Here is a 117460-nt window from a genome sequence, read left to right on the forward strand (position 1 = left end):
ATTTTACAGTCCTTTGGCACAATGCATAAGCAGAGCGTTTCTCCTCTCAGGCATGAGGACCCGGGCTGTTCTGCTTCCATCCTTCTGTTGGCTGTTGGTGCCCAGACCCAGCAGCTTCATCCCCATGTAAATCAGCGTTATTCTGTAGTAATCTTTGCAGTGTTAGTGGCATTCCTGTCTATAGTAGCTCCTCGAGATGGGAGCACGTTAAGCTGGCAGCTTCTTCATAGCAAACCTCCCACATACGCATTTAACGATGTTCTGCTGTGTACTTTAATACATGTTTCTAACAAACCAGAGACCAAGCGTGGTTTTTAGAGGGATTCTGCTAACCAGAGCGCATAAGGCTGTAAGGTGAGAGATGTATTTACTTTGTGTGTGGGAAGGTGGTAACTGATAGAAGGAGCCTTGTCTGCGGAACAGAAGTGGAGGTGTGAAGCAAATCACTTGTTTGCCCAGATCCTTGCCAGTCTTCCTCCCTTACCCCCTCAAATAAACCATTTTACATTGCTCTACAAACCCACTTCCATTCTAAGTCACAGCTACAGCTTTGGGTGTTTATTTGGGTGTTGCTGTGGGCTTGGACTCAGTGATCCTTGTGGGTCTCTTCCAACTTGGGATATTCTGTAATACTATGATCCAAAACTGAAAGGCGCAGTAGGCACTGGCTGGGCTGCAGAGGACAGCAGGGAAACACAGGCGCTTTCTAGCAGCAGTTTGGACCTTTAGCATGGCTGCTTGCTGTAATTATCACTTCCCTGAGGGCAGACAAAGCCTGGCTCCAGCACGATGCTGACTTCAGCTTTCTTCTAACTTGAGCCTAAAAGGATGGCAGCAGCCTTGACCTTGACCCAGTCCTACTTTAACAGTGGGGTGGTCCCGCTGGTGGGTAATCTGTATAAAGCAGTAAATTCAGGAGAGAGCCGGATGGTGAGCACGCTTTGCATCTGCTCTGCTACCTTCTTTTTGTATCCATTTTGCCCTATTTGAGTATAATCATATCAAGCAGGTAGAGACCAGGGTCTAAGAATCGGGTAGCAACACCTAGATGGCAACTTGGGACTCTTTAACTATTAGTATGCATCATGAAACTCGGAGGTTAAGGGGAACTAATCTGCAGCTGAAGGAGGAAGAAAGCAGAAGCTGAAATGAATCTGCTAATTTGAGCGTGTGCACTATCTCCTGTGTGTGTGGTTGGACGTAACATCTGACTGCAGCAGGACAGCCACGCGGGATGTCCTCCAGGATGGTGAGTACATGGAAGAGCTCTTGAGAGTGCTGGGTTGGCAGTGGGGAAAGGGACGCACTTTGTATGTGTGAGAACCTCCAATCATCTGCTGGGGAAGATAGTGTGTACCAAAGCAACCTCATCCTTGTCTTTGAAATCCAAGAAAAGAAATGATGCTCATGGAAACAAGAAATAGCAACAAAAATATCTGGGGAGCTGGGAGAAATCAATGTTGGAACAGTAGTTGCCTGTGTGTGCTGTGCAGGTTGTGGTGCAGAGTTGTGCTCCTGACTGTGGAGCAGCGCTAAGAAGTGCTTGTATTTATTGTTCTTGTAATTGGCAGCTGGTAAAGCCCTGAAAGCTTAGAGGGAGCCATTGTTCATCACTGACCTGCTACAGTGTTATTCTTAAGAATTCTGCCTGTCTGCTCTCTTTTCTTTTGGGAAAATTAAACTCCAAGCAGTGCCCCCCCCCCCCCATGTATTTATTACAGCTCTCACAAGTTCCTCGCAGCAGCTGGGAACACATCCCAGCCAAAACCATCAAGAAAAAGACTCCGTTTAAACCACATGGCAGATGACTTTATTATGGCACATACAAGAGCTGTTCACTGTCATATTTCAAGAGAAATGCTGCTTTTTTTGAGGCCATTTTGTGGCTGTTGCTGAAAAAGAGAACTGAAACAGGTTGTTGCTCAAAGCTCAGCCCTTTTGAAGCCATCACACCTGCATCCTCGCTGGGCTTCCCCTGGCCCGGGCTGAGGGGCTGCTGCCCTTGTTTTGCTGTTATACTTCTGCTCCCCCTTTAAAACCCCTTTGCCTCAGTTTCTTACCAAACTCCTTGGTCTCTTCTACATTAATATCCCCTCATTTAATTCCTGCTAAGTCTCCTGGCTCAGTGATCAATCCAGACTTGTGTTGTTGTCACAGCTTTCTCTGTTTGGTCTACAAGCTCTTTGGAGCAGGGCAGTCTTTCTACTGGGCTTAAAACATGAAATGGGATTTCAAGGTCATGAGGACCTGATGGTCATCGTGTGACCCTCACTGTGTTCCCCAAGTCACTGTTTCACACCCACCTCTTCTGTTTACCAGGACATCCCCCAACCCTTTTATTCACTCTCCCTTGTTCTTCTGAGTTGGCCCCACAAAAAGACTTCAGGGCTATGCCCATGCTGTGTCCAAGATCATAGGATGGCTTGGGTTGGAAGGGACCTCAAGGATCATCAAACTCCAACCCCTTGCTGCAGGCAGGGCTGCCAACCTCCATATATATCATATATATGGATATATATATGATATGTTGGCCAGATATGGATGGGACAAGCCTGGCAAGACAAAAGTAGCTACAACTAACTCAAGTATGACAACCACACAGCTATGGCTATCTCGTATCATCACAGCATACTCATCGTCAGGCTACAAATGCCCAGTGGCTAAGGGATAGGAAGCTCTGCTTTGGGGACCTGACAGGTGGTGGTATCATCTGTCATCACTTCCTGAGATCTACCATATCCCAGGATGTGCTTCTTGCTTCTCAGCATGATAAACAACAGCTGACTGACTCCAGTGGGTAAGTTCACCTCTGGTGTCTTTGCAGTGCTGTCATGCAGGGATCATTCATAAGCACGTGTGAAGGGTTTTGAGAAGGCAGAGCAGGCAGGTGGCTAACAACCCTGCCCTACCACCCACTTTGAGTTAGGACATGGTTTGGGATTTGCTCCTGTGGTTGCTTCTTCTAGTGATAAGACTAGCAGCAATCCTTTCTGTTAACTAATTTCCTTGCCTCATGATTATAGAAGGAAGGAGGAGTAAGGAAGGAGTTTAGATTTTGCCCTATCTGGTTCATGTCCTATTAATAGAATCCCCTCTTTAAAAGACACCAGCATTGAAGACAGCTCACGCGTATAGGAAGAAAATAGCCTGAGAGCTCTAAGTGTCCCTGCTCATTGCAGGGAGTAGGACTAGATGGCCTTTCAAGGTCCCTTCTAACTCAAACGGTTCTATGATTCTGTAATAACAGAGTCACACATGCAATGACACTGATGCTGTACAGCATCACACCCATGGTTTTTGCACTTAGCTATTAATAGTTGGCAAATGTGTTAGCCTACAGCGGGTGTCAGAGGATAACCTGAAGAGGCAGTGATGCAGTTGTTTACACATTAACTACTGCAGAGGTTTCTCTGTGTAGACAGCACAGGGAAAATCTGCAGGGAACTCACTCTCTCTCCCCCTTTGGAATCTGTTAATGTCACTCAAGATCCATAACACAGAGAGAACGTGGCACACAGTCGTACTTTAATCTCAAAGCGCTACATAAAGCAATGGCAGTGACCTGCTTTTTCAGTCTGTAACTGGCTTTCTACACATGCTGCCATAAAGCTTTATTTTCCCCCTTGCATTCATTTCTGTTTTTCAGATTGTGAAAAGAGCATTAAAAGCATCCCCGGTGGTTAATGAGTCCTCCAACGTGAAATTAAGCATGAACAATCAAAGAGATGTCAAAATGGTAATTACTGAGATGCACCACATTTGCTCACAAGAGCTGAGATGACGTTGATGCTTCTGAAAAGACAGAGCTGAAAAAGAAGAATGATTTTATTGCTTGTTGTGGTAATCTTTGTGGGTTTCAATCCTACTTGGAAACAAGTGAGCCACAAACCCCTCATTGATTTATCCAGTACGATGATCAAATCTTGCCAAGCAGGAGTAATGTGGACCCCAGTCCTGCAGCCCTCGCTCATGCAGAAATAGCCCCACTTCCTTCATTAGCACAGATGCTAATGAGAGCCAAGTGTGTAAATAATGTTGGTATCTCTTATCCTGATACAAATAAGCTCTGATTACATGCAGTTCCTTGGAAAGGAATGGTATGGTCTACATAACATGCTGAAATTCATTCTAAGGCCTCACTTACCCCTTTTCACCCTACCTTGTGAAGCCTTGTGCTGTCTGACACTGGGCAGACTGTCCTTCAGGCTTGGTCTCAACATAAGAAGCTTCTGGAATCACTTGATTAATTCAACACGCTTGTAGCACCTGGCGTTCCAGCATCACAGCATGGCGACAGCCAAGATATGATTTCAAAACACACCTCTGGCCTGAGAAATGTCTTCTAAAACCTTTGCCTTCACTGTTCCCAGGGTGAAATTCACAGCCACTAAAAAGTGGTGAGATTCTCTTTGCCGTCAGTGAAAAGGAGAACAAGCAGGAAGGCAAAATCTGAAGCTGACAGTTGGTTTAAAAGCATTTTTCTCTCACTGCCTGTAACTGACGGCACTGCTGTAGATCTTTAAAGAAAAAAAAAAAAGCATAGTAAATGAAAAGTAAGAGACTCTATTCACATAGAAACTGAAACAGATGCCTTCAGAACAAACTGGCTTCCACTCAATTTTCATATGTGCCATTTCAGGAGTTCACATTTATAGCTACAGCCTCTTGACTTCTCCTTCCCAGACTCACTTCTCCTGCCTGGAAGGGTCCACATGCTCAGCTCTGAATGGCACATTGCCTTCCATGGGGTGGGGAATTTTCCCAGCTCTGCTTTTTTCCCCATGACTTGATGATTTTCCTCCTTACAGCTCTGGATCTCGCAGTTAATTCTGTGCTGTAGATTTCCTTGCTTTGTTTTTTGTTTTTTTTTTTTGATGAAGATATTGTTAAACACCCATTTGTCCCACACTAAACTAAAAATAGTCAATGTCAAACTAATCTGAGAGGAAAAGCTCATTTTTTGACGTGTTGGCACACGAAAAATTAAAAGACAACTAAACTCACAGTCCTTACACAAACCAACCCCTATTTAGGTCATGGTCCTCATCTGTAGTGATGCATCTAGGAATGCTTTCTGCCAGCAGCTGAAAGCACTAATGTTCAATGGATTTAATTTACTCACCTGTGCCAGGTGAGGTTATCCATTAGCTGCTGTGTGGGTGAATGAGGTGGGTGCTTTGTTCTTATCCTGTTTGGATTCTCTTCCAGTTTCAAATCTCTGGGGTAATTTTGATGCTTGGCTTTGTTGCCCTGATGGCTCTTCACTTCATGAGAGCAGACAGCACAGTTGATGGTAAGGGAGAAGAAACGGTTGTCAGTGTTCACCAGGAGACAGAGGAGGAAGAACTCTATGGAGATCTCCAGAGAACCGCAGTAATTGAAGAGGACACAAATAGATCCAATGATTCCTGCAGGTAAGCCAGGCCCAATGGCTCATGGAGAAGTAATCACCAGGTGGAGAAATAGCTACAACAGCATTGTTTGTGTGCAGGGTCACTATTAGTAATCTCCTATTGGAGGAGTGGTAGGAATAATAACAGAGCTATGGTCCTGTCTCCAACCATCCTCCCTTTGCAGCAGAATAAGAGGCAATGGGGTGAGCAGCAAGTGCTGTGGCTGGCGCTTGGTTTCCTGCTGGGGTCATGGCTGCTTACTTAACACTGTACAATTGTTGTTGCAGCTTTGAACTTGTGGAAAGTGTTCCATACGACTTAGCTTTTGAGATAAATAGCACTGCAGCCAAACCCTTGTACCGCGCCTGGATGAACCTCCTTGATATAGCCCAGGAAGAAATTCACGTGGCATCTTACTATTGGTCCCTTACTGGGAAAGACATCAGCGTCAACGACTCATCTTCAAAGCAGGTAGGCTGAAATCAGGGATGGAGGCTGTATGTCTCATGTCCATGTGGCAGATGGCAAACAGCAGACTGACTGTACGTGCCACAGGCCTGTTTGCTGCTTTGGGCAGAGCCATTGCCTTCCTCCTGTGGTGTTTCTTCATCATCCTCAGGGCCCATTGCCCGTTCCTCCCAGGTGTCCTGGTGGTGTAGGTTGACTCACATCCTCCACTTGAGAAGCAGCAGATGTAAGGCTGAGCCCTGCCTCCTTTCAAGGAGCAGCCCAGTCCAGCACCGTCTCTGTTAATTATATAATAAAATGCGACAAATAACACACAGTGCATCCTGCAGGGTGAAGAAATTCTGAAGAGATTTGAGAGATTGCTTGCAGAGAATGTCTCTGTGTACATTGCAGCAAGTATGCCGACTTTGGTTATGAATTCAACCGACCTTGAGCTTCTAGAGAGAAAAGGTAATTATCTCACTTGGTGGTGTCCTCTGAACTTCAGTACTGCTATCTCACAGGAGATGCTATCCTTGTCTACAATGGCCTGAAAAATTGTGTTGAGGTGAGGGTCAGCCTCTTCTCTCTAGTAGTAACAATAGGATAAGAGATGGAGGGCTTAAGTGGCAGCAGGGGAGGTTCAGGTTGGATATTAGGGAACATTTCTTCTCAGAGAGTGGTGATGCATTGGCACAGGCTGCCTGGGAGGTGGTGGAGTCACTGTCCCTGGAGGTGTTCAGGAAAAGGGAAGATGTGGTACTGACTGACATGGTCTAGAGTGATAACAGGCATGGGCTGATGGTTGGACTGCATGATCTTATTGGTTTTTCCAACCTTACTTATTTTGTGATTCTATGATTGCATGTTCTGGCTGCCAGGGAGGCAGTACAGTATGCCACCTCCATGCTGTACCTAAACTTACTTCTTCCTTCCCCATCTTTCTTTAGGAGCTCATATAAAAAGAATTGATTTTGGACGTTTGACAGGAGGAGTATTGCACAGTAAATTCTGGATTATAGACATGAAACACATATATATTGGTAGTGCAAATATGGACTGGAGATCTTTATCTCAGGTAAGTTCTGCTGTTGCATATTCAAACACTTGGGGGAAAATTAACATCCAAGAACACAACATAAAATCCTAACAATGTAAAACGTTGACTGAGAGGGACAACCAGCAAAGAACCCACTGAGGGAGGAGGAGGCTCTTCCTGGGGCTGTGACACTGTGCGCTTTCTTTGCAGGTGAAAGAGTTTGGTGCTGTGATATACAACTGCAGCTGCTTAGCCAAAGACCTCTGGAAGACATTTCGAACTTACTGGGATCTTGGACATGCTAGTGCTACCATCCCATCCCCTTGGCCTCAAAACTATTCTACCCGCATTAACAACTCTCGGCCTCTGGAAGTAGAATTTAATGGAACCTTGACAAAAGTCTACTTTTCTGTAAGTATGCTTTAAATAACAGCACAGACTATAAACTACATTTAAGTTTTGACTAGAAAAGTTTTTTTAGTGCTCCCTAGCTACTTCTGCTCTAATGATTAAGTCAACAGGTTACTACTCAAGGAATACAGGTTAACATAGCTTGGGCTATCGGGTTGTCCGGTAAGGACAGGGCGCAGGTCTCCTGTGGGCTTAATATATCAGTGAGTATCTGACCCAATGGGACATGGAAAGCATGAGGAATACTCTGCCTCAAATGCTTTATGGTATTGCAGAGAAAACTGAACAGACTCAAATGTGAATCCATTACAGTCTGACAAAAGAATGAAGTCACTGACCTGCATGTTTTCTTCTAACAGGCTTCTCCTCCTGCATTTTGTCCAGAAGGTCGCACCCATGACCTCTTTGCTATTATCAGTGTTATCAGTGCGGCACATAAATTTGTCTATATTTCTGTTATGGATTATTTCCCTACCAGCCGTTTTGTCCACCCAAAAAGGTACGATTTTAATCCTGACCAAACTGGTTGACAGCCAATCTCGGGCTGTTTCAAGGGAAGATGTATGATTCTCTCCTGAATGCCAACTTGCAATGAAAATAATTCAGCTTTACTTTGAGTAGAAAGAGTGGAGGCTTTGCTTCACATTCATGAATGACTTTGTTGACTGTGCAACTTGTGATGTACAGGATGGATGTTTTACCATACTACCCTTGTGCTTTCTTTGCATTTTGAAGCAGCCTCCTCAAACAGCAAGAAAACTGCAAAATACCAGATTAGGGACAGTTGAGTGTTGTTGAACCTGTGGGTTTCTCATTTCCTACTTTTAATGAAGATTAGGTTCACAGCAACTCTTTTTCCCCCTCTTAGGAATGGAAGTGCTAATACTACTCATACCTCATCTGAAGCCCTAAATCCACCATTTGTGACATCTAGGGCTTGATCTGATGTGAACAGGAGTTTGAAAGGTTTTTGGCTATCTCCACAGCAACCAGCTGCAGTGGGGTGAATGGGGGCTGATTAGTTCAGCTTTGGTCTTTCCAGCAGCTGAGGCAGGGGAATGAAGCTGCTGTCCTAAAGCTTGAGTGTTAATCAACTAGGAACCAATATGCTGGAAAAATGGAAGCTGTTCAAAAACAGCACACTGAAGGGAGCAAGAAGAGATGAGGGGGAAGAGAGACCACACTGACTGATGGCACAGGACTCCTGTGGATCTTAGATGCAGTCTCCAGGAGTCTGAAATGGCCATGTTCTGTGAATGGCTCTTAGGTTGTCCTCTGGATTCTGCCTTGTCATTTCCACTTCATGCCATGTGATCAGGCTCTCCATTGGAGGTGTTGTTATGGTTAGTTCCTAAGGAAATGAGCACAATGGCGTTGTTCTGTGTATGTATGCATGTACATGCTCTTTACTAGGTTCTGTGCTTTTTGATCCATTCCAAATTTGGCAGAGACTGGTGGTCTTAACATACACTGGATATGTGTATAGGATATGGGATACCTGGGTGGGTATGTGTCAGAAATCTCTTGTATACCTCCCAGGGAGGCACAAGCATTCCTTTTACTAGATAATAGAATTCTCATTTGTGCACAATGTCATTTGTGTTCCCAGTTTGTTGTAGGAATTTTTCTAGGCAGTCTTTACAAAAATCCTCCTCTCTCTGCCCACCTGCTTTTCTCTAGATACTGGCCAGCCATTGACAATGCTCTGAGACGTGTGGCTTTCAACTACAGAGTACAAATCCGGCTTCTGGCCAGCTGCTGGACCCACACCGACCCATCCATGCTCCACTACCTGAGGTCCCTGAGTGCTCTCAACAACCCTCACACCCACATGAGTATCAGCGTGGTATGATAATGTGATAGTAACCATCTGAATGAGGACTTGATGGCTTTATGATCCTTGTCTGTGTGGACTATCTCACGTGGCTCTAGTATCATGTCTTTTTGGCAGTTGAGAGTTCTTCTACTTGCCTCTATATATTGAGACTTTTTTTGTTCTACAATTAATATTACATTGTAGGCATTAGAATGGAAAGCACAGAGCGAGGAGAGGGTTCAGGTTGGATGTTAGGAAACACTTATTCTCCAAAAGAGTGATGGTGCATTGACACAGGCCAATGGGGAGAGGTGATGGAGTTGCTGTCCCTGGAGGTGTTCAGGCAAAGGGGCACAAAGGGACATGGTCAGTGGGCAGGTAATGGTAGACAGGGGTTGGAGAAGATGATCTTATTGTTCTTTTCCAACTGTAATGATTCAGTGATATGGGAGCTCCCAACACAGTGCACTTACCAGGACAGAAAGAAATAGCAGGAATAAGGTTTCTACAAAGGGTGGGGGGGGGGGGGGAACCAACCACAAAACAAAAAAAGAACAGAAATGTAGATTTTAGTGTGATTTCACACAAAAAGTTTGGTATTACTGGTATCTGCAGAACTCCCTGTGCCTGAGATCAGCCCATTTTAACACAAAATAAGAGCAGCAATCAGTGGTAAATGCAGATCTATTAAACAGCTGCCTAAAACTGCATTTAATTGTCTGCCCTGTAATGATAATAGCTGTGTCACTAATGGAAAATCGTGAAGCAAACATTATCCTTATCTGATCTCAATTGCTTATCAAATTTTATGTATAGTGGAAATAGTATTTGTTAGTTTTCTTGGATAGGAGTAAAATCTCTTTTATGGTGCATTTAATACCAGTGTGTGGATTACTCTCTTATTTCTCCAGCATTCTATTATATGAAAATGTAGGAAATCTGCACTGGCCTGTTTCTCTTATGATGTTTCTATGTATGTTTTAATTTCTTCCCATCCAGAAACTCTTCATCATTCCAGTTTTGAATCACACAAATATTCCTCATGGCAGAGTGAATCACAACAAATTTATGGTCACAGACAAAGCAGCCTATATTGGTGCGTATCCCCTGATTACAACTGCTTAAAGAATCTGTGGGTCTTGTAGGGCTGAGATTGGGATGGGATGGACTTCAATATCACAAAAAGTGTTCATTTTGCCATAGAAAGTAGATGAACATAACAAAATACGCATCTATGTCAGAATGTCTGCTTTGGGTATAGGAGTAGAGGTGGAAAAGCGAAGAAATATAATGTAGGTTAATTTCAGAGGGAGATTATCTGACGGTGGACTATTAAGAACAGAGTATGCTGAGTCTGAGCATGCAGTTTATAACAAGCACAGTGGGAACTTCACAAACTGTGCGCTCAGAATGATGCAGCGATAGCTGATGCTCTAGTATAGAACATCACTGTGCTTTAATATAAAGCAATTGCTGGGAGGGTTTAATTCCACGCGCTATTTGCTGAACAGAATTCTAGGAATGGAAATGAGGAAACTCTAGTGTCAACTGCTGCTCCATTCCTGAAAATGGGGATGGTGTTATTTTTGTGCTTTTATTGAAATGCCTCTAAAATGGAATGCAGGAGGAATCTATCAGTTCAGTCAGTCCGTGCTCCAAGCAGTGCCAGACAGCCTGACCTTCCAGCAGGCTGAGGACTTGCAGCTCCAATCACCTTTAACAGCACTTGCTTCTTGTTGTTTCTTGAAGACAGGTGCGCAGATAAACTTGAGCTGTGCAGTAACAAAGATCTGACCTGATTTTTGCTGCTTGTTGGCCCTCATGGGATTCGCAGTTGTGCAGCACCTCGGCAAAGCAAGGCAGTGTGCATTCAGCAAGCACAGAGATCAAACAAAACACTGGAAAATGAATGCTTTCTAATTAACCCCCTTGCATTACACAGGGACTTCCAATTGGTCAGAAGATTACTTCACCAACACAGCCGGCGTGGGACTAATTATCAAGCAGAGTTCAACCAACCTGCAGAGAAGGGAACGGCCTGTCCAGGAACAATTAAAAAGCATTTTTGAGCGAGACTGGAATTCTAGATATTCAGTGAATGTGGAGGATGTGCAAGGTCAGAAAGACTGCAACTGGAGGGACAGACTCTGAAGTGAACAGGAGAACACGTTTAAAAGGGAACTTCTCATAGCTGAGTCTCCCTGCCTGCTCATCAGCCAGTGTGTGATGTTTCCTTTGCTGTGTACTATTAGCCCATCTCAGAGTTAATGAAATACATATGGTGTTGTAGCACAGTCTGATATTAAAGAGAACATGGGAAGATGTGATCAGATCTGAATACACTGGAGAAGCATGTCATTATTGCTGTGCTTATCCTGGGAAGCTTTATATTCAACCATAGTGTTCCACTAGCAGTGTTTGCTTACCATGTATTTAAGCATTTTTCAAATAAAGTCCTGATCCCTATAAGACTTGAGCAATGTGAGTAATTATCACTTATAACAGCACGGTTGGTGTTTTTAAAAGCATCTAGGCACTTCTGACACCAGGGATGTGCTTATAAAGGTTGAACCTCATCAGTCTGGATGGGGCTCTGAGCACCTGGTGGAGCTGTAGGTGTCCCTGCTCATTGCAGGGGGTTGAATTAGGTGGCCCGTAACTCAAACGTTTCTGTGACTCCAAATCGCTGCTTTTCCCCAGTTATACTTCACAGGTTTATTATCCTGCACCAACAAGTACATCTGGCCACAAACTGCACGGATACGTGCACACAGGAGCAACAACTGCTCAGATTTGACCCGCTACAAGGAGTACATGTGAACAGTCGGTGATCTTGAGAATCTGAGGCTCCGCAGGTTTCAGCACGACGATTTTCAATAGAGGAGTGTATCCTCTAGATGGCACTCGAAGCAAATTTTGCAGCAGCAGAAAACGAGTTTCTCCTTCCCTTAAGAGCTCAAATCTGACCGTGCTGGGTAAGTTGTGTAGTGAGGCAGTTTCTGGGTAAGTTAAGAAAATGGAATGTTGGGATAAGGCTCAACTTAACAAAGGAAAAACGGATGCTTACTGGAGCGATCTTTATTTTCTTTACTGCCATCACCTGACTTGGTTTTTTGGGGAGGCAAAGTATCCTTCTTTTTAAGGTGTTTACACCTTCCTTTTCATGTGCAGTTTGGCTGGAGGCTGGACACAGATGTTTAGCTGAACAGCCCACTATTCCAGGTGTTAGAAATGAAGTAGCATTAACTAAGGAAACCTAACACAGTTAAAAAACAAAACAAAACGTTCTCACACCAGGTAGGTGGAGCCAGGACCACAGGAGCCTGTTGACAAAGTACGGGTATTTTGAAGCTTTGTCTCTGTGTTCCTTGCACTCTTTTAGGCTCTGTCTTGAGCTATTCCTGTGGTCAGACCCTTAGGTTATGCCTTGTTAACCTGGTTGCTTCTTTTCCTACCTTCTGCTTTCCCTAAAGCTGACAGGAGCCCATTTGGAGAAAGGTTTTATTGCTGCTTTTTTCTCTCCTCTTCCTTCCTCCTCTAGTGCACTCATCTTTTAAAAACAGAGTAGTGAGTCTTGCTGTCTGGTTATTGCTGTCTCAGGCCTCAGTTTTAGCTGACCTCATCCTTTCTGTAAAGATGCAGAAATGGAGAACACCTCAAGCCCTACAACCCAGTATGCTTCCTTTATAACTAAATTTCTAAGCAATTTTGTCTCTTTTCCCTGTTGTCAAGAGAATATGGAGAAAGAAAATACAGGACGAGAAAAGCACCACAAAGCTCAACTGCACACGCAAATCTGCAAAACTCAGAAATGCAATGGGTGAAAAGTCTCAGATTAGTTTGCATCCAACACCATCGTATTTAGAAAACATGCTGCCATTAAGCAGCCATTTCAGCAGACAGTGGGTGATAATCGAATCTTATGCAAATTTAAGCTGGTGTTTCCTGCTGTGGTTTTGAAGATGAGCCAACGGTGGTGGCACTAGCAGTAATTCAGGCTACTCGTGTTACTTTTCATGTAGTGAATTTATTGTGAATTAAGAATATAGTGTTTTAATGATACATATGAAGGCTGTCATATATGCACTCTGTTTTTGGCTGTGCACTTGAGAGAAGCATTAATATAAACAAAGAGGTAAATAACTATATACATCTCCTTTCCCAGAAAATATCTGAAGCAGTTCCACCGAAGTGTGGCAGATCATTCTGTGCATTCAGCTATTCAGTAAATATACACATAAAAATTTATTTATCCACATTTTTATAACAGTTATCACCATTATTTAGGTACCTTAAAAATGTGAAATAATTAAATGTGGGGTGTGTTGGTTTGTTTGGTCTTGAATTTATTTATTTATTAGTCTTTTAAGGCTAAATATGACCCAGCATGATAATAAAAAGAAGAACATATGAAGAGAGGAAGGGGTGAAGCCTCTGTCTGTCTACACTAGTATTTTGTTTTTATTTTCCTTTTTAAAATGATTGTGGAGTATGTGTCTACTTGAGCTGAAATAAAGAAAGATGCTTTAGTAAGAAAACAAAAATAGGTCCGAGAGATCCAAAATCTAAACAGGTAAATATAATTCTCATAGTACTAGTTTATGCTCTGCTCTGCAAATAATATGTCATCTAATCCTAACTGGTGTGTTTTTGAGAAGCATATTTAACAAGACATTTGACTGTAATTGAGTCTTCCAAAGGTTTCATGGTTCAGGTATTTTTTCAGACTTTATTATGAACTCTCCTGTACCTGTAGCAGTTTTTGCCTTTGGAGCAGATTTGGAAAGATCGGTATTTTTATTACTACACAGTATAGCACATTCAAGTACAGGAAGATTTAGATGTGGTAAATTCTCTTCAAGGAACTGTTTTTTATAAATGTCACCTTAAGGTTTTGTTTAATTTTTGGTTACTGGCAAATTAGGAAAACTTTCTTTTTTCTTTTTTTTCTGTTATCTCAGTGTAGATTATTCTGTTTTCACTGGGTGGTTGGCAGGAGACAGTCTTCATTTGGTTGTATCTCCAGGGATATTAAGTTGACGAGCTTTTTCTTCCTCCAACAAGATCAGCTCAGTCCTTGCTGAAGATGTAACGATAGTTTGAGAAACTGGAATGTTAGATGAGGTCCCACCGATTTCTTGTTTTTCACTCTCTCCTACTTCTTTAGGTGATAAGCTTTCTTGTGCATCAAAAAACACATCAGGTTTATCTGAAGGGCTGTCTTCATCTGATATTCTTCTCTCTTTATGACCTGTCTCTTCTTTGTCAACAGTCTTAGCCTTTTTGGAAGGAGATGTGAAACCCAGTTTGGGAAATCTGAACCATCCAGTTTTTTCAGTTTGCTTAGAAGAATCACTAACTGATGTGTCAGCAGGTTTCGTATCTTCTGACCTCGTTTCTTCTGATTTTTTTACTTCTGTTTTTGAATCTGAACTTGTTTCATCACCAGAAGATGAAAAGCCAATACTTGGAAGCCAAAATTTGAATCTTCCAGGAGATCTTTTGCTGTCAGTCTTTTCTTTTTCATTAGTTACATACTTCTCTTCGTCTTCTTGTGCTTCAGCTGTATCCCCATCTTTAGAGGAAGGAGTTACCTTTAGAGATAAGGCAGTTACTTTCTCTGGTGCCTTATCAGGATGATTCTCTTCAGGTTTACTGGAGGGCTTTACTTCAGCAGCAAATGCTGAAGGTAAACCTATCATTCCACTAGATTCTTCAACATTGCTGTATGGTTTGTCAGATGGTTTAAGCTCAGCAGTGTCAGTCCTCTGTGCAGTTACTGCAAAACTTTCATCAGAACGTTCAGATTTGTTCACAGATGTATTTTCCATTGATGGGCTCTGCTGGACTAGCACTTCTAAGTTGCTGTGTGATTCAGGCAACTTCGCCTTGAGCAATGAAAATCCCAAAGTAGCAGTTTTTACTTCTGATGAGAGAATCTCTGATTCCTTCACTATCTGGGTAGAGTAAATTTCACACCTTTCAATAGAAACATGTTCAGGTTCTACTTTCTCTCTTACTTCTTGGCCTTCTATGTATGACCAATGAATGTCTTGCCCCGCATTTGAAAGGCAGGAATCTATGGTAGCAGTCATCTGTGCTGTTTTAATGTCAGGTTCAATCAGCGTTAGAATTTTGCTTTTTGCTTTTTTAATATCGCCTTCCAGAGTCTCTGGTATTTCCTCAGGGGTAGTAGAGCTTGCTTGCAAATGCACCACTTCAATGTCAGCACTAGTTCCTTTTGGATCTGTTACCACTTTTGACAGTGAAACATCAGCTTCACTTGGGAGACCTGTGAAAGTGAATCTTGGTATTCTTAGTTTGGGAATTTTTATATTTACTTCTGGACCATCTTGTGATTTGTCCACTGTTTCCACTGTTATTCTAGTAGATGATTCTGTGTGATCTGAAGTTGGACTTGTCAGGCCAATGGATCCTTCTGATTTTTGAAACTGCATTTCCGCTCTGCCTATTTCAGTTTTAGACACTGAAACAACTCCTGACTTTGGCAAACTGATACCATCTTCAAAACTCTTCACTTCTGAATGCAATACTCCAAACTTTGGAATCTTAAACTTGTATGTTTTAATTTTACTTGTTTCTGCTCTGTCTTCTACTTGCGCTTCCACATTTGCAGACATGTCCTTTTCAACACATTTCACTTGACATTTCATTTCAGTATCTACCCTCTCAATTTCAACATCCATTTTCACTTTAGGAACATCTACCTTTACATCTTCCATCTTAGCTGTAACACGAACAGCATCTTCTGATTCCTTTGCAGTAGCCCACTCACCTGTAGGCCATTTTAACTCACTGTCTTTTCCTGTAAATTTCATCTCACTTGTCCCTGTCTTTACTGTTTTAATCACTTTCCCTTGATTTTGAAGGTCTAATTCTCCCTTTGGAAGACTTGCATCTATTTTTTCCTGTGTTCCATCCAGAGTAATTTCACCTGATGACGCTTTCAATTCTGCACAGAAAGTCTTTAGTTCAGTGGAGCTTTCTACCTTTGAAGTATCAATATCCTGTAATTTAACTTCTTGCTCTTGAAGAGTCAGAGTACCCATAGGGAACTTACGTGGTGAACTGTTATCTTTGTCAATTATTGACGCACTTATTTCTGTTTTAGATAATCCCCCTGAAGACACTGTGAATTCTGAACTGTGTGTTTTTTGTCCTTCAGCACCACGCTTAACTACATCTGCATACGTTTCAGTTTTTGGAATACTTTCTCTGCTATTTCTTCTTTCTGCAGATAATAAAATATCTCCTTCTACCTTTGGCAAGCTAATAACAGAACTCTCCACAGAATCTCCTAATTTTGGAATCTCTTCTTTTCCAGTAGTAATTTTATCTTCAGTTTGTACTTCAGCAGAAGGAATGCCTGCCTGAGGTTTTTCCAGACTTCTTTCAACATCACCATCACCTTTCTTTTCCTTTAAGGATGTGCGGCCAAATCCTGGTATTTTGAATTTTGGCATTTTAAACCATCCCTGATGTTCTTCAGTCCGAGCTTCTTCAGCTTTCATTTCTTCTTCTGATTTGATTTCTTTCTCCTCAAGGCTCTCTGTGTGTCCATCTGTCACTGCTTTAAACTCTGACTGGGGGCTCATGTCTACCTTTGGAGCTTCAGTGACAGCTGTCAGGACTTGAGGTGTTTTTGCCTTTGAAGCATAAACCTCTAGCTCAGGATCTGACATATCAGATGTGAGTTCTGATGCTGGCACTCTCCCCGCAATATCAGCTACTTCTGTTGTCATTTTCAGCTGAGGTAGCTCAGCTTCTGATTTTGGAGAGCTGATCTCTGGCTCTGGGCCTTTCCCTTTTGTCAGGGAGATTCCAAACTTTGGCTTCTGGAATTTGGGCATTTTAATCTGTATGTCGTGACCTTCCAATTTCGTCTTTCTTCCATCCATAACTAATGATCCTTCAGTTGCTATTTTGATGTTTCTTGGTTCAACTGAAGTTTCTCCTTCAGGGAACTCAATGCCTGTTTTTTGAATTGAATCTTTATCAGAACTTGATTTTAGGGCAACCCGTTGGAAACTCTCCTCTGAGGCAGTCATAGCAGCATCAGTCTTGGCTGAGCTGACTCCCAGATCAGCTTGGAAGGCTTCAGTTTTGGAAAGCTCTGAATTGGGGCTCTTAACTGCAGCTGTTTTTATGCTTATTTGTGCCCCTTCTTCTGTCTGTGTGGAATGACTTCTTTCTATATCAGGTATCTGTATTGAATCAACTCCATCTCTTTCTGTTTTAGTTACAGTACTTCCAGCCTCAACTTTTGATGAATGTCCTTGAGATTTGGGAATCTTGATCTTGGAAAGTGAAATTTTAGGCATGACAAACTGAGGCTTTTTAATTGGACTTTTTTGTTGATCTTTTCCAGCAGGTATTTCCAGATCAAGGGCAGGCCCGGCTCCTTGATCATCAGCTACAGTCCCTTCCACTTCTATGTCTATTCCACCTGACACTGCAGCAACTTTATTGTCTTCTAAATTTGCTCCAGAATCCGCCTTAACAGTTGCTTCCTTCTTTGGTGACCAACTGAAGGATGGAAGTTTGAATTTTGGCATTTTGAAATGACCTTCTTTCTCTTCTCCGTCTTCATTCTCACGCTTTGTTTCCTCTTTAATTTTCAGTGCCATGTCTGAATCTTGAACATCACTGTCTGTTTTTAAGACAGAAATCTCACCTGTTGAGAAGTGAGTATCAGCTTCTGGTGCCTTCTTTTCAGCTTTGGTTATTTTCAATTTAGACCTAGAGGATTCTTTTCCTTCACCACATTCCACCTCCAAATTTGGTGCTTCCATGGCAATGTCAGCTATTTCTGTCATTGCTTTTAGTTGGGAAACCTTGGCTTCAGATCTGGTTTGGCTGACCTCCTTTTCTGATCCTTTCCCTTTAGAAAGTGTCATTCCAAACTTGGGCATTTGGAATTTTGACATTTTTGTTTTCCCTTCAGTACCTTCAACTTTTATTTCTACACCACTCATGGTAATTTCACTTGATGATCTTTCAACACTTGTCTCAGGACTCTTCATCTCAAGCGAGGCCTCAGTTGTCATCTTAGTATCTGAGGAAGGAATAACATCAAAAGCTGATTTCAGAGTTAGGTCATCTTGTTCAGAAGCTGTAAGTATGACCTCACCTGCAGGCATGCTAATATCCATTTCTGTTTTGGGTCCTTCAACTTCAGGTTTGGAAAATTCCACAGTGGAAACTCTAATTTTCGGCATCTTTACACTCATTTCTGCTGTTTCTCCACTACTCCCTTTGTCAGATTTCTGTACTGAAGCGTCTCCACTTTTTTCTTGTATGAGATCACAAACATCAGTTTCGAGTATGGGCAGAGAGCCCTGGACTTTTTGACCCTTCACTTTAGTAAGTGAGATCTTTGGCATGATAAATTGAGACTTCTTGGTTTTGCCCTTTACACCATCTTTTCCTGTTGCTATATCTAATTCCACATGAAGGTCTTGATTCTCAGGGGTAATTGGTGCTAATTTAGATTCTGTATCTCCAGGTAAAATAGTGGATTCTCCCATATGTCCTTCAGCCTCAGAAGGAGCAACAGCTTCTTTCTTTGGAGACCAACTAAATGGCAGTAGTTTAAATTTTGACATTTTAAATCTGCTTTCTTTCTCCTCAGTGTCCTTCTCATCAGAAATTAATTCCTGCTCTTTCCTGTACTCTGGGCCACGGATATCCATTTCTAATTTTGGCATAGTAACATCTGGTGATGGGAGATTAACATCCAACTTGGATTCACCTGCAGCAAATTCAGGTGAGGGCTTTTGCAATTTTAGGCCAAACTCAGATTCAGGAATCTGAGATGGATTTTCAACATCAAACATTTCAGATGTCATCTTTTCCTTGGAAAATTCAGTTTCCGTTTTGGAACCAATGTCACTTTCTAACTGTTTTCCTTTTGACCAAGAAATTCCAAACTTAGGTTTTCTGAATTTAGGAATTTTAACAGTGTACTCAGTGTCACCAACAGACACCTCAGCAGGTAGCGTTTTCACAACTCCTGGCTTCATAATTCCTTCCTCACAAGAACCATCTACATTCAAAATCTCAAAATCCGTAAAAGAAATATTCATATCAGCAGAAGATGATAGTTTTAATTCAGATTCTGAAACGTTAGTTTGATATTTGGTAAGAGTTATATCCCCTTTTGATAATGGGGAATCTTGTTCAAATTTAGAACTAATATCAACTTTGGAGAAACCCAAACTAGGAATTCGAAATTTACTACTTTTAGAAGAGACGTCTCCCTTAAAGTCAGGAACAAGTTTACTTGCAACACCACCAGAAATAACTGCAGGAGACTGCTCAGATACAGAATAGCAAATAGATTCTGACTCAGAACATTCAATACTAGACTTACTTTGAAGATCATTCTTTGAACTTTTTGAAAGTGAAACTCTGGGCATACTAAAGAAAGAACTTTTGGATTCCTCCTTCGCAAAAGATAAAATAGAGATAACACCACTGCCAGGTGCTTGGATCTCGGCTCCGGGCAGGGTCACGTCGACTTCGGCGGTTGCCGAGGGTGCCGTCAGCTGGGGCTCCTTGAGGCTCACGTCCACATCGGTGGCTACGGTGCCCTTGGCCTCTCTGCTGCTGGACCAGCCAAAGGAAGGCATGCCAAACTTGGGCATTTTGAACTTGCCGTCTTTTGCCTTCGTGGCCTCCTTCTCTGGGGCTTTTGCTTCTCCTTCGAGGCTGAGCGTCGCCTCGGGCGCCTGCAGGTCGACGGCGGCCTTTGGAAGGGTGATGTCGACGGAGGGCAGGCTGATGTCCACCTTGGGGGCTTTGATGTCAGCTTTGGGCATTTTCAGGGAGGGCTTTTCCAGTTTCCAGCCAGCCCCTTCTGTTTTGGCACCGGCAGTGTCAACCTTGAGGTCCAGGGAGGGGCCTTCCCCTGTGACCGTCACGGTGCCGGAGGGCAGCTCGACCTCTGCGCTGGGCAGGCTGACCTCGCCTTCGGGCAGTTCCGCCTTGGGCACCGACACGCCGAATTTGGGCTTGTCGAACTTGGGCATCTTAAACTTGCCTTTGAGGCCCGGGGCTTCCAGCTCGGCTCCGTCGAGCGAGCCTTCAGCAGAGGGCACCTTCACGTCGACCTTGGGCGCCTGGATGTCGAGGGAGCCCTCCACGGCGGGCGGCTTGATGTCGGTGGCTGAGATGCTGATGTCGACGGCGCCGGCCTTGACCTCTGCCTCAGGGAGGCTGGCGTCCAGCTTGGGCACGCTGACGTCCACCTCGACTTTGGGCGCCTTGACGGTTGGCTTGGAGAAGGCCACGCTGGGCACCTTGACTTTTGGCATGTGTAGTTTCATGCCGCCGCCCTCCGCTTTGCCGGCAGCCACGTCCAGGCTGCCTTCAGCATCGGGGCCCTGCAGGGCGAGCTCGCCCTCGGTGATTTCGCCCTGGGCTTTGGGCAGCGAGATCTCGGCCTTTGGCAGGCTGACCTGCACGTGGGGAGCTTTGACTTTGGGCAGCTTGACGCTGGGCATCTTGACGTCGGGCATTTTGAACCGTCCTTTCTCCGCATCTGCGCCGGCGGCCGCCTCGATGGTCACGTCGACGCCGGGCGCTTGGATCTCGGCCCCGGGCAGGGTCACGTCGACTTCGGCGGTTGCCGAGGGTGCCGTCAGCTGGGGCTCCTTGAGGCTCACGTCCACATCGGCGGCTACGGTGCCTTTGGCCTCTCTGCTGCTGGACCAGCCAAAGGAAGGCATGCCAAACTTGGGCATTTTGAACTTGCCGTCTTTTGCCTTCGTGGCCTCCTTCTCTGGGGCTTTTGCTTCCCCTTCGAGGCTGAGCGTCGCCTCGGGCGCCTGCAGGTCGACGGCGGCCTTTGGAAGGGTGATGTCGACGGAGGGCAGGCTGATGTCCACCTTGGGGGCTTTGATGTCAGCTTTGGGCATTTTCAGGGAGGGCTTTTCCAGTTTCCAGCCAGCCCCTTCTGTTTTGGCACCGGCAGTGTCAACCTTGAGGTCCAGGGAGGGGCCTTCCCCTGTGACCGTCACGGTGCCGGAGGGCAGCTCGACCTCTGCGCTGGGCAGGCTGACCTCGCCTTTGGGCAGTTCCGCCTTGGGCACCAACACGCCGAATTTGGGCTTGTCGAACTTGGGCATCTTAAACTTGCCTTTGAGGCCCGGGGCTTCCAGCTCGGCTCCGTCGAGCGAGCCTTCGGCAGAGGGCACCTTCACGTCGACCTTAGGCGCCTGGATGTCGAGGGAGCCCTCCACGGCAGGCGGCTTGATGTCGGTGGCTGAGATGCTGATGTCGACAGCGCCGGCCTTGACCTCTGCCTCAGGGAGGCTGGCGTCCAGCTTGGGCACGCTGACGTCCACCTCGACTTTGGGCGCCTTGACGGTTGGCTTGGAGAAGGCCACGCTGGGCACCTTGACTTTTGGCATGTGTAGTTTCATGCCGCCGCCCTCCGCTTTGCCGGCAGCCACGTCCAGGCTGCCTTCAGCATCGGGGCCCTGCAGGGCGAGCTCGCCCTCGGTGATTTCGCCCTGGGCTTTGGGCAGCGAGATCTCGGCCTTTGGCAGGCTGACCTGCACGTGGGGAGCTTTGACTTTGGGCAGCTTGACGCTGGGCATCTTGACGTCGGGCATTTTGAACCGTCCTTTCTCCGCATCTGCGCCGGCGGCCGCCTCGATGGTCACGTCGACGCCGGGCGCTTGGATCTCGGCCCCGGGCAGGGTCACGTCGACTTCGGCGGTTGCCGAGGGTGCCGTCAGCTGGGGCTCCTTGAGGCTCACGTCTACATCGGCGGCTACGGTGCCTTTGGCCTCTCTGCTGCTGGACCAGCCAAAGGAAGGCATGCCAAACTTGGGCATTTTGAACTTGCCGTCTTTTGCCTTCGTGGCCTCCTTCTCTGGGGCTTTTGCTTCCCCTTTGAGGCTGAGCGTCGCCTCGGGCGCCTGCAGGTCGACGGCGGCCTTTGGAAGGGTGATGTCGACGGAGGGCAGGCTGATGTCCACCTTGGGGGCTTTGATGTCAGCTTTGGGCATTTTCAGGGAGGGCTTTTCCAGTTTCCAGCCAGCCCCTTCTGTTTTGGCACCGGCAGTGTCAACCTTGAGGTCCAGGGAGGGGCCTTCCCCTGTGACCGTCACGGTGCCGGAGGGCAGCTCGACCTCTGCGCTGGGCAGGCTGACCTCGCCTTTGGGCAGTTCCGCCTTGGGCACCGACACGCCGAATTTGGACTTGTCGAACTTGGGCATCTTAAACTTGCCTTTGAGGCCCGGGGCTTCCAGCTCGGCTCCGTCGAGCGAGCCTTCGGCAGAGGGCACCTTCACGTCGACCTTAGGCGCCTGGATGTCGAGGGAGCCCTCCACGGCGGGTGGCTTGATGTCGGCGGCTGAGATGCTGATGTCGACGGCGCCGGCCTTGACCTCTGCCTCAGGGAGGCTGGCGTCCAGCTTGGGCACGCTGACGTCCACCTCGACTTTGGGCGCCTTGACGGTCGGCTTGGAGAAGGCCACGCTGGGCACCTTGACTTTTGGCATGTGTAGTTTCATGCCGCCGCCCTCCGCTTTGCCGGCAGCCACATCCAGGCTGCCTTCAGCATCGGGGCCCTGCAGGGCGAGCTCGCCCTCGGTGATTTCGCCCTGGGCTTTGGGCAGCGAGATCTCGGCCTTTGGCAGGCTGACCTGCACGTGGGGAGCTTTGACTTTGGGCAGCTTGACGCTGGGCATCTTGACGTCGGGCATTTTGAACCGTCCTTTCTCCGCATCTGCGCCGGCGGCCGCCTCGATGGTCACGTTGACGCCGGGCGCTTGGATCTCGGCCCCGGGCAGGGTCACGTCGACTTCGGCGGTTGCCGAGGGTGCCGTCAGCTGGGGCTCCTTGAGGCTCACGTCCACATCGGCGGCTACGGTGCCCTTGGCCTCTCTGCTGCTGGACCAGCCAAAGGAAGGCATGCCAAACTTGGGCATTTTGAACTTGCCGTCTTTTGCCTTCGTGGCCTCCTTCTCTGGGGCTTTTGCTTCCCCTTCGAGGCTGAGCGTCGCCTCGGGCGCCTGCAGGTCGACGGCGGCCTTTGGAAGGGTGATGTCGACGGAGGGCAGGCTGATGTCCACCTTGGGGGCTTTGATGTCAGCTTTGGGCATTTTCAGGGAGGGCTTTTCCAGTTTCCAGCCAGCCCCTTCTGTTTTGGCACCGGCAGTGTCAACCTTGAGGTCCAGGGAGGGGCCTTCCCCTGTGACCGTCACGGTGCCGGAGGGCAGCTCGACCTCTGCGCTGGGCAGGCTGACCTCGCCTTCGGGCAGTTCCGCCTTGGGCACCGACACGCCGAATTTGGACTTGTCGAACTTGGGCATCTTAAACTTGCCTTTGAGGCCCAGGGCTTCCAGCTCGGCTCCGTCGAGCGAGCCTTCGGCAGAGGGCACCTTCACGTCGACCTTAGGCGCCTGGATGTCGAGGGAGCCCTCCACGGCGGGCAGCTTGATGTCGGCGGCTGAGATGCTGATGTCGACGGCGCCGGCCTTGACCTCTGCCTCAGGGAGGCTGGCGTCCAGCTTGGGCACGCTGACGTCCACCTCGACTTTGGGCGCCTTGACGGTCGGCTTGGAGAAGGCCACGCTGGGCACCTTGACTTTTGGCATGTGTAGTTTCATGCCGCCGCCCTCCGCTTTGCCGGCAGCCACGTCCAGGCTGCCTTCAGCATCGGGGCCCTGCAGGGCGAGCTCGCCCTCGGTGATTTCGCCCTGGGCTTTGGGCAGCGAGATCTCGGCCTTTGGCAGGCTGACCTGCACGTGGGGAGCTTTGACTTTGGGCAGCTTGACGCTGGGCATCTTGACGTCGGGCATTTTGAACCGTCCTTTCTCCGCATCTGCGCCGGCGGCCGCCTCGATGGTCACGTCGACGCCGGGCGCTTGGATCTCGGCCCCGGGCAGGGTCACGTCGACTTCGGCGGTTGCCGAGGGTGCCGTCAGCTGGGGCTCCTTGAGGCTCACGTCCACATCGGCGGCTACGGTGCCATTGGCCTCTCTGCTGCTGGACCAGCCAAAGGAAGGCATGCCAAACTTGGGCATTTTGAACTTGCCGTCTTTTGCCTTCATGGCCTCCTTCTCTGGGGCTTTTGCTTCCCCTTCGAGGCTGAGCGTCGCCTTGGGCGCCTGCAGGTCGACGGCGGCCTTTGGAAGGGTGATGTCGACGGAGGGCAGGCTGATGTCCACCTTGGGGGCTTTGATGTCAGCTTTGGGCATTTTCAGGGAGGGCTTTTCCAGTTTCCAGCCAGCCCCTTCTGTTTTGGCACCGGCAGTGTCAACCTTGAGGTCCAGGGAGGGGCCTTCCCCTGTGACCGTCACGGTGCCGGAGGGCAGCTCGACCTCTACGCTGGGCAGGCTGACCTCACCTTCGGGCAGTTCCGCCTTGGGCACCGACACGCCGAATTTGGGCTTGTCGAACTTGGGCATCTTAAACTTGCCTTTGAGGCCCGGGGCTTCCAGCTCGGCTCCGTTGAGCGAGCCTTCGGCAGAGGGCACCTTCACGTCGACCTTAGGCGCCTGGATGTCGAGGGAGCCCTCCACGGCGGGCGGCTTGATGTCGGCGGCTGAGATGCTGATGTCGACGGCGCCGGCCTTGACCTCTGCCTCAGGGAGGCTGGCGTCCAGCTTGGGCACGCTGACGTCCACCTCGACTTTGGGCGCCTTGACGGTCGGCTTGGAGAAGGCCACGCTGGGCACCTTGACTTTTGGCATGTGTAGTTTCATGCCGCCGCCCTCCGCTTTGCCGGCAGCCACGTCCAGGCTGCCTTCAGCATCGGGGCCCTGCAGGGCGAGCTCGCCCTCGGTGATTTCGCCCTGGGCTTTGGGCAGCGAGATCTCGGCCTTTGGCAGGCTGACCTGCACGTGGGGAGCTTTGACTTTGGGCAGCTTGACGCTGGGCATCTTGACGTTGGGCATTTTGAACCGTCCTTTCTCCGCATCTGCGCCGGCGGCCGCCTCGATGGTCACGTCGACGCCGGGCGCTTGGATCTCGGCCCCGGGCAGGGTCACGTCGACTTCGGCGGTTGCCGAGGGTGCCGTCAGCTGGGGCTCCTTGAGGCTCACGTCCACATCGGCGGCTACGGTGCCCTTGGCCTCTCTGCTGCTGGACCAGCCAAAGGAAGGCATGCCAAACTTGGGCATTTTGAACTTGCCGTCTTTTGCCTTCGTGGCCTCCTTCTCTGGGGCTTTTGCTTCCCCTTCGAGGCTGAGCGTCGCCTCGGGCGCCTGCAGGTCGACGGCGGCCTTTGGAAGGGTGATGTCGACAGAGGGCAGGCTGATGTCCACCTTGGGGGCTTTGATGTCAGCTTTGGGCATTTTCAGGGAGGGCTTTTCCAGTTTCCAGCCAGCCCCTTCTGTTTTGGCACCGGCAGTGTCAACCTTGAGGTCCAGGGAGGGGCCTTCCCCTGTGACCGTCACGGTGCCGGAGGGCAGCTCGACCTCTGCGCTGGGCAGGCTGACCTCACCTTCGGGCAGTTCCGCCTTGGGCACCGACACGCCGAATTTGGGCTTGTCGAACTTGGGCATCTTAAACTTGCCTTTGAGGCCCGGGGCTTCAAGCTCGGCTCTGTCGAGCGAGCCTTCGGCAGAGGGCACCTTCACGTCGACCTTAGGTGCCTGGATGTCGAGGGAGCCCTCCACGGCGGGCGGCTTGATGTCGGCGGCTGAGATGCTGATGTCGACGGCGCCGGCCTTGACCTCTGCCTCAGGGAGGCTGGCGTCCAGCTTGGGCACGCTGACGTCCACCTCGACTTTGGACGCCTTGACGGTCGGCTTGGAGAAGGCCACGCTGGGCACCTTCACTTTTGGCATGTGTAGTTTCATGCCGCCGCCCTCCGCTTTGCCGGCAGCCACATCCAGGCTGCCTTCAGCATCGGGGCCCTGCAGGGCGAGCTCGCCCTCGGTGATTTCGCCCTGGGCTTTGGGCAGCGAGATCTCGGCCTTTGGCAGGCTGACCTGCACGTGGGGAGCTTTGACTTTGGGCAGCTTGACGCTGGGCATCTTGACGTCGGGCATTTTGAACCGTCCTTTCTCCGCATCTGCGCCGGCGGCCGCCTCGATGGTCACGTTGACGCCGGACGCTTGGATCTCGGCCCCGGGCAGGGTCACGTCGACTTCGGCGGTTGCCGAGGGTGCCGTCAGCTGGGGCTCCTTGAGGCTCACGTCCACATCGGCGGCTACGGTGCCCTTGGCCTCTCTGCTGCTGGACCAGCCAAAGGAAGGCATGCCAAACTTGGGCATTTTGAACTTGCCGTCTTTTGCCTTCGTGGCCTCCTTCTCTGGGGCTTTTGCTTCCCCTTCGAGGCTGAGCATCGCCTCGGGCGCCTGCAGGTCGACGGCGGCCTTTGGAAGGGTGATGTCGACGGAGGGCAGGCTGATGTCCACCTTGGGGGCTTTGATGTCAGCTTTGGGCATTTTCAGGGAGGGCTTTTCCAGTTTCCAGCCAGCCCCTTCTGTTTTGGCACCGGCAGTGTCAACCTTGAGGTCCAGGGAGGGGCCTTCCCCTGTGACCGTCACGGTGCCGGAGGGCAGCTCGACCTCTACGCTGGGCAGGCTGACCTCGCCTTTGGGCAGTTCCGCCTTGGGCACCGACACGCCGAATTTGGACTTGTCGAACTTGGGCATCTTAAACTTGCCTTTGAGGCCCGGGGCTTCCAGCTCGGCTCCGTCGAGCGAGCCTTCGGCAGAGGGCACCTTCACGTCGACCTTAGGCGCCTGGATGTCGAGGGAGCCCTCCACGGCGGGCAGCTTGATGTCGGCGGCTGAGATGCTGATGTCGACGGCGCCAGCCTTGACCTCTGCCTCAGGGAGGCTGGCGTCCAGCTTGGGCACGCTGACGTCCACCTCGACTTTGGGCGCCTTGACGGTCGGCTTGGAGAAGGCCACGCTGGGCACCTTGACTTTTGGCATGTGTAGTTTCATGCCGCCGCCCTCCGCTTTGCCGGCAGCCACGTCCAGGCTGCCTTCAGCATCGGGGCCCTGCAGGGCGAGCTCGCCCTCGGTGATTTCGCCCTGGGCTTTGGGCAGCGAGATCTCGGCCTTTGGCAGGCTGACCTGCACGTGGGGAGCTTTGACTTTGGGCAGCTTGACGCTGGGCATCTTGACGTCGGGCATTTTGAACCGTCCTTTCTCCGCATCTGCGCCGGCGGCCGCCTCGATGGTCACGTCGACGCCGGGCGCTTGGATCTCGGCCCCGGGCAGGGTCACGTCGACTTCGGCGGTTGCCGAGGGTGCCGTCAGCTGGGGCTCCTTGAGGCTCACGTCCACATCGGCGGCTACGGTGCCCTTGGCCTCTCTGCTGCTGGACCAGCCAAAGGAAGGCATGCCAAACTTGGGCATTTTGAACTTGCCGTCTTTTGCCTTTGTGGCCTCCTTCTCTGGGGCTTTTGCTTCCCCTTCGAGGCTGAGCGTCGCCTCGGGCGCCTGCAGGTCGACGGCGGCCTTTGGAAGGGTGATGTCGACGGAGGGCAGGCTGATGTCCACCTTGGGGGCTTTGATGTCAGCTTTGGGCATTTTCAGGGAGGGCTTTTCCAGTTTCCAGCCAGCCCCTTCTGTTTTGGCACCGGCAGTGTCAACCTTGAGGTCCAGGGAGGGGCCTTCCCCTGTGACCGTCACGGTGCTGGAGGGCAGCTCGACCTCTACGCTGGGCAGGCTGACCTCGCCTTCGGGCAGTTCCGCCTTGGGCACCGACACGCCGAATTTGGGCTTGTCGAACTTGGGCATCTTAAACTTGCCTTTGAGGCCCGGGGCTTCCAGCTCGGCTCCGTCGAGCGAGCCTTCGGCAGAGGGCACCTTCACGTCGACCTTAGGCGCCTGGATGTCGAGGGAGCCCTCCACGGCGGGCAGCTTGATGTCGGCGGCTGAGATGCTGATGTCGACGGCGCCAGCCTTGACCTCTGCCTCAGGGAGGCTGGCGTCCAGCTTGGGCACGCTGACGTCCACCTCGACTTTGGGCGCCTTGACGGTCGGCTTGGAGAAGGCCACGCTGGGCACCTTGACTTTTGGCATGTGTAGTTTCATGCCGCCGCCCTCCGCTTTGCCGGCAGCCACGTCCAGGCTGCCTTCAGCATCGGGGCCCTGCAGGGCGAGCTCGCCCTCGGTGATTTCGCCCTGGGCTTTGGGCAGCGAGATCTCGGCCTTTGGCAGGCTGACCTGCACGTGGGGAGCTTTGACTTTGGGCAGCTTGACGCTGGGCATCTTGACGTCGGGCATTTTGAACCGTCCTTTCTCCGCATCTGCGCCGGCGGCCGCCTCGATGGTCACGTCGACGCCGGGCGCTTGGATCTCGGCCCCGGGCAGGGTCACGTCGACTTCGGCGGTTGCCGAGGGTGCCGTCAGCTGGGGCTCCTTGAGGCTCACGTCCACATCGGCGGCTACGGTGCCCTTGGCCTCTCTGCTGCTGGACCAGCCAAAGGAAGGCATGCCAAACTTGGGCATTTTGAACTTGCCGTCTTTTGCCTTTGTGGCCACCTTCTCTGGGGCTTTTGCTTCCCCTTCGAGGCTGAGCGTCGCCTCGGGCGCCTGCAGGTCGACGGCGGCCTTTGGAAGGGTGATGTCGACGGAGGGCAGGCTGATGTCCACCTTGGGGGCTTTGATGTCAGCTTTGGGCATTTTCAGGGAGGGCTTTTCCAGTTTCCAGCCAGCCCCTTCTGTTTTGGCACCGGCAGTGTCAACCTTGAGGTCCAGGGAGGGGCCTTCCCCTGTGACCGTCACGGTGCCGGAGGGCAGCTCGACCTCTACGCTGGGCAGGCTGACCTCGCCTTCGGGCAGTTCCGCCTTGGGCACCGACACGCCGAATTTGGGCTTGTCGAACTTGGGCATCTTAAACTTGCCTTTGAGGCCCGGGTCTTCCAGCTCGGCTCCGTCGAGCGAGCCTTCAGCAGAGGGCACCTTCACGTCGATCTTGGGCGCCTGGATGTCGACGGAGCCCTCCACGGCGGGCAGCTTGATGTCGGCGGCTGAGATGCTGATGTCGACGGCGCCGGCCTTGACCTCTGCCTCAGGGAGGCTGGCGTCCAGCTTGGGCACGCTGACGTCCACCTCGACTTTGGGCGCCTTGACGGTCGGCTTGGAGAAGGCCACGCTGGGCACCTTGACTTTTGGCATGTGTAGTTTCATGCCGCCGCCCTCCGCTTTGCCGGCAGCCACGTCCAGGCTGCCTTCAGCATCGGGGCCCTGCAGGGCGAGCTCGCCCTCGGTGATTTCGCCCTGGGCTTTGGGCAGCGAGATCTCGGCCTTTGGCAGGCTGACCTGCACGTGGGGAGCTTTGACTTTGGGCAGCTTGACGCTGGGCATCTTGACGTCGGGCATTTTGAACCGTCCTTTCTCCGCATCTGCGCCGGCGGCCGCCTCGATGGTCACGTCGACGCCAGGCGCTTGGATCTCGGCCCCGGGCAGGGTCACGTCGACTTCGGCGGTTGCCGAGAGTGCCGTCAGCTGGGGCTCCTTGAGGCTCACGTCCACATCGGCGGCTACGGTGCCCTTGGCCTCTCTGCTGCTGGACCAGCCAAAGGAAGGCATGCCAAACTTGGGCATTTTGAACTTGCCGTCTTTTGCCTTCGTGGCCTCCTTCTCTGGGGCTTTTGCTTCTCCTTCGAGGCTGAGCGTCGCCTCGGGCGCCTGCAGGTCGACGGCGGCCTTTGGAAGGGTGATGTCGACGGAGGGCAGGCTGATGTCCACCTTGGGGGCTTTGATGTCAGCTTTGGGCATTTTCAGGGAGGGCTTTTCCAGTTTCCAGCCAGCCCCTTCTGTTTTGGCACCGGCAGTGTCAACCTTGAGGTCCAGGGAGGGGCCTTCCCCTGTGACCGTCACGGTGCCGGAGGGCAGCTCGACCTCTGCGCTGGGCAGGCTGACCTCGCCTTCGGGCAGTCCCGCCTTGGGCAACGACACGCCGAATTTGGGCTTGTCGAACTTGGGCATCTTAAACTTGCCTTTGAGGCCCGGGGCTTCCAGCTCGGCTCCGTCGAGCGAGCCTTCGGCAGAGGGCACCTTCACGTCGACCTTAGGCGCCTGGATGTCGAGGGAGCCCTCCACGGCGGGCAGCTTGATGTCGGCGGCTGAGATGCTGATGTCGACGGCGCCAGCCTTGACCTCTGCCTCAGGGAGGCTGGCGTCCAGCTTGGGCACGCTGACGTCCACCTCGACTTTGGGCGCCTTGACGGTCGGCTTGGAGAAGGCCACGCTGGGCACCTTGACTTTTGGCATGTGTAGTTTCATGCCGCCGCCCTCCGCTTTGCCGGCAGCCACGTCCAGGCTGCCTTCAGCATCGGGGCCCTGCAGGGCGAGCTCGCCCTCGGTGATTTCGCCCTGGGCTTTGGGCAGCGAGATCTCGGCCTTTGGCAGGCTGACCTGCACGTGGGGAGCTTTGACTTTGGGCAGCTTGACGCTGGGCATCTTGACGTCGGGCATTTTGAACCGTCCTTTCTCCGCATCTGCGCCGGCGGCCGCCTCGATGGTCACGTCGACGCCGGGCGCTTGGATCTCGGCCCCGGGCAGGGTCACGTCGACTTCGGCGGTTGCCGAGGGTGCCGTCAGCTGGGGCTCCTTGAGGCTCACGTCCACATCGGCGGCTACGGTGCCCTTGGCCTCTCTGCTGCTGGACCAGCCAAAGGAAGGCATGCCAAACTTGGGCATTTTGAACTTGCCGTCTTTTGCCTTCGTGGCCTCCTTCTCTGGGGCTTTTGCTTCCCCTTCGAGGCTGAGCGTCGCCTCGGGCGCCTGCAGGTCGACGGCGGCCTTTGGAAGGGTGATGTCGACGGAGGGCAGGCTGATGTCCACCTTGGGGGCTTTGATGTCAGCTTTGGGCATTTTCAGGGAGGGCTTTTCCAGTTTCCAGCCAGCCCCTTCTGTTTTGGCACCGGCAGTGTCAACCTTGAGGTCCAGGGAGGGGCCTTCCCCTGTGACCGTCACGGTGCCGGAGGGCAGCTCGACCTCTGCGCTGGGCAGGCTGACCTCACCTTCGGGCAGTTCCGCCTTGGGCACCGACACGCCGAATTTGGGCTTGTCGAACTTGGGCATCTTAAACTTGCCTTTGAGGCCCGGGGCTTCCAGCTCGGCTCCGTCGAGCGAGCCTTCGGCAGAGGGCACCTTCACGTCGACCTTAGGCGCCTGGATGTCGAGGGAGCCCTCCACGGCGGGCAGCTTGATGTCGGCGGCTGAGATGCTGATGTCGACGGCGCCGGCCTTGACCTCTGCCTCAGGGAGGCTGGCGTCCAGCTTGGGCACGCTGACGTCCACCTCGACTTTGGGCGCCTTGACGGTCGGCTTGGAGAAGGCCACGCTGGGCACCTTGACTTTTGGCATGTGTAGTTTCATGCCGCCGCCCTCCGCTTTGCCGGCAGCCACGTCCAGGCTGCCTTCAGCATCGGGGCCCTGCAGGGCGAGCTCGCCCTCGGTGATTTCGCCCTGGGCTTTGGGCAGCGAGATCTCGGCCTTTGGCAGGCTGACCTGCACGTGGGGAGCTTTGACTTTGGGCAGCTTGACGCTGGGCATCTTGACGTCGGGCATTTTGAACCGTCCTTTCTCCGCATCTGCGCCGGCGGCCGCCTCGATGGTCACGTCGACGCCGGGCGCTTGGATCTCGGCCCCGGGCAGGGTCACGTCGACTTCGGCGGTTGCCGAGGGTGCCGTCAGCTGGGGCTCCTTGAGGCTCACGTCCACATCGGCGGCTACGGTGCCCTTGGCCTCTCTGCTGCTGGACCAGCCAAAGGAAGGCATGCCAAACTTGGGCATTTTGAACTTGCCGTCTTTTGCCTTCGTGGCCTCCTTCTCTGGGGCTTTTGCTTCCCCTTCGAGGCTGAGCGTCGCCTCGGGCGCCTGCAGGTCGACGGCGGCCTTTGGAAGGGTGATGTCGACGGAGGGCAGGCTGATGTCCACCTTGGGGGCTTTGATGTCAGCTTTGGGCATTTTCAGGGAGGGCTTTTCCAGTTTCCAGCCAGCCCCTTCTGTTTTGGCACCGGCAGTGTCAACCTTGAGGTCCAGGGAGGGGCCTTCCCCTGTGACCGTCACGGTGCCGGAGGGCAGCTCGACCTCTGCGCTGGGCAGGCTGACCTCACCTTCGGGCAGTTCCGCCTTGGGCACCGACACGCCGAATTTGGGCTTGTCGAACTTGGGCATCTTAAACTTGCCTTTGAGGCCCGGGGCTTCCAGCTCGGCTCCGTCGAGCGAGCCTTCGGCAGAGGGCACCTTCACGTCGACCTTAGGCGCCTGGATGTCGAGGGAGCCCTCCACGGCGGGCAGCTTGATGTCGGCGGCTGAGATGCTGATGTCGACAGCGCCAGCCTTGACCTCTGCCTCAGGGAGGCTGGCGTCCAGCTTGGGCATGCTGACGTCCACCTCGACTTTGGACGCCTTGACGGTCGGCTTGGAGAAGGCCACGCTGGGCACCTTGACTTTTGGCATGTGTAGTTTCATGCCGCCGCCCTCCGCTTTGCCGGCAGCCACGTCCAGGCTGCCTTCAGCATCGGGGCCCTGCAGGGCGAGCTCGCCCTCGGTGATTTCGCCCTGGGCATTGGGCAGCGAGATCTCGGCCTTTGGCAGGCTGACCTGCACGTGGGGAGCTTTGACTTTGGGCAGCTTGACGCTGGGCATCTTGACGTCGGGCATTTTGAACCGTCCTTTCTCCGCATCTGCGCCGGCGGCCGCCTCGATGGTCACGTCGACGCCAGGCGCTTGGATCTCGGCCCCGGGCAGGGTCACGTCGACTTCGGCGGTTGCCGAGAGTGCCGTCAGCTGGGGCTCCTTGAGGCTCACGTCCACATCGGCGGCTACGGTGCCCTTGGCCTCTCTGCTGCTGGACCAGCCAAAGGAAGGCATGCCAAACTTGGGCATTTTGAACTTGCCGTCTTTTGCCTTCGTGGCCTCCTTCTCTGGGGCTTTTGCTTCTCCTTCGAGGCTGAGCGTCGCCTCGGGCGCCTGCAGGTCGACGGCGGCCTTTGGAAGGGTGATGTCGACGGAGGGCAGGCTGATGTCCACCTTGGGGGCTTTGATGTCAGCTTTGGGCATTTTCAGGGAGGGCTTTTCCAGTTTCCAGCCAGCCCCTTCTGTTTTGGCACCGGCAGTGTCAACCTTGAGGTCCAGGGAGGGGCCTTCCCCTGTGACCGTCACGGTGCCGGAGGGCAGCTTGACCTCTGCGCTGGGCAGGCTGACCTCGCCTTCGGGCAGTCCCGCCTTGGGCAACGACACGCCGAATTTGGGCTTGTCGAACTTGGGCATCTTAAACTTGCCTTTGAGGCCCGGGGCTTCCAGCTCGGCTCCGTCGAGCGAGCCTTCGGCAGAGGGCACCTTCACGTCGACCTTAGGCGCCTGGATGTCGAGGGAGCCCTCCACGGCGGGCAGCTTGATGTCGGCGGCTGAGATGCTGATGTCGACGGCGCCGGCCTTGACCTCTGCCTCAGGGAGGCTGGCGTCCAGCTTGGGCACGCTGACGTCCACCTCGACTTTGGGCGCCTTGACGGTCGGCTTGGAGAAGGCCACGCTGGGCACCTTGACTTTTGGCATGTGTAGTTTCATGCCGCCGCCCTCCGCTTTGCCGGCAGCCACGTCCAGGCTGCCTTCAGCATCGGGGCCCTGCAGGGCGAGCTCGCCCTCGGTGATTTCGCCCTGGGCTTTGGGCAGCGAGATCTCGGCCTTTGGCAGGCTGACCTGCACGTGGGGAGCTTTGACTTTGGGCAGCTTGACGCTGGGCATCTTGACGTCGGGCATTTTGAACCGTCCTTTCTCCGCATCTGCGCCGGCGGCCGCCTCGATGGTCACGTCGACGCCGGGCGCTTGGATCTCGGCCCCGGGCAGGGTCACGTCGACTTCGGCGGTTGCCGAGAGTGCCGTCAGCTGGGGCTCCTTGAGGCTCACGTCCACATCGGCGGCTACGGTGCCCTTGGCCTCTCTGCTGCTGGACCAGCCAAAGGAAGGCATGCCAAACTTGGGCATTTTGAACTTGCCGTCTTTTGCCTTCGTGGCCTCCTTCTCTGGGGCTTTTGCTTCTCCTTCGAGGCTGAGCGTCGCCTCGGGCGCCTGCAGGTCGACGGCGGCCTTTGGAAGGGTGATGTCGACGGAGGGCAGGCTGATGTCCACCTTGGGGGCTTTGATGTCAGCTTTGGGCATTTTCAGGGAGGGCTTTTCCAGTTTCCAGCCAGCCCCTTCTGTTTTGGCACCGGCAGTGTCAACCTTGAGGTCCAGGGAGGGGCCTTCCCCTGTGACCGTCACGGTGCCGGAGGGCAGCTTGACCTCTGCGCTGGGCAGGCTGACCTCGCCTTCGGGCAGTCCCGCCTTGGGCAACGACACGCCGAATTTGGGCTTGTCGAACTTGGGCATCTTAAACTTGCCTTTGAGGCCCGGGGCTTCCAGCTCGGCTCCGTCGAGCGAGCCTTCGGCAGAGGGCACCTTCACGTCGACCTTAGGCGCCTGGATGTCGAGGGAGCCCTCCACGGCGGGCAGCTTGATGTCGGCGGCTGAGATGCTGATGTCGACGGCGCCGGCCTTGACCTCTGCCTCAGGGAGGCTGGCGTCCAGCTTGGGCACGCTGACGTCCACCTCGACTTTGGGCGCCTTGACGGTCGGCTTGGAGAAGGCCACGCTGGGCACCTTGACTTTTGGCATGTGTAGTTTCATGCCGCCGCCCTCCGCTTTGCCGGCAGCCACGTCCAGGCTGCCTTCAGCATCGGGGCCCTGCAGGGCGAGCTCGCCCTCGGTGATTTCGCCCTGGGCTTTGGGCAGCGAGATCTCGGCCTTTGGCAGGCTGACCTGCACGTGGGGAGCTTTGACTTTGGGCAGCTTGACGCTGGGCATCTTGACGTCGGGCATTTTGAACCGTCCTTTCTCCGCATCTGCGCCGGCGGCCGCCTCGATGGTCACGTCGACGCCAGGCGCTTGGATCTCGGCCCCGGGCAGGGTCACGTCGACTTCGGCGGTTGCCGAGGGTGCCGTCAGCTGGGGCTCCTTGAGGCTCACGTCCACATCGGCGGCTACGGTGCCCTTGGCCTCTCTGCTGCTGGACCAGCCAAAGGAAGGCATGCCAAACTTGGGCATTTTGAACTTGCCGTCTTTTGCCTTCGTGGCCTCCTTCTCTGGGGCTTTTGCTTCCCCTTCGAGGCTGAGCGTCGCCTCGGGCGCCTGCAGGTCGACGGCGGCCTTTGGAAGGGTGATGTCGACGGAGGGCAGGCTGATGTCCACCTTGGGGGCTTTGATGTCAGCTTTGGGCATTTTCAGGGAGGGCTTTTCCAGTTTCCAGCCAGCCCCTTCTGTTTTGGCACCGGCAGTGTCAACCTTGAGGTCCAGGGAGGGGCCTTCCCCTGTGACCGTCACGGTGCCGGAGGGCAGCTCGACCTCTGCGCTGGGCAGGCTGACCTCGCCTTCGGGCAGTTCCGCCTTGGGCACCGACACGCCGAATTTGGGCTTGTCGAACTTGGGCATCTTAAACTTGCCTTTGAGGCCCGGGGCTTCCAGCTCGGCTCCGTCGAGCGAGCCTTCGGCAGAGGGCACCTTCACGTCGACCTTAGGCGCCTGGATGTCGAGGGAGCCCTCCACGGCGGGCAGCTTGATGTCGGCGGCTGAGATGCTGATGTCGACGGCGCCGGCCTTGACCTCTGCCTCAGGGAGGCTGGCGTCCAGCTTGGGCACGCTGACGTCCACCTCGACTTTGGGCGCCTTGACGGTCGGCTTGGAGAAGGCCACGCTGGGCACCTTCACTTTTGGCATGTGTAGTTTCATGCCGCCGCCCTCCGCTTTGCCGGCAGCCACGTCCAGGCTGCCTTCAGCATCGGGGCCCTGCAGGGCGAGCTCGCCCTCGGTGATTTCGCCCTGGGCTTTGGGCAGCGAGATCTCGGCCTTTGGCAGGCTGACCTGCACGTGGGGAGCTTTGACTTTGGGCAGCTTGACGCTGGGCATCTTGACGTCGGGCATTTTGAACCGTCCTTTCTCCGCATCTGCGCCGGCGGCCGCCTCGATGGTCACGTCGACGCCGGGCGCTTGGATCTCGGCCCCGGGCAGGGTCACGTCGACTTCGGCGGTTGCCGAGGGTGCCGTCAGCTGGGGCTCCTTGAGGCTCACGTCCACATCGGCGGCTACGGTGCCCTTGGCCTCTCTGCTGCTGGACCAGCCAAAGGAAGGCATGCCAAACTTGGGCATTTTGAACTTGCCGTCTTTTGCCTTCGTGGCCTCCTTCTCTGGGGCTTTTGCTTCCCCTTCGAGGCTGAGCGTCGCCTCGGGCGCCTGCAGGTCGACGGCGGCCTTTGGAAGGGTGATGTCGACGGAGGGCAGGCTGATGTCCACCTTGGGGGCTTTGATGTCAGCTTTGGGCATTTTCAGGGAGGGCTTTTCCAGTTTCCAGCCAGCCCCTTCTGTTTTGGCACCGGCAGTGTCAACCTTGAGGTCCAGGGAGGGGCCTTCCCCTGTGACCGTCACGGTGCCGGAGGGCAGCTCGACCTCTGCGCTGGGCAGGCTGACCTCACCTTCGGGCAGTTCCGCCTTGGGCACCGACACGCCGAATTTGGGCTTGTCGAACTTGGGCATCTTAAACTTGCCTTTGAGGCCCGGGGCTTCCAGCTCGGCTCCGTCGAGCGAGCCTTCGGCAGAGGGCACCTTCACGTCGACCTTAGGCGCCTGGATGTCGAGGGAGCCCTCCACGGCGGGCAGCTTGATGTCGGCGGCTGAGATGCTGATGTCAACAGCGCCAGCCTTGACCTCTGCCTCAGGGAGGCTGGCGTCCAGCTTGGGCATGCTGACGTCCACCTCGACTTTGGACGCCTTGACGGTCGGCTTGGAGAAGGCCACGCTGGGCACCTTGACTTTTGGCATGTGTAGTTTCATGCCGCCGCCCTCCGCTTTGCCGGCAGCCACGTCCAGGCTGCCTTCAGCATCGGGGCCCTGCAGGGCGAGCTCGCCCTCGGTGATTTCGCCCTGGGCTTTGGGCAGCGAGATCTCGGCCTTTGGCAGGCTGACCTGCACGTGGGGAGCTTTGACTTTGGGCAGCTTGACGCTGGGCATCTTGACATCAGGCATTTTGAACCGTCCTTTCTCCGCTTCTGCGCCGGCGGCCGCCTCGATGGTCACGTCGACGCCAGGCGCTTGGATCTCGGCCCCGGGCAGGGTCACGTCGACTTCGGCGGTTGCCGAGGGTGCCGTCAGCTGGGGCTCCTTGAGGCTCACGTCCACATCGGCGGCTACGGTGCCCTTGGCCTCTCTGCTGCTGGACCAGCCAAAGGAAGGCATGCCAAACTTGGGCATTTTGAACTTGCCGTCTTTTGCCTTCGTGGCCTCCTTCTCTGGGGCTTTTGCTTCCCCTTCGAGGCTGAGCGTCGCCTCGGGCGCCTGCAGGTCGACGGCGGCCTTTGGAAGGGTGATGTCGACGGAGGGCAGGCTGATGTCCACCTTGGGGGCTTTGATGTCAGCTTTGGGCATTTTCAGGGAGGGCTTTTCCAGTTTCCAGCCAGCCCCTTCTGTTTTGGCACCGGCAGTGTCAACCTTGAGGTCCAGGGAGGGGCCTTCCCCTGTGACCGTCACGGTGCCGGAGGGCAGCTCGACCTCTGCGCTGGGCAGGCTGACCTCGCCTTCGGGCAGTTCCGCCTTGGGCACCGACACGCCGAATTTGGGCTTGTCGAACTTGGGCATCTTAAACTTGCCTTTGAGGCCCGGGTCTTCCAGCTCGGCTCCGTCGAGCGAGCCTTCAGCAGAGGGCACCTTTACGTCGATCTTGGGCGCCTGGATGTCGAGGGAGCCCTCCACGGCGGGCGGCTTGATGTCGGCGGCTGAGATGCTGATGTCGATGGCACCGGCCTTGACCTCTGCCTCAGGCAGGCTGGCGTCCAGCTTGGGCACGCTGACGTCCACCTCGACTTTGGGCGCTTTGGTAGTCATCTTGTCAGTTTTGTGCTTTTCTGTTTTCAGTGATTCATCCTTTGCAGTTCCCCAGGTGAATGTAGGTAGTTTAAACTTTGGTAATCTTTGTTTTATTTCTTTTTCATCAACATCTTTTTCTTCTTTCATTTCTGCAATTTCAATCATTGATGTTTTGTCAGTTCTCTTTATGTTTTTGTCTTCTGTATTTTCTTTTGTTACTGTGAAATTGTTTTCAACTTTGCTGTCTTTTGGTAACTGTTTGTCATCTTCTTCTTGTTTTTGTCTTGTTTCCATTGTCTCGCATGGCTGTAATTCAGCTCTAGCTGTACCTATTTCTAAATCTCTTTCCTCTATGTACACTTTTGCTTTGTGATCCATTATGTCTCCTTTAATTCCATTTTCTCCTTCTGTTTTATCTTCTGTTCCTTTTTGTTTCTTTTTTCGGGATTTTGATGATGTTTTTGGTGCTTGTTTTGTTGGTGTTTCTTTCAGATCTGCTTCTAAACTGGGCTTTGATACTTTTCTTGTTTTATCTTGTACTTCAGGTGCAGTATACTTCAATGTTGATTCATTTTCCTTTTCATTTTTAATGCTTATTTCAACTTCAGGGCACTTTTTTGCGTAAGTGGGAATACCATTTTCCACATATTTTTTGTCTTTTGTTGAAGTTTCATTTAATTCCTCTGTTTCCATTTCAGAAGCTGAAGCAGTATATTCAACAGTCAGTATTTCAGGACCTTCCAGGCTCATATCTTCATTATGTATCTTTTGTTTTTCATATAACAATGTAGTACTTATTTCTTTTTTTTGCTTGTCTTGATTTTCTGTTTTGGATCTGTGCATTCTGAATCCAATACTAGGGAACTTCAGTTTCTTTTGGCTTCCTTTTTTTTGTTTGATATGAATTTCTTGTTGAGACTCTGTATCTGTGCTTGTAGGGGAAATATCCTGTATAGCAGGCTCATATGCATCTGATGTACTGTGAGATCTTCTGTGTCCCAGTATCTTTTTATTTTTAATTGACTGGAATTTTGGCCATGATAATCTGTCTTTTTTAGGTCTTTTGCTTCTTCCTACCCTTTGGTTTACAATTAAGGTTTCTCTGTCTTCTTCTGAAGTAGCTTTTCCTGAAATGTGCAGTGTTTCTTCAGGAATGGTTTCACTGAGTTCTTTATCCTGAAAGAACAAATGGTAGTTACTAAATAAGTTGTAAAATAATATGGAAACAACACAGAGCAAAACAGGTAGTATGAAATATATAGAAAATTGAGCTTCGTATTCACATTATGTACCTGCTACATTAAAAAAAATCCTAAAAATGGAGTAGATAATTAAGTAGATTGTTATTACTATTAAGTAAATAAATTACATGACTGTAATACATAGATTTAAGAAGGCGCGCCTTCTTTGCAAAACACTGCAGTAAATAGAAGTTACAATAATTGTCTGTATTTATTACCTATATTTATAATAATGGTTGTAAAAATATATTCATTTTTGTATGTTATGAAGAGAAAATTTACAGAAAGTATTTTGAAGTGTTCTAGATGCACTGGAAGTGTTCTATCTCATATCCCCTCCTGGATGAGGAGCTACAAGATATGGTTTAGTATCCTGTGGTAGTAATGGTCATGGGAGGGTGGTTGGACTAGATGATCTTGTAGGTCCTTTCCAATCTTGTGATTCTTTGAATGCAGAGAAGATCTGTGAGGAGCTCTTATGTATGTATATATCAGGGGTTATACATATACTTAATAATCATTTCCTCACAGTAATTTTGAATAAAATATTTACTGTTACTTCACATTTTTTAAGAATATAGAATGTTAGTAGTACAGTTTATCTGCACTCATTTTGTCGGTGGACTTGACAACAATACCAGTGCTGACTCACCACTTCACATCAAGACTGTGGTTTTTATGCTAGTAGACATTAATTTTATAAAGTTTAAACACATGGGTATGTCCTCAGAAGACAGGTGAATGTATTTTCTATTCTATTTCCACGTAGCATGTCAGTATAGTGTTATCCAAACTTTGTAAGCAAGAAAAGTAATGACCTGACTCAATCATTACCTTTTTGTACTGAGCTGTAGAGTGGAAATGTTCTAGCTCTTCTTTCCCAGCAATTTTTCTTTTCAGGCTGAATTGGACTTTGTATGGCTCTGAATATTGAAGAATCTTGAGTGCATCTTCATATTTGATATTATCAAAAAATATGGTAGCACTTAGAAGCTGATCACCTGCAAGAGGAATCAGATGGATATCATTTCAGTTAGTTTGAATCTTCCTGTGATTCTTAAAAATCTGTTGTGTGCATGTTCACAAACAAAATAAAAGAATCAACACCTGCCATTCCTTTAAAATTCCAAATTGTGTTCACAGTCACCAAACAGTAAATCATATAGTCAAACTGCTCTGCTTTGGACAGGGTATTACTTTGAGCTTGTCAGGTACTGCATGTTGCTCAGGTCTGTCAGGTTTTGAATACTTCTAAGCATGGTGACTCCACAACTTCTCTGGGCAACCTGCCTCAGGATCTGATCACCCTGACAGTAATGTTATTTTCTTATATTTTTCACTATTTAGAATTTGGAGTTTTGTTCTCAATTAAGTCATGATTTATTGTAGTTTTGTTGCATAGTATTTTGCAGAAGAATCAAAGGCAGGTTCTTTGTGAATGGAATAATAAGTTGATCTTTTCATTTTAATTATGTATATACTATTTTCTGTGTATTCTTTTCACCATTTGAGTAAAAATAAGACTTTTTTTACAGTATATAAAACAATTCACATTGGAGAAACTGATTTTAGAACTATTAATAAGGAAATGTTATATTATTAGCTGGTTTGGCATTTATTATTTCAGTTATCCAAAGAGATAACAGATCTGAAGGCATCCATAGGCAAACACAGCTGCATGCCTCATTATTCTAAGACTGAAAAATATCAGAAAATCAGGCTTTACCTTCTCTCAGGCTAAACACTCTTGAAGCAGGAGATTCCTTAAGTACTTTTTTAATAAATATTCCTTCATTTCCTCCACCAGCCACGCTAAAACCACTAGCACCAGCTTCCGCTTCTGTTTTCAGGGTCACTTCCATTGTCTCCTTGGTGTAGAAAAAGATGTGAATTTAAAAGTATTAATTTGCATCAAAGTGTTTGAGATCATACAATTACTGTCCTCAAGTATATTTTCAGTAGCTCAAGAAAGTATATTTAGAGCAGAGAATGCACGTGTTTGGTGTGGGTGTTCTAAATTAAATTAAGCACTTGTGTTAGGCCGTGCTGCATTGGAGCCACAGGCAAAGTAGATTATAATTTTTAAATGTGAAACATATGGATTTTCTCAGGGCTGAAAGACTGTATTTTCTGTGAAGATGCTAGGCACCTGAACTGAAGTTAATTGGTTAGAATAAGAGCTAGTGCTGTGCTGTACTCAAATCAGAGAAGACTGAAAAGTGTTCAGAAGAGTTACAGAAGGACCCCAAACTAGGAATTAAATGCACATACCTGTGCCAAATCTGAACAACTTGTTAAGTTCTTGGCCAAAACAAGTCTCAAGTTATTCCTTACCCATTTTTTCTTTCTGTTCACCCATCAACATCTGTGAGTTGTAACAGACTTTTTTTTTCAAATCACATACATAAAACAGTTGAGTGCTTATAGACTGACCTGTGGATGACTCTGTTTTGATTTGTCAGTAGTATACTTTTTGTTTTCTTCTTGCAGCTGAAACATAAATTTCAGTTATTTGGTGTTCAAAAGTTGTACTGTCACAACATACAACAAAAGCCCTGCCTCACTTATAAAGCCTGGTTTAGACCAAGAATTGAGGCTGACTAAATTGGCAAAGAGGCAAAACAGGAGTCTACCAGTACATTGTGCAATGTTAATGATTTAACTATATTATCCCCAGCAATAAGTTAGATGCCTTTGAGGGAAATGAATGCTGGAGACCATCTGTATTAAGACACTGAGAGTTCTTCTCATACAACACATTTCTCATGCTTTCACCTTTATGAATATTATGCATGTTTTTCATTTGACTTCCAGCATCAATTTTGAAATGTTGCCTACTTAACATGACTGCAATAATTAAATCTTTACTCTCTAAAGATTAATAGATACATGTAATTCTGAAATATACACTAGATTCAAGCCAGTTGAATATCTTAATTATAGAAAACATTGCAATTTCTTGATGCTTTCTGTCACAGATTCCTTAAAGAACACAGTCAATTGTATTTTTTGCTGAGAAATAAAAATATGACCAACTACAAATCTAGTGCAACATCAGTGAACTTGGCCTGGATTTTGGTGAGGGTAGGAAGACAATACAGCTGCAGCTACATCATGCATATGACATAGGAGTCTGATCTAGCTGTAGGAGCTAAAGCCCTTTGAATTGATTCAATACAGCCATAACTGCATAAAAACTCAGTATCCTTACCTTTAAGTATTCTTCTCCTACGGAATATTCATAAACGGGTGAGGATCCCTGTGGCCTTGGACGTATGTCTTCTACTGCCACGTCATTAACCTGCAGGAAAGAAATGAGGGATGGGAAAGACACATCCACCATTAAACAGTGACACATTTTATTTAGGAGAGATTTTCTCATCTCCTTCTGTGTAAGCGTAACTCTTTGGTCAACAAAATGAGGGATGCCCTGATGCCTCCTGTTTCATTATGTTGGCCCACAACATCAGAGAAGGCATGTCATTGAATTCCTCCATGTGGAAAAAAATGGCACCTATTGACAGAAGAGCTGGTAGAATGTCTTTGATTTTCTTTATGAATTATATGCATCTCTGGGCTGGACAGACTGAAAGTATGAACAGATCAATTAGTAACAATTAAAAAAAGACCATCCTTATGCAAACTTCATTTGCATAGTTAAACTCTGCATCATGTAACTTCAAACTTTATAACCCTCTATAAACAAGGAAACCATATAGGAGTCCCAGAAGGAACTTGGCTGACAAACTCTCAGCATACTTCCTTGTGGAGTCAGTCTATGGGAAATCTAAGCTAGATAAAGCTTTAAAGAAACAGGATTCCAGCAGCCATAATTTGCTAGGTTTGGGGATTAAAAAACCCCAAAAAACTCACAGAATCTTCATCTTCTGCATCAGCATCAGCATCTCCCGGAGGTTCTGCTGGTCTCAGCTGTCGTCCAGAACCTGAAAACAGCACACAGGTTGTTGGAGTTGATATGAGCTGCGCAAAGCAGAGAGCAAAGAGCTGCCAAGCCAACCCCTGAGCAGCACACCTGGAAAACATGCATGGCTGACTGTAGAAAGGGCTGCTTTTGTTCAAATTCGTTATCTCATCAAGCTGATCTTTCCAAAGTGGTTTTCAGGGAGTAAGCATCATGAATTTTTGATTGTTATACAGACTCTTTTCATGGGTATTAAAAGTTTCCAGGGCAGAGAGGGATGGGGTAAAGGAGACAGGCTGTTTGAATGTAGGACTGTTTTGAAATGCCTGAAGTTGTGCAACAAAGAATGAAACTAGAATGGATTTATCATCATTTTTAGCAATTCAAGCTTACCCAGTAGCTGACAGTGTGGCTGAGCTGAACACTCCCTAATGTGCAGGATATTCTACATACATAAAGAAATTCTTGTCCTGATGATTATACCTCCTTTCTGTCCTCGTGATACGTTACTTTCAAGGCATTGGGCTCTCTCTCTCTCGGGTCCAATTCTGCAACTGTCATTATCATACATACTTTCAGCTTGCCTAAACATATCCCCTGGCTTAAAAATATGCTTAAAATCTAGAGAAGACAGCCACAAGAAACACTGCATGACTCTTTCATTGTCTGCTTTAAGCGAAGAATTATTGGGCTGGAAAATAATATTTCTTACTGTGGATATTGCATCCTGTATGTGCAGACAAGCTTGCATGTCTCAAGTACACATGCACTCTACAAGTTGCTAAGCTCTTGTTAAAATGGCCGTGATTTTGATAGCTTGTTTTCATATTTTACTGATATCCTGCATTTATTTTTTCGTTATCTTTTTTGCATATGAAAATTTCTCAGTGTTGGCAAGTTCATAAAGATCTTTGCCGTGTAATCAGTGGTGGACTACTTCATTAAGATGAATATTGTGCTTCCAATGGGAATGTCCCATGTCAGTCTGAGGCCAAGTTTCCAAACATGTCTGAAGTGAGGACACCTTACCCATATGCACATAAATTTAAATCATTATAACTATCTGTCCTGTGATAATTTAGCTACAAAGAACTAGGATCAACTTAGAAAAATGGCCTTACTGTGGGCCACAATTCAGATTAAATACCTCCAGACATTGGATTGATTTTTTCAAAAGCTCTGGTATATGCAGTTTTCATAAGCTGAACAAAATTAGAAGATGACTGTTTAAATGTGTATCCAGAAACCTGCTTTTAGACATTTCTGTTTAAAATTCTGGAATTAATTCATGAAATTCTTCACCACATTAATAAGTATCATGTGGGGAGAAGACCTGGAGGACTGAGGTTTTATTGTTTAATTTGTTTAGTGCTTCTAAAGATTCAGGTGCCAACAGCAAATTTTATGGCTGTTACTAAAATTCCAAGAAATAGTAGGGACTTAGACTTGTGGCATTGCCATATTGTTCACTTGGGAAAATCCCACCCACAAGCTTTGAAGTCCATTAGAATGACTTAACAGAATAGTGGTTGGGTTGCTAGAATATTTGCTCTTCAGTGAAGCACTTTAAGGCTAATTCTGCATCAATCCCTGGTGGCTGCCAACGAGTTTGCTACTGGAAAAATAAAAGGAAAGAATTATCTGGAAGGATTCTTGGACTGGTTCACTGCTGTTTCTCTTGTTTTACTCCAGTGATGTTTTATTTGTTTAAAATTAGGGCACTGCAACTGTGGGGTTCTCCTTACTTGGGATTTGAATGGTCCTGCACAATTTGCACATCTGATTTATCTCACCATCCAGTAGGGTATATCCTACAGGTTCTAACAGAAGTAAAACTTTTAAAACCAGTTAATTTAAACAAAGAATACTCACAATGATTAGGCTGCCAATGGCTTCAAAATCCTCTTGTTGCTAAGAATGGACTACTCATAACCCCAGGATAATTACATCACTTCCCACAGTAAAACTTGAACACTTACTTCCCATCAGGATTACATTTTAAAACAACAAATGACTCTGCCAAGTCTCGTTTAGCATGGATGTGGAAAGGTGGACTTGGCCTAGATGCTATCTCATCTATGCCTAGATCAGGAGAGATGTTTCTTATTTTTCATCAGCCATTTAACAGGCAAAGCAGCACTATGTGAAGCACACGGGTGGCTTCACTTGCTTAGACACTTACTGACAGGTGGTCGTTTTCCTCGTCCTTACTAGGGATCAAGGCTTGACAAAACATCAAATGTCATTAGAAACATCCTGAGCAAATTTGTGAGCGTAAAAGGCCTCTCTCACTCACCCTGTGATTCCACCCGACTCTGCCTTCTTATATATTCATTCTCCCCGCCCACCATTGTCAATCTACATCATACCCAGTAGGCCAATGACTTGCTCCAGACTTTTTTCCTTAAAAGCAGATCTGTAGAAGAGGGGAATTACAGTACATCAATGAATTCCATTTTCAGCAAAGCCTTCTTTCTGTGTATATAAGATTGTGCCAGTAAACTATGATTTATATGCATGTCATTCTCATGCCCCAAATAGTAGTGATGCCAATGTTTTATAGGTTTGAGGGTTGTTTTTTTTTTATAAATCCTGGACAATCAATGCTTTGTTCAGAATGTTTTCGTAAACAAGATGGAATTTACATCAGTGACTGCTTCTAATAGCCAGTGAACTGACTTCAGAACAAGGGAATTTTTTGAAAGCAAGCAGTAGGAGTTACATAGAATGGGACGTTTTCATATCATATGACTGAAAATTGTGTTTGCTTTTTTAAACACATTAAATACATATATATGTATATGTACGTATATATATAATCTAGCAATCCAGCTGGATTGTTTGGGATAAAACCGCATAAATGTAAAACCAGCTCTATTTCTTTTGGTGTATGAATTCTGTGGGTGTTTCCAAAAACACATGCGAGATATTGCTATCAATTTAAAGTATGACAGTGTAATCTAATTCAAGCAAAACTGTGTGTTAATGTATTGCATAAACTAAACAGTAACCTATCCTCAACTGGGATAACGGCATGTGAACTTATCATAATCCGAATGCCTTAAAATCAGATTAACAGTACAACAGCAAATGATAATAACAGATGTGTTGATGAAAAACAAAAAGAAGAAAGAAACTAAACTGTTTTGCTGTTCATTCTGGATTGAATGCTTGCAGATTATATTCCCTTCTCTGCTCTTCTTAAGGTTTCATAATACAGTTATCTTTGCATACAAATTCAGCGAATTGAAGTAGTCTGCTCTTATTTTTAGATATGCAGATTTTCTTTGCATCTACCCCTTTGGCATTAGATTTCCTGCCAAAAGTGGCTTTGTTTTGTTTTACTTTATTTATTTTTGTGGGAAGAAACTAAAATGCTGCTGTTGTCTTGTTTTCCCTGGGATTTTATCATAGGTGGGGGAAATCGGAGAAGATTTGAGCAATCGATGCAGTGCGCACATTTTTAACATAGATTAAGTACTGCTCATTCTCAGGTAAGGTCCTGATCCAGGAGAAGAGGTTTCCTTTTCCTATGTACTGACTGGCATGAATTATCCAACTTTGCTTCAATGCCGGGTTTCTCTTAATAGACAGAAACCTGAGCTGTGGTAAACATACGAGACATGTTTATGCTTTGCTCACTCATTTATTATTCTTTGTTAATATACAAAAGACACAAAACTGTGCCTTTTTTCTACTAGGATATGGTGTATACTAACTACCATTTCTTAGCTGTGGTAAAACACAAACCTTTCCATTTGTCCAGTGTTGACCTGGCTTGTTGGAAATAACAGCCTTGAGTCCAGAGTCAGTTACAGGACTCATTCTTAGACACTGGCAAAGGGCTGTATTAATCCAGAATATCTCCTGTTTTCTAAATGGAATGCTTTTCTCGAAACAAGGACTGTGCCCAAATCTTTTTCCATGGCTCATTCTCTCTCTCTCTCCTTCAGGTATCACAATTGCTTGGATTCCTTTTCTTCCCTCAGAGCCTCACAGCCCCATCTGATTCACTTCTCATATTTGGAATAGAAAATATTTAGAATAATTAGAATATTTAAAATTCTAGCTCCCAGCTCAGAAAAGCACTTGATAACAGGAATGCTATGCACATGCTTGGCATTTAACTTGGCCTCTCAAGAGCACATTTTCTGATAGGTAAGTTCAGCTGACTTCAGTTTGCTAAGAGAAAATCTTCACTTTGAGGTAACAGGCAAAAAGGCAGCATTCAAATATTTCACTTTTTCTTTGGTTTCCTCAGTGTTTTCCATACCCAATTCTACCTTTTATCTATCCCAATCCATAGTCTCAATTGTTTTGATGGGTTACTTAATTAATGCACACATCTTCCACTGGGTTCTTTGGATTTCCAAGGATATCCCAGGAGACTGAAGGCTGATGAATAAATGTAGATCAAACAACTAATCAAAATGTTATTTCAGCTAGGCAACATCATCAAGTATTTAAGCTCACGACTAAAAAAAACAGCCTAAAACTTTTTAAAAGCCTTTACAAGGTTACATCTACTACAAAAAAACATCTTTTCTATCTCGGCTACCATTTTCTGAATACGAAAATGAATTCTTGGCACTTAACAAACTATATTCACTACTTTCCAAACTCAGCTGTACTACAGATCTCTGAACCCACAAGGAGATCTTTGTGTTCTCCAAGCTGCATCAATTGGCTCCATGAGCCATGATTTGAAAGTCCTCCTGCTAAATAATACTCTGCAAATGATAAGTGCAAACACAAAAATAGTTACTGAGTATCAGCAGTGGCCTCAAATGTTTTGCTATTTCTCCTTGTTTCCCCCAGAGCTTTTTTCTACAGCTCAAATTACATATGGAAGTGATGACCTCACGCTACATTAAAGAAGGCTAAAAGCCTTCAAGTGCTGTTGTTAAAAAGAAAACATGGCAGATTTGCTGTCTGCAAGCTGCAAGGCAAAGAGCATCTGCCTTAACACTATGGGCTGGATTCAGCTGCAAATTTCCTTAAATATATGTGCCAAAGTTTAATGTAAAGATCAAAAACAAACAGCAATAAACAACAACAACAACAAACACCCAGCAACTAAGAATATGCAGGGTATGCCAAGCATGAGGGCCTTGGCTATGGCTGTTCATCCCCACCATTAACATCATCCTGGGCAATATATTGGAACAGTCACAGACTTTCAAGCAAACAATGCTGTCTGTGAGACAAACTATCCTGCAGGCAACGCTTGTTGAAGGTAAGAATCTGAAAGGAACTGAAAATAAACCATACACATGCACCATGCTCCTTAGGGAAGCTTCCTCAAGGCATTACCAGTAAGCAGCTCTGACTATGCTGCGGAGAAGCATTAGCTAAAAATGGAGAGGCCCATTTTCTACAGAAACTTGTGAGCACGTTTCAGAGAACTGGTTTTATTTCATTGTCCTGTGAGATCCCATGGGCTGCATTACAGCAACTGCTGGGCAGGGCTGCGGGGCATGGCAGGACCGCAGCTGGAATGCTGCGGCTGTCACCCTATCCGGGTAGCACTGCTGGCAGTGGGGAGGTGCGGGTGCAATGTCACACAGAAGGCTGCCTCTCCCACCCTCTGCCAGGAATGCTATGTTACTTCACTCGAACCACTGACAGCAAGATATCAGGGGTACCCAGTGCTCCACCTCAGTTAACGAACTTGTCAGCTCCCAGATGAACTATTGCCACAGTGGAAAAAGCAGCCATTCTGCCTCAGAAAAAGCAATATAATGAGGAATAGCAACCCCTGTGTTGAGAGAGGGACCCTCCCCACCAAGCCCTGAAATTCTAGGATTCTGTGGGATGAAGACCAAAGGTCTAGCCTGTGGAATGGCAGTAATGATGATGCAAGCAGCTGAAGGGGTTTAACAGGCCTTCCTATCTGCAGGATACTATCAGAACCAGTTTGGTCTGTGTTTGAGCTCTACTCCCAACTTTGTTTTGCATTTGGTCTGGTAAAACCCCCTGGCTGCACTTTGTCACTTAACTGCATACTTGCACCATGATGAATGTAACTGAGCCTTCAAGCTGAAAGCAGGGGCTTGGAGCAGCACTGAAGGAGCGGCTACTCCCAAATAACCAACGTGTGAATAGTTTCCTTCCATTCAAGTCACGGACAAGATGTTTCAAATCAAAGCCTTGGTATGCTAAGCTGCCCTTGTCGATAGTTAGAGTACTTCATTAAAAGCCTTCAAATAGTCTCATCTCAAAACCTTCTGAAATCAGAAAATACACATACTACAATCATCAGTTTCCTTTCCCAGCCAGAGAGCTGTTTGTGAAGTTAGCTCCTATTTAATCAAAGAGAACAGGCCTCTGCTCTGCAAATTAGAGCAGCATTCAGGGTAGTAAGGTTTCTTACAGTCCAGATTGGGCTGTGTAGGATTTTGCAGAGCACTTTCTACAGGTTGACAAATATCGGAGAAGATGTGGAGGAGCACTGGCATCTAAGAACAGATATAAACAATACCATAAAAAGAGAAACTCGCAGCCCCCAGATGAAAAGGGGAGTGAATGGCTTTCCCATGAGTGTGTGTTTATTGATAAGCTCTATCCGCAGATTTAAAACTATTAAAAGCATGCCTGCTTACACTTCACAATGCAAGCAAAACCTTTCATGATAGCAATCAGAAAGGAGCTCTTTATTTTTACAGTCGTACATCTTTCCTCTGATGGTAAAGATAAACTTAATAGAATCCATAGGATATTTCAGACTATCAGAACAGAAGTACCCTGGTAGGGCTCTGCACAGACTCTCAACCTGAGGCGAAAAGCACAGGGGATATTCCACCCCTCCCACCCCCCTCTTTTTTTCTTCTTTCTTTTTTGCTGCTGCCAAATTGAAGTTCCCCAGATCCTGGGTTAGTTTGATCCAGCTATCTCCATTTTCCAGTACTTGGCTGAAAATTACTGCAGCATGATTTCAATAGTTCTTGTGATCAATAAAAGCATTTAGCCAGATCCACACGATTCTTCTGGTGCTAGAATAAAATATTTACTACAATACTTGGATAGTCCAATACTTCACCTAGTACTGAAAAATACTATTTCATAGGAGTGACAGAGTGTTTGAAAAGAAACTCCCTACTCAAGTTTGTTGTGAGAACAGTGCATGAATGATGTCCAAAACAAACAGCAAAAGCAGGCGGTCGTGGCTGATACCTGAATTTTTCTCTCCTGATTTATCCTTTGTCTTGCTGGCTAAAATATGGCTGAAAATGGCGAGGTGAAAAAGGCAGCTGGAAAATGCTCTTGGCATCAACAAAACAACCAGGGTTGTTTCTGATATGCCTCAGAAATAAACTCCTCCATCTATATAACAAACAAGTCTTATGAAAGTGAGTGTGAAACTGCCTTCCCTCCCATGGGCAGAACTCTTGCTGTCCTCTCCACTAGATAGCTGTGAATTCAACTTATCATGGCTTGCCTAGAAGCAGTGGCAGGTGGGTGCCTATTACAGATAAGGTCCATAAAGCTCACACTAATTCACTTTCCCACATTCCTTCTCCTCACTGATTCATCACCCCAAGAATCTAGACTTTTCCCACAGCCGACTGCCTGCTCCATTGCTGTGAAAGACAGAACTGTTTTTCTTTTATTGTCTCAAAGTTTGCTTTCGTGAGGCCTTTCTGATGATAAGACTCTGACAGGCAACTGCTAACTATCCAGGAGGGTGAATGGTGGGTGTTATCGTGCCATCCCTGCTTAGGACTGCAAAGATAAGCAGGAACAAGACAAGCAGTCTTTTCCAGGGGTGCTGCTGGGAGGAGCAGACCCCTGCAGAAGGTGGTAAATCTTGTGTCTGGCAACAGAGACCTCCAACCCTTGCTGGCTTATCTGTGGGGCAGGAATGTCAGAAAAGTTAGTTTTAAATCTTCTTACAAAGAAGCGTTTGTTAAGAAGAAGAAGAACCCCCACCGAAATGGGGGATAAAAGACCCTCGCTAAACTGGGGACTTTGGAGACAAACTCCCAAAGACACCTTTGACGGAGAATTCCCTGAGGGGAAAACTTTGTCGGAAGAACCCCCGGGACCAGCTTGCTGCGGAGCTCCCTGGCTGTCTCCCATCCCCCGCGGCGATCAGACGAGTTCCTGAGATCAACGGACCTACTGTGTACCTCGCTGGACCCACGGTGGTGACTATATCTCTTTTGCTATCTGCAAAGACTCCTTGCTTATATTTCCTACTTTTCCTATCGCCTACCTTCCCTTCCCCGTCTCCCTAAAAAAACACCTAGGTCTTTAATAAACTGGTTGGACCAACATTTGAACCGTTGCTTCTTAATCTCACGCCGGGTATACACATATCAAAGAACCTTGCCTCCCTCCTACAAATTGGAGCGAGACATTTTTATTGGCGTAGTCGGCAGGATGCCCGCCGTGAGAGTGTTGTCCTTCCAAAAACTCCAAAATTTTTCTGTATGTACCTCCTGGAGTTGCAAGGACCGATAATTTTGGTAACTTAGATGTGAGCACCTCTCCAGAAAAACCGCTCCATATTCTGAAACTTTACTGCTTAAGTGTTTACCTCTCGGGGACGTATGAATTAATTTTGACTATTTGCTTTTGTTTTATACGCGTGAGCCTCCTCGGGAAGACTATTTCGCATTTTTGTGGTTTAAGTAACTTGTAACGTATTTTGGAATTCGAAAGTTTTGTGTGTGCGCCTCTTGGGGAAGTGAGGAAGTAATTTTTTGACGTTTGTGCTTCTCCAAGAAGTTTATTCCTTTCTGGGAAACCTAGAAGTGTTTTGAAACTTGTGTGGCTTTAAGCTTGAAGTTTTTCTGGCCTGACAGGGTAGCCAGGAGCGATTTAGGTGTTTACACTTTCTTTGTAAGTGTTGATTGGGCTTCTTTGTCTTTTGTGAAAAGGAGGAATGATTGTAGCATTTGCATTTGTTTGATAGGTACGTGCCTCCCTAGGGAGGGGTAAGGGGTTAAGTGTACTATTTCTTCCCTTAGTGTGTATCTTTTAGGGTATTGAGAAATGAGTGAAAGTATTGCCACTACGAAAAGTGAAAATGTGCTATTTGACCTTTTAGAAAAGCATGGTGCTCGGCCCTCTTTATCAGGGGTGGATTGGGCACGACAAAACTGGCATAACTTGCAGAGTGTTACCGACCGCATTCGCGTTTTACAATATGAGGCTCATACTCGAGCCGGGAAAGGAAAATCGTTTATTTGTGCGGTACTCGGTGCTGCTTTAAAAGCTGCCATGGAGTTCCGAGATGAAAAGCATTCGGCAGAAACCCAAACCATACAAGCATTGCAGGAATCAGTTAAAGTAATGCAAGAATTGGTAAAAACTCTGCAGAATCAAATAGTGAACCTTGAGGAACAATTACAAAGAGAGCAACATAATACAGTTTTGTTGCAAACGGCTTTTAAGGAACTATTAACATATAAGATTACTAGCAATACTGCTGTCCATAATTTGCCTCAAGAAAAAACTTTTCCTCAGAAGGAACTACAAGGAATAAAGGAAGGGCTTGGCAAATTAGAGGACTCGCCAACCCAATTGCGTCCTTTGATAAAAACCGAATATACGTTTGATAACGGTGAGGATCTGAACCCTCAAATGAATGTTAAAGAAATTCCTTTTTCTGCCACTGAATTAGCAAAACTGAAAAAGGATTTTAGCCGCTCTCCAAAGGAATCAGAGACGGAATATGTGTGGAGGGTTAGTCTCACTGGTGGAGACCAAATTATGTTAACCGAAAAGGAAGCTGAAGGTTATTGGGGGCCAGGAGTATTTTTAACTACTGGTAACAACCGTGCTCCCTGGTCCCTAACACAAAGGGCTGCCTATTGGGCAGGTGGTCTTAACCCTTTAGAAAGGGGAGACCCTCTTGCCATTAATGGGACAGCTGATCAATTGGTTGAAAGTGTTCAAAAAGCTGCTTGTCTGCAAATGATGTATGATAGAAAGCTGCAGCCACATCATGAATCACCTATGATGATGCCTGTGGATCCTGAAAGGATGACTCCTTTAATCAGGGGGCTTCCAGAATCACTGAAACCTATAGGTATACAACTACAAGGAAAAATACAAGCTATGCCTCAGGGAGAAAGAACCCTGACAGAATTAGAAGGAACTGGCACCTCAGGCCATTTGCAGTCGGGATATAAAGTATGGACATGGGGGGAGGTTGCCCAAGAGTTGATTAATTATGAAAGGAAATATGGGCCTGTGGCTTCTTCTAGTATATCTGAACCAGAGGAAGTAAGGCTCGCAGCAACCACCCTTGCTCCTAGGCCACCTAGTCCAAAGCACGGTGGAACTGGAAGGGTCTCATTGCCAGTAAGAACGGGTAGGCGAAATATTGATCATAAACGTAATCGTCTCTGGACACTGGGCTGGCAAAAGGGTGTTCCACGAGACCTGATGAATGGATTATCCACAGTCAGGTTAGAGAAATTAGTTAACTGGTGGCCAGAACAAAAGCTCAAGGAAAGCTGATGCTTTCACCCCCCTCCCCCAGATGAGAGGGAGGTGGGGGGGGGGGGAAGGCAGTGAAGGGTGGATGTTTGTTAACACCTTCTGTCCCGATGCCTCACCACTCCTGCCAATGGCCCCTGTGAGTCATGATCCAGTTGTTGATAAGCTAGGCAAACAATTATCTCCCTGGCCAGCCTGTGTCCACTGACTCAGCTAACATGAGGCCAGTTTCCCTAACCTTAATGAAATCCTATAACGAATATCCTTGGAAGGCTAAGGACACCCCGATAAAGAAATGTAAAATTAACTCTCACTGGTTTGTACCATCATTTTTAATTGTATTAACAAAGCCCCAAAAGGGCAAGTTGTTGTCTTGTTTTATTTTTCAGAAAATCCCCGTGGGACCTTTACTGAATACAGAATGACTGATAGCTGACTTTAACCATTTGTGTTTTGTGACAGAAAAATTAAAGATGTGATCTTGCTAGAATACTGATATAACTCGTTGTTACATATTTTGGTTGCAATAGTATTATGTTTTTGTTTGTTGTTGTTGTGGATTGTGATTGATATCAGTCCTTGGATCTGTTAAAACTTCACAATTTGGTTCAGAGTTTTTTCAGATCATCCTGACTTTCTGGTACTTTCTACATAGTGATAACCATTCCTTCTGATCCCTTCCTTTACCCCTTTTTGTCAAACTGATTATGATTTGCATGTAACTCCTCCATAGTGTTTCCAAATTCCTAACAAATTGGAAAATGAGCCAAGGGACCTATCTAATATCTGTTAGATGTGGTAAAAAATGAAATCTATTTTAAAACCCTTTGCACTGATGTTTTTCAGTGTCACATCAGTCAAGGAGTTCCATACAAAACATGGTTGTTGGAAAATGTCTAAGTTTTGATAAGAGATGTGTATGTTTCTGGGATTATCCCTCTTATGGTTTATACTGTGGGGTATCCCACACACTGTTCTGTGAAAAGTTCGGTAAACTATAACAGTACTCTAACTTGCCAAACTAGTATTTATATCTCTCAGTAATTGAACTGCTTTGGAAATGCTCAAGTGGACAGCAGCTGACACAAATACCCCTATTTATTTGTTTTACTTGTTTATTTGATACTATTGGTTATTGTCACTGTCTTTGTGATTTTTAAATGTTTATGGTATATGTAAGTATGGATTGCTAAAGGAAAGTTATATGGTACTAAGGGTGTTGTGAAAACTGAAGGACTGTGTTGTTTGATCTGTGGGTTCTGAAGGGAATGGGACAAACTGCTTTGATGGTATAAGAACTGTTAATGATACAGAAGTATAATTGAGGGTATGTGGATGGAGCTTGGAAATTGTATAGAAAGAGGGATTGTAATGAAAGAATTGGGAAGAATAATAGCAGCTGCACTAGAGCAGGACCTGAAGATCCCAGGATGAGTTTTGCCCCCAGTGGACTGAATGCAACATGCACATAGCAGTGTAAAGATGTTTGTTTTCTGGTAGATACGGGTGCATCTCACTCTGTGCTGCATCAAGAATTACTACCCTTAGATGATTTTTGTAACAATAGTAGGAGTAGGTCAACAAGAAAAAGCTTACCAATTAAATAAAGAAAGGAAGCTATGGGTAAAGCAAGTAACAAACAATAGGAATAAGTAACTGTAGCTCTAAATAACTTTTCTGAGTAGTTTGTATTGTAGAGAGATGTAATATAGTGGTTTGTTACCTTTTAAGAGCAGGTGTTCCACCTGGGCTCTGTATCATGCACTGGCCATGCGGATATGGAGCACATGTGAAAAAAAACTTGCAATCTCTAAGCAAGAATTAAAACAGGAGAGAATCTGTGATGGGTGAGAAAGGCAAAGTGCACTTTGAAGCAGGGGACGCCCTGCAGGCACTGCCTATCACATTCACCGCTATTGTGTTCCTTCTGTCTTCTTTTGGTGGTTTGCCACCTCATAGTTGTTGATAAGTAATAATACATTAGCTTTGAAATTTCCATTTATAGAATTGTCTAAAATGAAAGCTGGAATCAGTGTGTATATGTCAACTCAAAAAATTATGACCTTACATGTAACCTCATGTTTAGTTAGTGCATTATCAATCAAGGTTTTGATTGAATGATGATGATTGTTAACATTTAATTCCCTCATATCACCTATCCCTCTTTTCCCTTATGCTTACTTTTTTTTTTTCTTTCCTCACCACCGTGAATGGTCATTTGCGCATCAATTTCAAGCAACCTTTGAGCCACGGGGTGGTGTGAAAGACAGAACTGTTTTTCTTTTATTGTCTCAAAGTTTGCTTTCGTGAGGCCTTTCTGATGATAAGACTCTGACAGGCAACTGCTAACTATCCAGGAGGGTGAATGGTGGGTGTTATCGTGCCATCCCTGCTTAGGACTGCAAAGATAAGCAGGAACAAGACAAGCAGTCTTTTCCAGGGGTGCTGCTGGGAGGAGCAGACCCCTGCAGAAGGTGGTAAATCTTGTGTCTGGCAACAGAGACCTCCAACCCTTGCTGGCTTATCTGTGGGGCAGGAATGTCAGAAAAGTTAGTTTTAAATCTTCTTACAAAGAAGCGTTTGTTAAGAAGAAGAAGAACCCCCACCGAAATGGGGGATAAAAGACCCTCGCTAAACTGGGGACTTTGGAGACAAACTCCCAAAGACACCTTTGACGGAGAATTCCCTGAGGGGAAAACTTTGTCGGAAGAACCCCCGGGACCAGCTTGCTGCGGAGCTCCCTGGCTGTCTCCCATCCCCCGCGGCGATCAGACGAGTTCCTGAGATCAACGGACCTACTGTGTACCTCGCTGGACCCACGGTGGTGACTATATCTCTTTTGCTATCTGCAAAGACTCCTTGCTTATATTTCCTACTTTTCCTATCGCCTACCTTCCCTTCCCCGTCTCCCTAAAAAAACACCTAGGTCTTTAATAAACTGGTTGGACCAACATTTGAACCGTTGCTTCTTAATCTCACGCCGGGTATACACATATCAAAGAACCTTGCCTCCCTCCTACAAATTGGAGCGAGACAATTGCCAAAACACAGCCCTGTCCAGATTTAGAAATAATCAGACAAACATATTTATTAAAAGCCATAATTCTCCCTGTGTAGTCTTGATTGACAGCCCTGGAAACTAAATTTCTCAGTCTTCAGAGAACGTATTGCTTGAGAAGTAGTGGCCATAGCCCAAGGCTGTCTCATAAAGTAGCCCAGTGGTGATCTAGAGAATCATAGAATCACTAAGATTGGAAAAGACCACCAAGATCATCTATTCCAACCATCAACCCATCCCCACCAGACCACTAAACCATGCCCCTCAAGAAGTAACAGGATAAGCTGACTACTCCCTGCTCTCTCACTGATTAATGAAAGATGCTAATTCTCATTGCTTTTGATAGGATGCTCATTCATCTCCTAAGAATATGTCTGAGGAGGTCTACTAACATGGTGTAAAAAGCCCAAACCAATGGATACAGGCTTTCCATAAATGCCATTTACCACTACAAGTTAGAAACAGATTTTTAAAAGAAATCGCTCCTCAAAACCACTTAAGAAACGTCATAACCAGAATCAACACGTAAAAAAAGATCAGGTTGGACATTAGGAAATCTTTCTTCTCCAAGAGAGTGGTCGGGCACTGGGACAGGCTGCCCAGGGAGGTGGTTGAGTCATCAACCTTGGAGGTGTTCAGGAACTGATTAGAAGCTGTACTGAGGGACATGGTTTAGTGGGCAAATATTGGTGGTAGGTGAATGACTGGAAGATCTTAGAGGTTTCTTCCAACCCTGGTGATTCTGTGATTTTATGCTTATGTTTATATACCGTATATTCATATAGTTTAAGCTAAAGATTTTTGCTGCCTAGGAAGACTTTTATTTATCTTGACTCCACTGATAAAATTCAGTGCAAAATGAAGTACCCAGATGTAGCAGTATTAATGGAGTGATGTTACTGTGCATGTCTCTCTGCTATGCTGAGTATAGCCCCTCTCAAAACAGGAATGCAGGAAAAACCCTGTAGCTTTTCCACAACCTTTTATGGGGGCTTTTATATAAATAACTGCCCTTGGAAGTAGGTGTTCTGTTTGAGAAAGAGTTCCCTGGGCAACTTGTTTGGACGTAAATCACGACAGAAGAAAATATCTTCTAAGCTTTTAAGTTCCTTAATGTATATGTAATGCCAGAGATATGGGGAAAAGGTGACAGAAAATACTTGTGGGAAAATATTTTACATCAAAGATAAAGATAGTCGTTCCCTCACTTTTTTAAGATAAAAATATTTTCTGTCAATAAAAAGCAATGCAGGCAGTATTTGGCAGCACTCAATTTCTCTTGTTTTTGTGTAGTTGTAGGGAAGCCTCCCTAAAAACTAAGAATTTCTGGAAACAGAGAGTTTACAAAAGCACAAAAGTTCATTTTAAGGTAAATTCATGCGCTGAGTCAATTAATAAACTGTGTGATGTGTTCACATCAATGTAGATCAAATCTGAGCTACAGACTGAGTTCTCAGCCCCTAAACAGTCAGTTTTCAAAAAAAATTCAACAGGCGACCTACCAAATTCTATGTAAAATCACTGCTTCTTTGTTTTGGTTCCTTGCTACTCACCTCTTTTTCGGAAGGCTTTCCCTAGCAGAGGTATACCAGAAACCCCTCTTGCCTCAGCATATTCTAGACTTCAGTTTGATAATGGTTCTCACTTACAAATTCAATTTGTGAACTTAATAAGTACTCTTTGAAATTAGAATTAGTTGAAGCTGAAAAGCACTGGATTTATGTATTAATTTATAAAAGCAGAATTATTTGAATAATCTCATTTCCCCCCTCCGCACCATTTAGACAGCCACCGAGGCACCCAAAAATAACAAAGAAGCATGCTTGCCTAACAGATTAGATGAAAGCATAATTTAGTTAAGGAAGTAGATTCACAGTAGAAGTTTCACAGAGGCTACTATAAACAACAGGGGGAAAAAAAAAAGCAAAAAAAAAAAAAGCAGTTTTTAAAGACTCGTTGCTACAATCCTGGATTTCTTTTTGATTAAAGTCTGCAGTAATGAGAAATTAACTGTGCTGCGGTTCATCCATGTAGTAACAAGGGGAACAATTGGGATGGGTGGAGTTGTTTGAAGCACCAAGAAAGCTATTTTTTGGGTTTGATTATCAACCCCAGGGCTGATTCGTAATAGTTGCAAACATTCAGAGCCCCTCTTGTCATGAGAAAATAATGCTATTTTATGGAAATGAGTAACTTTCTTTATCATAATGGTCTGTTCACACATAAGGTAAATATTTTTCAATTCATTTAAAACAGGATGTGCTCCTTTTGAAGGCACATAGTAATATTTTTCTTTATGAACAGCTGTTCTAGATTGGGACTGACAAACAAGAGTTTAAGTTACATTTTGAACATAATTGAAATCAACAGCCTTGCAACAATGTAGAGTTGGTGTAAAGAAAAACTGGGGATTCAGTTACAGTCTTTGAGATCTACTGCAAGTAGAAATCATAGGGTAGAATAATTTTCAATTTAATGTCAAAAAACAAAAGCTTCATCATTATCATACTGCAGTATTTCTGAATTCTGTATTCCCAAAGTTCTCTATGAGCCAGGACAAAAATAACTTTAGCAGTGACTGAACTAATTGCTTTATATAGTGCTATTTGGAGTTGGGTTTGACAGAATTCTGCAACTACACTGAGAGCAGAATTTGTTTTTTCTTTACTACAAGTACTTTGAACACTACTTCAGAGAATCACTTCAGTTGGAAGGGATCCTTAAAGACCATCCAGCTTAACTTCCCTGCGCTGAATAGGGACACTGACAGGTGCTTAGAGCCCTGTTCAGCCTCACCTTTAGACACTCCAGGGATGGGGCATTCACCACCCCTCTAGGCAACCTGTGCCAGTGCCTCGCTACCCTATGGACATTCCTATGGGTAAAGTCTGTCCCTTTTGACAAAGGGAAAAATGGAAACAGAAAAATGTCCAGGCTGATCTTTGAAGAGGACAAGCAAATAGTGTGCTCCTGTTTTGAAAGAAATTGGCATCTTTCGCTACATGGTTTGATGCAATTGGGCATGGATAGGAAATCAACAAATGCAACCCAAGCATTGCCTACAGTCAGTCCTATTTCAGGAGCTGCTATTTGAAAAATAAGTCCTTTTACACTTCTGTGCTCAGCAAATCTGATACAGTAAGATTATCTTAAAAGGTTTTGAAAAGACACTAGTGCTCAGAACTCAGGGCCATTAATGCTAAGCCAAGCACAATGAACAGGGCCAGGGTGAAAATGTAAGGTCAGCTGGGACATGTTCTTCCACCGACTGATTCAGCTAGGGAAAAAGAGTTCTTTGGTTTTCGAAACACAGCTTGCCAACACTTGGTGCTAGGTCTTGTTCCTGATCCCTAGATGTCAAAGGCCCACTTTAAGAGTGCCATGCAAAGTACACATTACTGCAGGCTTATCTGCTGTAGCTGGAACCACCAGTCCATTTAAGAACGTCTTGACTGGTATTAGCATCATGTAGGGATGCAAAGGCTCTGGGAGAGTTGTTTCTTGGACACACATGGATATTATTCATATCTTATTCTGCACACATCTGTGGCAGGGAAGGTCACAAACTGTTCTATAGTTAAATACCTGAAGAGAGGGGTCTGAAAACGTATCTGAACAGTTTCTAGGGAAGTCTAAGCTCTCCTTTCTGAACAATGCCAGCCCAGGGAGACTGGAAAACACATTTCTCATGCATGTGTTTTGCATTAAATACAGCTGTCAAAAACGAGGAGGGCTCACGTTCCTGAAAAGGTGCAGTGGAGACAAACAGTTGGAATAAGGCATTAACAGGAATGTGCCTGCCCTGCCTAAGAAATAATCACCACTTCCACAGACCCTCTGAGGCAACCTTTAAACAAGCTGGCTCAGAGACCGGTAGCTGTGGGATTTCAGCAAATGCTGCACAAACTCAGCCAGCTCCTCAGAGATGCCACTATTTGCTGCACTAGCCACTCCTCTCATCCCCAGAGCCAGATAGACAGCGGCTCTGCACAAACCGCACCTTCCCAATGCTGCATCAATGGATCGGGAGAGAGACTATCTTTAACCAAGCCTCCCTGTCCCTGCCATACTGCAGATAATGCTTTCCAACTGTGTTGGCAATGAATTGAATCCATCTACTGCAATCTGATAATGCTTACCTCCAATCATATTGCTGCAGTAAAATTATGGAGTTGAAACAGCAAAGGCAAAATGCCTTTTTGTTTGCTTGATGTTGATATTCCTCTAATTCAATAGATCCAGGTTGAGGTATTGTCCTCTGACCTAAGTATAGATGATGAAGGAGTTCAATTTGATTTGCACCAGCACAACAGCAGAATTCAGCTTACGATCTTCAAATGACAACATCAATTCACAGCTTTGATTATTTCACTGTAATATATCTTTGTATTTTTATAAAGCTCATATTCTACAATAGTAGTCTAGCTGGGATGCAGTTGTGTGGCAACAGTGTACCACATAAATTAAGCTAACTCTGGGTAATATCACCAAAAAAAATGTGTTTATAGCTTCATGCCAGTTTCTGACTAATGCTTTTGTTTGTTGCTATAGCAAACCACACATGAATCTGATAGCCAAAAGCATGTTTATGACTAACCTTAGCTCTCTGGGGATTGAAAATATGGAGTAAAAAAAAAAAAAAAAGAAAATCCTCACAACACAATGTGAGCAGAACATGATAGGAAACACCTTTTTTGGCACAAGTTACTATGAACATTAAAAGTGAAGAACATCAAGAATGGAAAACATTAGGAAATGGGAACTGTGGGAATAACCGCCTTTAACCCTCAGCAATTCAAGTACAACTTTTATTTCACATTGCAGACTTATCTGCGTAGCACTGGAGTACACTGCAGGAAGTCCTGGCTGGGTGTTAAGGGATGGATTTAAGTCTATGAAGTCTGGAGAAGCTTTGGATCACACTATAAAACATTCAGATCACTCTACTGAAGATCATTTTTACGCTTTGTCTTGACATCTAAGACAGTGGTATTCACTTAATTAATTCCTAGTACGATTTATACCTCAGGAGCTTCCAAGAGCCTGTCCCAAGAGTGACACCTCATTACACTGTACAAACACACAGTGAAAGAACAATGCTATTCCGATGAGCTTTTTCATCCAACTAATGGGGAGAGCCAAAGGGAGAGGATGGTGGGCAGAGCAGAGAAAAGATGAGAAGCAATGTAACTGCACTACTCCCAGACATAAGGATGAGCCCAGGTGTCTCGCACCCCAGCTCACTTGCTGCATCTTTACTCACAGATTCAACCCTGAATAAAGACAGGGTTATCACAATTCATGGCAAGTTTTCCCACTGTCTCTCCCAAAGCCCAACAGAGAGTTCTGTGATTGTATACAGATTGTACACAGGGTTGCAAAGCAATTGCTGATGATATGCAGAAGGCCATACAGGACTTCCTTTCTTTGCTACAGCAACAAACAAAATCATTAGTCACATTTTTTTCACATTATTTTTTTTAGTTCTCAACATTTGGTTGAAAACATAGTTTATGAACAAGTAAGAAGTGCTGTGAGGTTTTCCCCCCACCTTGGGAACCTGAAAAGAGCTTTGGCTACAAGAAGTGCCATATGAAGACCATTTCAAAACAGCCACTCTATTTCCTGCAGCATACCCCAAAAAGCAGCTTCTCTTCCCTAGGACCACCATTGTAAGTGAGATTAGAGATTGTAAGTATAGATGAGAGGCTGCAAACCCAACTCATGCTGTGAATGACTTTCCTATCTGTACTAACAGAAGACACTGGTTACTAGTACCTATGGTGGGTATTTACACTGGTGCAGTGCTACATGGTGAGCACCTTTCACTCTGGGATTTCCAAGGGCATGCTCTGGGGTACAAATCACCCAGCCAGCATTATCTGGTATAACACATGTAGATACACCTCAGCATTTTGTCACGGTCACCTAAAAAGTCCCTGCACTTGCCCAGAGCACCTCGTTAATGCAACCAGCTCTCCCTGCCTCACAGAAAGTGAGGTAGCAAAGCAAAAAAGTGACTTGCACAAAGTCACAAAGCAAGCTGGCAGCAAAACCAGCAATAAATACAACCCAGATGTCCTGGATTCCACCTCCTCACTGTACTATGCTGCCTTCTCTGAGCTCAATGTTGAAAGGAAATGTTTTACATTTACTCATCCCTCCTCTTCCTTTGTCAATAGAAATAAAAGCAGGCATCTGACTGCCTAAGTCTTGAATACTCTGATGGTTTCCAAGGCTTGTGATGAAAGTCAGCCAACATTTCTATTGAATCCAGCCCTTGTGGACAACGAAAACTGATTTCTCTGCCAACTTGCCTATCAGTGCAAAACTTGCCTAAGCACATATTATATGGATATGCATAGCACATATACATATTTCATGGCTTTGAAAAGAACCACTAATTGCAAAAACACTATAGTTGCGACTCAGCCAGCAAATAGACTTATCTACTATTTTAAAAAGAAGCAGCGTCATTATTTGTATAAGTACAGGGTTTAAATCGAGGCCGTGTACCTTTGCATTGTGTTGAAAGGTAGAGGATCTGACAGGACAATTGCTGGACTGAATGTTCTGAATTCTGCTTAAAGACTGGTGGCTCATTAGTATTAATTTTCCATCTGTTTATTTTTTGAACAGAGCGTCCAGTTCTTTAATATGTGGTCACTGAACTGCCCCTGGAGTCTGTGCAGAGGGCCAGATCTATGTGCTTTCTAAAACCAATGTAATCTAATTTTGTGAGAGTAAGTCGTGCCCATCCAGCAGAATATCATTACCTCTTTCAGCCCCAGGTGAGTTCAGGTCTCTGCATAGTTAAAAGCACTCTTGCTATTTATCATCCTCATGGCAAAAGCCACTCAGTTTTTCCTGCCTGTATTTACAAAAGTCTGTCAGGGAGCAATAAGTGTTGTGTTTTGTTGCCATAACTCTGCTGCCACTGAGCTGCTGTGGCTACCGGAAGGGACTTCAGAGAAGCTGGACAGACGTCATGAGGAAATGCAGTGTTACACGTTGTGCCCGTCTCTCCTCCAAACACTCATGGGGAGCAACATGACAGTGGGAAGAAAAGCTTTAGCAGCTGCAGTCTACCTAAAATATTAAGCTTCTTTTTACAGGACTCCCTTTTTCCCCCCCTTATTAGAAAACAAAGCACATTTTCAGAGCAAGATTTTGCATTCTGCTATGCTGTACCAAGTTCACAGCATTCACGCCTGCACCACGAGCACTTTGCATGCACCCACTTGCTGGATTACTGCATCCCCAGCTTTACTCCAACCAGCAGGGATTTATTATGACTGCAAATTTCTCGGATCTTCCAGACAATGAGGCAAACCAAAACACAGCCCAAAAAAAGCCTCTTTTCCTTTCCCTGTAAAACTATTTCCTCATTCCTGTCACCCCTGTTTAGCTCGACTGGCCGGACACAAAGCCTGTAAGTCCTCTGAGGCACATCCAGTAGGTGGCTATTTTTCACTCATCATGGTGGGAACATTAACCTGCCATCAGGCTGCAGCAGCAATAAATGACAAGAAATCTTGAGAAACATGACTGGGTTGTGACTTTTTTGTAAATCAACAGTATTTCTGACAGATTTGACTCTTCCCAGAGGTGTTATATCTGCATATCTTCCGCAGAGCTGAAAAGCATCACTCCTTCTCTCCAATGCATGTGCAGCCAGGTTAAGGACATTGCTCCTTGCTGCAATTGTTCAGTACCAGCTTGGCCAGTCCCAGCTCCTTCCAACTGAGGGTGCAGGCCATAGCACACCTGTATTTTTCAAGTGCATCTAAGAGCCAAAACCATATCACAGTTCATCTCTGTCTCTTCACAAGAACAGAGCTAGTGAGTAGTTAGCAGGTCTGTTTGTGCTGGGGTGACAGCCAGCTCCTGTTTGGGATTAGATGATGATGGTTTTCCTTCCTTCTCCATCTCTTATCAGGTATTTAAAATAAAAGGATTTGTGGGAAGGAGAAAATGCTAATTTTCATGGTTTTTTATGCCTTGAAATGAGTTTTCCTGGCATAATCCAGTACATTTATCCAAACACTTCCCTTTGGTCTCTAAGGAGGTATAACTTTAAAAAGAAATAATTTTTTCCTCCTATCTCTACTCGACGCATTTCATTCACAGATTCCTGTTAGACTGACTGAAATGGTTGTTAAATCCACTGAGGACATTGAATCCAAATATTGACTTGGATTTCTGTGCTATTACTAAATGTGTTCCCTTCATGACAGATCTGCGGGGTTCTGCTTCCATCCAGCTCTGTAAATCACACAATAACTGAAATGTCCTCTTATAAATACCAGTGAGTGAAACACTATTCTAAAGTCTGCTTTACATCAAAGTTGATAATTTTCTAGACCTACACTTTACCCAGAAGTAGTGAGTAATAGCCAGGCCTATGAACACACTGCCCTTCACAACACCTCTGGCACTCTGCTCATAGGAAGAATGACAAATTAGTTATCCTCATAACTGTGCACATTATTTGCATATGTAGTCATCCATCACCATGAGTGCAAACCCTACACGTAGTCATTCTCATGAGGAAATGCCCAGTTTGCCTCCAAAATGGGCTCTGACTAACTAGTTACCTTAATTAGACACTGAGTTGTCCAAGCTATTTGTTGCACAAGTCATTTTTTTCTTCTCACAATCAAGACCATTATGTGAAGAAGGCCAACCTTAAGGAGGGTGAGGACACAGTTTGTATAAAAATCAATGCAACCTTTCACTAGACCATAAATCAGATCCATTCTGGCATACATGAAAATATGTGGGGAATGTTTAAAGACATTTTTGCATTCTTGTAAATGCTTTGGGCTGATTTTAGAGATGGTAACAGGGAAAGCTCAGCTCATACCAAGGAATATCACCAATCAAAGAAACCATTACCTTTCTCATGTTAGTTTCACAGATCTCCAGCTCAGAAGCCTTCTGATAAACAGACATTTCAAGCAAACAAAAAGCCCACAACTTTTTGGATTCCCATCTGACCTGAGGGTCATCTGACCCATTAACCTCTTTGGGGTTCACCAAAAGCTGTTTTCTAACTAATTCTCAAAATCATGCCTAACATCTCTTAGGTATTTTATTCCCCTTTGGAATATAATGCCAACATTGGTTAAAGTAGTTCTTGCTATGCAAGAACATCTTGGAATTCCTTTGAGCTGCTTCTTCAAGCTGAATTTTCCATTTTTCAGTTCACTGCCCCAAATAATTCTGTCAAAGATGGATCTTTGGATGGATTTGGATGTGAGGAAAGGAAAAGTTTTGGCATGTACTTATTTTGAGGGAAAAGGAGAGTTACGACTGGCTGAGAGTCAAAGTCTGGGTGCTGTGGCAAACCACACAGCGAGCAAATGAAGAAGTGACCTGCAGGAGGTGGAATGGCATTAACTTTCTAGTGCTGGAGTGTGAGGATACTTGGGAAAAACAGGGATAATTACACTGGTGAAGTGTGGGAGCTTCAGGGACTCACTGCATGGTGGAGATATACTGTCAGTAGTAGTTCATTGGAGTATTTATCTAGGGCTATGCAGAAATGAGAAGAATTGCATGCAGCTCGAACCTTTCCTTTTAGACGCTGGGAGGCTGAGATGTAAACATACCACTAGTCAAGGGAGGAGAGTCGAGAGGTCAGTGGACAGGTAGAAAGGTATTTAAAATCTGATGGCAGCAGGGATAACAGCTGCTCCCCTGACTCTGCAAATATCAGATACAGTCAACCACTATCAAAATCAAGGGGTGATTGTTCACTTAACTACAGAGGAGAAATGACATTTGCCCAGCAGTGAAGTTACTATGACTTTAGAGTCAAGCATTTATCAGTAGGCTTGGAAATCATATAAATCTTATCTCCTCTTTTAAAAAATAAACTAACAAACAAACAAAAAACCCCCAAACAGACAGATAACTTTGCTCTCTGAAGACACTGCTATCTTTATTGGGCAGATGGAGTGGACAGGATAGGTGCCTGTTCTTCTTCAGGCACTTGCATTCTTGCTTTGTGGAATTTTACAGGGTCTGTTCCTGCAACCTGGCACTCACTCCCTATGGAGCTGCAGTCACTGAGACATGGGAGCAGATGCATCCTCCAGTGGTTACCTTGGCTTATTACATGGGCTGATATTCTGACTGTTTAGAGCTTCTAATTAGAGGAATGCTAGGAAAAAAACTTATGCCCCTTAGTGTTTTAAACACGCATAGAACAGCTTCTATTCCCTAGTAGAAAGTTCAAGGAAAGATAAAACCAAACCTCTATGCACTTTCAGAGGTTGAAACCAAGGCAATATACATTCCTATGGCTTCACAGAAAACACAACACTTCCACATGATCCCAGCACGGTACATCCTACCCCTTCCACAGGCACTGACACCAATAGGAAAAGCATCAGTGATGTTTCTGGTGTTATTCCCCGGAGAAGAGTGGCTCCAGTCCAGCCTCCCTGCATTGAGCATGGGGCACCGAACCCACCAAAGTCAGCAGGAGGTTAACTCAGAGCACAGTGATTCCCTTGACTATGGATTACAGACAGTTGGATTTTGTTTCAGTGATGAGCTTCAAGTACAGCCAAAAGTTAAGAGAGGCACGTTGACCTCATAGCTGTGAATGCAGATTGAGCGTCCAAGACAATTAAAAGCATAAAGCACACACCATCTCTGAATCCCTGGCAAATCAGTGCTAGAAGTTACTGCTGCCCTGTCTGCCTGCGAAGACTTTAACACCCTCTTCATAGAGGTTGGAAGGCAGCCATCCCCAATGAATTACTTACAGGCTCTGACTAGAGGCAGGCTGGCTTCAGCTGGAGATTTACACAAGCCTCGTAATCTAATAGTAGAGTTTACTTTATGAGAGTGCCACACCAAAGATAGTAAAATGCAATTTTCACTAACAAATCTACATGCTTCCACAGAAAAGCTCCAGCCATCAGAGAACGTGTCAGCACTGCACAGGGCCTCAAGCAGATTTATAGTCTTCAGTTTATGGTTGAAGAGTTATTGTTAACTCCATTGTTATAGAGTTACAGCAATTAAAAGCTCCAGTCACACTTATCATTTTAACCATAACTAATAAAACCTAATAAATTCTGAGACACGATGCATTTTCCTGCACCGCTTAAACATCTGCAACCTTTTCACACTGGACTTTTGACCTGCTACGCTTGATTTTGGGAGAGAATTAGCTGTTGTAAGCTTCTTTTTCTTTAATTTGCTTGGACCTGCACAATTCCTTATTAGTTTTTCTTTACTATAGTAAGATGCAGAGCAAGGCAGTGCTTAGAGGTTTTCCCTTATGTATGCAACAGGTGATTGCAATCAAAGTCCTGTATCTCTTTAATTAAAGTCACCTTCCAACTCTCTGTGTTTGCTTTTAAGAACAGTATTTCTGTTGTAGAAGGACAAACCCTTAGTGCTTTCTCTTGAGTAATAGTTCTTTTATTTTCTCTCAAAGCTTTAAGAACATTTTCCAGTTTTTCTATAGGTGTCCCCTGATAAAACTCAGAGCATCTGAAGTCATGTGTTTGGAAACATATTAAGGTGCTGGGTGAGGCAAAAGACCTAGACAGGTGGATAGAAAATTGTTACCCAGCGTATTTCCTAGCACTCTGTCACCTGGCCTCATCAGCCTTGCAATGAAGAAATACAGAATCCCACTTCTATAGACAGTGTCACTTATCTCTGCTATTTACTTCTTCAAGCTTTAAGTCTCAAACACTGCTGGCATACAGAAATTCTAGTTCCAAGTCAATATGTTATCATGATATCTATATATATTGCAAGAGGTATTTCTTGAGATATAATACCCAGACAAATAAATTCCTCTTGCAGAAGCACAGATACTATAAACATCTGAATATATATATTTATTTATATATATGTATAGGGAAAGCACACAAAAAACCCTCACATTCATCAGAAAGCAACCTCACGGTACGTGAACTACAGTCTGCACCTTGCAACAGCTGGAACAATTGGAAATAAGGCTCTGTGTACTACAAAAAGAGCTTTGCTGTGTTTGAGATCATACGATGGGTTAAGTGCACAGGGAGAAGAAGTCAGAAAAACAACGTGCATGATCTGGAATAGAGATTACTGAATGGAGGGGCGTGTATGGCACCGAGAACCAACATCCCTTGGAAAACTTTGGGAGGCTGAGCACTGAAACTAGAAACTCCTGCAGTACCAAAGGAGCTCAGAAACTTCAAGCAGGCTGAAAATATTTGTTCATCCCTGACTGCTTATCTTCCCATATGCAAGAAAGAAGCAAAAACTGTGTGCCAGGTGGGATGCACCTCGGCTGGAGCGCTCACTGTGCCTTCCCCCAGCAGTAACACTTAACATGCAGTGGCTACAGGTTTCACTTAGCCACAGCAGCTGGGAACACTATGGTTTTATAGTCAGAATGCTCACTTTCTGCATCAAAGAACCACACACCCACATCTCCTCACAGTACTAAAAGCCCGTTGTCGGCTACAAACTTGTGCATCAAAGATAAAAAAGAGAGAGAGACTTTCATTTAAAAAAAAGCATCCAAAAACTTACCAAAAATAACTGAAGTTCTCTAAAGTTGCCCTGAAGTTGAAATAGCCCAGAACACCAGTGCAGAGCCTGCCTTAAACTCTCTCTCTTTCTCACTCCCCCCTCTCTCTCCAGCAATTGGAAGGAGGGCTGTGCAGAAATTCAGCAAACAATTTTCCTTCTATGTCGACTGGGGCGTTCCTCTACGGGCAGAAAGGGGATGGCTAAGCCTGGGTGAGGCTTGTTGCTCTCCCCAAGCCAAAGAGCTCTGTCGCAGATTACACAGCCTGTGAAATCCAATCCCTTTCTCTACTAACGCAACAGCTGTACTGCTTCAGCTGGGGCAGGAGTTGTGCACAGACTCAGGGCTTGCTCCCGAGTGAGTTTTCCATGCTGGAGGAGGCAGAGGAACAGGGGTTCCTGTAAGCTCTGTGGGCTCTCCCTGCTTGGTGCCTACAGCTGCAGGAATGAGCATTTGTAGGGTGGAGGTACGGGGCAATTTCCTCGTGACCGAAAGTATATGGGATGTGGGCGCCAGTGCAAAACAAACATCTCTTTTCCTGAAATTCATTCCCAGCCTTGCTTCAGGACATAAGTGGGTAATTAACATTATATGTATTAGTAAACTCTCATGCGAGCATGCACACAGGCAGGATACAGTCTGTCACAAACAGCACAGTGCGAATGGGTTTCAAGGCTGCTCCTCTGTCCTCTTCACGTTTGTTTTGTTTTGCCAGCAGTTTAATTCCTCCCCCAAAATCCTGAACTCTGAGCTGACAGACCTTGCACCACGTTCAGTGATACCATGATTCACAGCTTGGGGTGCCAGCACACTCTGCAGCACCAACACATGCAAAAAACCACTCAGCACAAGCAGAAACTGCTTTACTCAAACTCCCAGCTCTCCTCTCACCTGTTGCTGTTTCCCCACCCCCAGCATGGGCAAGGAATTCATAACACAGCTGATTACTCCCTCCCCCTCTGAGGAATTCTTCCCTCTTCTGATTACACCTCCCTGGAGTTTTGAAAAATCACAGCAAGAATCCTCAGCTGGGGTTTCCTGGGTTTGCAGAAGTATTTGCCTGCTTGTTTGCATGCTGTCACACAGGTGAGAGGTGAATGGGTGCGAAACACAAATAACACATAAGCAGCCCTGGCAGCTTTGCCAGCACATCGAAGCAGGATGTGAACAGATAAAATCCTATACCAACCAAAGGAACTTGTGTTTGCTGACAAGCTGCTTTCATCTTGTGGCAGATATGCTGTGGGTTTTTGTGCTGTCACCTGTGAATAGATTGCAGGATCTCTAGCTCTGTAGGTGCTGTATTTTTGGACCCAGCTTTAGCGTGGATGTGTCCCATTTCTATAGTGGGCATGCTGAAATTGGTCAGTGAAAGCTGAGGGTGCTGCTCAGCTTCCTATGATGAGTGGATGCTTAACACAGACTTTTTGTAAAACCAGGTCTTAATGGAGCTTCAGTGCTTATATTAAAGCTGATTCTGGAAAGAGTTTTGTGTAATTAATGCAGATTATTATATTGAATTATCAGTTATATAAGATTGCATATATAGGAAAATGAATCAATATTATACATAATTTTATTTAATACACAATTTCTCTGCGTATGAACTAGGTAGTGTTTCATGTTATTAATATATAATGTGTATAATTATATAATTAGTTATGATATAGGATACACAATTATATATAGTATACATCATCTTATACAATTAATCTAAATGTCATGTGAGGCACAACCCAGTTCATATGCAAGCAGTATTTTCTCATAAGTGTGACATCTACACTTATGAAACAGAATAACTCATGGGCTGCAGGCAGTGAAGGGATCCTGGAAGCAAAGGAGGGAGAGGAGGTGATGTGAGTGTGCCAGTGCCAGAGACCCAAGGTTCTGCACTGTATCAGGAATCAAGCAAGACCTGCTGCAGCTGCTCCTGGGATGGAGGTGACCAGAGCCTCCTGAGTTTCAAGACCTCTAGAATTCAGCTCATTTTTTGTCCTGCTATTCTGACATCCCCCTTTCTATGCTCACTCATGGGATCATAGTATCATTAAGGTTGAAAAAGACCTCTGAGATCACTTAGTCCAATCACCACCCAATCTCCACCATGCCCGCTAACCATGTCCCTCAGTGCCACATCTACACATTTCATGAGCACCTCCCAGGATGATGATTCCACCACCTCCCTGGGTGATTACAGTCCTTGGAATCATACTGACGTTCAGACTTTCTGAACCATCTTTTGACATAATCCTGACAAACAACAGAAATAGGCATGCAAACAAGGAACCCAGCCTGACATGGTGGTTCCAGGCAGAGACAGGTTGTTTGGATGCAGAAATCTGGCTCCCACCTCTAGAACCAGAGGTGCAATCAGCAGCACCTTAGCTGGCTGCAGACCCATCAGAATTCAGAAGTAGTGTGTTCTGTCCTCAATGTGTGCGTTATTTAAACACATTGCTGAATATAATATATACCTGATAGCAGCATTTCAGTATCTAAAAGGAAGCTACAGGAGGGAAGAGGACAGATTCTTTAGCACCGTCTGCGGTGATAGAACAAGGGGAAATAGTTTCAAGCTTAAAGAGGGTAAGTTTAGTTTGGATATAAAGAAAAAGTCTTTTACAGTGAGGGTGGTGAGGCACAGGCACAGGTTGTCCAGAGAGGAGGTGGATGCCCCAACCCTGGAGACTTTCAAATTGATGCTGGATCAGGCCCTGGGCAATCTGATATAGCTGTGCATGTCCCTGTTCATCGCAGGGGAGTTGGGTAGATGACCTTTAAGGATCCCTTCCAACTCTAAGGATTCTATGATTCTCTATTGATGGATGTTTCTTCAATCTTTCCAGCATTTTTAAAGCCCACATGAGACAAACGAATGGCTAAGTTGACAGAAGCCAACTGTTTTTTCCATAAACGTGGAAGAAATTTTTATGTTCTTTTTTTTTTTTTTTTTTTTTAAAGGTATTGGGAAATCTGCGTTCATTGTCCCTGGCTTTTTTCCAGTTTCAGCTCAGGACTGAATGCATAAGCACTGACATCTGAGCGGTGCCGTGTTGCTATAACTCTACAGAATGCAACTCATATAGTAGAGATTTATCCAAACATAACTCAAAGCCTAAAATCTTCCCTCTTGCCAATCAATATAAGATCCATTTGGTGGAGTTCCAAAGCTATTGAAGTGTTTTATCTTTATCTGACTGACGTGAATACAAAATGCTTGCTTGATTTATCTGTAAAAAAGCAACAGGGTAGCACAATCTTTATCAAACCAATTACTTGCCTTCTGAGCTATTAAAAACATTATATCAAGCTGATCACTTTCAGTTCTCCAAATGATCCTAGCACAATAGAACCAACTAATTCACTGGGCATACTCTAGGTAGCCCTTCTTACATACTCTTTGTGACAGATATCTAAACATTAAGAGAAACTCTCTAAGTTATGCTGAGGCAATACTGAAAGATCCTCTCCACTCTGTTGCCTTGCCAGGGAGTAAAATTGTATCTTGCACTTCTCTATTTCACCTCTAATCCTGCTTTACAGCTCCCCATATTACAAATTTGTTTTTCAAAGGTAAGGCTGAGAATACACAATTGAATGATATAAGCTTGCTTTTATTATTGTTATTCACACCCTGACTTGTGAATGGATTGATAATAAGCCTGCACATAAGGGCGTGATGCATTATTAGTAATTGAGAAAGGAGAGGAAAAACAATGAGATTTCTTTTCTTTGTCCTTTGTTCTAAAGAGAGGGAGACGGGATGTTCACAGAGACTACAGTGAAGCATGTTCTGAAACACAAATTCATGCACTTTTCATGGAGGATGTAAGGATGATCATTTCCATTCTTTTTCCTTTTTTACCAATTTTGACCATTAAGAAATTCAGGAGAAAAATGGGAGGTCATAACTTCCTCAAGGGTAGCAGAGACCAGTTACGTGAAGTGGGCTTGTGAACTCAACTCAGAAATGATTTAAAAAATGGTGGAACCTCAGGCTCAAAGAGAAATAGACTGAGAAGAGGAGGAACCACAGAAGTAAGAAAAGGAAATGGCTCAGAGATCAGTGTCAACAGAAGGTGCAGAAAAAGTAGATGCCAGACAAGCCATGAGAAGAATGAATAGATGTTTGTGGAGGGATTTGGCCACCAACAATCAGACCAAGCCCAGAAGAAGATAAATATCACTGTAGTTACTGACTTGCAGACATCTTTGTCACTCATGACTCTACATATTATTAAGACAAGAGAATTTATGTATTTTATAATCTTGAGTTTGATGTTAAAAGATATGTTAACCAGCCACGCAGATTTCCTCTGAATTTCTTCTCTTTCGCAATACATCAGCCATCAATTTGATTGATTTTCTCCAAAACTTTTTTGCTTAAATCTCATCCAGCTGCAGGTAGGTATACAAACAGAGAGAGAGCCAGGTATGGAAATGAGATTTTATCACAGCTCCCTTTAAGAAGCCTTGGTGTTGAACTCAAAGACCTCATTCTGAAGCAAGGTAATACAAACAAATTCCCACCCCCCCTACTCCAAAACAAATTCACGTATCTTGTAACTTAACTGGAATCTGCCTTTGGAACAGGTTAGTCTTGTGCTCTTTATGATCTTTTCATCTGAGAATTTACCCAAAAGAAGCTCTACACTCTACCTGCTCTCGGTGGGCTCTAACACTGTGTGTTGCACTGACAGCAGGCTGGAAATGCTAGTATTTCATGTAATGACAGGTTTCTCCTCCGTAAAGAAAAACACACATCAACTCCACACTATCAGGAGCAGAGAAACCACAGCTAAAGGAAAACAAACCCAGGGAAGAACTGTGCGTTTTCAGAAAGTCAAATGTTTTCTTCTGGGATTCCTAAATATACACTTATCAATTTAGTGGTTAATATTCTTGCTGATGAGGGGAGGAAAAAAAATTAAGGAAGCTAAAAATGCTGACCTGCAAGTGTAAATAAAAAACTTTACCAGCAACAGAGAAAGCATTATTTAGAAATGAAACAACATTAGACAATTCCAAGAGCAATCGTTTCATGAATAGGAGAAGATGAAAAAGGAGTAGAAAAAGGAAACCAATTCACTCTGGAAAGCTGCTTTTACTTTGTCCTGGGGCGTGTGCTCCATCTCCCTTTGTCCTCTAAATGCAGTTTCACCAGCCCTGACAGTGCTGGCATTGACCTACAGACAAAATGAACCAGAAGAAAGGAGCCAGCCAGACCCAAAGCCAATGCAGCCATAGACCTGGGGGAAAACTGCTGTAATTAGCAGCGCCTGTGAAGGAACTGAAGAAAACCATAGTTCTTGTGGACTTGCTGCCTTCCTGCCCCCATCAGCTGTGGATTAGTGCATACGGAGTTGAGGAGAGTCTGGCTTACGGGCCACCTAAAAGCCAATGTCCTCCTCCTCTCTCATTGGAGACCTGCCTCCAGACTGCGTGTTGCAAAGGGCTTTAATTAAAAGTTAATATTTATTCTGTGTTCTCTCCAACTAGCTCTTTTCATTTTCTCTGCCGCGTTTAATTCCCTTCTCAACCACAGTTCAGAGCTGGCTGGCCCTGGACCTTTATTATTTTAATATTTTAGAACCTGCAGTATTGGACAGAAGGCAGAACCAAGAATGCCCTTGAAAAGTGAAAATCAGTGTCAAACAGCTGACAAGAGAAGAAGTGTGTTTTCAAGCTAGAGAGAAGGGTGTTATTGCCCACCAATAACCCGATTGCTCCAGGTAGCAATGCTCAAGTATCTGAGAAAGGAATGATTTAAAAGAGATTATTTGTTTTTGTGTTTTTTGGTTTTTTTTCTGATGTCATTAGGCTGCCTTAAGCCCTTTTATTACCAGCTCAAATTGGTTATTTTAGTTCAGTTTGGACATCCATAAAGGAAAAATGTCCTAAAACCTGCCAAACTGTAAATACAGCGTTAACAAGTTCTGTATTTTTGAGTGACAGTACACTGAGTTGGGTATTTCTGAGCAGAAAAGTACCATAAAAATTTCTGTGGGACATTTGTTGTATTTTAGCAAGACACATTTTTTCTATCAAATTTGAAGTTACAAGGATGTATCCCTGATGTTTTCAGATCTTATATAAAGAACAGACGCTGATAAAAGTATAGTATAAACATTTCATGCAATAGTTCAGACCCCCACTGGAAGTTTTCAGTTATTGTCATAAAAAAAACCAAAAAACACAACATAAATTGTTTGTTTCACTATGGTGCTCTTGGCTCCTTTCCTTTTTATCAGGCACTCCATAGAGTAGGGGCTTGTATGGTCAGGGTTTATGACAAAGGTGACTCTTCTGAGCAAATCTGTGGACATCAGCTGGCCCTTGGAAGCCCAGGTGAGCAGGAAAATCTTAACTGCGAACAACCCAGCCCCAGCTTCCTTCTTCTTTATCACACAAACTGTCCACCTCCAGGCTGTGAATGTTCACCCTGTTTTGCCCCTCCCTTGCTGGGACTCAACGAGGGTGTTCTGTGGAAAACCAGGGTCATTGCTGCTGCTGTGCCCTGGCTTGGTGAGTGTTGTTGACTAACACAGGGAAGGGACTCAGTGGGTGACACTGGAGACACTGTTTGCTGTTGGAGATCAGCAGCGTGGTGGGATTCATTTCTTGATGAACTGAGCTGCTTGGTCAGTGTCAAGTATCTGTTAAGTCAGGTGATGGGACAGATTCAAGTGTTGGAGGACTTTGTTTTAAATAAACCATGTACCACAGTGACAGAATTCCCTTGTAGGGGAAAAAGCCAGAACTGCTGGAGAAATACAAGATCAGGTAACTTGTAGATTTATCTGACATTGGCACCTCAGCTTTTTCAGCTGAAGCATCTTGCAAGTGCCCCAGAAGGACATTGACATCTTTGCATCTCGGTGCTTTGTAGATCTGGGCTTCCCTCTATGTTTGCTGTTGTGAAGCTATTGAAAAGGTCCCATCTGAAAGGAACCCTCCTCCTGGAGCTGCACGCTACACAAAGCAGCCCTGATGTTCCGAACGTGCTGCAAAAGTCTTTTGCCCTCACTGCACTATTGCCTACGAGTTCAGTTGCAGGTGACCCAAATGACTAAATGAACCTTTGCACGCCATAATTATTTCACCCTAATTTAGTAATAGTGATGACGGTAAGCAAAGTTACTGTTCAGTCTTGCACAAAACATGGGGCCATGCTGGTTCCAGCTCCATTTGTCCATAGATAGGAATCACCAAAATGAGAGCAAATAATTCTCACTGTTTTAAGAGGAGAGATTACATATATGGTGGAGTTTATTCAACAGAAGTGCCCTCAGTTTCTGATGCAAACTCAGTGAACAGGGGATGAAAAGGAAGATGGCAGAGCCCCAGATGGCCTGGGGGCTGGAAGCAGAGCCTTTCTGTGGGAGTACAGCAAACTGGGAGCCACCAGCTGTGAGCTGGGCTCTTCTGTCAGCTGCTAGCTCACGAGTACTTGTTTTCTGGTATATCTGCTCATGCAATGCTCTCTGCTCACTGGCTCTAAGTCCCACAGGCAGCTGCAGCACTGGCCTGGGTTTGTGCATGGGGTGATCAGGAGCCAGTGCATGTGACAGTGGCTTTGTTCCCATTTCATGTTAATAAGCACGTTTCATCACCTCCTGCTGGTGGTATCCTGAATGTGGAGGGTTTTGTTTAAGCTATAGGCTCACCCTATAGATTTCCAAACTCAAAATCCTGGTTTCAGGAAAATATGCCTTTTCCAAATATTGAACAAATTCAGAGAAGAGTGTATGATAAGAAAACAGAAAGGCAAAACTCTGATTAGTACCAGTTCTATGCTTAAGCTTCATCTCTTAGTCCTTAATGAAGATCTTTGGATGCACAGAGAGGAGTGTGCCATCCTTCAAGTAGCATCCACACAAGATAAGGGTGAATGAGCCTGCATCCAGCACAGGGCAAGCAGCAGGGCTCAATTCTCAGGGCTGCCTCTGCACAGAGCCCCACAGCCACTGCAGTGAGCGTAGGAGGAGCAGGCTCAGCCCCTAATGCCAAGCAATAGAGTTCAATGGAATTGCCTTAATTCACATTCAATGAAAGTTTACCCAGGCATTTATTTGCGGCAATAGAAGGGCACAGCTTGCCTGATGATAAACTGCTGCCTGAAGCCCATTTCCATCTGTAATTGTTAGCACAGCTGATGGCTGTCCCTTGGTTCAGAGAATCACCCATTATTATGGGTTCTGCTTCCTGACTCAGCTCCTGAGAGATATTTAGGGTAGCAAAGGGGACAGGCTGCCAGGCTGGCATCCCCTTCTACTGGCTGAGTGGGAGCAGGAGGTGGCTCTGCACGATGGACGTTTATCTGTCCTGACAGAGAAAGCACATTGGTGCTCTGCGAGGTGTCTGAAGGGATTACACTGACTGAGGCTATAAGCGTGTGCTCTGATATTGTTGATGTATTATAAATGGTCCATTATTCATCCACATGAGGAAAGCCAGAGGAATGGAAAATTAAAATGTGAAGCTAGTAAGCACAAAAAAACGAGCAAGTGATTCATGCAGTGTGGAAAATGGGCCTCACTGGGTGTAGGTCGGTGGTGCTGTTAAGTACAGCACTGGGGGCTAATAATTCAGCTCATTCATGGTAACATTTGTCTCCCCCCTCTCAGCCCTGAAAACAGCACAAGGAGCCTTCGTGGGACTTAGTACTCCCAGAAGAGAGGGTGGAGAAGGTTTTGTCCAGCAGGTACAAATAGCAACAGAACAACAGTGATGACCCAGATTCACTCTGCCTGTCTTATGTCCCCTCCTCCTTTCATCTCAGGCTGTGCTGAGACTGCAGACTCTCATTCCTGAGCATCCTCCCTCCTTGCTGAGGGAAGTTCCTCTCATCCCCCTGCTGAGCAGCAGGGAAAAGCAAATGAAACATAGTTTACATCTGGATGCAAAACTGTCACCCAAAATGAAATGGTTATTTTTAATCTGGATAATACACTGACTTTCCTGGAGTTTAAGCTTCGTTCCTGCTGTAAAGATCTTTTAGAAAGAAGTGAAGAACACTTTCCCACCTCCATTTCCAAACTGATCAGGTGCTACAGAAAACCAGAAGCCCTCAGAGGTAATGGAAAGTCCTCAGAAAACTACCTGAAACTTCAAAACTGCAAAAGAACATAGGAGTGAGACATTCCAAATGCCCACTCTGTTTTATTATATACCATGTGTGGTCTCTGTGAAAATCCATCTGTATCTCACAAGCTCTGAGACCTTCAAAAAGATACCGTATGTATACGCTCTGTAATCAAGTTATTAGAAACTTATGAAGCAATTTCTAACATGAGTCATGCCATCCAGGAAGAGATGAGACAGGGCAGCCAAATGACTGCTAAACAGGAGTGTGAGCCTAGTGCAAAATCAGCATATAGCTGTGGATACTGCAAACAGGTTTCAACAGTGCTTTATTTACGGTCTCAGTATGCCTAAATCTCAGAGAAAACTGCAAATCTAACTCCCTGCACTGATCTGAAGGCAGGAGGTGCCAGAAACTGCTTTGAGATTTTATTTTCACCCCATAGCACCTACTGACTTTCCAGTTAACTTGGAGAGAGCAAGGCCAAGGGCAGTGTGATGGAGAAACATGAGCATGGCTGGAAGAGGTGTTGGGTAACTGCAAGGGAGACCTTAAAGACAGCTTTGAAGAGGGATTAGGTTTAGGTACAGCGTTAATTGTTCGTTTTCTTCATTTACACTTTTTTAATCTGATGGAGTTTTTCATTTTTAATAGAAAAACAAGTTACAACAGAGCTGCACTGCAGTACAGCCCTTGGGGTGCCTACAAACCAGAACAAGTTTGGAAATCGGCAGCACGAGGCCCACTGTCATTACCCAGTGATCTGCAAAAAAGAGAAAATCATCCTGCCAGAAGTTACCTGCAGCCTTAATAGCCAAGCAACCTTAAATGTTAAGAAACAAATATTTTATGGAAATTAAACAGAACAGGAGAGTGGTGTTGGAGTAGGCACTCCTGATGAAACCGACATGAAACACACAGCAGCCTGAAGCACTTCTTCCTCCCCAGCTGCTGCTGCAACATTTATTTACCTACCTATATTAATTCAGAGGGCTTTTTATTATTATTTTTTATCTTCCCCCTAATTAAAAATTACCAGCTTCTGGTCAGAACGTGTCCTTGTACTGAGCTCCCATCTCCTGGGGCAGGAGGTGCTGCTAACAAGTCAGCCCCTGCTTGGGACCTGCAGGTTGCAGGGCCAGAGAGGAGAATGGACAAAAGCCATGGTAGGTATTCCTGCAGTATGTCTAGAGGAAATGGGCTTATAGGCTGGACCTAGGCAAGCCTTGGCCAAGAAGAGCATATCTTCACCTGGGCTGAATAAGGAACATAATGGAAACTTCCTGAGCCCTTAGGAGACACCAGCAGTGCAGAGAAGGTGGAATGTATTGTGTGGAGCAAAGAGGAAAGAAGTTTAGGAGAGCTGGGACTAGTGGGAAACTATCAGGTGTGTGGCTAACGTTTTCCCCTCATGCTGTTTCTGCTCATCACAACTGTATTTTCATCAATTGTTTAGCACACAAATTTAGAGAGAAGAGCCTGGAAGAAGGTTGTGAACATATATTATTAGTAAGTGTAGACACTGGACTGTAAGATCTCGCAATAATCAAAGTACAGAATTCTAATTTTAGACTCTAAGTGATCACAGAACAATTAAGACAGACCGTAGTGCAGAGGAGCCACAGCTGGAGATACCAGAACTATTGTTACTTCCCTAGAAAGCATGGAAATCTCTGGCTGCTCATAAAAGCTGCTCGGCAAATAATGTTCTATTATGGGAGCTTTAAACCTTTAGGTGGCACTTTGCCAATACAAAGAAAGGTGCTACGCATCAAAAATATTGTTAATTTTGACTGCACCTGTTGACCCTGACCCTCTGGCAGGTGGACTATGTTATACATTTCATAATGTGTAAATACAGGAGATACTGCAGGACTTTCCAAAGCACAATTCACTGAAAGTCTGTCCCTTCTCCTATACCTACAGGCCCCAAGCATCTGACACAGCAGATGAAAGCTGATTTCAAATCCTCCGCTCAGGATCCCACAGCTTTCATATTCTTTTATCTTTGACTTGAATCAGTGTTTTAATTTGAGAAGAGGGATATCCATCAGATTTAGGTGCGCTCATGAATGTGTACACCTCTGCACATCTCATCAGTGATTGCAAGCAAAGAAGGATGGAGCACAGCTGGCGGAGATAAGGCTTTAGTTACAGGCTTATGCACCAAGTCACAACTTTCCCATAACCTGCAGGCTGAGTGAGCTGTGTGTGCTCTAAGACTGGAGGGTGTCAGACTGTGTGTGTTTACCGAGAGCCAGTATGAACAGATTAAAAAGTTTAGGACTTCTCTGTGGTCCTTCAAAGTACCCATATAAGATACAGCAGCAATAATTACTAAAGAATTGACACCCTCAAGCAAAGAAAGGCTTTCATTCTGGAAAAGAACTACTTAAATTCAATCTGCTGCTGTGTAACGTATATGCCAAAGGGAGAAAATATGGTGTAAATTAAGATCTCAGCAAGCTGAGATCCAGATTACATATTTGGCCTGTTTAATCCAAGGATGAAAATAATTACACAAAGCCAGTCTAAGCAGTCCCAGAAGGATCTGAACATATGAAATACAGTCATCGTGAGGAGCGGAAGGAAGGGAGAGCTACACCAGTTTCAGTTCCCCTTGGCTTCCTTAGACTCATGTGTGAATTTGGCCCAGAAAGCTGTCTGGCATCAGGGATGGTGATCATTCATCCCTCCTATTTGCACAAGAATGTGGGAAGGGCTTAGAAAAGCTCCCCTTCTCCCATCTGGGGCCCTGGGTGGGTGCCAGTTAAGTCCAATGATTCATAGCTGTTTCAAGAAGCTCCTTGCCACTCTCTATTTTGCAGAGAAAGCAAACATACATGCTACAGCAGCACGTAGGTTGCCCCAGCAGGATGGGGGGGATCCTCTTTTTTCATGCTCGTCATGAGAGCAGTGCCAGGAGGAGGAAAATTAAACCAGCTTATCACCTTAGCACACCCAGCTAAGTCCTCAAGCCCCAGCAGCTGGAGAAAAGAGAGAGGTGTAGCACACAGGTGGAAGCGCTGGATGTGCAGCGTGCCCAGAGAAGCAAGAAGCTGCACGTGTGACAGATCCAGAGCCCCTGTGATACCTGGCTGGTGGCCTGGCAGGGGAACATCAGAGCCTACCTGGAAGCAGTGGGCAGCTCTGTCTCGGTCCCCAGTCCAGCAGCTGTCCCTGTGTAATGAATGAGGTGCCTTGGGTCATTCACAGACCCGGGGTGGGGCGGTTGCAGCTCTGAACCCCGCCTTGCATCATGTGTGCTGCTCCATGTGAGCGCTGCCCAAAGCCAACGCCCTTTGCCCATGTTTGTGTCAGCCCTCCTGAGTGAGCTCCTTCGTGTGCTGAGCTCCCACCAGCCTGCCTTGCCTTTCAACATCAGCCAGCGCTTCATTTGTTGATTTTCTTCTCTTTGAAACATTCTTTGTGTCTCCCTGACTTGTTTCATTAGCTCCATTGCTCAGCTTCTCGAGCTTCCCTCATTTTTAAGTGCTACCTGAGCTGGTCAGATGTAGGGAGATCTTAAAGTGTAGGCTGTGGGTATTGCTATGCTGGGAAAAAGAGGTGCCACTGCACCTGTCCCAGTGCTGTGTGACAGATTCATCCAGATGGAGGGATTACAGCAGCAGAGATGAGGTGGTTTGGGGCTAATGACCGTATCAGGGCTGGTGCCTTGGTTTCTGCACTGCCCTGCAACCTACGTGGCCATATCTTCACTCTTAGTCCCTGCAGAGCTCTCTGAATGAAGGTAATATCTGGACAACAGTTGCAGCTGCAGGACACAAAGGAAGGAAGATGCTGCAGGCTCAGTCTGCAAGGGGACAGTTCCAAGGAGTCACTTCCAAGGGGTCTCTGGCAGTGAGGAAAGGTGGGGAGCCTGAGAAAGGGGCAGCTGGGGCATGGGGGGAACCTCTCTGGGACTGTTTGGATGGGAGAAGGAAGATGGAAAGGTTAAGCACAGCCAAGATCAGTAAGGAGAGTGTCCTCGGGTATTTGGAGCTGCCAGATGGGTCTTCGAGGTGTAATTTGGAGCTTTGTCTGATCTGGACTAGTCTCATATTCCCATGACTTGTTTTGTTGATCTTTACCTACTGGGATGCAGTCTGAACAGGGGTTAAAACTGCAGTTTTCAAGGATGTGGCAGGCTGTTGTAATCTGTCTCAATTACATAACCCAGCAAATATTCTGCTAAAGTTCAGTCAAACTACAGGACTGATGAGGGTGAGGTGCAGATTATACTTTACAACATTTTCCCTTTTGGAAATCAGGATAGGGACACACAAATGACAGCTTTCCTCTTCTTGCTTGTTGCAGCAGCCAGGCAAAGTCCCCTCACATCCATCATGTCCTGTTTATGAAAGGGGAAGGTTAGCACTTATCCTTTCCATTTCACTCCCATTGTGAGACAGGGCAGAGATCAGAGCGTAAGAGAAAAGCATGGCAGAATTCGAGTGTAAAAAGGAGGTAAATTATCTTTAAACTGAGTTAGGTGGAGCCCAGCTGTTCTTTGTGCTGTTTTGCTAAGGTCACTCTGGTTTAACAGCGAACACAAAGGGAGGGAGAGAAGAACAGAAGTCTTGTTATTTAACTTTTCACTGAGACAGTTTGTAGGCTGCTCCCAGATAATTTCATGATTTTTCATGGCAAAGGTTTTCTAGGATGTTTTTTTCCTCCTCCCTTTAATGCTACTGCTGCCTTTCTGGTGATGAGGGACCTATGCAGCACTCCAAGTCTCATATTTTCTCCTGCTCCTCCTCATCTTTGTAGGGACTGGAGCCCAGCCCTGCTTTTCTCTTCTCATTAGGATTCCTGGCCATTCTCTCTAATACAGTGAGCAGCTGCTGGAGGCTTAGAAACTGACCTTTGGTCCAGATCACCAATTGTTCTATATTTTAGAACAGCTTAGGTTCTAGTTCCTTCCCACTTAGCTGCTGAGACTTACCTCATCCCTCTTTTTCCATGCCTTCTGTTTTAGTCCTTTTTATTTGTCTAATAATTGCTTCAAATCCCACATACAAAAAGCTTTTTGTGGCTCAACTACATCTTCCAGTTACACTAGTGTGGATCTAGAGTAAATCTGCTGGTGTAATCAGGATTGAAAGATAGGAGAGGACTATGGATTCCATCAGCTGGAGCCAAAACCAATGCCACCATCATCAGCATGTTTCTTGCTGTTGTTCCTAATATCAAAGAGAGACTGTAGCCTGGGAATGGTGATACTGATCATCAGACTTCGAGTTAAGTTGCATAACATCCCTACTATAACCATCTCCAAATGCTTTACAGCCATTAATTAAATATAGGATACCAGTAAAGATGAGGGCTTTCATTTTCAGGGTGAGGCACTAAGAAGGCAGCAATATTCTCAAAGGCACATATCAAGGGTCCAGCCTTTGTGGTGAAATCCCCCACTGATTGTATAAACTCAGAGTCAGCGATATGAGTCAGCAGGAGAGTCCCCATCTCTCATCCCTGTGCTGCCGGAACACTGATCCCACTGGAAAAATGGGTAACATAGAAGAGTCCCCTGTATCGCTCAGATGTATTGAATCTGGGGTCAGTGGAAGGATGCTTTCTTGTACTTACATTAAATAGTGGCAGAGGACAACTTTATACTATGATCTCAGATGTGAATTTCTGAGGCAAACCACCCCACGTAGTAGCACTGGCTTTCATGGGGGTCTATCATCTTTCCTCTACCATTGAGTGGCATCAAGATTTGCATTCCCAAAGGACTCTGGGGGGAGTTTCACCCCTTTCCTGCTGAGTCTCAGTGGGAGTGAGACTGATACTGCAACCAGTACAATGTGAGCACTGCTTCAGTATGGCCAGCCCTTGAAACCAAAGGAGCTGGGAATCAGTTCTGTATTTACACACATTCTTAGGGCCTCTCCTGAGCAAAGTGTGATCCTGCATTAGCTGAAAGTATGCTGCTTCATGCTGCATGTTGTGAACTTTAAAAAAACATAGAGAATGGGTTTGGAAAACTTCCCAGATTATGCAGTGCAACTGCCTTCTGTCAAATATGGTGAAGGATATAAGGCTGTTCCTTCCTTTCTTTCATATGCATAGGTGCATTCTCAGTGAGCTAATCTACCAGTCCATCCCACCTGCGCATTTCTTTACTGAAATTCTATGTAGAGGTGAGATGGAAAGCTTTGTGCTGGTGAAGGAAAAATGAAGCAGTTTTGTCCTTCTCTTTTATGTATTCTATCAATTCAGCACTGAGTGCAGATAGTGTGTGTGCTATGATTTACAATGTATTTACCGGCATAAATTTACTAGCTTTTCACCCAGGATAATTTAATCAAATGGACACAATCTTTTTTTTCCTGCTTGCGCTGACTGAGGAACTCACACCGATAGAAATCTGATGGTGCAATTATACCAAAGAGAACCCTGAAAGCACCACCAGGGCTAATCACTCTAACCTCAGACCTGGCTGCTATCCATACGGCAAGGCTTTGTGCTGGTACATGGGCTGGCAAGGCTCATAGAGAAACAAACCAATGGAGAAACAGGAATGAAAGTCTACGCTTTTATGCAACCATGATGGCCCCAGTGATACTTTGACATGGAATGAAGATGTCATGCCAGTAAGTTTTGGTGTGTAGATGCTACTATTTAATAAGTTCATAGGGTTAAGACTAGAAAAAATCAGGATCTTGGAGCCATTTTAAGAGTCATCTGTATCTTGTAACAAAGTGGAATTATATACTTGCCTATGCTGACATAAAGACAGAGTTGTAACCTGGAGAGATGGTTATTCCTTCAGTGTTTGATAGATTGGTAGCACTCATTTTCCAGAATGAATGGGATCCAGCATAGGCTGGTCAGGGTGGAGGAAGCTCCCTTGTGTGTGGGAACAGCTTTAGGTGCCTTTTCTTTGGCAACAATACTGACAGCTACATCTTTCCCTGCCTCTCCTCAGCACCACCTTGTCCTCAGAGGTGTACTCTGCATTGGAGCTGGGTGACAATAGTCCTTCACCAACCTCACTGTCAACCAAAAATCCATGGGGATGTGCCACTGCAGCCCCAAGCATTCTAGGGATCCAGGCTACCAGAGATGACAGTGCTGGAGTTGGGAGAGTGGTGGGGACAAGTGGATACAAGATCCAAGGCTTCTTTGGCAGCCACTACTCTGCGTGGAGAAACCCAGCCTGACTATTTATTTCATCGTTTATCTTGGCAGTGAGTCCTTGCGTTGAATTGAGAGTATCCTTTGTCTCTGATAGTGGCAGCCCTCACCAGAGTGAACAGCAAAAGACGGTGAGGGCTCTCCTTGGCTTTACATTCCTCCATCTCTTGTTCAGTACCAGGGTCCTGCAAAAAACACCACTGCTTCTTCCTTGTTTTTTCCTCAAAGATTTGAAATGTGGTGTTTAAGAAAAATCACATTTTTCACTTGGTTTTGGTTTGCTTCTAGGGTATGTTTGCTCCTCTTATGAATCAGAAGCAGTGGCAAACACAGTGTACTGTGCCTCTATTGGATACATACCATCCCTATTACTTGCAGTTAGATGGAGAACAGCAGTTCAGCTTATTGCCCCACGGATGGACAAAGAAAACCTTGTTCTCTGTCATGCTGATGTATCTTTTCCACTTAGCACGGGTATGTCACCAAAATGGCTGGTGCGCACCCATTGGAAATAGAAGTGTGAACTTAATAACCAAAAATAAAAACTCGTGAGATGGCTCTAGGGAGGGGGAACAGAAAGAAGCCAGAGGTATGCAATTTACTGAGCCTGATTCACTGTGCTGGCAGGGAGCTCTGCCAGAGCCAAGTGAATCAGATTTCCTTTCAGTCTCTGCTGGCATCACAGTTATTTTGGTGTCACCATGGGTAGAAGGAGTGTATATTTGGGAAGCATGTTTGGACAGACAGTGAGTATAGACTCCCAGACGTGTGCATTGAAACTGAAGTAGCTTGTGTCATTTTAACATTACACTTACTGAAAGGAGTTAAAAATAGAGAAAATGAAATATGATATCATGTCAGGTCAGAGCCTCTCCTAAGAGCCAGGGATGTTGCTCCTTGCCTGCACTGGGAGCCTGGCTCCTGCAGGTTTTGTTTATCTGTCTTGTCATGGGGCTGGAAGAAATGCTGCTGCAGCACGTAGACAAACATCTTCTGAAAATATTTCTATGAAAAAAAAATGCAGCTCAGTGGGTGTTTTCTTTGAGATCTTCTAAATCTCTGGGCCATATTCAGCAGCTCTGAGAACAAAGAGGATGCCCAGCCCTCGCCATGACTGCTACAGACAGTAGCAGAGAAGAAGGGCTACGTTTCAGCTGATGGTGCTTTTGGAATGTCACAGAATCATAGAATCACCAAGGTTGGAAAAGATCTCCAAGATGTTCCAGTCCAACAATTCACCTACCACCAGTATTTCCCCACTAAACCATGTCCCTTAGTACAACATCTAAACCATCAGGAGTCCATCATAGAATCATAGAATCATTAATGTTAAAGATCATCCTAACCTGCTCAAGCATCTCACTGAGCTGAGTCTTATAACGGCTGCCATTAATTTCTGGGGATTTAGCTGAAGCCCCAGAGAAGTTAAAGAATAAATGTTCAAAATATTTGTCCTATAAAGACCTTTACATTTTCAAATTTGGCCAAATGCCACTGTTTGCTGATGGAGACATTCAATTTTCCTGCTTCTTTATTATTCTCACTCAAAAATTATCCATGGAAAACATTGTCTTAGTGTTGATCGACAGCTGCAAAATGCTCCCAGCATCCTCCAAATATCAGGCCTGTGTGCAGGCTTGTGCTTGCCTGACTAATAAGGAAAACTGGCAAAGTTTTGTTTGTCTGTTTCTCACCTCTATCATCATGACAGTCACCTAATGCAAGGGCAGATGAACACAGCCAACAGAGATAGCAACTTACGAAATGAGCCTATTTTTAACAAGCTTTCCTTCCACACTGTGGAGGAAACAAGGGAATTAATATACGCTTCTTGATGTGGGATTCGCTGTGTGGTTTTCCCCACCCTTGCTCGGATGGACCTGCCTGATCGCAATGCTAACAGCCCTTCTCTCTCTGGTACTTGGCAGGCTTTCCCAAGCACATCACATGCTGCAGGCAGCCAGCCAGCCTACCTGTCTGAGAAAAACAGACCTGAGTCTCCCTGCCCCACCCTGACCTCTCGGGATGATAACCCGCTGGCAAGAAACATCAGCAATAACTGTTTGGAAAACAAATGCCTGACAACTTCTGCATGCAACTAACTATCCCTGCTGCCACTCATCCCAACATGACTCTCAGTGGTCACCAAGATGCTCGCCTTGCCCATGACCCACAGCAGCATTCTTTCGTACTGCTGGAAAACTGGTGCTGGAGAGATCCAACCCATGGGAGTATGTTTCTTCCTGAGCAACAAATACTCAAAGCTTTTTGCTAATTGATGGGGAAAACCTGCAGGGTGGCAATGTGCAGCACCCTCCTAGCTTTACGCTTCTGCTTCTCTTAGGTAGCGCCTAGAAATCCCAACAACACATCTCTGATATGGAATATAGTAAAAGCCACGAAACAAGCTTGTTTGCTAAATGGGTAAATCTGCACAGACAGGGAAACAACAGGGAAATGATACCGCTGAAAAGTCACATCTGCAAAAGAAAATGTGTCCCCAAAACTTACGTTGTGTATATTTTGAGAAAATCAAATGGAATCACTGTCTGGGTGTAGCCCTAAATTATTTGCTATAATCTCTCTACACCAATTCAATTACCTAATCCAAGCACCTGGTAAGCGGCACAGGGTTGGAACTTATCTTTTCAATGGGTGGAGGAGAGCAATGACTTATTCTTTGAATTGGCCCCGTGGTTTCAACAAGGCAATCCAAGCAATGAGATGCTGCTTTGCCGGGAGCCTACCAAGCAATCTCTGACTTTCCATTGCTGTGGAAAATATAATCCTCAATTATTTACAGAAGAAAACCTGAAATAATCAGATGTAGTTAAAAAAATATATACTCTCCACTGTTGATCTATCAAAATGTTTACAGATTTTTTTTTGTAGGTTACAACCAGAATAAATAGTGAAGAAATTTATTACAGAATGTAGATAAACACAGATTTTGTCTGTTTTAGGAACAAAAGATCCTGTAGGAAGTTCAGATTCTTGGCATTTTTGTAGCTACAACCTTAAGACTACTAGTTGCTTATTTTAAAACACACTAATCCGTGCATAAACTAAAGAGCAGATTTGTGATTTATTGATATGCTTCTGCCAGCTAAGAACTGCTTTTCATTGCATGTTTGACTCATTCTTGAGATCATCACTGTTCTGTTTCAGCAATATTTTATATTCAAATTTGTATATTTTCCCCTTTAAAAAAGAGGTTAAATTTCTAATTTCCTCCTGCTGTGCAGCAGGGAAGCACAAGGAAAAATAGCCCTTCTTCCAGAGCGCTGTATTGTTCAGCCAACGGATTGAATACAGAGCACAGGACACGTTGGATTTGCAAACATACACTATGCAGTGCAGCTTCTAGCTACTGTAAATGCCAGGTAGATTGTATCATGCACTGTACCCTGCCAGTCACTTCCGAATCGCTATGAGAAATGAAGGGCAAGCATGTGAATTCAGGCATGCAATCTGAATGCAGTTAATTTATACACAATTGAATTTAATTTGTATACAGAGTCAAAGGCTTCCTCACGCTCAGCTTCAACGTAACGCAGACACTGAGGAAAGTTTAGAGGAGGCTTTTCTTAACACTATTTTTTCTTATCTGATTCATGCAGCATCAGAAAAAGCCACACCCTAGAAGCTGCAGGGTTTGCCTCGGCGGTTGATTCGCAGCTAGCAGAGCACAGAAAAGCAGAAGCAGAATACAGAAAAGTATAGAAAATGTAAGCCCACCACTGGCTGGAGATCCTGGCCAGTTAGGAAGAACTAGATGAAAGCAGTCACACATCTTGGTAGATTATGGAGGTACAGCAATAACAAGAGAGGAAAACTTTGTCTTTGCAGAGGATCCCCGTGCAGAATCAGTCCCAATCCAGAGGAGGAGATGGAGACTTTGTGACTCTGTGCTGCAGGAGAAGTGCAGCTAGACTGAAACTAAATGCTAGCACACTCCTTAGACTCCCGGTGAAAATACATCCACGGATGCCAACCAGATTATTCCGGGCTGCTCTGCATTGCATTATGCCTGGCTGATCACTGCTTGCAGAGCCAGAGCTTCAGGTCATTGCAGAGAGAGAAAAGGAGTGATGTGGATGTTCCAAGCAGAGCCTGAAGACACTCAGAGAGACTGATGGAGGATACCCGGGCTGCCCGATTGGCTGCTGCTCTCCCTGAGCTCCAGTTGAGAGGGCAAACTGAGAGTGAGCACAGCAGCCTCAGGGATGGAGAGAGCCAGGGAGCCTCTGGGGGATGGGGCTGAGCACGCTACCCTGGGAGGTGGGGAAGGACCTGATCCAAAGCCCTTCACTGCCTGCAGTAGGGAATCCCACTCATCTGCTACCAGACACAAATCTCACAGTTAATGCCTGGTCTCCCAGCAAAGGAATGGGCTTGAAACCCAGCCTGAGAATGAGCTTCAGTTCATGGTCAGCTAATTACAAGCAAGAATGGGAAGGTGCAAGATGTAAATTACATCAAGATCTGAACATCATACTTGTTAAAATGCTCATTAATGCAAATGCACATCGGGCAAAGAAATCCCTAAGCCCCTCTGTGCTTTTGTGCTGCCCGTTCTGCATGTAACTAGTCTGAAGCCAGAAACAGCTGTTGTGCAAGAATGGATGCTAGCTCTGATCCAGTGCCCACTGAGATCACTGGGACCGATTTCTCTGACATGAGTTGGAGTTAAGGAGAAAATATTGGATATTAGGGATATTAGGAAAAATTGCTTCTGAGAAAGAGTGGCAATGCATTGGCACAGGCTGCCCAGGGACGTGGTGGAGTCATTGTCCCTGGAGGTGTTCAAGAATCATGGCCATGTGGCACTGAGGGACGTGGTAGGAATGGGTCGATGATCGGAGTAAGTTATCTTAGAGGTCTTTACAACCTTACGATTCCACAGAATCAACCAGCATAAGCCAATAGGGGACTGCTGCTAAAGGCAGGGAATGCACCTCTTCTGTCTCCCTTGATTTGTTTTTGACTGCTGCAACTGTACTGGTAAAGAAGATGAGTCAGGGTGGAGCTTCAGAGCTTGCTGCTGGAGATGGATGGCTGGATGGTAGGTGATGCCTCTGTGACTGGCATTTCATTCCCAGGAAGGCACACACAGCTGCACTGCTTCTGGAACCCAGGTTAGCTCATACCCAGCCCTCACATCACCGTAATGGGCATAACCCCCATAAAACAAGTTAGCTGGGAATTCAGTGCTCCAAAGAGCATGGGAGTGCTAACTCCCACCAGAACTGGGATACATGGACTTCTGAGGATAGGGTTCAACTCCTGTGACTTCAGATGTCTACAGAATAAATGCCTGTACCTTGTGTCCCATTGCAGTCACCAAATCATATATTGGTGCATAGAGACTGCTCTTGACTTCAGTGTCTTTATGGATCATGCAGCCCACAGTCTTTACTCCAAGGCTGTAGTACCTTGGCTCATTTGCCTATCCTAGGGGCCCCAGTGCCAAACTAGATGTAGAGACCTATTCTCAGTCAGGTGAGAGGAATTCCACTCCAGTTGTTTGTGGGACTGCAGATTGCTATTGAGGATGTGAGCAGCTGCAGAGGATTGAGAGATGGGACTGAAGTTTATGTTAAATACACCTGCACATCTGAAACAGCTATCACCATGCTGGGCCAGTGCCTATGAACATAGCAGCTTCTGCTGTAGGAAAGGATGGCAAGATCAAAACCACTGTACTTGTATGAGTCCTTCTCACCCACCTGGAGCTCAGAGGGCTTAAGAAGTGAACAGTCACCACCCCAGCATAGCTTATCAAGGCACAACTTAGATTGGAGCAGTAGTAGCAGTTGAGAAATACTTTGTTAGAGTGTCATATTCATAAGCTTTATATTCTGCTACCTGTGTCTGATGGCATAAACCCTTGGATGGCAAAGGTAATCCGAAGCCCCACTGCTTGTCACTGATCAAGTGTGGGGGAGTTGAATCAGAATATAGAGAGGTGACTCAGGGATTTTTTCTTGCACGCATAGAATGTGGTTTCTCTGTATTTACAAAGCCAGCTGAGCAGTAGAGTGGTGTGGGATCTGACATATTAATTTTTCGTAGTGCAGCAGAGTCTTGAAAAATCATGTATTATTTCTACTGTTGGCAACCTTTTACAAATTATGCTTTTTAATATAGTAAAGTATTTAGTGAAGATGACAACAGTTCCAGTAAAAATGCATATGCAAGCACGTGCACTCCCATAACACACAATGCTCAGCTGGAAGATTACCCTTATTTATTCATTTCAGCCTTGAAACTTCACCTACAAAGCCAAAATATTTCTTGGAGTATACATTTTTTTTTTTTGTTAGCTTGATTTTTGCATGTGAATTCCCATAGAACACAGAAACTTTGGAGTAGAAGGAATGTCACAATATGTCACCATCCAGACCAGGAAGCAGCAAGACAGGACCTGGAAGAGATCCATAGTTGGGAGCTAGATTCAAAAGAAGTTTTGGAGCTTGTAGCATGATGTGTGCAGAAATTAATCCAGCACTGTGCTGCTTAACACCCCAACTCTCTACTTGTCTGTTGTCTGATGCTGAGCACCAATACACTCTGGATGCACTTTGTTTTTGTTGCCCACAGCTGTGCAAGCTCAGTCTTTCTGGACTCCAGAGCCTCCTCAGCCCCTGGATCTCTGCTGGATCTCCAGGGAAGTTTGGTGCCCTTGAAGCATGTGTAATCCATGCTGACAGGTTTGGATTTCTCACAGGGTAGTGGTTTAGGGTGTTGCCTCCTTCTAGAATAGCACTCTAGTGTTTGGAGGCTCTCCTGGAATGTCGATGATCCGGGTCCAGCTCCCTCTCTGTTTTGCAAGGGTTTGGATCCATATCTTCCTTATCTCAGAATAACCCGAGACATGAGCTCTAAGTCTGATAAACACTGTCTCTTGAGGCCATTGTGTCAGCTGTGTACAATACTTGCTGAGTTAACTCCTTCAGACAGTCTGACTTTCCTTTGGAAAACCCAAATGTCTCAGGCTCTGAAAATGTCTTCCCTCCACAGTTTATTACATCCAGCCACGTGGAGAGGCCCTTGGGTCTGGCAGCTGAGGCTGGTGGCCTCGGGGCAAGCATGTCATGGAAACACAACAGATGACAGGAGAATGGGAGAAACAATTCCGATGTGCCAGCACTCCCCCTGAGGGGCTGCAGAGGAGGAAGAGATTAAAAAAGGACAATAATAGACCTTTCTCCTGACATTTTGTGCCCAGAATTGTTGTACCAGGGGAAGAGCAGCCTCCAGAGTAAGTGCCCCATGGGCTGTGGGTTGGGAAAACTGTCACTGAATTCCTCTGTGTGGAAAAAAATGGCACCTATTGACATCCCTTGATGATTGCTGAACGTTCATTGAGATGAAATACTGGATGTGAGCACAGTGAGTTGATGGGTGGTGCTCTTCAGCACTGGTGACAGTGAGTCACCCCTACTGGTACAGACTTTTATGAGCACAGCATGTAGGCTCTTGTTCATTGCTGGTGAAAATGTGTACCTAACAGTGGTGACTATGTTGGAAAATGTTGTCTTGTAGCTGAGAATTTGATCTATCGCAGAGGGTAATTATGCTCTTTATATCTGCCATAGTTTGTATGGAAATAAATAGGAAGTATTACTTTCGGAACAGTAATGTGTTTGCAACCCAAGACAATTCCTCTTCACTCAGCACAGTCCAGGCAAGCCAAAAGCTTGGACATCCATGACCTAGCTCAAGTCATGGGTAGGGCTCTCCTAGCATGATTTAATAATCTCACCCAGTGCACCACATCCCTCAGCATGGCTCAAGGCAGGTGGCCATCACAAGAATGCAAAGAGAGGGTGAGAGCAGGGCATGGACCAGCTAGGATGGCTTCATCTGCCTGATCCCCTCCTGCAGCTGATCGACGGGCAGCTGCACAATGAGACTACGCTTTTGCCAGAAATAAAAGTACTAGCAAAGAGTTTGGGCTGGAAATCTACATCCTGGAGGTATCCTGAGCAATTCCTTCAAGTTTTGGCTGGGTCAGCCCTCACCACATCTCTACACAAACGTGCTTGAATGACTTTGCCACTGGTCAGTGATAGTATGTACAGGGGAAGGAATTCCAGCTGTCCTCTTTCTTGGCAGCTCTCATACCACTGAAAGGTTAATGGGGCTGAATACCTCCCTGATCCTCTAAGATGTGGAGAAAACACAGGGAACACAGTCAGTCCTTTGAAATATACAGCTGGAGGAAGGCTGGTTGGCTGTGGCATCTGTTCTTAGTGGGGCTGGCTGTGTGAGACTTGCAGTGACTTCTCTAGCACTCCAGCTGCTCTCCAATGGCATGTTTCTTAAGCGGGAGAAGTTCCTTCATTTCCATGGGACCGGGTGTCACTGTCACTCTGCATTGTAACTCCCCAAGTTGTACAACTGTCTGACAGCCTCTGTTTCAACATTCCTCCCTGTTTTTGCACTCTAGAAGCCAAATATCCTTTTCTTAAAGCTCTGATTCCTCTCTCCTCCTTCATTTCTTCCTTGCTTTCATGGTGCATGCGACCCTCCATTCCTTAGCGCTGCTTCTTAATGACTGCTCAGTGGTCAGATGGGGCTGTCACTGCACATGCAAATACAGAAAATGGCTGATTTGAGTTTATTTCACCAACATCTACTTAGACCAGCAGGTAGCTCTGTTGTCCTGGGAAACATGTCAATGCTGCCATGCCCAGCAGAAGGTCCAGCAAGTCCCATTCCATCCTCCTCTCATCAGTGGCCTCCTGAAGTGCTTCTATTCTTATTTGTTAGGTCTGTTTTGCTTAGACTCATGGTCTGGCCAGCTCAGTTTTATTTGAGATGCTGTGAGATGGCTTCCTGCAACCTCTCCTGAATTACCTGTTGTCTTACTCATCCTATCTGTGCCTCTGTGCATTTTCTAGGATTTTTTTAAATTAACTTTCTATCCTTGGTGTTTTAGTCTATGTGTCATGGACAAGTTCCAGTGACTCTTCCCACCTGACATTTGTGATTTTGGATCTGCTGAGTTGTACAGTCTTCTCTGCTGGTAACATCCAGATATCTGCTTCCCCAGGGTAAAAATCTGCTTAGGGAGCTGCTTTGATCTCTGATGTACAAACTTTTATTGGCACAAACACCATGTGAAAGTAAAGCAACAAAGTTCTCTGGAGCCAAATGAGTGTCATTCATTTCTGTCATCCTGTAGTATTGCTGTTTTAAGCAATATTGCAAGAACAGAACAGGGAATTCAGAAGCAAGTTTAGAAGTTGCCCAGAACTGTTCCTACAGTGCTTCCAGGCATGCAAAGCTTATTGTTCATGGAAAAAATAGATACAAAATATTAAAGTATTATATCTGGGGAAAACAAACAAACAAACAAACAAAAAACCCTGTTCAATTTCCTCCTTCCTGCTCCATCCCTTCCTCTGGACCATCATCAAGCTGTAGTAACACAAAAGAGCAGTACAGACAGTACAGATATTCCTCATAAAATGTGTTCACTTTAAGCCCTCTTTTTGGTATAATCAGATGTAACAGAGCTTTATCCAGGACTCTCCTTGCTTGTGTTCCAGGAACAAAAGCTTTGCAAGGTTCTTTAAAATGTATCTGAATGGTTCTGAGTAACATCTATCAACCCCAAACATGCCAAACCTTTAATTTTTATAAGATTTTATTTGCACACTCATTCACTTAGGAGTACGACTCATTTTTCTCCTTCCGTCTCAGGTGCACCAGACCCAGAAAATCAATGACAGAAATTTCTTCCCTTCTACATGGAGACATTTTTCACTGTTATTTTCCTTGGGTTGTGAAGATGTGCTGTGAGCTTGGAGAAATGTCTGTGGTCATCTAAATCCTGTCAGTTTTCTCTATATCTATATCCCAGTCTCTTCCCAGTTGAAGAGAAAATACCAGCGCAGAAAGACCTCTACTCTGACAGTGGTCAGATCCAATGCTTCTCCATTAACTGGAGTCTAACATGGCTGGAAAAGTGCTTTGTCTGGTGGGTGCCTCTTTTTGTTCAGTGCCAGAGCTGCAGGGCTCGCTGCTTGGAGAATGCCTGCTTTGTGAAGGTCATTATGACTCATTTCTGTGAACTCATCTCCCACGTGAGAAAAACCTTTTAACCTCGGGGTCTCATGTGTTTTACTGGTGCTGAAATCTGCCCAGTCTATTTTTGCTAGCAGATCTTCTTTGCCAGCTTTGGGTGGATGTGTAGTGCTTGCCATGCTGTTAGCCTCTGTGGCACCTGCTCTCTCTTTTCTCTCATCCATGCCAAGATCATTCCTCTGATCTTCCAAGGTTGGCTTTGTAGGGAAAAAAAAAACCTTTTACTTTTATAGAAATGGCTTCATTCAAAGTGTTGACAATCCTGACCATCTCCATTCCCCATCAATGAGATGCCCAAGGGACCACTCAGGAGGTGACAGTGCATTAAGACCCTTTGGAGTGTCAGCAGATACCCTTGCTCTCACCCTGGCTTGGCGAGTGCAGATTTCATGCAGCTGTGATAACTCTGCTGTGACCAGGCAGGGAAAGCAGATGGCTTTGTTCTCCTGTGTTTGCATTTTACACTCAGCCTTTGCCTGTCAGGTGGCAAGAGAAGCACTTGGATGAAAACTATCCTAAAAAGCAAAATGGTGGTGAAAGTTCCTATTTGATTTGGGCTGACACCAAATCCAGGCTGGGATAGGACCTCCTGACAGGGCTGGGAGCTTTGTCTATTGCTCCCTATGCCAGCACCTGATGTGTGGCACAGGCTGGGAGCTTCGTGATTTCCATGCTTCGCATCTGGAAGAGGATCTGACGGCTCTCCAGATGCTGCTGCTTCACAAACAAAAGCATTCGCTCGGTTCCTTTATCATTTCCTGAGCAGGCGCATTCATCTGCGTCCCACTTGCGGCTGCCTGCCAGTGCCTGGATCTATGCAGGAAATCTGCCTTGAACAACACAGGAGAGCTGCCAAGAAATGCATTGCTGTCCCCACAGGCACCAGCGGACAACATTATAATTACTTATCCTAGGGAAATCCACTTGCATGCAATGTTTCTTCTCCAAAAACCCCAGCACTTTCGTATTGCACAGTAGCTCTGGGAGAGGAAGGACAGTGCTCGGGGCTGTTATCAGACCCAGATAGCAGAGGCGTGCTGTGGGATCATTTCAGTGTTGCAACCCTTGTTGTGCCCATGCAGTCCCATCCTGCTTGGGTGGAGACTGGTTGTGGCCACAGGATTTTTGCCCCTCTTGGTCACAAGGGGGGAGACACATAGAAAAGACAGTCCTGCCACCCAACAGCATTTAACCTGATCCCCAGGAAGGTGGGAACCTTTTGGCAGGGCTGCTGGTGTTTATTTATCTCCTGTGTTCTGTACCTCTGCAAAAGGAAGGCGTGAGAGTGACTCAGCCACCGCAGCAAAGGATTTATGGCTCCGGGAGCAGCTGTGCTGCCAACACACACAGACAAAGCATCCGCTGCAGCCACTGCTCATCACTGTACTAAGAGCCTGTGGCTTCAGGCACAGGCTGGACAGGAGGGCTCATGGAGATGGCTGCTCTCCTCCTTGGTTGGCTCAGTGCTACCTTCTGGAGAAAAGAAAGGAAAAAATCAGACATGTGATGTTCTTGTGTTGATCTCCCTGGGAAAACATTCTGTCTGTGTGAGCAAAGTGGTGATTCCAAACACAATAGCAGTCATGTAGCTGAAATATGTGTGTGGCTGGTGGAGGGAGAGGGGAGGTAACTCCTGTAACCTAGAAGATAGCGAAGGACTTTCTGTCTCCCTAAGAAATTATACCCTTCTACTCTGTGAGAAGTGAGGGTGTCTTTGCCCTGTGCTCAGCATAGCACTGTGCCCTGTGGGATCCATCACCCAGCATACTTTTCTGGCAGCACCTGTAGACACAACGTCTCTCACAGAACTCCTCAGGTCTTTTCTTTACAAGGGCCCAGTTTTGGTGAATGAATGGGTTCAAATCCATGCTTGCTCACCAGTTAGTCCTGCTGGCATTTCTCATTACTCCCAATGAAAACTGGTCAGCTGGGCAGCAAAGAATTTCACCTCTGGTCAAGCCAGAGAAGACACCAGAGCAAAAATGGCCATGACTTAGTAGTCAGGGTATGCTAGTGGGTGCCAAACCTTGCTGTGCATTTTGCATTAAATATTTAGCTGATAAAATAAGGAAATGGATTTCTGGAGCAGGGTGCCCCTTCTTGTGGGTGAACAGTTTGTCTGCTAAACCATCCAACTCATTGCTTCCCTTGTGCTTTCCCAGATGCTCTGGGATCTCCTTGCATTCTGGAATGAGAAGGAAAAACTGAAAGTTTGCAGCCAAGAGGCAGCCTGCAAAAGATTACATCTGTGATATCAGAATGCCAATATTGTAACGCTGCTTGTCAGCAAGCTACAGGACTCTGTCCTGACTTCAGCTTGATGCATTTTGAGCTATTCTATGATGGAAAACAAATTAGTGAAATGCTCCTTTTTCTAAGCTGCCCCACCCTCATAGAAAATGAAGTGATAACATGGCTGTTTTCCACTCTGCCTGTCTGCATGGCTTCATTCTGAATCCTGAGCAAAGAGGTTGCACCAGGGGAAGCTCAGGTTGGATATATGGAAAAATTCCTTCTCTGAAAGAGTGGTAATTTATCAGCACAGGCTGCCCAGGGAGGTGGGGGATTCACTGTCCCTGGAGGTGCTGAAGAACCATGGAAATGTGGCACTGGGGGATGTGGTCAGTGGGCACGGTGGGGATGGGTTGGGATTTGACTGGATGGTTTTAGTGGTCTTCTCCAACCTTAATGGCTCTATGATTCTATGTTTCAGTGTGGGAGGTGGGCAAAACCAGTAGCATGGGCACTACTGAACAGCGAGTGCATAGGGGTTTTCTGAGAGAGGATGGGGCACTTCTCCACTCAGGAATACTGAAAGTCACCCCGCAGTTGTCACCAAGTCAGCACATGGATCTGGAGACAAGGAAACAGGACATGGGATGTCTTGGACCAGGAAGGTGGAGAAAAGGAGATTGCAGGGGTGAAGCCGTAGTTCAAGGATGCAGGCGTACAGCCAATGGGAGGGGTCTGGGTTGTTAAGAGAGAACACTGCTTGGAAAATAACATAATTTGGCTTTTTTCGTTGTTTATTTTAAAGCAAAATGCAGTTGCCTTCTGTGAAAGTCCATTCTGGGATGCTCTGTCCGACCCTGCTCTGAACCTGGGTGTGTGACAGCCGTGGAGCAGCTTGATGTAAGTATTGTCTGCAGCAGACATTCTCACTGCAGACAGAAGGGCTGTGTTAGGAGTGGGGCTGGGAGAAGGTGCTGCTGCACCACAGCCACTTATCTCCTGCATTTTCCAGCCTGTGCCCGGCTGCCATCCATCTGTGTGGTTACCTCCTCACGCTGCATCCCCGGCCTCATGACTCAGCACGCCCAATATAGATGACAACAGAGTCATCTGATTTACAGGAGCCTCTCTTGTAACAGCTCATTATAGAGCCAGCAAAGTGACTGCAAGCCAGGCAGAGGAAAGCAGATTGGAGAGCTTACGAGAGCAGATTTTCAGAAGATTTTCCTAGGCAGGCTATGGAACCACCCACTTCCAGCTGATGAGGGATACCATCCTGCCTTCCTTGCTGTTTATCTTCTCCTGGTTTCCATTCACTGAGCAGGGCAGCTCATGAAGCCAAATGGCAACAACCAGAGCCGCTGAAGCAATGGCCTGATGGTGGTGTTTAAAGCCAGTGTAAAATGAAATCTGGCTGAGAGCTGGGTGCTGGAAGTCATTTCTTCCACCAGTACAGGGTAAGAGCAAGGAGAGTTCTCAAGGTTTACAGATCTGTGTGCCACACCTCGACCTCTCTGCTCATCCTTTCACAAGTCAGTTGGTGGATAATCTCTATGGGATGTAAATCCTACAAAGAGAAAGCCAGACACCTAACATTTTTTTTCCTTAAAATACACTGCTGTGCTTTATAGTTCACTCCCATTAGTGCTAGATATGGTCAGTGTCACAGTAAGGGCTGGGAGTAGTTCAGGCTAAGATACATTCCTTGAATTACAACAGCTACAACTGTTATCATGGCTGTATCCCACGCACTAAGGCTGTGTTATATGACTGCAAAGCCCCTCCTTGGTGTCATCTGCCTTTAAACACAATTAATAAAGGAAAAGGAGAAACCTCCTTCACATGCATTTCTATCTCCATTTATGCACAACTGCTTGTGCCCTGAAACATGAAGTTAGAGGCACTGAGCTCTAGCTGCTGCTTGGAGAGTGTATAGGAGACACATGCTTGAACCCACATGATGCTGGCCCTTTCCTTTGGTGGTGTGTGTGATGTTTGGGCTCTGTCTGCCCAAGTCACCCTCCCTGCACATCTCTTGCTAGTCAACAGCAGGTTACCACCTCTCAGAAAATGCAATTATCCTGCACTGTATGCTAATTGATGGGTGTTATTTGTAGCCTCTCACCATTTTCATGCAAATACATCATGGGAGATGTGACAGTCAGAAGCTCTGGGGCTTTGTCTACGTATAACAGTTGTTTTAATTAAAAAAATAATCATCATCATCATAATCCTGCAAATACTGGGCCCAGTTTCTACAGTTCATTGCTTCAGGATCAGACTCTCTGGAATTCAGTGAGCTGCTTCAGGATCAAAGCAGCCTACTGAAGGCATGGTGCTGTTATCAGGATGTCTTCAGTTGTGTTATTTTCCCCATGGGGAAAAGTAATTAGGGATGGAGTTTGTGTCTGAAGGCAGCATATTCTACAGAAATGCCACTTATTACTGTGTTGCATTTCATCTGCAGAGGGGAAGTGATGTGAAAATGCCTGGAAAAGCAGAAATGTGCTAATATGAATCTCATTCTACTGTGCCTAGGAGAACTTCATGCAGACAAAGATTTGATAAAAGAGAGTTGATACTGAATAAGAATTCCCAATTAGGGCCCTCTCAAAAGCACCACTTATATAGAGAGATGTGTTAAGCTCTCACTGTTTTTAGAGGAGCCTGTGCTACTGTGCTCACTTGACTTCTTTATAATGTCTGCACATCTCCGATCCTAAACTCTCTGATTTCTTCCAGCTGTCTGCAAATTGCCTGAAACCTCTGGATGGCCCTGAGCAGCTGGGTGGCCCAGAACATCTAGATGGCCAAAAGCACTAAGTGTAGTGCTGGGCAGCTGGGTAAAGGTGCTGCCAAATCATTGTTGCAGAAGGAATCACTGGAAATTCCAGTCCTAAGATGAAGAAATGTCACCCATGATCAGTGAGTTACCATCACTTCAAATAAAAATGTCCATTGCCCGGGGGGTCAGTGCTCCTTGGAAGATGGAGGTATGAATGGCAGACCCAGAACAGCCAAGTTAACCTTGGTCCCTGTTTGACAGGAAGAAAGGCTGCTGCCATTGCCCTTTTCTTGTGCATTTGCTCCCACTGGTGTCATGATCTGGGACCTGCCCCAGGGACTTCATTGCACCCCTCCTGTTCTGCTGAGTTTTGGGGGGAATGGAGAAGAATAAGAGAAGCTGGAGCCTCTGCTGCCCCAAAGGTGTCTTAGGACACCTTCATGTACCTTCCTGCATAATGCAGACAAACAGAAACACATGCGTACTCTGCCCTTGAGCACTTGCAGCTTTAGTTTGCAGGAAGGAGAAGCTCAGGGATAAAAGCAGGCTGACCACAAGGCTCCTCAGTAGCTCAGGACATACATTTCCATCTCTGAGTAGGAGGCCAAGCAGGAAGCTGCTCCCCATCAGCTAACATGCTGCAGGTATATCACCTTCCCTTCAGCAAAACCACACCATTCTGAATTATTTCTGATTTTACCCAGTGCAAAGCGGATTATTTTGTTGGCCCATTTATACCTGACCTGTGAGTGCTGTATATCCCGCTGTGAGAGTGGACATCAGTGATTTACTGAGTAAGCCTCTGATGGGAAATTACTCATTTTCATTCACAGGAAAAGAAAGGGTACTTTCTGCTCATATGCTCAAATTTAATCCCAGCATCATCCAAAAAAAAAAAAAAAAAAAAAAAAAAAAGGGATGATGGAGGCTGAGGGAGATGGTTGGAGTCTGAAAGAGACTTCTGAATGTCATCCAGCCCTGGGGCAGAGCCAGAACAGACTGAGCATCTAAAATTCTTTGGACTTCACTTGGCCTGGGTATAAGGGCACAGCCACACACACACAACAGAGATGGCTTCCCTGGGGATGCTCTCCCCTCTCCATTCCCATCTGCCCTGCAGGACTGCTCTCTGAGTAATGGAGATGCTGCTGCATGTTTATACAACCAGCAAGAGGTATCAAACAAGTCCATCAGGCAACACTGGTGGTCTTCACAAAGGGTGTCAGACTGCTGTGGGCATCCTGGTCTTTGTGTCACTTGCAGGGACCCCAACAGAGGATTTGGGGTCCCTGGTGCCATTGCCCCTGTAAGCAAGGAATAACAGCTTCTCCTTCCCCATGAGGTGAAGGTGTTTGAAGCAGGTCACCATGCTCTTTATACCAGGTGTTTGTCTTTGTTAGAGCCACCAGGCTGACCAGCAGATGTGTTTTGCAGTTTCTAAAACAGATGGGTGGGAAACCATGGGCTGCCAGTGTTGCTACTGCATGAATCTCTTTTCTGGACCATTGTTTGTTTTGTTTAATGTGTCTTTGCTACTGGTACAACATAGAGCCAACAAAAACCTCCAGAAATTTCAATGCAGGAATATGACCCCACAGTAGTTTGCAGGAAGAGTGAACATTTTTCATTTGGCACTTGAACTTAAAACCTACTCATGATTGACTACAGTGCTTACCTGACAGGGCCCCTATACCAGCCCTATGTCCTTCCTGAGCAGTGGTAATGACAAGACAGATGTTGGAGGCTGTTTGCTCTTCATTTGATCCACGAAACAAGCAGTTCAGCACTGAGCAAATGGTGTTGTTGTCCTCCCACACTTCTGCAGATTCAGGATCCGGAATATTTTTTATCAGCAGTTTAATATCAACACAGAGCACTCATCACACTGGTCAGTGTGGTTAGTGCTGGTAATGAGCAGCTAAGACAGGAGCCTTTGCAGTGCAAAACACGGAGTATGAAGTATATAAATGTGAAGGGAAAAAATCTCAGAAGATATCGTTTGTGTTAATATATACAAAAACATTTCAGTCACTTGTACAGTACACACAAGTTGTTTGCAGTCTTTCTTGAACCCTAGATATTTTACTAAATATCTATTATTTCTAAATAGAATACGATTAATGTTCAAAATAATCCAATAGACGAATTCTGCCTGTTGGATTGTTTTACCAGGTCAAAGGCCATTATTGCAGTAACTGAATAATCCTACAGACCTTTGCTCCAGACATTCACTATGGAAACTAAGCAATGAGGACAGGCTATTCTATTTTCCAATCATCCAGACATTTTAATGGAAGACAAAAGTCTGATGCAGTTAAAAGCCCTTCTAAAAGCAGATTATGGTGAAAAAATAGATGCTCAGATGAGATGTAGGCTGGTGATTCATTCAGAGTGCTGTAAATGTTAAAGATTCTGATAACCACTTTGGCAGGAATGCAGAGACATAGAAATGCTTTTTTTCCCTTAGTTCTCTACCATGAGAGACAAGGAGGAGGGGTGTTTTCTCTCCAGCAGACCAGGCAAAAGCACAGATTGTTAAAGAAGAAATCAGAGCACTGTTCTGAGAATGCTTTGATAGTATTAGGTGAAAAACACTCTGCTGTTAGAAGTTTTGCACGGCCTGTTTAGACAACAATGAACATGGTGTTTATTAGTGATAGGATGGGATTATCTAATGACCCCAGCTCAGACCATGACAGCCCGTGACAAGGATACAAGTCATACAGTGAGGTACAGCCTTACCTCTAAACAGACCTGTAAACAGTCGCTGTTTATCTCACCTCTTCACATGTTTGCAATTCCACCAACTCCAATTGAGATGCTCCCAACTTTCCTCAACTCTGAATGGAGACAAACCATAGGAAAATATTATTGGTATCCTTATTTTATAGGAGAATGGAGCAAGGAAAAGATAATCTGCTTGTCTAGAGGCATGGGAGTAATCTGTGTGGAAAAGATGGCACAAACTCCAGCTACAGTACATTAGTGGTGTAGGCCTTTTCTCCTCCCATAAGAAAATATCTAAGCACATTTCAAGATAAGGGAGAGCTTGCCAGAAACACTCAGGTGTTGCTGATGGTGGGTCTCCAGCCCTTCTCCAACCCCTGGAGATTTTCCTGGCATCTCGGTGGGTTTACATTCACAGTGGTACTTTCACAGCCACCAGGAAAGATTCTGTAGATCTTGAGAGATCGAGGGGAAGCAATTACAAATGAGAATGCAGATATGGCCATGCCCGGCTACCAATGCAGCACTCCTCAGGCCAGTAACTGAGCCAGCCAGACTTGGATGATGTTGCTAAAAACATAATGAGATTTGGTTGCAGAATTTAACCTTTAGAAGTCCAGCAGCTGCCCCACAGGTCCTCTGAGAGGCTGAGCCTTCAGCTTTGAAACATTGCAGATTCATTTTTTAATGCGTCTTCATAACCTAAAAAAAGCTAGGTCTGCTGAATAGGTACTGCTGCATTACCGGGAGGGAGCCATTTAAGATCTGGCACAGTGAAGAAAAAATGTTTAAAAGACAAACGTATCAGTCTTTAATGAGGTTATATGAGGACTGAGTGGCCATCTCATTATTGAGTAATCCTTAATGCAATGTGAACTGAATCTATAATTAAAGCAGCTTCCACCTTTATCTGGCATGCTAAATCCCAGTTTCTCCTAGTTCTTTCAAAACCTCTCTTTGTTTTAAGGTGCACACGGTGTATGGATGAGCCTTGAAAGTATTCATCCCTATTAGCCAGGCAGCACCACGAAGGGCTCACTTGGAGATGTTCAAAAAAGAGAGCCTCAGATGCAACATCATGTTTCTCACCAATTTGGTTTCAACTAAATAAATTGGGTTTTGACAGAATGAAGTGCCTTTATCAACTGTTCCCTACAGTATCTTGACACAATACAGCTCATGCATGCTCATGTTCCTTCTCTGCATAAAAAAAGAAATCTTCTTTGCACCTTCTCTTTCAGCCCAGGGGCTTTCAGGTCTCCAATGAGCCTCCTTGCCTTCTCCCCAGACACAAGTCTCCCAGCTACGCCATTGTGAAATACTCCAGCAGCACCTGTTGCTGACAAAAGCAACTCAAGGCAAAGAATAATTACCTTTATTTCTGGAAATTACAGCTGGGAAGTGCTTACTCAGGCTTAATGGCTGCCAAGATACCGCAGAGATAAGAAAAAAGAAAGCAGCTTATACACCCTAGAGGGCAAATTCTCACAGAGCAAAACCAGCAAGAGTCAAGTTATGTCAGTTGGAGCCTTCTGCTCGTCTTCCTTAGGCAAACATGCAACTGTTCTCAAGGCACAATAAAGAATAGTATCAGGTAATTTCCTTGTAGTCCAAGCATGGAATGACTATTTGGGAGCTTCCTTCAGTTCCTAATGGTATGCCAGGATCCCCGTGTGATCTTTAGCATGTCCCTTGGACTCCATTTCCTCACAAACATTCAGGTTCTCTATTTCTACTGAGTTAAGGACCTCTGCAGTGGTCAGGCTCTTCCTTGGGGTCGACTCTGTACAGCCTTCCCTTTCTCCTGATGACCCTCCTGCTGACTTAGATGTGTTGGTGCTGAGTGGCATAGCCTATCTCAACTGCAGCATCCACCAACAGTGAGCTCCATTTTCAATTTGGGCCTCCAGTTCACCTTCAACACCACAATATAGTTGTCATAAAGCACAGATGGTGGCAAAGTTTTCATGTCTAAGCAAGAAGTGCATAGAGCACTTTACCTCCTCACAACAGATAACCTAAATAAAGCTGTAGTTTTCCTCCAGATACTGAGCCAGAAGCGTGCACCAGGCGTAGTTTCCACAAAGCAGTAATTTATCTAATCATGTAACCATAGAGCAGAGCCATGTTGATAGCTGGCTCAGTGCAAAGAGATAAACACGTCAAGAGTTTCTCCTGAAGCAGGAATGAAGTTTGGGCTGTGACTGTGAGAACCATGTTGCCATCACCAGGGATGCAGGAGAACTGGTATGGTCTCCCAGCACAACTTGTAGGCAGAATTAAGGGCTTTTTGAAGGCAGGTGAGCAGTGGCCAGCTTTCTAAACAGCAACTCATTTACAATTAGCTCCCAAGTTGTACAACCAAGTTTGTCAGTGCTCTTTGTGCTGCCTGCCTTCAGAGAGGACTTTGTGTGCTGTGCCTTCTACTAGAGTCTGTTAGGAAATATTCAACTGGAGGGATTTGGGTGACCTGTGATAGAAACCATGGTCTTGTCAAAGCAAAACCTGAGTGCTGTCATCCTCCTCCTATCCACTGTGCCCACTTTTCACAAGCATGCTGGACTTACAGGTTGGAGAGATACCTCTCTATGGTCTGGCAGCAAGGATGACATGCTGCTGGGTGAAACATGGATGGTGTCTTTTTGAGGAGGGAGTCCCATAATCTATAAAACCTACTGACCCCAGTCCTCATCCCTGTTCTTCAAGGGCTTAGGAGGGAGCTGAGCAGCAGGAGGTCCAAAGGAACAGAAGAGAATTTGGTGAATTTGCTTGAGCAATGAAACAAAAGTTGAATCAAGAGCTTCAAGTACAGTCACATCTTCATAGAATCAGAGAGCCATACAATCATCAAAATCATTAAGGTTGGAAAAGACATCTAAGTTCATTTAGTCCAACCATCACCCCCTTCCTGCTGTGCCCGCTTACAACATCCCTCAGTGCCACATCCCCATGGTTCTTGAACACCTACAGGAATAGTGACTCCACTACTTCTTTAGGCATCCAGTTCCCCTAATGTATAAAGCCACTAAAGCTAAATGCAAAGGGACCTATCTACAGAGACATTTTTGCACCTTACTGTTACTGAAATTAATGGGAATTATGTTCTGAGCTGCTAAATGTTCTTCTGGCTCTAACCCTAATTCTGTAATGCGCCAAGTGCACATTAAGAAGACAAACTCATTAAACACCATGTAGCCTCTGAAACAAAGACGACTGATGTGTTGGTAAATTGAAAAAGCAATTTATTCCATCTTCAGTTAGAGAATTGTGTCCCGCACCTGATGTTAGTTGCATTATATTAAAATTTTTTCTGTTTTTGGACTTCATACTCCCAGAGAATTTGAGCCACGTATAAATCAACCCGGTTTACTTTTAATATTTTTTATTCGATTGAACAGCTACTGGAAGGCAGAATTTCAGGAGAGAGCTTTCCAATCGATGCAGAGCTTGAATTATTCTTTTTCTGCAAACCAGTGGGAAGGAGTAAAGTTCCTCTTGACTGGCAGCCAACAGACACTTAAGTTAAAGTGGATTCAAACCTTTTGCCAGTTTTGAAAAAGTCAACGCAACCATTCGAGTTATGAATAAGGGATGCAGAGCTTCGACCAAAAATATGGACAAAAACCATATCTTGGATCTTCCCTTTTGATGCAGAGGACTGAACTCTGTTTCTCCTACTTTTATGTGTTCATCAATACAATGTTGAAAAGCACGTCTACTTAAGCAACTTAAATACTCAATGGAATGCTAACAGTTCTGGAATCCCTTGATACCCTTCTTTAATTTAGGCTTTCCTTTGTTGGTTTGCTTATACTAAAACTCCAGTTTAAGGGCAATTTTGATCTGTACTAGAAGAACTTGGGACCTTCTGCCTCTTTGGGAAATGTTGTGTATGTTGGCTCAAGGCAGGCAAAAATTAAATGGTGGCTTTGATTATAATTTAAACATGATGCATTTACAAATATCATATATAATTTGATTGTAATTTCATTATAATAGCCATTACCAGCCCTGTAGGTAATACTTACTATGAGTAGTCTTCAAAGAATTTGGACAAAGAGAGCAAACATATAATTAGCACTGTTTTACAAATAGAGAAACTGAGGCAGGAGCTGACTTGTCCAAAACATGAAAGGTTAACAGTGGGTATCACATCTGTCCTCTGAGTGAGACCTGGGGGCATCTGAATGCTCTGGCATCCTTCTGGCAGAATAAGCTAAGCTGTGTGCTTGGGATCTTCAGCTTTACTTTCCAAGCCTTCTTCTGGTGTCCCAGACGTCATCCACACTAAGAAAAAATAAACTAAAAAATGAGGCAACGCATGCTAATTATTATTGTAGCATAACTTTCTATCTTCACCAATTAGTCACAAAAGACATAGTCATGGAAGCAGTATGCAACTGCAGTTATCACTTCATCTGTTAAAAAATACCTTTGCAGTGAGTAACCTTGTTTAGACCCCTTGAGGCTTCACTGGTACAAAACCCTGTTCCACTTGCAAGCATTTTGCTACTGGGCCATGTCCCATGGTTCTTTCAGGCTGTTTCAAATAACAGTTTCTGCTTATCAGTACAGGTACACCAAGGGTTGATGATTTTTTTTGGCAGAGCATCATAGCAAATAGAGAAGCAGGACTGTATTGCTGCAGAAAACAAAAAGTGTGGGCCAAGAATGAATCCTTGCTTTATTTGCTACTAATTAGACTTCATGCATCTTTAGATCTCATGAAAGCAGAAACTAATACACTAGCAACAACTAGCTTAGTTGTTAGCAGTAACTAATTCATACTGATATCCAAATGGCATAAAAAGAGGTGTTTATAAAGCAAATAAGGCTCTAAAAATGCAGAGGGACCTGACTATGGCAGTATCTCATCTTCCTGACTTGTGAGTTGTTTATGACAATTTCTGTCACCATCATACTGACAAAAGGCTGAACTAGGATTCTTTTTCATTACTTTTTAACAAATTCTCTCTTTTTTTTTCTTTCATTTTTTTTCTCTGCACCAATGAAATGACACCACGTTCTCCAGGAAAGACAAAAACATAGCACAAATAAATTGGAAAAAGAATGGCAAAAGTATGGAATAATGATATGTCTGAATGAATCATGCATATACTGCTGTGAGAGGTGAATTTATACAGGAAAGTTGGCATATTTTCCTAGTTTCCTGCCCAGATTCTGTCAGCAGAACTCACATGTGGCTTTTGAACCTGCAACAGCCCTCATGTGTCCAAGTGGGTTTTATCCATTCAATAATCTCTCCTGCTGTTCTGAATGGCCCTCCTGGTCCCAGTCCAGTGGGTAAGATGGATGCAGTCAGTCATTGCAGGCAGCGTGTGGAACGTGACCCAGGTCCTTGACGTGGGAGATGGCACCAAGCTGGGTCAGGGTGAAGGAATTAGGTGGGGAATGCAGGCAGGCATTTGGGTGAGTGTACGTATGAGTGTGCTAAAGGGAAAACACAACCTAGAGATAGGAGAATCCAGACAAAGGGGTAAAAAGCAATGACATGGAATAGGACTGTTCAAGAGCAAAGAGAACAGAAAATCTCTGCTGTAAGATTAACTAGTTAAGTAAGAGTAAAGATTGCATTCCATTATTGCTGGCTTGCTTTCATTGTAGCAATTACTAACTCCTGAATTTATTAAGCACGTGCAGACACACAGAAGAACAGCCTATAAAGACCATGCCAGCTTGCCATCATGGGGTGATTCTCACTAGCAGTAATTCATGGGTTAATGGGCTCTGGGATACAACTTTATCATCTGCTCTGGGACTAAATGAGCTGGAAGCAGTGCTGGCCCACTCCCATCATTGCTGTTGGGTGCTGCTTTCACCCCAGGCCTGCTGCACTGAGTCACAGCAAAAGGAAGAGAAGAAACAAAGAGAACACATAAAGGAGGGGTATTAGGAGCAATACAACCTGCTGTTTTAGGAGCTCTTTAGGACTTAGCCAAGATAGTTACATGAATGGTGTTGGCAGCTTGCCCTCCCTACACCAATCCAGAGAGGCCCAGGAGCCTCCAGGCAGAGAGAAACAACAACAGCATTTCCCAGGTGCAACTTCCAGGGTCAGGACAAGATGTCAGAAACCCTTTGCTGTTGCTCTCAACTCTCTGAGGGAGACTAAACCCATGTAAATGCCTCGACTCCCTGCTTTGGGTGGTGAAAGGGATCACTGGTCTGAACCAGCTGGGGATGTTTAAGCCCAGATTCTTTTGAGATGAGAAGAAAAAGTGCCATCACAAACTGGAGTGTGCCACGGTGATGTGGAGGGAGTTGAGCAGCCTCAGAAAAGCTGATGCTCCTGCAGATGTTACATCACCTGCCCTTGTTATTCTTCATCCATTCCTGACATCTATGTTCCAGGATGCCTCTGTGCTAGTGCCGGCTAATGGGAAGTCTGTATATCTCACTCAGATGTGATTAATTCCAGGCGAATACACTTGTTAGCTTTCACTGCTCACCGTCCTCATGTTCTCACATAAAAATGACTCAAAAAAAAAGAAAAGAAAAAAAAAAGTATTTCCTGGAACAGCCTTTGACAGACCGTTTACCATCTTAAATTGATCGCCCATCACAGACTCTTTCTCTTCCATAACCACTCAATATTTCAGGGCCAGGCCAAGTGCTCATATTAAGCAGGGAAGATTTGTACAGTGTGTTTCCAAGACAGAGGAATCCTTTGAGAGGTTAAATGCTGGGGCCTGCAGCACTCCCTGAATCGGGTGGAGGCTGACACACTGCAGGCAGGAGGGGAAGGCATGGGGACTGTATGCTTAGACCTGAGAGCTGGTGGAAATGGGAGCAACCCTACTGCTGAATGTGATAGGAGAGATTTCTTGTGGTTTACATGTGGATAAAAAGAAAAAGTGGGTCACAGTTTTCTTTGTTTTCTCTCCTTTTCTTCCCTTCTGCCCTCCTCCCTCCCCCTTCCAGTTCCATTATTGTCAGATCATAGAATCATAGAATAGTTAGATAGATAGGACAGCTCAGGATGGAAAAGCAAAGAGGAAAGAGAGACAGCTACACAGAACCTGAGTGAGTGAAAAAAAAAAGCGTGGATGACCTTGAAATACCAACTTATTTTTCCTTTTACATCAAAACAAAAGTTTTGCTTAAAAATTATGAGTTTTGAACACGTAGATAAACAGCCAGAGCTTTCTTGCTGTTTAAGAAGTCATCTCTGTGACTGCTCACTGACAATATTTTAGCTCCCAAATCTGCCATCCAGGTTCCTGTAACACAGAAGGTCTTTTGGGGGGGTAGAAGGAGTCGAAGTGATGGGGTGATATAGGATGTTTGGAAACCCAAATCACTGCTTCAGCCTGAGGCAAGGATGCATGGCTGGCAGGGGTGATGCTGCCTTCCTGCTGGGGAGATGTGCTGAGTTAGTGTAGGGCCGGCACACAATTGTGTTATTTCTGCAGAGCCATTAAAACACGGTTGAGCAGCAGGAGTTTCACATCGGCCCATTTCTGGGTGGGCTGGTGACATCCTTTGTTTCAAGCAGCATTAATTACCCATGGCTGGCTGTGAGAGAGTGGCATAAAAGGCAGCCTGGGGAGGGTGAGCCTGCTTCTGAAGAAGGGATTTGGGGCATTCTGTGCAGTGAGGTGTGAGTGTGAGCAGCAGGCAGCCCAGGGACACACGTAGTGCTTACCCAGGCCTGCTTCTTCATCACAGCAGCGCTGGGACCTGATGGTGCAGCTCTGAGCCTGAGGTCTGCAAAACCACTGGTTCAGATTCTCTGTCATATGGATGGATCCTCTCTGGGTCTTGCAGACTGGACAGTGTGTGGGTTCCTCATGTTTCTGCTCTTCAGCAATAGACTGGGAACTATGGGGCATCTACCCTGAGGATAAATCCATCAGAACTCTGAGTGCCACCCAAGGGAGGCTGTGGAAGTCCCACTCATTGCTGCTGAATTAACACCATTCGGGCCTTGTGTAACCATGACATTGTTTTCAGAGAAAAAACAGCATAATGGAAGACATTTCCTAGGAAGGACAAGCTCCTACTGTTAGCCCCTATGTGCTTTGTCCTGTGGACTGTTTTGTTCCAGTGGTACAAGCAGTACAAATATTTTCACAGTGGGGCTAGCAGATTCCTCCTGAGATCCATACTGATTCACTGTAGAAGTGGAAGCAGCCATCCCTGTTTGCTAACCTGGTTGCCACCTCATGGGGTGGTGAGATGAGCCCTTTGCCAGAGGTCTCATGCAAGTCAGGGTAAATCAGTGATTTACATCCCCCTAACACTGTGCGTTCAGCACACAGCTGTCTGATCCAGATCCTGCAGCACCTAGCCTTGGTATTTCATGGAGCAGCCAGGTCATGCTGAGCACCAGTCCAGTCACTGCAGTGCTGCCCCTTAACCATCATACATCCAGGCAGATTAATGCACCTCTGCCTTTGTCCCTCACCCACCCCATGCTTCCCCACACAAACAGCTTCCAAGCAGCTGACTTTAGCATAATGCAGTGATCCAAACACAAGTAGGCACAGCAGGATTTACTGGAAAACGTCATCTCTCACAATTCATTATTGATAAGTCTTTCATGATTAAAACTGAAGCCATTAGAATGGCAAAAAGCTCAGGCTGGAACAGTGTCAGCTTACTCAGAAACACATGGGCATAGCTACTCCCCAAACCCACATTTGGATTTGAGGTGTATAGGGAAAACTTAAGCAAGAAAACAAATAAGGCTGAAGGTACTGATTCCAATATTGCGGGAAGGCAAATGTCTCTTGTGCAGAGGAAGGCACCACAATGTGTGTGGGTGTCACAGGGCCTGTCTGCTGGGGCCAGCTTGTCTGCATTGACGTGGTTTGGGATGTGGCTGTGTTCACACCCTGGTATCCCCTGCAGTCCGCAGGCTGAGCAGTGTACTCTGCAACCCTCCCTCCCTCCCTCCCTCCAGCAGTTACACATGGAGTTACACATGCAATGCAGTGCAGGTGTGGGTATGGTTGCTACTGGTGGGGAGCTGGATGGGGACCTGTGCTTCCCCAGGAAATAGTCCCTGAGCAAGAACTCAAAGCAAAACACGCCTACCAAGGCACCTCCTAATGGTCATTGCCCTATCACCCCTCTATGCCATCTTCTGCACTAAGGTGGATCCAGTTACCTGTGTCCAAAAACCCACCCTGTTTTGACCATTCCAGGACCGTTTGTCAAAGTTTTCTCCTCCCAGACAGACCATTTTCCTGCAGCACCACCAACAAGATTGTGCAGCCAAACAATTGCTCACAAACAAGAATATACTCTCATTGTAGATAGATGGGCGCTTTTCTACCCTGCTTAGTCCAGGGTCTCAGTTCCCAGTGGAGCAGGGCTTTCAAGCAGCATTCACTTCATTTAGAAGAGGGCAGTGAAAATCCCGGGGGAGACTTAAAAATAAACCTCCCAGCCCTTCTTTATGCATGGCTGCTCACAGCCCCAGCAACTCACAGGCACAGGATGCTATCTCCCATCCTCCCTGTCAGTGAGATGGAGACGATGCTAAGACCTGCTGGGGGAGCCAGAGGAGGTTTGGGAGTTCAGAGGGAGGGGGAGGAATGGTTGTTTTTCACTCTCTCTCCCCCTGTCTCCAGCATTTAATCTTAGTGAATGAGGAGAGACAGCTCAGGAGAGCAGAAAGGAGGAATAAAGGAGGAGGCCTTTTTTTCTTTTAGAGATCACAAGGGCTCGTGTCTGTAGGGCAGTTATCAGATGGCTTGCTGCCATACCAAGGCTCTAGCAGGCAGGAAGGTTTATCTATCATTGGCTGCAATGGCTCCACACAAGATGTAGCAAGAACAGTTTTTCAGTATCCTTCAAAAATATTTGTAGTGATGCTCTCCAGAGCCATTCTTCTGATACTCCTTGCTTTGACCCCTTCCTCTGCCAGGAGCCGACTGAACAGCTTCGTGTACAGCTGAAGGTCAAAGGCCAGAAGTTTCCAAATTAGGAGAGGAGAAAAATTAAGCAGAGGGAAACAAAATTAAAAGGATGCTGGCAGCTGTTTGCCAGAGCAGCAAAATGAGGAATCTTTATATTGCATGGCATCCTTCTCCCTTCCTAAGCCTGGGAAGAAGCTCTGAGACCAAGGCTGTGCCCAGGCCATGCCGCATCTGGGTCTGTGGCTCTACACCATCACAGCCCGTGTTGCCCAGAACACTAGAACTGTGTGAGCTCCACAGAGCACTTTCAGAACCCTTCTGACCTGGTTACCAACTTTCCCTCCTGGAGGACTGTTAGCTTAATGAATGAACTGGTGCAAATTAGGAATGGCAACTGTAGTTCAGTGAGATTAAGTGTGATGAGTAACAGATTGCCCTGTAGTTAATTATCTCGCTGCTGTGACATTGCTGCTGAAGGATAATCTCAGTGCACCATTTCTGGAGAATAAATTCCTTTATCGGACTTTAGACCTGTAGCTTCCCAGTCCCTGGTCATCTGGGTCAGGAAACTGTTTTATGCTGCCATACCTCCATTTTAAGGGCTCATCTGCAGCTATTCATAAATTTTAATATTTTCATATTCTTATCCGTGTGCCTTAACCTGCCTGGCTTTAATATTACCAACCCTGAAAGTATCCCAACATTGTATGCATGGCTTTCTCATGGGTGCACATACATGGTGGACATAAGGGGATAGACATGTTTTCTGGGCTTCTGTCAGATTCATTTGGTGTAACTCTAGGGCCAGTTTCATAACTCAGATCCTTTGCAAATTGTGCTGTCAGAGTGTTTTGAAAGAAATGTTCCTTGTTAAAAGCTTGTTAACCAGTCATGAGATACCAACAAATGTGGCAAACATTTTCTTGTTTGCAAATCTTCTCCCAAAGTTGGATAATTACCTAATTTTCTATAACTCTAAACAATTTCTAGTGTTTGAAGATCATTCTGTTCTCCCAGCAAATCCCCAAGCCAAACAATGTTGGAGTTACAGCCCAAAGTGGTGTGTGACTTCAATTTCATTTCCACTTTTTAAACTTCCAAAAATGTACATTTATGCAACTCAAGGGAAAGCAGAGCCAGTCCAGTGATAACTGTGCAGCCATGATTTCCTCTGAATTCTTCTGAGTTCTACTTTGAACTGTTTTATCCCAAAAATGCATTACTGAACAACAGTGGAAGTCATGGTGGTCATGGTTTCAGCCAGGAAACACTGTTCTATCCACAGTATTGGTTCAGGCATCTGTGTATGATCCTCGTTAAACACAAGACTGGGAGAGTGGCTTGCGGGTCCTATTTGTTACAGCAAGTGCTGAGAGCAAGCTTGTACCTTATGCCGTAGGAGTCTCATCTACATACTTCTGCCTAGTCCCGAGTAGGCTAGCCTTTATGGGTGATATATTTTCTCCCTGCGTTACCACAGAAAACACTGGATTGCATTTGACACTGATCTTGTAGGGTACTTGGTGCAAAGGGAATGCCAATATAGGATGTGAGAAATGAGGGTGCATGAAAGAAGGTTTTACAGTTGCAAATGGAGTGGAGAAGGTGGCTGAGGAACCATAATTGTACCTTAGTTGTTACGCAGGAGAACTGAAGGGTGCTCAAAGAAAGGAGCAAGTAGCAGATTTATTTTAAAATAAACAAGGGGAAGTACTTGTTCACACAATGCATAGCTGAATTGTGACTCATCTCTGCAGGATGTTGTGGAGGCCAAAAGCCTACACAGGTTAAGACAAACTCGAGGAAAAGAAGTCCACCGAGAGCTATTAAATAGGATAGCTCGGATGCTACCTATAGTTCACAGTCTCTAAAGCACTCGTTGCTGGGAATTAGGCTGAGATGGCACAAGCAGGAAATATGTAACTGAATATCTTCCTTGCTTCCTACCTCTTTGCTCAGGAATCTGCTTCTTTTTGGTGACAGACTTTGCTAGACGGACTTTCTGCCAGCGTGTATCTGTGCTTTGCAACACAAGCTTATTTGTGAAACAAATTGTGGTCAAATTGATGACACGTCAAGTGGAAGATTGCCAGGAGTGGGTCTGCTGTGTGTGTGGGATGTGCACAGCGTGCCTCTGGAGCCGGATAAATCGACGGTCAATTACGCATCTGAGTGTGGGAGGGTCATTATTCATTTGCTTCACTGCCAGGCTGTGTGATAGGCTCCTGTGAGCAAGTCACATCTGCAACAGACTGGGCAGAGCACTCACCTTTCTCTCATCATGATTTTGGACAGCCTGGTTTTCCTCTAGCACCTTTGGTCGGGGGTCCTCTGAAACCCCTCTAACAGGGGTTAAAGTGATTAGACCACAAACTGGCCAGGAGGTTCTTGTTCCCATACACCCTGCTGCAGATTGTATATTTGTGTGTATTTAACCTACCTAATTCCCTATAGGGTTTTTCCATTTAAAGGTGGCTCTGCCTGCATGAGAGGAGTGGAAAGATTAGTAGCTAGATTTAAGAAACAGAGATGTTGAAATTGCTGATTTTGTTGTCCTAAAACAACTTCCTATCAGTGTATCCAAGCCCCCACTGTAAGTTACAAATATATAACACCAGGAAGTGGCAGCAGGGAAGTGCAACTTAAAGAATATCACAATCAGAGAGGAGAACAAGTCTGTAATTTTGCACAAGACACTGCACATCCCTAGAGAGCAGATGGATGCTCAGCTATGAGAAGTATTTTATTTCTGAGTTTCAGGTAGAGAGAAAGGCAGAGACTTGAATGTGAAGGAAGATTCACAGGTAAATCCCTGGAGCCAAGCTTGGAAAAATGAACAAATACCACAATGAGATGACTCTTCACTCTCAGAATAATTCTTTGTGGTTGTATTGGTGATCTGTAGTAAAACACTTTCTCCACTGTCTTTGTTTTGGCTCATTAAGATTTGCTGAACCATCCAGTTTTGAAAACAAGAAAAAATCATGTTTTTTCCTGTGGTTCATTCTCTGCTGGTCTTATGTGTGGAGAAAGGATGTGCCCATGTTTGATCTGGGTTGGTTCTGAAGTGGATTCTCTGAAAATGTTACAGGTATTGAATCTGGTTGTGTTCTCCTCCTACAGCTCTGGAAGAGTTACTGGATCGGTCAGATGAAAGCAGATGTACAAATCAGCTATCAGCTGCTAAATGTTTGTCAGCCTGCTAAGTGCCAAGATCAACCAAGTCAACAGTTTGGTGTTTTGCTCCTCCTGCTAAATTAACAACAACAAAAAGGGGAATCTTTCTGCTTGTAAAGAAAACAACCAGAATTCATCTTCTCACAATATTTTCTTCAGCAATTCCTATCCAAAAAGGAACCCCACTCACTGTTAATCATAAACTGAGGACTGTGGCAGAAGACCTGTGAACCTTGTAGAACCAAGAAAGGGGACTGGCATTGTCCTGCCTTGGAGCTGCTGTGTGCTCCACATGCTACCTCTGACAGCTTGGCACCATGGCAAGGGCACTGCCACCATCTGCCAGCTTTGAGTAGAAGGGCCATCAAAAGGGAGATGAAAAAAATGAAACTAGTTATTCCACAACTCACAGGATGTTTGAGTTTAAGACTTAGGCCACTCAGAAAACACATTTGTGCTACTTCCATTGAAAGGATGGGGAGTCATGAGCTGATCCTATCTGTAAACTCCAGAGCTTGTTCAGTTCAACACACTGAGTACATAAAAACTACAGAAAACAGTTTCAGTGACTGGGATGTCAGATGTTGGCATGTGTGAGCTGTGCAATGCCCCCAGAGATGCCCTCTTTTGCTACCTTTCATTGTATCCAACAATGTCCCATGACAGATCCGCACTGTGGGACGTGCGTGACATTTCGCCCTATGAAATCTTCATGCTTCTCTCCTTAAGCTACAAGAAGACCCCATTAGACTGGATCTATGTGGCTGTCTTTTCTTAATAGGGGAAAAAAAGGTGCTATGTTTTGGGTTGTATTTTTTATAATATGGATATTTTTCTCCAGGTTCACAGAAAGTATAATTTGTTCTGTTCAGCCATGCAAAACTTCACCAACCTGAACTGGCCTTATTACTTATCCAATTGCATAACTGTTTCGACTACAGAAAGCTAAATAAAGTGTTTCCAGAGATTTTGTTGTTGTTGTTTGAGTAGGTTTGAAGCATTAGAATTTAACTCAGCTATTAAAAAGAAAACTTTCTACTTTGGAAGATGTTAACTTTGGCTCTTCAAAGGGATTAGCCATAATGTTAAACACATGCTGTCATAACTCAGGAAAACAGAGACGCACAGACTCTTTTTTTTCTTCAGTGATTTTGGA

The 117460-nt window shown here is 45.9% G+C and overlaps 2 protein-coding genes across 7 annotated transcripts; one reads left to right on the forward strand and one right to left on the reverse strand.

Annotated features, from left to right (window-relative positions):
* The first annotated feature begins 1117 nt into the window (after positions 1-1117).
* On the forward strand, positions 1118-11575 carry PLD4 (phospholipase D family member 4). Of its 2 annotated transcripts, XM_015865632.3 has the most exons (11): positions 1118-1249; positions 3647-3736; positions 5209-5414; positions 5681-5864; positions 6191-6311; positions 6791-6918; positions 7090-7290; positions 7650-7789; positions 8971-9136; positions 10106-10202; positions 11049-11575. In XM_015865632.3, the coding sequence occupies exons 1-11, from the start codon at positions 1235-1237 to the stop codon at positions 11255-11257; spliced, it is 1557 nt and encodes a 518-aa protein (XP_015721118.2). In that variant the 5' UTR covers positions 1118-1234; the 3' UTR covers positions 11258-11575. The 2 variants fall into 2 exon arrangements, with proteins under 2 accessions (XP_015721118.2, XP_032300812.2); XM_032444921.2 differs by lacking the exon at positions 3647-3736 and having other exon boundaries at positions 1132-1249.
* Positions 11576-13113: 1538 nt separating this feature from the next.
* Positions 13114-81642, reverse strand: AHNAK2 (AHNAK nucleoprotein 2). Of its 5 annotated transcripts, none has more exons than XM_085547793.1 (8): positions 81387-81642; positions 43068-43138; positions 42406-42495; positions 41628-41684; positions 40921-41062; positions 40029-40195; positions 19500-39129; positions 13114-18182 (listed from the first exon to the last, which is right to left on the reverse strand). In XM_085547793.1, exons 1-8 carry the CDS (start codon positions 81463-81465, stop codon positions 14113-14115), a joined length of 24306 nt encoding a protein of 8101 aa, XP_085403919.1. In that variant the 5' UTR covers positions 81466-81642; the 3' UTR covers positions 13114-14112. The 5 variants fall into 5 exon arrangements, with proteins under 5 accessions (XP_085403919.1, XP_085403917.1, XP_085403915.1 ...); XM_085547791.1 differs by adding an exon at positions 60763-60886 and having other exon boundaries at positions 13114-39129; positions 81387-81432; XM_085547789.1 differs by lacking the exon at positions 81387-81642 and adding exons at positions 60763-60886; positions 69173-69220 and having other exon boundaries at positions 13114-39129.
* Positions 81643-117460: the final 35818 nt, after the last annotated feature.

Source organism: Coturnix japonica, chromosome 5, assembly GCF_054131305.1.
Source record: "Coturnix japonica strain WE chromosome 5, WE-NBRP24, whole genome shotgun sequence".
In the NCBI taxonomy this organism is placed as follows: Eukaryota; Metazoa; Chordata; class Aves; order Galliformes; family Phasianidae; genus Coturnix; species Coturnix japonica.

Bases quoted from the DNA above. Each gene is read 5' to 3' on its own strand.
- PLD4 (XM_015865632.3), top strand. The intron at 5,415-5,680 runs GTAAGCCAGGCC...TTGTTGTTGCAG, and splicing joins AGATCCAATGATTCCTGCAG to CTTTGAACTTGTGGAAAGTG. The intron at 9,137-10,105 runs GTATGATAATGT...CTTCCCATCCAG, and splicing joins CCCACATGAGTATCAGCGTG to AAACTCTTCATCATTCCAGT.
- AHNAK2 (XM_085547788.1), bottom strand. From the start codon at position 81,465: ATGACCCAAGGCACCTCATTCATTACACAGGGACAGCTGCTGGACTGG. The intron at 41,063-41,627 runs GTCAGTCTATAA...TTCTACACCAAG, and splicing joins CAAAACAGAGTCATCCACAG to GAGACAATGGAAGTGACCCT. The intron at 39,130-40,028 runs GTAATGATTGAG...TTGTTCTTTCAG, and splicing joins CTACAGCTCAGTACAAAAAG to GATAAAGAACTCAGTGAAAC.